This window comes from Halichoerus grypus, chromosome 10, assembly GCF_964656455.1.
Source record: "Halichoerus grypus chromosome 10, mHalGry1.hap1.1, whole genome shotgun sequence".
NCBI classification, from domain to species: domain Eukaryota; kingdom Metazoa; phylum Chordata; class Mammalia; order Carnivora; family Phocidae; genus Halichoerus; species Halichoerus grypus.
Window position 1 is genome coordinate 134709811 of NC_135721.1, and position 142847 is coordinate 134852657.

General features: G+C 48.1%; 2 protein-coding genes, 1 long non-coding RNA gene and 1 pseudogene across 12 annotated transcripts; 3 read left to right on the forward strand and 1 right to left on the reverse strand.

The window, feature by feature from the left end:
- Positions 1–12977: 12977 nt before the first annotated feature.
- On the reverse strand, positions 12978–44143 carry LOC118537067 (uncharacterized). 2 transcript variants are annotated; one of them, XR_004917936.2, is made up of 5 exons: positions 43792–44143; positions 41921–42101; positions 37534–37633; positions 35533–35625; positions 12978–13697 (listed from the first exon to the last, which is right to left on the reverse strand). It is a non-coding gene; the product is annotated as an uncharacterized LOC118537067 (long non-coding RNA). The 2 variants fall into 2 exon arrangements; XR_004917935.2 differs by having other exon boundaries at positions 35533–35638.
- LOC118537066 (neuroendocrine secretory protein 55) lies at positions 33440–34237 on the forward strand. Its single transcript, XM_036094412.2, has one exon. The coding sequence runs from the start codon at positions 33497–33499 to the stop codon at positions 34235–34237; it is 741 nt and encodes a 246-aa protein (XP_035950305.1). The 5' UTR covers positions 33440–33496.
- Positions 44144–46572: 2429 nt separating the features above from the next.
- GNAS (GNAS complex locus) lies at positions 46573–100299 on the forward strand. 9 transcript variants are annotated; one of them, XM_078057329.1, is made up of 14 exons: positions 46573–48409; positions 48633–48752; positions 85386–85458; positions 88605–88649; positions 92943–92997; positions 93084–93203; positions 95012–95109; positions 98205–98259; positions 98393–98466; positions 98563–98621; positions 98729–98849; positions 99040–99170; positions 99480–99547; positions 99778–100299. In XM_078057329.1, the coding sequence occupies exons 1-14, from the start codon at positions 46573–46575 to the stop codon at positions 99922–99924; spliced, it is 3003 nt and encodes a 1000-aa protein (XP_077913455.1). In that variant the 3' UTR covers positions 99925–100299. The 9 variants fall into 9 exon arrangements, with proteins under 9 accessions (XP_077913455.1, XP_077913457.1, XP_077913458.1 ...); XM_078057331.1 differs by lacking the exon at positions 48633–48752; XM_078057335.1 differs by lacking the exons at positions 46573–48409; positions 48633–48752 and adding an exon at positions 78978–79131 and having other exon boundaries at positions 88605–88648; positions 92939–92997.
- A 7178-nt stretch (positions 100300–107477) lies between these two features.
- LOC118537081 (phosphorylated adapter RNA export protein-like) lies at positions 107478–108913 on the forward strand (annotated as a pseudogene).
- The last annotated feature ends 33934 nt before the right edge of the window (positions 108914–142847 follow it).

Below are 142847 nucleotides of genomic sequence, written 5' to 3' on the forward strand. Positions count from 1 at the left end.
CCTCAACTGTAGCCTGAAACCTTTTGAATGAAGAATCCATTTTGGTTTTATCCTTAGGCCAGTGTCTCCTAGGTTGGTTTGGGGGAGGCTTTTGTTTTTTTTTTTTTAAATAAGAATGCAGACCCTGGACCCCACCCCTGGAGACTCAGAACCAGCAGGTCTGGGGTAGGGCCTGGGAGCTGGTATTTTTGGTATTTTTAAAGGACCCTGAGCAGAGTAGCCTAGCCCTCCGCTCCCCAACCCCCCACGCCCACACCCGAGGAGAAAGTGTTCAATTAGGCAAGTTAGCTTTATCTGCTGCCTTACAAGGGATCTGTAGACCCAAGGCTGAGCCCAAGGGCTGAAGTTATGTCAGCAGCGAGAAGATGGATTTTCCTTTCTCATGGCACAAGCTCAGCTGCAATTTAGACCCCCAAGATATGTGCGGGGGACCTCTGGAGACAAGCTGAGCCTACGGTCCGAGTTGCCCCAGCGGCCCCTAACTACACTGGGTCTCTTTCTTAGGTTCCATGATTGTCCCGGCTTCCAGGAAATGGGGAGGGGACGGAGACACGGGGTGGGGTGGAATTCCCAGGCTAGGGCCTAGAGCACGTCAAGGTCAGTCTTATCTCCCCCTTGCAGCTTTACCAAAAAGGACAGTCAGGTTTTGAGAAACAATAGGTGGGCACGCAAAGAAGCCTGGAGCTATTGAAAGCTCTGGGCGGCAAACGTGGGTGGGAGGATGGCCCCTTCCTCTCGCCGAAAACAATCCTGGGTCTTACCTGAGTGCGGGGGCAGGGCAGCAGGACTCTGAGGCGGGGCCTCCTCCGAAGCCCTGGCCTCCAGGCCACCCAGCCGGCCACCCTGGTGTGGTTTCGGTTTCGGGGACTCTCCTGCTGACCAAGCCCTCTTCTGAGGCCAGAGGAGGGGACTCGGGAAGGGGGTGGTGCTCAACCTGACAGGAAAGTGCTCGATCAGTGGAAAGACTGGACCCCTTCTTGGCCCTGCCCCCCTCTCAGCCAGTCCCTCCGGGTAGGAGTCAGGCGGCTCCGACCCAGATCCCACCTTGCCCCCCACTTCGGAGTAAAGGAGGGAGCCTGCTTCTGAGGCAGGCAGAGACGGGCCCACACTGGCATCTCATCTCCCCCACCAAGAACTTTCGGGAACCAGAAACCTCAAGTTCAGAAAAGGACAAGAGTGGCCTCTTCTTCCGGCTGGCCCTCCCCTTTGCCACATTTCCATTAGCACCAAAATCATAGCCTCCAGAGCCCTGGCGACTCCCCAGCTTAGATAATTATTTTCTTCGTATTTCCATTCACATTCGCCTGCAAACTTCATTAGACACTGGTGTATAAAATGGTCATCTTTTGGTACATAGGGCCAACTGAGTCCACAGTCCTGCAGGCGCATGCCTCCCAGCCCTCCACCCCATGCCCACTTTCTCCCGTGGGTACTGGGGCGAAGCCATCCTGACAAAGGGCCTGCAGAAGGTGGCCTCATACCCCCACCCCGAAAATACTCGTCTGTTGCCTCCACGTCCCCCCTTAGACAGGCGTTGATCTGGGTTAAGGAGAGCCATCTTTGTTTTGTCTTTCCCAAGCAAAGGCACAAGGTGGGCCAGGAGGCTTAACGAGGCTTTCCAAGAGAGACCAGCCACCAGAAAGGTGTGCAAGGCCCACGCACAGGGTGATCACGCTGTCACCAACCCAAATGAGCAGGCACTCTGGGTATTTGAAGGCGAGCAGGAGAGCTAGGGACCCATGAAATCCTGTCTCCGTGTAGTGGTGACTACACATGGCCCTCAGCCCACTCTGCTAGAATTCTCTTTGCCCCCATCAGGAGAAACCATCTTGCCCTTCTCCACTGGAGCCCCTCCCCGGTGTCTCTGAAATGTAATTTGGAGCTCCCTTGCATTTAAGTACCCCATAAAGTAATAACTCCTCCCCATCTGTTAACCAGTGTTTTGGACCCTGGATCTTCTGAGGGGAGTTTTGTCCCAGGACCCATTTCCGGCGCTATCTGTCTGCAATCCATCTGAGATGGACAGCAGGCAAGAGTTGATCCAGCCAAACCCTGGGGTTCGTTAGGCCTCCCTTATCAGCTTAAGATTTGTGGCCCTTAAGGCATAATTGACACGGGAGAATGAACAGTATGTTCTACAATGGAATGGGAAGTGAAGGTCATCATCTCTGTACAGAGGTGGACGGACCCAGCAGAGGAGCTCAGTGTGCGTTGGGGAGGCTTCCGCCACCCACCCACTTAAGGAACACCTGCATTTGCTGCTCCACTGAGTAATTGAAAGCTCACCGCAAATGCCTCTTTCTTCTCTTCTCTTGATCACGTTGAGTTAAGAGTCCAAGAGGCCAGGTCACTGAAAGTAAGATCACTTTGCTGGGGAGATGGGTGACGTGGCACGGAGCTGTGTGCCCCGAATTTCAGCCCGGCACGCTTCCGTATCTGTGGTTTTTGTGCATCTGCTGGCCTCGCTGCGCTGTTATTTACTTAACATTGTTTTGCTCTTGCATTATTTACATAAATTACTTGAAAGTGAACGTTTACACTACCACAGTGAATGGAAAAATCTATCACTTGACACAAATAGGAAATACACATAAAAACAAGTCCATGCTTATCCCCAAACGTAGTAATGGCAGCCCTCGCCGGGATCTAAGGGGACAAAGGTCCTGGCCTAAGGGGACTAAGGGGACAAGGGTCCTGGAATACGTTTTGGCCCACAACTAGAAGGTGTTGATGGCTGGGTTATAATGTGGAAGACACCAACGTATCACGGGATATTAGCAAAGCAAAAAATCCTTAGAGAACTAATGCGAAGTTTGGAAAAATTCTGAGGTCCAGGGAGGAACCTGGGTGTCCCGGAGGCGACACACTTACGTGCTTCCTAGGAATTCACCATCCCTTCTCTACGGTGTGTTTTTCATAACAAATTAGCACGGTGTGTGGTTGGTTTGTGCTTTTTTTTGTAAAGGAAATTTAATTTTATATATTTATTTCTGAGCACTTATTTCTGGTTCGAAAACCAAAACATACAAAAGGGTGTGCAGGGAGGCGTCCTGTGGCCTCTCTCTCTCTCTCTCTCTCTGGTCTCCCCGTCCCCCTCCTGGGAGCCAGCCAGCCTAGGGACACACTAGGTATATACAAGCCGATGCATACGTGTATATTTTTTCCTTTTCTTATAAACACAGATGGTAGCACACTATAAACATTGTTCCCCACCGTGGCTTCAACAATGTGATGACGCATCTCCTCTCACTATACAATGAGCCTCCGGGTTCTGTTTTTAGCGCTACATGGTAATTCCATCGCAAGGCAGGAATGGGGTTGACTTACCCAGCCCTCTATGGCAAGCATCTATGTTGTTGCCAGCCTGTTGCTGTTACCAACCACCTGGCAATGAATAAACCTGGGTATTCATCACCCCCGGCCTGGGCAGGGCATCGGAAGGATAAGTTCCTGGCAGTGCAATTACCATGAGTCTTAGAATGTTGTTCGCACGTGTTTGTGATGTTCCTGTCCCGTGGGATGGAGGGCTGGGCCGACGAGGTCAACGTCAGGGGACAGGAGCTCCAAAGAGCTGCTTTTTATTTCCTCCAATTTAAGAACAGGCCTCTCCCAGTCTCGATCTTTGGGAAAAAAACAAAAAAACAAAAAACAAAAAAACGGATAATTCAATTGAGCTGCACGCCCCCTGACTGGGTTCTCCATGAATTATGGATTTTTAAAAAGACAGGAAGGGAGGTGAGGTATTGAATTTCCAAACTGGTTTTATCTTACTTAATTTAAAGTTCATCTTCTGCTTCTGATTTCGGCGCTGGTGTGCAAAGTGGCCTCAGTAGGCCCTCCCAGGGCCTTCTCACGATTAGTAGGTGGGTTTACGCGCTCCCGAGAGACATGGGCTCCTTCTGTGCTTTCTGCTGGGGGGCGGGGGGGGGGCTCGAGCACAGCCTGCCTGCATGGTATTATTTGTAGGGAAGCTGGCGCCCCAGCCTCAGGCCTCCCCACGGCCTCGTGGGAGTGGGACTTGTCCCAAAGACTCAGGCGCCCCTGGACCTCCAGGGGTCCTGCCTTCGTGAGGGGCTGTCCTGGACCAGGTAGGCACAAAGGGAAGACTTTTCAAGACAGAAAACGTGGGCAGTGCCTCGGAAATGCAGCCAATCAACGTCCTGATTCAGGGGCCTGAACCATCTCTGGGAGGGCCTCCCGTTAGAGCACGGAGCATGGCCACGCAGTGATTCTGTGCAGGCCCCGATCTTGGCACTCCCGCATTGGACCGTTTGGCCTCCGCTGGAGACATTTGGGGTTGTCATGACTTGGGGGAGAAGGGGAGCTATTAGCATGGAGGTCAGAGAGGCTGCTGAACGCCCTACGACGTCCAGGATGCCTCCCCACAGTGAAGAACTACCCCACCCCGATTGTTGATAGTGCCTTGGTTGAGAAAGCCAGGCTTAGCCCGGCCGTGAGACACCATCAGAATGATCTGGGGACTAAATGCTGTCTCTGAAGGATGGAAGCACCCAGTCCACTCACCTGAGGGCAGGAGGCTTGCTGGACCCCCCTCTGTTTCCCAGTCTCTGGCACTTAGAAGACCCTCACTGAGTCCCCCCTCTTCTAAATGTCTATGCTGCAAAAAATGCACACATCGGCTCAGAGGGGAAATATATGAGGGAAGCAATATCTCCATATTCTCAACAATTTTTCTCCTCTGAGCTCGGAGAGCTTTCCCAGGACAATGTTACTTTATATTCCTATAATATAATGCAAGAAGGGATTGCTCTTCTCACTTTCCAGATAGACATATTTCCCAGAGAGCTGTTCCTGACAGCTAGTTAGTGGGAGAACTGGATCAGAATCGATAAGTCCTGAATGCCTTTTTTTTTTATTTTTACAAAACGAAAACAGCTCTTTTTTTCTGATTATAAAAATGATACATGCACGTTGTTCCTTAAAAAATTCAAACAGTACAGAAAAACATAAGGAAGAAAAATAAAAAATTACCCAAATCCTTTCAGCAAGAGATAAACAAATGGAGACGTTTTGGTGCCTATCCTTCAGGCCCTTGCTCTCCCGTATGTTACCCTGCTGTCCACTTCGGGGTTTCTCCACCTGCCCCTGACCTTCTGGGCTGGATTACTCTCTGCTGCGAGGCCGTCCTGGGCACTGTAGGGTGCTCAGCAGCACCCCTGGCCTCTACCCACTAGATGCTCAGAACATCTCCCCATCCCTGAACTGCGAGAACCCAAATGTCCCCAGACGTTGCCAAATGTCCCCCCGGGGTGGGGGGGGTGGTAAAACTGACCCAGTTGAGAACCCTGGAGATAAATGGAATCATGTACCTCCTGCTCTGTACATACCCAGTGTTTGGAAAGAGAGGAAAAAAGACGAAGGGTTATTATGACTTTTGTGTCCCTTGGTATTTAGCATCAGAGTGGCGGGGGGTCGGGGACCAGCTGTGATATTTACGAGGTCAGAGCTGCAGGTAGATTACTTGACGTCACCGAGCCTCACTTGCCCGGCTTCTCCAGAAACAGGGACATGGCGCTCGTGCCGGGAATGACCCCGCGGGCCCATCCGAAGTTTTTGCTTGAGTGGCCTCACCGGGGACCTAGCTCTGTGCCTCCCGCGGCAGGGACCCCAGGACGGGAAGGAGGCTGGCCCCTTCCCAGGGAGGAGAGGCAGGCTGCAGGGTGATTTATTCCAGGCACCAAGGCGAGAAGAGCAGCAAGGGGGCTGGTGCAGGGCGTCGTGAGGTTCTGTTTGTGGGCTTTGTTTTTTAATTCAATTCTTTTGAAAAACAGATAAGCACACGTCTACTTCAATCTAGTGTGCTAGGTTTTTTCTTTTTGTGTAAACTTTGGTTTCTTTTGAGCTTTAGATATTAAAAAAAAAAAAGACAAATGTATGAGATCAGTTGGAGGTTTAAGCAAATTGGTTTATTCCACTGCCGAGCGAATTGGGGTGGATGAGTCACAGTCCTCGGGTTGTCGGATTTTTACAAAGTAACGTATGGTTTCAATGCTGCTGCAAAGCCTCTGGGTCCTTGCTCTCCCCGCCCCCATTCACGCCCTCCCCCCACCTCTACATGCACTCCCCTCGTCCTCGAATTGCAGAGTCCAGGGCTGGCCCATTTGGGGCCACGTCTGCACGTGGCAGGGACCCTCCCTTTACCCATCCCAGTGGGACTGGTGGAGCCTCTGATTGCTTCCTAAAATGATCCCCACTCCTTAAAACGTCAGTGAGTACCCTGGCCTCAGGATAACAAGCGCAATTCTTTCCAGGGCCCACAAGCCCTGCTTGGACTCCCGTTTCCCCCCAGATCGCCTAGCCTTCCTTGGGTCCCTCCTGCTCCCATGGTTCCCTGCCACAGGGCCTTTGCACATGCAGTCCTGCCCCTTTGCCTGGTAATGTCTTCCCGTCAATTGGATCTCAGTCCCACAGTGCATCTTCTGGGAACCGACCAGCCCCTCTGTTGCACATAGTCGTTGGTGGTAGTTTGACATGTGTTTCTGTGATTATCCAATTAATCCCATTGGGCCATAAGCACCCTGGCGGTGGAGGCCCTAATTTTGTTCACTATTGTATCGCCAATGTTTTACACAACGCTGAGCACAGTCGATGAATATCTGAAGGAAGGAAGGCAAGAGGAAGGGAAGGCTGGAGGGGAGACCCCCCGATCTTTAAAAGTGTGGTTTGTTTGTTTTAACCTTCAACATCCCAGTCATCCATATTCAAGTGGTACATGAATATCAGCGCTCCCTGCCTGCCCCCTCCTCCTCTCCTGCGGGCCCAGGTGAGCATCTCCCATTAGTGGATTGGGGAGACACATCCATTAAGCCACCTGCAACGGCGGTCCACTACCAGCCAGCGCGTGGGAGGAGGAATGACTCAGTGCCTCCCCGGCATGAGTGACCAAATGGCCCGCTCCAGCCTTCCCGAGGAGCCGTCCTCCGCCCGTAATGGAGAAATTATGTGAGGCATAATTTATAGTAAAAATCAAATGAACATTAATTCTGGTGAGTCACCCATGCAGAAAGGGCACCCGGCGGCTGTGGACGTGGGCTGTGCTTGAGGACAGCTAAATGTTTAATCAAAGAGAGAGGAGGGCGCACTGCACACTGTGGTTCCTGAAGTTTGGGGTGGCAGGTGGGCGCTGCTGTCCGAGCCCTTCTGGGCGGCCGCAGCCCCACATCCACCGCATCTTGGGCTCCCGAGCTGGGAGAGCACATGGCCAACAGCCAGCTAAGCTCCCTTATTTTATAAAGGGGGACTCCAAGACCGGGGGAGATGCCAGCTTACCGCACGTCCTGCCCCAAGGGGCCCCTTCCCCAGCTGTGCCCATTCTGCGTCTCCGGGGCCCCCTCTGCACAGGGCTGGGGTGCCCAGCCTCCTGAGCTGCGTGCAGCTGGTACTCCTCTCTCCTCCCTCTGCCAGCTCCCCCAGCCCCGCTGAGGGGCTCGCATCTACTGAGGGGTGACTCCAACAGCCTCCCTACCCCCCACGTCTCCAGGCTTCTCCAGGGAACTTCTCCAAATGCAAACGGATTGTCACTTGTCGGAAATGCTTCAGTGGCTCATCCCTGCGCTCTCGGTAAAATCCAAGCTGGGGGCGGAGGCTGGGGGAGTCCTGAGGGTCCAGGCCTTCCCATGCATCCCCCCCACCCCCTCATGGGCACACACTTCCCTGCTGCCTAGCCACCTGGCTACTACCTCCTTCTCATTCCATGTACATGCCACCTCCTCCGGGGAGCCCTCCCTGCTTCTCCTGGCCATGCCCCTGTTATGCACATGGTCATAGGCTCTAAGCTCTACAAGGACAGGCCCGTGTCCATCTTGTCCTGCTCTGTGTCCCCGGGGCCCACGACAGGGCCTGGCATGCAGTACAAGTGTGCAGGGAGGGATGGGTGGTGGCTGGCCCCCGGGAACAGGTGATGGCAGTGGGGGCACCTCTGCTTCCCTTCCCGCCCCCCACCCCCTGCCGCTCCAGCCTCGGTCAGGCGGCAGGCACCCCCCCCCCCCCCCCGGCCACCGAGCCCTGGCCTGGACCGCAGACATCACAGCTCGTTGTGAAGGAACAGGCCACAGATGGCTCCCGTTCACAGGCAGGTGCCAATGCCCAGGACGCGGGCACATTTTCTTTCTGAGAAGATGGCATTGGTCCCAGTTCACCTCAGACAACGAGAACATTCTGCCTCTTGAGAGAGTGAAGAATGTCATCGGGGCAGTATGGGGAGATACTTTTGGGCAGACAGGGGCCTCCCCTGGATCTCCTTCTGCCAGGAGTGTGCTCTGGGTTTTCTCCAAGTTGTGCAAACCGCCATCACCAGCCAGGAAGGCCAGGCCCCACAGGGACTCAGGGCCATGGGGACAGCGCCTGCCAGGCCCAAACGGGCCACGGAGGCTCTGGACCAGCGGTTCCAGCCCAAGGAGGCCTGGGCCTTTCCCAAGAGGTCCAAGCTGCACATGCTGGGAGCTCAAGCGCTTCCAGGGCACCCCAGCCACCCTCCCGTGCCCTACCTCAGACCCAGCACCACCCCTCGGACCTGCCCCCTGGCTGTCGGGTCCCAGCCGGAGCCCCAGGTGCCTCCTGGACCCCAACTCTCCCCCCTCGCCATGTATCCAGCCCAACTCCCTCCAGTCCTCACTGTGCAATGCTGGGGGTCGTGGCACAGAAAAAAGATCAGGATGGGGGTGAGGGGGCGGCCAGAACCCCACGTGGGTGTGGGGCAGGGTGCCATTTCGCTTGTCTTCATTCTCCCTGTAGCGCGGATCGGCATCCAGGAAGGCCTGGTGCCGTGGTAGCTATTTCTCACAAGACTGGGACGCACATGCCCATATTTTAAGTAAACTTTTTATTTTAAAATAGTTTTAGATTTACAGAAGAGTTACAAGAGAGTAGTTTCCGAGTGCCTAGCACCCCGTGTTACTGTTGTTACGTTGCTGAGGTACTTTGCCACCATGCACGAACCAATACTGATCCATTATTAACTGAACGCCATGCTTGGTTTTCACCAAATACCTCTTTTCTGTTCCAGGATCCCATCCAGGTCACATTACATTGAGTTGTCAGGTCTCCTCTTGGCTGTGAGTGTCTCAGACTTCTCTTGTTTTTGATGACCTTGACCATTTTGAGGAGGGCTGGTAGATCCTTGGTAGAATGTCCCCGATGTTTGGTTCGTACTCGGATCAGGGTGATGGGTTCAGGAGGGAGCTCACAGACGTGAAGGTCTTCTCATCACGGCCTGTCTGGGTCCGCGCTCTCCCCGGACTCTCACTGGTGACGTGAACCTCGGCCCTGACTGGTGTGTGGCGTTCCCTTCCGCCCAGATTCCACACTGCGCTCTGGAAGCAAGCCCCCGAGCGGCGCCCAGACTGAAGGGATGGGTAGTTACGGCCCTACTTCTTAAGCGGCTTTTACATGAATTTGTGAGGAGTGAGTTGGACAGTCAGGGAGTCGGGGCCAGGGTCCCCAGCAAGGAAATATGGAGTCAGGACAGTTAAGATCAAACAGCACTGCCATCCTGTTCCTCAGCTTAGACAGGACTGCACTGACATTCTGCTTTGCAGCCCTTGCAGAAAAGACTTCTGCAAAACGTCCTAAAATAAGACAATGAACCATAAAAGCATTTGTCAATATCATGGGCAAGGGGCAGTTAGGACCTAAGCCCCCGGATGTCAGCAAAAAAAAAAAAAAAAAGACCATCAGCACGTGGACATGAACCTAATACTTAGATACGTGACCAAAGCCCCGATCGGCACAACTCAGCACACCCTGATTGTTTAACACAGTTCCGCAAAAGAGCTCATAAAAACCCCTAAACTTAGAAACCCCGGGGACAACCCACTCCGGCCCCCCTCCCTTTCCGGGAGCTTTATGCTCTTGCTCAATCAACTTCGCTCTGCTGCCCACCACTCTTGGTGTGGTCTACCTCTTCATTCTTCGAAGCAGTGTGACCAAGAACCATGGGCGCTAAGGGGACACAAAATCCTGTAACAAATTCTTTGGAATTCTCCATGCAAGACATCTGTCTCTTGTACGCATTTCTCTATTTGTTCAGTTATTTACAATGGTGTAGACCCGGGGGTCAGAATCCAGTGCTCGCTTGTTAGTCAGATGGTTCCACTCTTGGTGGCTCCTGTGTCCCCTGCCATGGCCCCCATTTTGGTTTTGGAGCACTTCCTTATCTTCAGCCACAATGCCGTGTTCCTGGCTCATCTGCGGTCCTCACCTCGGCCCAGGAACACACTCTTTTAACAAGAAGCCTGGTTCCTTCTATTGGACAATGGCACCGGGGGCCAAAGTCTGAGGGTGGGGCATGCTTGCTGCTGTCGGCAGGGCCTCCCAGGGCCGAGTGCAGCTCAGAGATCCGTCTGTGCACTGTGCCCACGATGCACTGATCTAGAGCTACTTCTGCAACGTCGATCAGCCTCCAGGTTAACATCGGGACCCGTGGAAGGGCACCGACTTTCTTTACATCTCAGCTACCTGGGGGCAGTAGGATCGGGTCCAGGTCAGGTGATGTGTGAAATCTTTTTTTGTCCTTTTTTATTTCTTCCTATGAGGTCAAGGTAAACTTTGTGTAAGCTAACCATCGTCTTCCAGTGGGGCGTGGGTTTCCCCCCCGAGGACGCAGGGCGATATCTGCAGACATCTTTAGTTGTTACAACGGGCAGAGGGGTGGTTACCGGCCTCTGGTGGGTAGAGGCCAGGGACGCTGCCAGGTGCCCCACAGTCCAGCCCCAAGTAGCAACAGTGCCAACGGTGGAGAAGCCTGGGGCCTGGACACAGAGGGGAGGGAGCACGGGGGCCCGTTTCACTCTGCGGGCTGTCTTCCCGCTCCCCCCACCCGAGGGGGAGCACGAGTGCGCAGAAGTCACTTCTGACCTGCCACACGGTTCGGAGTTCTCCTTTACAGCTTTCCTCTCCCACTGGAAGGAAAGGCCTCTCGGAAGGGATTCCTGCCTTTCTTGTGTGCCCGTGGCTGAATGGGTGGTGAGGAGGAGGAGGCCAGAGTAGGCAGAAGCCACAAGAAGGAAGGTCGGCCTTGGCAAGGATGGTCACGTTGTTCTCCCGAGAGACAGGAGGAAAGGCTACGGGCCAGAGAAGTGGGAGGCGGTCGGCATTACGACCGTGCTGGGGGTGGGGCGTGCTCAGAAGGGGAGAGGGCTAGGGGAGCCTGGCCACAGAATTGGACCAGGAGGCCCATTATCTCCCACCCCCCTGACACGGTCTCCAGAGCCACCGACTCTGAGCCTTCCCTGCAGCATGTGCTGTCTGGTAGCCAAGGCCCCATTCTTCATTCCTCTCTCCCTCTCCCTCTCTCTCTCTCTCTCGGCCTCTCAGGGCCCTTGGCCTCCTCGTCCCACTTGCCAGGCCCTTTACTGCTGGTAGGTCGCCGGCAGGGACCACACACGCCTGGCTGGCAGAACTCTGGAGCAGGCAGAGTGGCCAGTGGCCCGAGTGCGTCACTAAGAACCCCCCGCCCCCCCAGCACGAGGCCACTGCAGACCTGGCGCCTTCCCTGCAGAGCCGGGCACCAGAGGCCCCTCAGTCCCCCTTCCCCCGCCTGTGGAGCCAGGCCAGACCCTGCGGAGGTTCACGAATGGGCCCCGGGGGCAGGGGGTGTCCTCAAGCCCAGAGAATCCCGCGTCCACTCTGCAGGCTGCTGCTGTGACGGGGCAGGTTCACCAGCTTCGCAGGGGAACGTGTTCGAGAAAACCCGTCTCCCTGACAGCAAGGTGGCCCTGCCTGTGAGGCTGCTCTCAGTAGACTCGGGGACGCCCCTCACTCCCGTGCCGGCCCCGGGCCTGTCCCGTGCACTGTCGGGACGCCACTCTGCACTTGGGACACTCCTTCAGTTGCCCCTTTCATGCCTGTCTGAATCCTTCTGCGCTGTCCGTCCGTCCGTCCATCCAGCCGGCAATTCCGGGGCCTCACGGCCTGCTCTGTGGGGAGTGTGAGAGGGACAGCCCCTGCCGTGTGGGCTTCAGTCCGCTGGGGGAGCCAGGCGTTCAGCCAGTACGTTCCGTGTGATGGTAAGTGCCGTGAAGGCAAGCCCCCGCCGTAACCAGGGCAGAGGCCGGGGGGCACCCGGCTCGGCCTCGGGGGAGGCGCGGGGGCGTCCTGAGAAGCCCCGTGAGCAGCCGCTGGGAGCTCGAAGGAAACGGAGCGAAGGCAAGGGAGCCGCGGCCCCACGCCGGCCTCGGGACACGGGCGCGGGGCGGGCAGGGAGGGCTCTGCGGAGAATGAACAGAGAGAAAGACATTCACTCTACTCAAGCTCACACATTTATTAGGCACCGACTGCACACCACAGGAGAAGACCAAGCTGGAGAACATAATCCTCAGGGCAGCTCTGGCCCTCCTCCCGGGAGCCCAGGGACTAGAAGAGGTGGCAGCAAACGTTCCCAGCCCAGGGACCGAGGCGACGGGGGCCGCGGCGCCAGTGACAGCTGGGTGGCAGGGGGCTCCCTGCAGGTGGGAAGCCAAGGTGACAGTGAGGAAGACCCCCAGGAGAGGAAGAGCAGGCCCAGGGGCAGGGCTTCAGGTAGCTCTGGGCCAAACAGGGTCTGGGGCATTTGGGAGCAATGCAGGTGGTCGAGGCCAAGCCCAGAGGGTGGGCTGCACTCCAGGTGGCCACTGGAGGCCTGGAGCAGAAGAACAGTATGGTCAGTGGCCTCTGGCTACCACGTGGGGGGCTCGCCGGTGGAGTGGGGGCCTCTGTGGGGGGCAGGCGGACGACGTGGCCTTTCCCTTGTCAGGTTCCCTGTGTCCCGCCTCCTGACGGCACAGCCCGAGGGTACAGCGCTCCTCAGAGCCCTTCAGGAAAGCCTCCACCCAACCCTCTGAATCGAGCACAACAGGATTGGGGGGGGCCCTCCGGAAGAGCCCTTCATCATCACCCCCACACAAGGCTGTGCCTCACGCACCCCCCCACCCTCCCTGATTTCATAATGTGGCCCAGGGTCTCCTGTCACCCCTCCCAGCCCAGCCCCACCTGGGAACCTAGGGTGGCCGCAGGTGGACGGAGACGTCACACGACACCGATGGCCCCTCTCTGCACCCCAAGGGCTTAGGCCACCAGAAATCATGCACCTCCCCTGGTGGAGCCCGTTCAAACATGCACACTGAGACCTGCCTTCCGACCCCCGTCTCCCTTCCCAGTTCAAAGGCAGCGCTGTTTACTTTGAAGAAACGGCCTTTGAACGTGGGTTTGCTGGGGCCTTGGCGGCAGGCTCTGAGCGCCATGGAAAAGAACTTCATCACAGCTCTGTCACGGCCTCACGCGCTGACAGCCGGCCTCAACAGTTCATCTTCTGAAGGCTTCTCCCTGAAGGTTCTGTCGCTACCTTGATTTGAGTGGCGGGTGCGTGCTCACGATGTTGTTCTGAGCGGGGCCCCAGGAGAAGAGTCTACGAACAATTGCCTAACTCGAGTGTTGCAACGATGGAGAACCCCTGCCTCGTTCTGAACAAAAGCTGCAAATCAAAAAGGAGCTGTCAGCTCTCTCCTAAGCAAAGCAGGAGGCTGGTCCTTCATGGTGGGGGAGAGCCATGGGGGCGCCGCCCGCCTTGCGTCCCCGTGTCCTCCTCCAGGGCTGACCGCCTTGGCGCGGGTCTGCACATCTGACTTTGGAGATTCTAGGCGGATGGCACTGGCGGATGAGGAATGTCTGCAGAAGCCTGGACGTTCTGCCTGGAACATTCGCTGTGGCGTAGAGAAGAGAGTGAGAAAATGATGAAAGCAACCAGGGCCGGGGCCCAGCGTCCAGCCTTCTCCCCAGGGGGCAGAAGGCCACAAACCTCACAGCCCGGCGCCCCAGACAAGCAGGGACTGGGGAGACAAACCCGTGGCCGCCTCCGCCGAGGTCACCGCATTCCACATTTATTATGCAGCAGTACAAAGTGTTTGCTCGGTGGATGTTCCGTTATTAATTTTTTTTTTTAACAACAGATGGTCTGGAGTTTCCCGCTTTCACCTGATGTGGCTTGGCAGTAAACTGGTACAGTAAATCCTCCCATTTCAGGTGGCGATGGGCGGTGGGGTTACCACCGTGAATTAATCAGGCCACCTTACAGAAGCCCGGTGGTGAACCCAAAGTAAGCTCCGACAAGGTGTTTGTAAGGGGCCACCGTGCTGGGCCTGCAGTCCAAGCTAAAACTGACTCATCTCCCAACCGACATTTGCAAAGAACGCAGCAAATAAGCCTTTAAGAACAAGGGAGTTCTGGCAGAAGGTGAAGATGAGTCTTTTCCTCCTAAGACCTTGTTTACACAAATCTACGTTTTTAGCAAACCTCTTCTCCAGGGAGCAAGGGTAAAGTCCCCCTGCAAAGAGGCTGAAGCATGAGGAGTCCAATCAGGCAGGTGCCATCAACGAGGCTCCGCGGGGCCACACATGGAGGTGCCAGCAGGGACGCCGCTGCTGGAGGCCCCAAGGACGCCTGAGAGCAGACCCGCCTGGGACAGAAAGAAAGAGGAAAAGGGGAGGGGCTGACAGGATACCCAAAGGCAGACAAGTGCGCACACACCACAACAACCCAAAGTCATGTTCGGGTGGCTCTTGTACTTGATCTTTTTCTCCCGACAGCCAGAAGAACCATCAGTGCAACTTGCATTTGTGGGCAATCTTTAGACTGTTGTCTGTTGTTGATTTCAGAGAGAAGGAGTGATGGTTTTGGAAATGTGGCCCCTTTTCTGATGAGACAGAATGGGCTGTTAATGAAACCTGCTGGGAGTCACAATCTCCAAGGCCTTCTTGTGCCCACAGCAGACTTCAGAGCCTCGGCCAGCCAAGAGCAGAGCACACGGAGACAAGCTCACAGAAACCTTCTCTGAATCTTTCTGGTTGGGAAAGGAGGAAGGAGACAGAACTATGGCGGTCCTGTTGATCGTGCAGAACAGGGACAGAGGCTAGGGAACACAGGAAGAAACGAGGCGGGTGAATTCGTGGTCTCGTTCACCACTGAATGACTGCGCCGATGGAAACCCATCATCTCTGTACCCAACTATCATCCCAGACAAGGAAACCCATGCAGGTGCCATCACTTACCCAGGACCACACACACGGCCAGGTCCAGAGCAGGTCCAAGAGGTGCCCCAGGCCAAGGGGACCAGAGGAACCCCCACCCCAGGGACTCTCCTGAGAAAGGGGGCATGGAGAGCACCAGCGACATCATTACTGCAGCTGCGCCATCTAGTGGTGAGGGACTGGGGCACTTTGTGCCTCGGTCCGAGCCCCCAAGAGCACCCAAAGAGAGGAAGACGAAGGGCAGGGCTCCAAGCGAACCTGGGGGTGTCCAGAAGACCTTTTCACGGTGTCCCCACAATGAGCAATGGCCACCCACACACCCCACCTAGCTGACCGTTTTCATCAGGGGTGTGAGGAGTGACTTCAGGCACTGACCTCTCAAGCCTCACTGTCCTCACCTATCAGAAAGTTAAATGGGAAGACTCAGGACACCGCATCTGCAGGTCTTACTGCTCCTTGCAGTAGTGCGGGTGAGAGGAAAGGCCCTGCTGGAAATCGTGTAAACGCTTACACACGGGTGTCTGCCCTCAGCCTGCCCTCTCTTGGCTGGTCTTCCCAACAGTCACATCCCACCCCGTCAGCTCTCCAAGGCCACCCTGCCCCGAGGCCACGTCTGCTCCAGGCTGGAAGGAACCAGCTCTGACCATAGGCTGACGAATATTCCGAAGCACCAGAACCCTCCTCTCTGCTGTCAAGAAAGAGGTCTCCGAGGGAAAGCCTCCCCCAAGACTCGGACCACCTCAGGGAGCAGACCCGCTCAGCAGACCCTGAGCATATCAGAGTGACCTCTGACCTCTAGCACATCCACAGGCAAGTGCTGCGAGCCTCCCAAATGCATCTCAAACATACTCATCATCACCACTGACGCATCCAGCCGGTCTCCCAGCCGCTCCTCCTGCCTCTGGCAACCCCTCTTCCGCAGGGTAGCAGAGAGGTTAGCAGAGAGGGTGCTGGAGGTCGTGGGTTCAGACCATGGCTGAGACCCCTCAGTGCTTCCATGGCCCTAGTCCAGCCCCACTCCCCTCCCTCTCACTCCTGCAGCCAGGCTGGCCTCCCTCTGTCCCTAGAGCCCACAGCCAGCTCTTCCCACCCCAGGCCCTTCCCCCAGCTTGGGACGTGGTGGGCTCCTGACTCAGCCCAAGCATCACCTCTGACTCCTCCCCGGAGCCCGCCCCCACCCCCATCTCCAAGCAGCATTCACAGACAGCGGTTTAGAAGGTGGGCTCTGGAGTTCGAATCCAGACTCTACCACTGTCCAGCTGTATGGCCCTGCACAGGTTATTTGACCTGTGCGCCTCAGTTTCCCTGTAAAGTCGCTGTGAAGATTAAATGAATTAATGATTTCCCTAATGCCTAGGATATGGGAGACACCATGAGACATATCCAATAAAGGAGCAGACAAGTCAGGAAGAAGGGCCTCTCCGAGTTTGAGGCCGGTTGTGTGTAAACAGCCAACCCTACCGAGTGTTCCTCCCACAGAAGACTTAGTTCTTCAAAGGAGGAGGGGTCTCCCAAGCCCGCACACAGGTGGTCCTGAAGGCCCAGCTGCGTCGCTGCCGCCAAGCGTTCTTCCCAGGGGCCTGGACAAGCAAGAGGGATCAAGTCGAGGGCTGCCTGCCCCCAGCCGAGGGCCCCAAGAGCCCCCTGAGCAACCCCCCCCACCCCTCCTGCCTTCCTTCCCCAGGCAGAGAAGCCGCATCCAGGACCCAGACCCGCCCGGGCCTCCCCGAGCCTCCCCGAGCTCCATCCTATGGCTCTATGGCTGAGAGGCCCGGCGTGCAGGGATGTTGGCATCGCCACAGAAAGTGCCCTCACCCTGCTGTGTTTCTACTCAGGTTACCGAGGGGCCACAGGGAGGGAAACGGGCAGCCAGGCGGCCTCCGGGGGCCTGACAGAGGCCCTCGTGAAAGCTCGCTGCCCCCTTCCTTCACCTCCCCCTTCCCAGGCCAGGCCACTCGGTGCTCTTCCACGAGCCCAGGTCTCCCAAGACCAATGTCATGGCAAAGTCAAGGAGGCCCCAGCCAGCAATTCGGTGGCTAATTCTGACAGCCCTCGCCCCTTCTGAGATAATAATAGGTCCACTTCACTGCACAGAGAGCAAGTGCAAATGCCTACAGAGGCCAGGCCCTGCTCAGAGATGAGTGACGGGGCCAGATGGCAGCGGGCGCGGTGGTGGTCTGCAGCTCGCCGACAGGGGGCAGTCACCCCTCGGTGACGCCTGCCTGTGGACAGGCCCCGGACAGCTAGAGGCTTCGGAGAAGTCAACTCTCCAACAAAACTTTTGGTAATATCTCCTAATATCTAAACACTGGGGGCTATCATAATTCAGACTTAAAAAAAACGATTCTGTGCGGTTGAAACACAACCTGTTTCTGGGTGGGATGAGCCTGGAGGGCAGTTTCCAGCTCTGCTCCATAATGGTGGTTTTCCACAGATTAGTTTTTGCTAGTCGTAACAGCGGCCACCGTTTTCGGGACTTGTTTCTGAGCGTCTGGAGCGGGTTGTCTAGTCTAATCCTCCAGGAGCCCAGGTCCCCTTCCTCGTAAGTCAGGAAACCAATTCAGCAGATAAATGAGTTGCCCCAAGGGTGTGGGGCAGACAGTGGGGTGCTGAGGTTGGTGCTCAGGTCTGTTTGATACCAAAACGGGGGACCTGAACCACCAGGTTTATTCCGCGGCCCGTTCCTGTGAGCGAGGGGGCTCGACCCTGCTGACCTCTCCACTCCAGACTTGTCCTTGGCGTTTCCACACATTTCCATCTGCCCCTGCCCCCGCCCGCTGGCGCCTACCGCTTACTCAAATGACCCTCCTGCTACCTCTTCACTGAACTTCACATGCTGGGCTTCTTCCCAGGCACTAATCCTACCCAGCTCTCCTGACCATATCTAGCCATGGTACTGCAGTGTCCTCCAAATCCCCCTGCCCCTCTAACCTGCTGCCAACTGAGCTTCCATTTGGCCTGTGACATTTAAAAATATCTGTCCGGCCTTGGCATATAGAACCCAATACCCCCAGCTGTTTAAATACCACTGCCTCATTCGGCCCGCACATGCCTCTGCTTCCGGTAAAAGCGTAAGCTGACCCAGAACACTGGGCCGCCCGAACCCTCTATTCCAATCACGCCAATCTTAATTTGGCTCCTTCGTCAAGTGTGCTGTCCACTTGAGCCCATTCTTGACCCTACAAGGAGAAGACAGGCGCAGGCTTGGGGGGCTTTGAGCGGCAGGGCAAGGTGTAGGCCATCTGTGTGCCCATGACACGGGAGCACATGCCTGGAGCATGGTGTGATGTCCGCCACAGCTGTCCCTCTCATCTCCCTGGCTTCCGACCCCAATGGGCCCCATGGCCCTGCTATTAATATAGTGCAAAGAGGCCCAGCAGCTGGCCGTGGCAAAATCTTTCCACACGGACAGTGACGACCGACATCACACTGATTTGGGCTCTGTACGTTCCAAATGTGCATTCTTTTAGAAAGAGCATAGCTGAAATTTGCCTGGCCACTGAAAATGTCTCTACGTTGTTTTGGGAATTGGGAAAATCTCCAGCGAGCAATCTGGGGGCCTTAGAAAGGGGACCCAGGAGACGGGTGGTGGCTTTAGGAGACTCCTAGGGCTCACAGGGGTTAGAGTCTACTCCCCTAGCGAGGGTGCCCCAGATCTGTGCAGTGACTAAGTGTCTCACGGGGAGGAGGAGGGGAGGGCAGCATCAGTTACCTGACTTGCTCTCCTTGCGGGGAGGGGGTGGCTTCAACAGACACCCAAAAGAGCCCAGAAAGAGCAGCATGAAACAGTGTGATTTCTGGGACACGCCTTAAAAAAGACACTCGAAGAAGTAGGGGTAAAAGAGGGAGAAAGCACTGATGGGCTAGTACTGCTGTGCTGGGGGCCCGGGGTCGCGTCTCCGCCTCAGTACGCCGGGAAACTTCCACAACGTCAAGTTTAAACTTATGCATGTGAAAAAAGATTCAACAAAAATTCAACAAAACTTGAATTCAATATTCAAAAATACTCACAATATACATGTGAAAAAAAAATCAACAAATTGCTGAGAACCTAGCGTGTGCTAGGAACCCTTCTTGATTTGTTCAAAATAAAGACGGGTGAGCAGAGCCCTGGCGTCTGGTCAGCAACGGCCTGGCCTGAAAACCACCTCCTTTGGCCACAGCACAACGGGTCCCCTCCCCAGATGCCCTGGATTTGTTTCAACTGTCCCATTCCATTGACCCATGGAGACGGCCTCAACACATACTTTTTAAATTTAGCATTTAAAAATACACAACGAGCCAACCCAAGCAAGATGCAGCGGGTAACTTCATATACTCGAATGCCTCTCCCCCCGTCCTCACCCACCTTCTCCGCCAGAGTAACAGAGTAACAAATCCCTAGTTTATCGTATGCTTTCGGGGAATGTGTTCCTTCTATCATGTATGTATTGGCTTCGTTCTGCTGGCTTTTGACCTGAATGAAAAGCGTATCCCACCACACTTCTGAAGGTGTATTTTTAGGCACAGGCCCTTTTCTGGCATCCAATCAAGAACCAAGGGCATGATGGGAGAAAAGACCCACCTCCCCCCACCCAAATCCCCAGAAAAGCCCAGCGTGAGAGGAGAGGCCTCTGCTCAAAGGGGGGAGTGGGTGGGCCCCGCGAGCCGTGCCAGCAGGAAGTAGAAGGTGCCTGAGCTCACGCTCCTGTTGTTTGGGACAGAGCTCTGCTGAGGCCAAGGGCATGGGTTAAAGCCTCACTGATAAGCCTGTTTCTTGGCTGCGTCTGCAAACAAAAACATGTGAAGTGACGGCAAATGTCATGGTAAAGGCAGATCAAGACAACTACATCTGTCGATTTATTATTAGAAGGCAAATGTCATGGAAAGAAAATATGCCCCAAGTAATTTAGTCCTGTGCAAACTCACCAGGCTTCAGCTGGTTGGAACCAGAATCCTTCCCAGCACTCCTCAGCTAAGAGTTGCCTCACTAGACCCTGGGTTCAAAATCGAATTTGTCCCCCCTTGATGGTAAGTATCTGTTGTTGTGGGAGACAAGAATATGCTACACAGCACAGGAAGACCACCTGTCAGGACATCTTTTCTACGGTCCAGACGAGTACTCTCCTAGGGGGATGAACAGACTCGGCCCCTCGCCGTCTGTTGGGAAGAAGACAGTGCTGCACCCAACCAAGATGGTGCCCAAGACGATTCCAAGGGGCCAAGGGCCAACACTGTCCATTTTAAGAGCTATGCATTTATCTTCTTGTGTATTTAAAAAATTCTTAGCCAGAAGCCAGTGATAATGGTATAATTTTCCTTTAAAACTAAATTCATTTACATAAATACAGCAAATTGATTTAAAGAAAACCGTGAAGTGCCGCTATAGTGTGGGAATATGGCAAAAATCATCTAGCTAGTATGGAAATAATTGAAGTTTGAGCAAAAATCTCAATTCTTTCTAAGGAACTGTAAAATATTTTCTAATTTCTATAGTGCTTTTGAGCTCAGAAAGTTTTGACTACATTCTCTGCCTAAAAACGGCCATTCCATCCACACCCCAGGCCAGCCGCCTCCAACCTTCTCTGTTCCAGGCCGTGTGCTGTGGGGCATTTCCGATGGCTCTGCTGGAAGGGGTGCACTGGGCCCCCAGCATGGTGTGCATGAGAGGGGGAAGGAGGAGCCCAGAGTCCCCTCCACTGATGCTGAGCAAAGCCCCCAACAGCCGGTGGTCATGCACCTCAGCTCTCCGGTCAGGAACCCCCAGGAAAGGCCTCAGAGAAAGTTCCTGTTCTCTTTCTCCCAAGTTTGCTCTCTTCCTAAAGTTTCCACAATGACTTCAGAAACACTGATCAGCACATTTCCCTTTTCAGACAGATAGCTCACCCAATTTAACAAGTGCTCCTAATGGCGGACCTTTCTTCAGACAGAAGTCTATTTTAAAACTAGTCAGAGATGGGAAGTTACTCTTTTAAACATGCTAAAAATAATAGTAATGTTAATCATATTATTTCACTAATTTTATTTATATACAACTACAATGTTATAATTATATTATTAATAATAGATTAATATTACTCTTAAGGAAAAGCTAGTACGCCCATACAACCCAGTTTGCAGGAAAGCCCTACTTTACCCTGTCATCCCAGAAACCCCTCCAGTTAACGCAGCCTCTCACACTCAAAAATGTCGCAGCTGGATGACAAATTATACAGTAACCCTGGTTATACACCGTGACCAACTCGTCTATGCCTGCAAGGAGCGGGGGGGGGAGAGGCGTGGAGGACAGGGTTCCCAATCTCAAAGGTTGGACAGCATTCTTTCAATTGTGGCCATTCCCAATTTAAACTGTCTAGATAGGGGATTAGGAGAGGAGGTCTACCATGGGGGTTCAGAATAATCAAAAGATCAGAGCACTGCTCATAGTTCTCGAGGGGCCACCAGCAAGAGAGGTCTGCCAATGCTGTGTCTCGAAAGGCTCAGTGCCCTTCATGAGAACTTGAACAGTGCAGAGCCTGTGCGCTGGCCTCTGGTCTAGTTTCTCTCAGCGCGGTCTCCCCCCCACCCCCCTTTGTGGCAAGTCTCAGAAATGTATTTCACTAAAGTTTAACTTTTCTTCCTGACCAGTCAGAGCCAAGGTCATGCCCCTTAGGAAAACAGCACCAGGGCCTGGCTCCCAACTCGCGGGGGTCTGGGCCCAACACTGGTGCCTCTGCTCTCTTGGCCGGAGCAACAGGGTGGTGTGAGAAGGTGGGGGACACACACACACCGCCGTGGGGACTGGTAGCCTTGTCCTGGAGGGCAACTGAGTCAAAGCACGTGTCTCCCTGTGACCTCACGTAAGACTGACCCCAGACAAACCGCTGTAAATGCATACACAGAAGTATGTGCCAGGACAGGGGACCAAGGGGAAAGAGCCAGAATGTACACCAACAGGGAAAGGACTATTGATAGTCTTCTATTGGAACCATAGATGATGGGGTGACGACGGAAAAGAACAAAGGAGATCTTAGGTGAACCAACATACAAGGGTCTGCAAGATAACACTGCCAAGTGAAAAGGCTGCAAAGTGACATAAACACTACTTGTGTTAAAAAAAAAAAAAAAGACATTTTTTGGGGGGCGTGTGGGGGGTTCAGTTGTTTAAGCATCTGACTCTTGATCTCAGCTCAGGTCTTGATCTCAGGGCATGGATTCAAGCCCCTCACTGGGCTCCACCCTGGGCATGGAGCCAGGAAGGAAGGAAGGAAGGAAGAAAGGAAGGAAGGAAGGACGGGAGGAAGGAAGGAAGGGAGGAAGGGAGGAAGGAAGAGGAAGGGAGACATTTTTCTATGGAAACGGGTCATTCTGTGTGAAGTTGGTAGCCTCGGGGGAATGTGAGAGGTGCGCTATGGAGACTATGGCTGGTGGAGGGCCATTAAAGCAGACTTTTTTTTTTACTGACTTTTTATGTAATATATCCAATTCATGTATGCCACATATAATTAAACACTGCATTTTTTTAAATTAACATCTAGGAGAAGCTGCTGAGACATCACAGGTTTCAGAGTAGGCATCTTGAAAAAGAGTCTTGAGAAAAACGGATTTGCCTTTCTTGTACCTAATCCCCATATTCTGGGGACCAGCTTTAAATAATGACTGGTGCTTTGGGCCTTGGCTGGATTTTTGAATAACCAGTAGAAAAAGAGTGTCACCAAATGCTCTTAGCTTTAACCTTGCCCAAGTCCTTCCCGGCTGCCGTGTGGACCCTGCCAGGCCTGAGTATTAAGGGCATGGTATAGTTCTATTTCCAGCTTCCAAACCACTTTCAGCCAGCTCTTGATTTGCTCTTTCTTTAATAAGGAGCCGGCAGAATGTCAGTTCTAAAGTGATCAAGAGAAGAATGTGAAGCTGTGAGCTGTCCGTTTGGATGCTGACAAAAAATAGATCTGATATCAAGAGGGTTGACATCTGAGCCCTCGGTTCGCGTTCCCTCTCTCCATGAAGACAGTCCACTCGGTGTGGGGCGAAGGGACTGAAGTAGGACTGAAGCCTCCCCTCCCCGAGGGCTTCGGCCCCAAACCAGCAGACCTGCCCTCGCAGAGCCTCAGGCTCCTCACCCGAACCACGGAGGGGCCACGACACCATCACCAGTCCCTTCCATCCACAGGGACTTTGGCTGGAAACTCAGCTTGGTGAGCCTCTCCGGTCCGGCCCTTCCAGGACTCTGCTGCCACCAGAGCCCCTTCGTCAGGCTCTAGACCCCCTCCCACTGCCCTTCTGCCTCATGGATCCCTGCTCACGGGTCGTGCAGGCGCTTCTAACTCAGCGAGTCAGGGACGGAACTCACCCCACTCCACACGGCAGAAGTCAAGGTCTGCCAGCCGCCCCTGCACCCTCTCCACCCCCACCCCTTCTGCAGCTCCGCAAAAGCTACCGACTTCCCTCCCTCACACGGCCCATTCCCCGATTCCATGTTGCCGCCAAGCCCTGCTTCGTCGACGGCCCAGATGACTCTCAAGGTCACTCTCACTACTACCAGTTTTATGTATTTCTAGAACAACCTTCCTGAGACCCAACTACTCCCATCGTCTCTGGCTTCCCTTCAAATTCCAGCCCCTAGCCCATGGCCAGAGAGATCTGTGCAGCAGACAGCTTGGCGGCAGCACCTGCCGGCCACCAGGACAACGGCTGCCCACTGTCCTGAGGGTGTTCAAGACACACGACTGTAGGGGCACCTGGGTGGCTCAGCCGTTAAGCGTCTGCCTTCGGCTCAGGTCATGATCTCAGGGTCCTGGGATCGAGCCCCACATCGGGCTCCCTGCTCTGCGGGAAGCCTGCTTCTCCCTCTCCCACTCCCCCTGCTTGTGTTCCTTCTCTCGTTGTGTCTCTCTCTGTCAAATAAAAAAAAAAAAAAAAAAAAAAAGACACACGACTGTATTTTGTCCCGACAGAGGCCCTACCTGGCAGCCCTGGGCCAGCCCTCTGACTCACTTCGCTCCGTACCTCAGGTTCTGCTGACCTTCTGCCAGTTCCCTTAATACATTCAGTCCCTTCCAGCAGAGGGCCCGCCAACATGCTATTCCCGCACCGGGACCCGCGCCACCCCCTGCCACCCACCACATGCCCATCCTTCAGTTCACAGCTCACGTGTGCACATATCACTTTCTCAGGCAAGGGTTCCCTGACATGCCCAAATCGAGGGCAGCTTCCTCTGCTGTACACTCGGAAAAAAGGTTCTTTTCCAGCGCCCCTGGCTCAGGTGTAACGAGACTCCTTAATATGATGATTCGTTATTTCCAGAGCCCCCACGGAATGCACTGAGTGGAGAGACAGAGTCCGATTTAGCTCACCAACATATTCCTGGTGCCTAGCCCAGTGTGTGGCCATAGCGGGTGCTCAGTGCACTTCTGTGCATCAAACTATGGCTTCTAAGACCATCAGGAAGCCACTAAGAGAGAACTGGAAATGTATATAGACAAAACCCACCATCACCATCACCACCGTCATCACCACCACCACCATCATCATCACCACCACCACCGTCATCACCACCATTACCGTTATCATCATCACCACCACCGTCATCACCATCATCACCACCATCACCATCATCACCACCATCAACACCACCATCATCATCACCACCGTCACCGTCATCACCATTATCACCACCACCACCACCACCACCACCATCCCAACCACCACCATCATCACTACTACCTCCACCATCATCACCTACAGCTGCCATCAGTCAAACTACTGGTTCAGAGTTTGCCTGTTCTAGACCCTTGCTAGGCACTTTCTATTTCTTTCCTCGTTTGATCCTCTCCATAACCCTGGAAGGCAGAGTTTTTTTGGACCCTAGAAGGACCTTTTTTGCAACGGAGGAGATAGAAGTCCAGATAGGTAATGCCACTGGTCAGCTATGAAGCAGAGGGATGCAAGATGTACATCTAGGCCCATCTGGTTCCAACTCTGGCTTCTCAGTTCTCGCCCTTCTCAGCCTCTCCATTGAGTCCCTCTCATGAGATGCCATCTTGTTTCCTCTTGGAAGCCACCTAAATACTGTCAGAGAAAGGACATTAAGAGAAAATCTCTTAAAAAGAGAAACACAATGAAGATGCCCCCATTCCATCCCCTTGTTTAGTAAAGGAGTCAGGGCTCTTCTCTGCCATGACTGCCAGAGAGCACGGTGAGGCACAAGGGAGGGTGAGGAGACTAGAAAAAGATGAGAGAAGACATAAAACATCAATCTAATGAAATGACACGACTAACCAGAAGAACACAAAAGATTAACCGGAAGAAAACTAAAGAATAAACCAAACTTACTTTTAAATAAAAAGAAGCCCAGAATTACCAAATATCACAAACTGTACTGTCCAAGAGGACATGAGGTGGAAGTTCCTGATTTAGAGATTTCAGACAATGCTAACATTTCAAAAGAAAGGTGAGATGCCAACCTGGGGTTGCCAACTTACTTTTTTAATAGAAGTAAAATAATTTTTAAAAATGGAATAAAAACAAAAATTTTTAAAGCTCTAAAAAACTCTCTAAAATCTTAAAACAAAAAACTCAAATTACTATCTGTTGTGATTCAAAAAGAGCTGCTACTGACAGACTAACAGGAGGGAAGCTTCTGTAGGCTCCATGATCAAGAACAGTCCCTGGAGCGCCCAGCTGGCTCAGTTGGGGAGGGTACATACAACTCTTGATCTTGGGGTTGTTAAGTTTGAGCCTCATGTTGGGAGTAGAGATCACTTAAAAAAAAATCTTAAAAAATAATAATAATAAAAATAAAAGAATCGTCCCTTCGTCCCTTCTCTGAATAACTTGAGCCTGATGAAAAACCCATCACATCGTCTTTAACTTTTCTCATTTTACTGCGGATTGGCGACCACTGACTTAGTTTGCCTCTCTCCCTTATGCACGAATCCCTTCTACAAAATCCTCTGCAACCTTCACTGAGTGTTTGCTTGAGCAGGCTGCTGGTTGCCTCATAAACCAAGCAATTCTAAAAGTCGCAGAATATGAGAAAAATGCACAAAAATCAATACCATTCCTATAAACACATAATAAACAGCCTGCAAATATAATGAAAAAAGAGCCCATTCACAACAGCAACAAAAGTATCAAATACTTGTGAAATACAGGAGCTATTTTCACAGATCAAACTCTACATATGATATACGAGAATTATATAAAGAAAACACAAATCCTTAATGGGAGAGATAGAAACTCAAGGAAATGAAGAGTGAGATCATACTGGGGCTTAAAGCTAAACGCAGAGAAGATGACAGTATTTCCCAACTTAATTTATAGATTGAATGCAATTCCAGTCAAAATATCACCAAGGTCATTATGGAACTTGATAAAAATGGTTCTTAAATTCTATAGGAAAATAAATGGGCAAAACTACCAGAGGGTTCTCAGATAATATCCAGTAAGAAGGCATTTGCCCCAGCAGATCTTAAAATACAGTATAAAATGATGATCATTAAGGTTGTAAACCCCAATCACGGTAAAACACTGGAGAAAGACGTTATGATTTAACAAACAGAGCAGGAATAAACTAGCTATCAATAAAAAAATATATATACACAAGCCACATTATGCCACAATAGTCTGGCTGGATGTTTTTCATAACCCTCTTATCTCAAATGTGGAAAAGAAGTTTTAGGTTTAACTAATTAAGCAACATCCGGAAATTTCAAAGTGACAAAGACGAAGATTTCTGACAGTCTAAAAAAACACCTTTCTGCCTCCTCTGTATTTTCCCACGGTCATCTCAAGCCCCACCACCTCCTTGCTGGGGTGCTTATTAATTAGATCCTCTTGTTCTTGGACTCTGAACACGAGTGTGGGTGAGGGAGATACGGGAGGTGCATGGGCAAGAATCTTCCATCTGGGCTCCCTGGCCAGGACCCTGCACCCAGTGTCCCCCAGCAGGCCCCATATGGCCGTGGTTACCCGCTGGTTGGCTTCCTAATGGCAAGGACTGGTCTCAAGGGCAATTATGATTAAAGTCTGCACTTGCCTCAAAGCAAAACAGCCCTCTGTGCTTTGGAAAAACATGAGTCTTTTCTTGCTCCATGAGTGAAGAGAGGGAAGTGATGGCTGTTTTGTGAGCATATTTCTAGACCAGCGAAGGGAAAAACCCCCAATTTACAATGATGTTTAGCCAAAACAATGAGTGGAAGAGGGAAAAGCCATGGCCAGCCGATGACGAGTTTTCATTTCTGATTTGGCTCATTTCTGTTGTGTTATTCTCCTAGTTTTATGATGTTTTCTTTAGCACGCACAGTTCGTGTCCAACTGTGGGCCCCACTGGAATCTGGATGGTCCTGGCACAGGGACGACCCTGTCGACCACCTGGCCCATGTCTCAGGATCCTTATGCACAAGGAGGGAAGGAGGGGGGAGAAAAAGATAGGCGAACCCAGAGCCGCCTCCACCAGAAGCAGAGGTGGTCAGCTGAATTGCAGATTACATACAGATCCACATCACTGTCCCCACGTCCAACTGGTCAACAGTGTCCTGCCACCAAAGGGAGCCACACGCCCTAACACCTGTGTGGGGTGGGATGCAGCTTCACCAGACTGCCTTTTGGAAAAACAAAGCCCAGCTCAAAAAACAAATACCTAGAATCCTCTTTTAACTCAAAGAAGCGTTACAGCGCATGAGGCTGATTCCCCCGTTACCAGGACCGACTGATTACAGAGCCCAGAGCCATTTGCCTGAAGATAATTGCCCCAATTCCCCACTTCACTTTGCACATATAGAAACAGTCCCAATCTACCAGAGCCTCAGTGACTAGACATGTAAAATTGGTCTAATCATATTTTGAAGAGCTCGAGCTGAAAGGGTTTCTACGAGCGTGTGCCTGAACCATGACACCGCTAAGAGTTTCTCCCCTCCGGGCGCGTTGCTCGCTCGCTCACTCCCCCACCAAATCTGAAGAGGTGAGTCAGATTCTCAGCAGAGGGGAGAAAAACAACTTTGAGGCTCTCTGTCAGTGCTGGTGGCCGGAGGTAAAGGTGGGATGACCCGGAGAGCTGGACCAAAGCTAATCCGCATGCCGGAGGACGGTCCCGAAGGCTGAGTCCTCTGCGACCAGCAGCCCACCAGCTGCAGGAGGAAGCCAGTGTGCAGGGCGGCAGGACATCTGAGACTGGAATCACTGGGCTGTTGGCACCTTGGGACGCCGATTTTATCAGCTGGCCATGGGAAAGAACCAGGCAAGCTAAAGTGTAAGTTGGGGGCAGGCAGATGGACAGAACCCAGTCCCAATTTCTATAGGACAAGGCCAGGCCAACGGCCAGAGCCCAGAGTGCAAACCAGGGGCCATGTGAAAAGCTGACAGCGAGAGCCGAAGCAGAGAAAAGGAGGCACCATGCCCAACAAGGGCCCGTGTGCTTAAGCTCGGCCTGAGTGAGGGGGCTTCCAGACACTCCCTGTTGGATGAGGAGCCCAGAAAGTGCCCCACCTGTGGCAGAAGTGGGCAGGCAGGTCGGCAGCTGAGTGGGTGTTGGATCACTGGGCGAACCCTGGTAAAGCACAAATCCCAGGGAAAGAAAGGCCATTCCTGAGAAGACAACTCCTAACAGCTCTGTACACAGGAATCTGGTTCACTTCTGATCCTGTCTCCCTTTAAAAACAAAGGGCACAAATAGAGTATTATAATCCCAACGATGGCCTGGACAGAATCCAGCCGTGTCAAAAAGATGATTATTTCACCCTATCATTTGCTTTTAGCTCTGGATGGCATTCCCCCAAAATCACAAAATCAGGAGCTTGGGTTTGTCACTATTTCTACCGGTGAGAGCCAATCGGTATCAGTGCCGTCTGAGTAACAGCAAAATAGCGCCCCAGAGAAATGAGCCAAATGCTTTTATACAGTACCCAGACCTATTTGGGGGGCGGGGGGGGGGGGGCGGGGCAATGCCAAATTCCCAGTGGGGTCGAGCCCTTCTGGCTGATTGCCACAGTCAGGGGTGGGGGATACTTCAAACTCCCTGAATTCATTTCTACCCAAAAGAAAGTTTGAAAAGCTCTCCATCTCGAAAAAATAGTCCTTTCTAATGATTGTCCGAAAAATTCATTCAAGAGTGATTATACCCACTCACCTGAGAGGAGAACCAACCTCTTATCTCGCATCTCATCTTGGAAACTGTGTTGGTGTCTAGGGGACCCATGACAATAGCCTGTCAAGCCTTTTGAGAACTCATGTGACTCATCTCTGTCTCCCCCGGAGCGACCAGCACAGGTCATGTACACGGTAGGCACACTAGACACAGATGGGATTGAAAGCGATCCTCTCATGGACTTTTAAAAAAACAAGAAAATCTCAAAAGTCAGCACCAGGAAAAAACCCACCTTTTTCGAAACCCAGCAGCTGAACTTCCCCTCTGATTGTACAAGCAGTTCCTCAGCTGCCCTTGGCAGTTTATGTGTCTCATGTAGGGTTTATTATTCAGCACCTGTTGGCAGCCTGCTTTTTAGAATCTGGGGGCACGTCGCGCTGACATGCATGTTGGAGGGTGAGCTGTGGTGCATTCCAGTGACCGCCGTCCCCGCACAGTGCCCGCGACAGCAAGGGACTCGACTCCTGACTGCTAAACAGCCAAGTTCATTCCTAATTTCCGAGACAGCTCTGGGAGGGGAGGCAGAGGACCGACAGAATTAATAGACGGACCTGACGAATTCCTTTGCTCCAGCAAGAGCTGTGGAGCAAAGCGCCTCGGAGCCCGATTAGGAAAGCCGCACCGCAGCCCTGCTGGTTCTCTGCATACACCTGTTTGCTCATGTCCTGAAACTGCCACCCAAACATTCCTTCCTGTCACTGAGCCGCTTGCACTTTCAAATGCTTCTAAAATAGAAGCAGAGTCGGAAGGGCATGTCCATCAATAGAGCCCCCAGCCCCTCTCCCAAGGTCTCCAAATGCCTTTCACGGAATCAGAATCCGAGTTGAAAAGAATTTTGGCCCACATTGAGTTCCAACTCTGCCCGGCTCATGAGTCCCACGGAAAACATCTCCAATATGTGCTCATCTGTCCTTTGATTTAACACCGCTTCTGACAAAGAGCCAACCGCCTCCTGACAGCCATTCCATTTCAGAGCCCTAATTGTTAGAATATTCTTCCTTGGGTTGAGCTGAAATCTGCCTGTTGTAACGACTACCCATAGATTATAATTTTGCCCTCTGGAGTCACGTAAAATACATCTCAATGCCCGTTCCACAGGACAATCCTTGAAGGGGCTGAAGACAATATTCTTCACAATGCATCCCAATCAGAACCTTATTGTATGATGCTCTGATGAACTGGGAACTGCACTTTCCTGTCCAACAGGTTCCGGAGCCTCCCTCCGGCAGAGCCCGAAGGTGACATATGACCACACTTTATTTACCGGCAGACAGACAGAGCCCCTTGTTCCTTAGCTGCTAACAACCCGTGGTTGTTCATCACCCACTTGCTCCTTTTTGAAATTCACTCGGCAGCAAGCACTTTTTAAAGTCGTGCACGTAATGCATTTTAAACAGCATTTTCTGCACAGATCCATTTGCTCGACCTCGGCCCTAAGTGCGAGATGAAGCAATATTTCAGTGGGGTTCTGCTGCTCCTCCCGGAGCCTGTGTGGAATGTGCACCGAAATGTAACTATACAGGACCAGGGCTCTAAAATGCAGTGTTTTGTTAAGTGTTCATTTGCTGATTAAAATGCATCTTGCAAAGAAAGTGCATTACTAATGCAGAATCTAGTCCAAAAATACGTATTATGTAATGCACATTTGTTAATAGTGCAGGCAATCTTGGTGTATCTGTATTAGCGGATCAGCTCGGCGCTGCCATCTCCATTATAGGCATAAAGCACCCCCCGGAAAAACGAAGTACTTCCTTACGAACACTAAAGAATCATAATCCACCTCGTTGCTGATAGCTGGCATTCGTTTCCATTGAAAGGGCATTCACCAGCACCCACATATTCCTGATTTTCTTTTCCCAGTGTGCCTTGAAAAATCACTTCAACGATGTCTTTATGTTCCATGCACCGTCAGTGGGGCTGTGCTAATTGAAAGAAATAAAGCAGGTGGGTCAATGTGAGCAAAACCTCGTGGATGAGGGCTGAGAGATAAGGATTTGAAATATGCAGCTCCAAACAGCCCATCCAGTGTCCCATACTAATATCCCCATGATGACTGGAACCAGACACTTGTGATAATAAAACCCTTCCAGTGTCTCTGCAAAGTGTTTGATTCGGGCAACACTAGAATACAGACACTTGTCCTTTTATGGGGTTTGCCAAATCAATTCTATTTTATTAGACCCATCAGTATTTTAATGCTACAAAGGAACTCAAAGAACACAAGACGAAAGATAGACACAGCCAAGAAGCCGAGTCAGGAACATTCAAGAACGTCCACAGCCAAGATGTAGAAACAAAAAAACCCCAACACAGCAAAGGTGGTTGCTAGAATCTGGCTAAGGTCTACACTCGGGATGTGACAGCTATACCTGGGCATGGTGTTGAAGGTGTGAGGACCAGTTCCACCGTGCTGAGTGGCAGCTATAGGCACGTGACTCTTTAGCCACCAAGAAGGGAGTACCAGCAGGGAAAGCCTGGTGGACAATCTCAAAAGGGAAAGCGGAATTACGAGAGGTTGTGCCTTTCCAAATTTCCCCCATACTGACTCAGACAAAAAAAACCCCATGAGTCCCAAGTGGAGCAACTTTGTTGACACGTCCAAGGATTCTAGGACGATGGTGTGCCTCTGAATTACACTACCTTTGGACTTGCCGCTATGACAAAAGGGGCACTCCATACTTTAACAGGGAAGGCATCATGCACAACCCAGAAGCAGCAGTTCTGTTACAGATGGAACTCAAGAGATTTCCAAGGGCCATGCTTTCCTGAGCAGAGATCACTCCAGGGATCCCCCTTCAGGAGGGCATGGAGCTCATTTGATTTTCCAGGGCTGAGAAAGAGATGTACTAATTTCCTCCAACCTTTTGGCCTCTGGGGTTCAACATGGTCTAGGGGTGTCTAGCTGAGTCATCTAACCCTAATGCTCTGATCGACCCAATAGTTTTCTCACGGAGAATTCAAGCCGGATTAAATATTGGTGGGCAAGGAGGAATTCTGAGTGGTTTAATGCTCTGATTAACAGCAGATTAGTCCTAAACAGGCTTTCCTTAATGTAAGTTTTTTTTTTCCTTTTTTTCTTTTTTTTTAACTTTACCTTCAGCACCTGGAACAGAGCTTGGCATGTGCTAGGCACTCAATAAATAGCCCCTGAATGAATTAGCTTTGTTGAAAACCTATCTATGTATTAAATGAAAGAGCTTTAAAGGGTACCCCGTGAGATTTCCTTGATAGCTGACCAGCCTGCAGCGCCCCACAGGGGCAGAGAACGGGGCTGTACCTACTGAGTATCAGCGCAGGCAAGACTTCCCTTAACTAGTGGTTCCAGCTAATTAGAGTCTGTCTTCCAGCACATGTTCTCAGCTCGAGCTCATGGCAGTCCACTGATGGGTCTGTGGACTTGCAAACCATCACCCTGTCTGTGGGGTCCTTCCTAGGAAAGATGCTTATTTGACCATGAGGTAATTAGCCAATTGAGACTACAAGGGGGGGGGGGGGTTCGGAAACGCTCTAATTACAGTCACTATAACAGATCTGCCAAAGGTGTTTTCATGATTAATGACTGCCTGAGGTTACCAACCTCAAACTATTAAGCCCTTGGAAATCACCCGGGGCTGATCATTAATACCCATGCACAGACCCCTCATTTCATTCCGCCGAATATCTGCAATTTTGCGGTCTGGTTTTTAGCTTCATTTTAGCGATAACCCTGGAGTTGGGGAGGGGTATGGACCCCATGGAGAACCCATGCCCAGCTGCCCAAGTACCCTAACCTGTGGCTAGCCGCTCACTTGTTTTGCTCCTTGGCACCCGCCAGACCCCCGCCCCTCGCTTTGCCCAAATCCTTTCAAACAAGGTTCCCTCCTGCCACCTGCCGGCCCACTAGGGTCTGCGCCACGGGCTCGGCGCCACCGCGCAGCTCGCGGGGAGTCGCCCCCGCCTCCTTACTGCACATGCCCGGCAGAAGTCCGGGCGCGCAACTTTGCAGAACCTCTCCGCCGCGTCCCTCCCCGCCTCAGTCTCCTCTTTCCTCTCCCAGGCGAGAGGACCAGCGGAGGCACCTCTCCAGAGTCTTAGACTGCAGAGTCTGAGACTTAGAGAGAGGAGCCCAGGAGGAGGGAGACTTTTTCTCCCCTTTTCCCCATCCCTTCTTCTTGCTCAGAGAGGCAAGCAGGGGCGCGGAGCTTTAGAAAGTTGAGTGCTCAGGAAGGTAGGTGCTTCCCTTTTTCCCCCTCACACCGAGGTGGGGCTGGGACCTCCGAACCCAGCTTCTCACCTCGTGGGGTGCACCTTTTTCGGCTCTAGCAGCCAATGCGCATCGGAGCCGCTCTCTGCAGAGCCAGAGGGCGGGTGGTCTTCTCGGTGTGCGCCTAAGAGAATGGATCGTAGGTCCCGGGCTCAGCAGTGGCGCAGAGCTCGCCACAACTACAACGATCTGTGCCCACCCATCGGCCGCCGGGCAGCCACCGCGCTCCTCTGGCTCTCCTGCTCCATCGCGCTCCTCCGCGCCCTTGCCACCTCCAACGCCCGCGCCCAGCAGCGCGCGGCAGCCCAGCAGCGCCGGAGCTTCCTTAACGCCCACCACCGCTCCGCCGCCCAGGTATTCCCCGAGCCCCCCGAATCTGACCACGAGCACGAGGAGGGAGAGCTCGAGCTGTCCCTCCCCGAGTGCCTAGAGTACGAGGAAGAGTTTGACTACGAATCTGAGACCGAGACCGAGACCGAGTCTGAAATCGAATCCGAGACCGACTTCGAGACCGAGCCTGAGACCGCCCCCGCCACTGAGCCCGAGACCGAGCCAGAAGACGAGCGCGGCCCCGTGGTGCCCAAGCACACCACCTTCGGCCAATCTCTCACCGAGCGTCTGCACGCTCTGAGATTGCGGAGCCCCGACGCCTCCCCGAGTCGCGCGCAGCCCAGCACTCAGGAGCCCCAGAACCCCAGACAGGGGGAGGAGCCCAAGCCCGAGGACAAGGATCCAAGGGACCCCGAAGAGTCCGAGGAGCCAAAGGAGGAGAAGAAGCAGCAGCGCCGCTGCAAGCCGAAGAAGCCCACCCGCCGCGACCCCTCCCCGGAGTCTCCTTCCAAAAGGGGACCCATCCCCATCCGGCGTCACTAATGGAGGACGCCGTCCAGATTCTCCTTGTTTTCTTTGATTCAGGTTAGCTGCCCGCCGCCAAACCTGGGAACCTGGGGTCGGTGTGGGAGCCGCGGGAGGAAGGGAGGGAGAAGGAAAGGCAGGTTAGGAGGAAGGCGGGAAGACAGTGGGCTCAGCTAGCCTGCCGGGGGAGGCGGGAGAGCCAGGGCGAGCTGGGGAAGGCTCCCGAGGATGCCGGGAGGACGTCGGGAGCGCCCAGGTGGCTAAGGGCTTGTTGGACGGCGGGGCGCTCCGCGCGGCCCGCTGGAGCCAGCCTGAGGTCTCGGAGCCGGTGTCCAGGACGCGCGGCTGAACCCGCGGCGCGCCCCTGATCTCGAGCTGCACAACCAAAAGCCACGGGTAAGTCACTTGTTTTACACGCTTTTTTCCGCTCTTAAAGCCTAGACTCAAACCAGTTGGCTTTGGCAGGCGCCCGAAACGTGGCTCTAAGGTGCGCGCGCCAACTTTCCCCGTGCGAGAGCAGCCGCGCTGTAGCGACACTGTTGCAATGTGCGAAAAGTAACCACAACGGGATTGGGCGAGAACTCCGGAGGCTGCCGGCTCCCGCAGAAGTCGCGCGCGGCGCTTTAAAGCGCTCGGAGCCCGGAGCCCAGGTCCCAGCGCTGCCAGTTTGGAGCCGCGGGACCTCGGCGCCAGTGCTCCCCGCAGCTGTGCGCCAGTCCTGGCCGCCGCCACCCGCCTCCGGGCGCGCACGGGGCCAAGGCCGCTGCAAAGAGCGTGCGCACCTGCCCGCGCGCTCCAGAGCCGACCTCTCCAGGCCCGCCGGCGGTTCCCCACGAGTCACCCGTACTTGGAGGGCTGGCAGAGAAGGTACGGGAGTCTTAGGGGGTGCCTCTACAGGCTACCAGGGTTGGTGGCGCGGGCTTGGTCACGTCGGGGCATCGCTAACGTTTTGGCGCAGCTGATGAGGCGGCAGGGCTGGGTGCAGCTTTGCTGGCGAGGTCTGGGCTGTTTGCGTAAGGCCCTGGGGATGGAAGAGAGGGGCTAAGAGGCCCGCGAGGCGGTGCCGAGTGGAAAGGTAAAGCGGCACAAGAAACGGGGCTAGAGAGGGGATCGCGTCTTTCATCAGGATACCCTACAGTGCGTCCCCAAAGAGCGCGGCACCGCTGAGCTGGGGAAAGGTGTTGGATCCGACGCAAGTCCTTGGGTGATCGGTCGAGAGGGGGCAGGGGCTGGCGGCTTGGGCAGCCTCGGGGAGGGGAGGCGGCGCACCGGCCATTTTCAGCTCGGGTGGAGCTAAGTTTGGAATCTCTAACCTGGAGGTGAAACCGGCCTGTTGTCAGAGGACAAAAACGGCTGCAGTCTGGTAACGCATCTTCGGTGCATAAAGTGTGCCTTACTCGCCAACCCTGGAGGAAAAGACTGAGAAGTGAAATGTATTTTACAAAACCTCACCCAATATGGAAATTGAGCTTTTCTTGGTGCGCGCACGTCTTGGTTTGCGCCGGTTTGAGCTAGTCTGATGAGAATGATGGGGGTGGGGGAGTGAAGCGTTTTGAGGCTTGAAATGAAAAGACCGGTCGGGTTTATAGACTCTTAAGAAAAGGTGAAGCCCGAAGGAACACTTTCCGCGGTCTTCCTTCCAGGTCTCTTCCCTAGGAAGGGCGTCGCGCCGCCCCCGAACTTAGTTCTGCGGGCTGCGGCGCTGACTAAGGACTGTTGGATGCCTTCACGGTCTTAACTAGGAAGTACCGGGAAGGCACTTTGTGCACAGGGGGCTTCCTTGGGCAGCGGGCAAGTGTCAGAAGTCTGGAGGCTGCCGAGGACTTGCAGAAGGGCCAGGTGTGCCCTGCCTTTGGCTTAAACGTGTGAGATTGCCTAAGTGAGATGGCGCTCCCCAAAGTTGACGTTTCTACTCCACGTAAACAGAGATGCTGGGGTTCCTTTCTGTGGCATTAAGTGTTGTTTTTCCTCTGGTATCGTCTTAGCAGCCTGAGTTCACCAAGTAAAATGTGTCTAGTGAGTGTGCAACAGAAGCCAGGGTTTGGGTTGGCTTGTTTTGGTGTGCTTTTCAGTGTGGGAGCTCTCTTCCCAGATTGGGTAGTCTGGGGGCCCCATTTTCTGCAGAGCTAGGTTTTTCATTAGAGAAATTAGCATGCTGCCTTGTTGCAGGAAGAATAAACAAGTTTTTAAAGAAGCCCTCAGTGCCTGAGCACACACTGTTCACGCCAATCTTGGTCCGTTTTTAAACAGAAGGCTGCATATTGGGAAGCTTGCTTTCTTAACTGTGAGCAGTACACCAAGCTCATTATTGGGGAGGGGGTGGCCCCCATCTAAGAACACACAAATAGTTTGCCCTCTTTCAGACACACTCTTCCCTATAAACTACCTCTGACTGTGAAAGTCTGTTGCCCACCCCCCTACTCAGTTCCCTTCCCCCACCCTACAGCCCCCCACCCCCATTCCAGGGTGGAAAAGCCATTAGGGAGTATACAGAACAACTGAGGAAAATGCCAAACTCCTAGGAGGTGCCTGAGACCTGCCCGAGGAAGGGATTCCGCTGTATGGACACTTCAAACCCTCTTTCTACCTGAGACGCTGGTGCTCCACTGCCTACCCCCACCCCACCCCAGGCATTTCTGGCCAGTTCTCCCGAGCATTCCCAACTCACTAGTCTCCAAACTGGCCCTTTGTCTCACCCTGCTAAATTGGGGTTAGCATTTGAATGGGCTCCTTGCCCTTTCAATTTAGGTGGGGTGTGTCTGGTGAGGAAATTGGCTCAAAAAAACCAGACCTTCTAGTTGACCACAGAAGTAAATTACTAGCTGGTTGTAGTAAATCACATGGAGAGGGGGAGGAGGAGAATAAAGCTAGTTAAAGGTGATGGTATGCTCTGGCATTTAGGATTTTCCTTTACTACATTAATCATTTCCTTACTAGAAATTTGCTTTTTCTTGGACAAAGGCCCTCTTATAACTGAACTTTCTGAGTGGGAAAGTCATAGCGGTGTTCACGTATTGTGTGCTGTCAACCAGCTGGCGCAGGTTTACTTCTCAAGTTTGGCAAACAAAATTTTTATGTTTATCAGAATTCAAGAGCTGGGAATTTTAAAATTTGGAACTGTTTTAAGAGGATGTTTCTTTAATGCGCCACAGGCTTTTTCCCCCGCCCGGAACTGCTTACAGCCCTTTACTCTTTAGCCCTCACTTTTAGCAGCTGGGATAGAAGATTTCGTGAGGAAGCTGAAACTTCAGTGTGGGTTAGAAAGAGGTCTTTTCCTTTGTTTTAATAATCTGAATGGATTTTACTTAATTTACCTGTGTTATCACTGCTCCTTGTGCAGAGGGAAGCTATTGAGGGGAAACTGAGCAGAAACCATGGTGTTGGCGAAAGTATGTATCTTAACAGAAAGGTGACCTGTAACAAAAAACAAATTACTAAAATCAAATTAAGCTTCCAGAGGCGAGTGATGTCATATGCCAGCTCAGGTGCTGCCCTTCTCTTAGAAATTGCCCAGCAAAGGGGATGAGATCCTCAAATTACATCTTTAATCCCCATTTTCCAGGATGAGGGATGGAATTCCTCGTCTTGCTCTTCGGGGTTTTGACACTAATGACTCTTCCCTAAATCTGGATGCCCCAGGGATGGACAGCAAGACCTAAGAATCTTCTAGGCCTGGTCCCGCCCAGTGGCCTTGGGTCAGACCCAGCACCTCACTGCCCCTGTTTCTTCACATGCAGAATGAAGTATGTTCCTAGCATCCCCTTCAGCACCAAATGTGTGCAGGTTGTTAAGCCCAGGGTTGCCCAATTTGACTTTATCCATGATTTTAACACTAATGGGGCCAAAAACTGTGCAAGGTTGATCAAATAAAAACCACCAGTTGTGAAGAAATCTGTTTTTTGTTGCTCTGATTTTGATTTTATCCAGTCTGTTTCTGAATGGGTGGCAAAAAAAAAAAAGGTTTAAAAAGGCAAGTTGGAGAATACAGAATCCCACCGTGTCTTTTTACTAGCTGTCCTTCAGAACAGATCTTTAGTGTGTGTCTTCTGTGTGCTTGTTTCCCCACCTGCTCTCCCTGATCGCGGTGTGTGGAAACAAGCTTTTCCGAGTGGGAGCAGGCAGCCGGAAGCCAGCCTTGCACCAAGTACTGCAGCCCGGAGATGCTCACTGCTCTGGGAGCGCGCAGTCTGACGGCCGTGGTTAACTGACCGCAAGTGTTGAATATATTATTTGGTAACACTTAGAAGGGTCTTGATTAGGCCAGACCTGCAAACACGGCTCAGAGGCTGCAGCTAGTTAGGATAAACCAGTCTCCTCAGCCTCTGTGTTTGTTTTTATTATCCTTCTCTCCCAGGAGCTTTTTCAGACTTTTTTTTTCTTAATTGCTCCTCTCCCATGAAATTTTAATACCACAGTTGTACAGATGTATTGGATATTCTGTTTCTGTACTGCGAGACCTTGTAATAGCTAAGTTGTGTTTTTTGTTTTTTGGGTGTTTTTTTTTTTTTTTTTCGCATTTCCCCCTAAACCAATCTTCCCCTGTGGCAAATGCCTGGGATAACAAAGCAAATGTTAATTAAAAAAAAAAAAAAAAGTCAAATTAATGACTTGAGATCCCATTTTTGTTTTTTATTTTTGGTTTTTTGGCTACATGTTACAAGGCTATATATAAGGTAGATTTTACTGATGTTTGGTTTTCCCTTTTTTTTAAATCTCACCGCCCCCCCCCCAACCCCTGGCACCGATCCTGGTGCTAGTGCCCAGCTAATTCAGGGCAGGGGAGCCAGAGGGAACAGCCTAGTGACTTGACTTAGTTCTCCCCAAGGCCAAGAGTCTGCAGTGCAGGGCCACCGTCACCTGTTGACAGGGCTCAGCCAGTCACGGCAGGACACCCAAGAGGAGCCGGCGCCACAGCACCCCACACCGTCCCCCGCCCCCCCGCTTGCCGGCACAGTCCCTGTTGCATGGTAGAATTGGGGAGGCTACCTTCCTGGCTTTGCCTATGGACGTGGCCTATTTTTATTCTATGAGCTTATTTTAGGGCGAGCCTGCTGTAAATTAACGGGGGGCCACGGCTGTCAGAAACGCCAGGGTATGACTAGGCTGCGTGCACAGGTGGGAGGGGTGTCCATAATGTGGGGGAAGATTTGGGGGGGAATCACAGAAAAAACTGGACGACCAAGACAAGAACACTGGGGAAGGAACAGAAGATAAGATTTGGAGATAGGAAGTCACAGAGCCCATACATGCTAGGGCTATGAAGAGTTGTATGAAGAAATAAGGAGATTCGGGTAGAAAAATGTTTAGGGGAGACTTCACGGCCATCTGCAAAAATCTGGTGGCAGCAGAAGCAATGTCAGGAAGAACATTTCTAATAGCCACACCTGGCGGTGGAGGCATGCAGGTCGTCACTTTCCCTCAGAGGGTCTCTACAGACCTGGCCAGAAATTTCAATCTTCTAGGTGCGGTGGGGTTTTTGTACATGTGCCTCCATTGCTTCAACCAGATGGAAAGATTTAAAACCTAGGAAATCTTGTTTTAGAGTTCAAATGCTCGATCTTGGATTTCAGTTCAGGGAGAGGCCCCACGTCTCAAACTGGCCAAGGACTGCTGCCAGCTGAAGATGACCTGTTTCTCCTCCCCCTAGGCGAGAGCCGGTTCTGAGTGCCCTGGCTTATGTTGCTGTCTCCATTCCAGTTCAGGGAGGATGCACTCTGGGAAATTGAGGCCATGCGCAAACATGAAATATACCATTCCCCTTACGTTCAAATTACGGTGCCTGGAATAGCCACCATGATTACCGAAATTTTAAACAGAGCCTCCACTAAAGCCAAATTTATCCTCAGGGATTCCCTCTTGCCGTCCTAGCCCTCACTTTTACCCCTCTCTTAGCCCCCTTCCCAGGGCACCATTCATCTTTTCTGGAATGGCCACTTCTCCCCTCCAGATTCTCTACTGCATCATCAGCTAGCCTGGAGGAGTCCACAGCCCAGTTCAAGTGACTGCCGAGAGCGTGTGGACCCACCGCACCGGCACGGGTGGTCAGAGGACAGTCGTGTGCCTGGCTGTAGCTGAAATGAGTAACCCTTCCAAGTTGAGGGCTGCTGAGTTTAGCTCGTGAGCTGAATGAAGGGGTCTGAATTCCTGATAGGAGACCCTTGGCCCCTGGGGCTCCAGCTCAGGGCTTTTTAATCTGAGCACATCAAGTATTTTCCTAAGTCTGGTTCCGACTGTCTTTAATATCAGCCCTGCACCTGCTCCTAACCTCCATTTGAGACATTTTCTCTGGAGCTGGCGTTTGCCCGAGACAGCCTGGTCACGCAGGCCCTTCTGCAGACAGCAGTAGGCTGCTGCTGCCTCCCCCGGCCAAGGCTGGAAGGGAGAAGGATGGGCACAGCACGTCTGGATTGAACAGTAATTAACTGAACAGCTTCAAAGTCTTACGGCTACTCAGTCAGCACGCAAAAAAACGTGTCACTGGGAGGCTGAGAAACGCAATAGTTGCCTCAGTTCTCTTCTCCAGGTTCACTCCTTTCTACTTTTGCTTTTTTCCTCACAACTGGTGAAAAGATTCTCCTTTTCCTCATTTGAAAGAAAGCCACTGACAACAGGGACGGAGGTGGTCTGCAGAGACTGCTCTTCTGCAAAAGCCTGTCCCCCCCCCCCCCCCCCCCCCGTCTCTGCCCCAAGCCATAGGCTAGGAGGAAATCCCACCGCCAAAAAAAAGCAAAAAAAGAGATCTTTTTCCTGGTTTCTGCTCCCTTCCCTCTCGACCACTCCCTTCCCTGTCTACTTTGCTTTCTCTTTCTCGGATACAGGGATGAACTAAGAAAGAAAGTTGACAGGCAGCTACTTAAAACTTGGATGTGCCTTGTGCTTTTGGCAATGAGTAAGAATCCCCACATGTAAGTATCCTAACAGCCGTCTGCTGATTATAGTGTGTGCTCGCAGGGACGTGTCAATGCGGCAGCATGATTGAGTTTGGGAAGCCTAGGGCGCCACATGGGGTCGCCAAGGAAGGGGGCCATGTCCCTGCAGATGGCAATGGTGCTGCTCAGAGAGCCAACAGTGAAGAAATACGTTCTTTCCATTGGGGGTTGCTCGTTTCCAGAAGGCCACCCGATATTCCACCTGAGACACCCGGGCCATTTGGTGAACAGGCTGACTTGCCTCAGAAATACAGTTTAACTAAAACATGAGCAGTGTTTGCTGTTCCTTTCTTAATTCATCAGGTGTAGAAAATCTGTTCTTTTTAAGTAGCCGAGGACACACAACTTCCCAGAAACCTTTGCCTGGATTTTGACAGCCAATCCTTTCCTTCTCTGATGGACGCACCATCTCATCGCACTCCCTGTGGGAACAGGGCCCAGACCCCGGCATGCAGCTTCTGTCCTCCAGCCCAGCTCCCCGTTCTCTCTGGCACCCCGATGAGCCTCTCTTGCCTTCCTCTTTGTGATCTGTGTGAACTCACTCACTGACTTTCCTTCCTTGTCCCTGCTTATTCCTATCAAATACTGCTTTCCCTGAGAGAAATCCATCCAGAACTGGAAATCTGGCCTCGGCTGCCCACCACCACCTGAACTGGCCATCTCCCTGCGGGGCGAGGCCACATTTCTGTCTTGAGCCAGAAAGCTCACCAGACAGCCCCACTAATCACAGCAGGCCCCAGTCAACCCCCCCGCTGTTGCCCCCAGCGCTTACCACACGGGGCTCTCCCCAGGTCCCTGTGGCCGGGCACACCAGCTGCCTTTCATGTCCGCCAGCTCCTCACACATCTGGCCGCACTTCTGAGGTGTCTCGGGTCCCACTCTGTCCTGTGACAGTTTCAGCTTTGAACCCCTTCACAAAAGTGATGGGATTTTCAGACTCTGGCAGGCAATCCCTACAGGGAAAAAAAAAAAAGTAGACACAGTGGGGAACACTGGAGTTAAATAGTGGGATTTTTTTCTTCCCAGTCCTAATTTACCTTTAAATTAAGGTGATTCCGGGGCACCTGGGTGGCTCAGTCATTAAGCGTCTGCCTTCGGCTCGGGTCGTGATCTCAGGGTCCTGGGATCGAGCCCCGCATCGGGCTCCCTGCTCAGCGGGAAGCCTGCTTCTCCCTCTCTCACTCCCCCTGCTTATGTTCCCTCTCTCGCTGTTTCTATCAAATAAATAAAATCTTAAATTAAGGTGATTCCTACTCAAGTCTAAGGGTCTTTCTCAGCCTGCGGCAGTGGTTTCATCCGGGGGTGATTTTGCCCCCCAGAGGACATTTGGCAAAGTCTACAGACATTTTTGGTTGCTACAACTAAGGGGCTGCTACTGGCATCTAGTGGGTAGAGGCCAGGGATGCTGCTAACGCCCTACAGTGCCCAGGACAGTCCACAGCAGAGAGTCAGCTGGCCCCGATGTGAACAGCGCAGACGCTAAGAAGCCACAATCTCCATTAGATGCTCTGAGCGCCTCTTAGATTCTCCCCTCCGGCATACCCCCACCGGTCCCTTCCGAGCCCACTGCTCACTCCCGAGACATCTTTCCTTTTCCTCTCTGGTGCTCCAAGTGTTCAAGATTCTCCAGATACATTCCTCCCCTCCAGGGTAGTCTCTGATCCAGTCATTCATACCCTATAAGGACGGCTGTCACTTTGCACTTGGGGTCTTTACCTTCCTTCTAAACTTCAGACCCACCCTCTTAAATAATAGGCTGTGCGACACTCCTTCCCGACTGCCCATCCTTCCTTCACCTCCGCCAGGTCTAAAACCAAATTGGCTCTGCCACCACAGCTCCGCCCCAGATCCTCTGGACTTCCTGTGTCACTTGTGTCCCGTCATCCAAGTGCCAGACTTTGGCTTCTCCACCTTTTGTGCCCTTTGGGATCCCTCTTGAGTCCCTTCCTTCAGCCTTCCTGCTACCTTAGAGGTCATGACCGGCCACAGCTTCCGGTATTCTCTCCATCAGGACCATCCCCCCACACTGCCTCCATCCTTACTAAAACGAGGCTCAAACCCTACTTGAGGGGCAAAAAACGTTCAACATCTGTTGTATTTCCTACCAAAACAACCTCAAAAGTGTTTGCCCTTTAGTTTCCAACTATCCCCAGACAGATCCTATCCAGTGTGTCCCGCTTCCGCTCTCACTGCCCCTCCTAAGACTCCGCACGGTGTCCCTTGCTTCCCCTTATTGGGTCTTGTTAAGGGTAGGCCCACATCTCCCGTTCCCCCCATTCCCCCCATTGGTAAGCAAGGGCCCTACGCATCCATGCAGGCCCATCTGAAACGCTATTTTCCCCATTAAGACTCTCAGGGTCCCCCAGCCCAACCCCAGGAGGGGGTCTTTCTTTCATTTTTATGTTCCTTATCCTTTAGGATGGAGGACTGGTATCTACCCAGCCTTTATCCCCTCAGTAGTTGCGCTCTCCAGGCAAAGGACCAAGATACCAAAGAGTGTTGAACAAAGGGGTCCCACATGCCCATGAGGATGTCAAACAAAGAGACCTTGTACCCATTCCTTGATGGACAGTGCTTGGGGACAGAGTCCAAGCGTAGCAGGCAAACGCCCCTTTGGGGCTCCAGACCCCAATGTCTACTGACCTTCTAGCTCGGCAGGGCGCAGCATCCCTGGGGCCTCAACTCCTTAGCCGTCTGGGACTGCTCCTCTGCATCGGGGCAGTAAGCCCTCTCTCTCCTCGGGGTCCTGGCTCTCTACCTCCAGGCCCTAGACATTTTCTTCCTCCTCGCCTGGCCTCAGCGGCGGTCCCCTCGGTCCGGTGGGTTTGCCCACCGCCACCAGCGACACCTAGGGTTGAGCCCTGACAGCCCCCGACCTTCCCTTCCAGCCTTGGTGACTTCTGGCTTCAGGAAGAGTGACCCCACGGCGCCAGCGGGCCTCGTGGCGTCCAGGGCCTGGCCGCCGTACGCCCGCCCACCAGCAGCTTCCAGCCACCCCAGCAGCACAACCTCTTAGGGCGTTCCAACGCGGCGCCCCCTATTGGACCTCCCATTCATATCCGGTTTCCGGTCCGACGCCCCCTGCTCATTCGCCAGGCAACCTTGATTGGCGTGACCCCAGCCCAATGGCTGACCCAGCCCTGGGGTCGGAGGGGAGTGAGTTGACGGTCGCGACCCAGTTGGCCCATTCAGTGGATGCTCAAAGGGTTGAGCCATTGCGCGTGGGGATAGTTGGACAAAGTTTGGGCCAAAGTTCAGTGTTGGCATTTCCAGGTGTGTAGACGCATGGACCTGACATGATACGCCTTTGGGGGACCCCACACGTTGCCCAGAGTCCGACTTTGTCCGCTTTCCTCTGCAGCATGGCCACGTGGATGGTGGATGCGGGGCAGTGATGCGCCGTGGCTGTGGTCCCATCGTTCTAAGAGGGATGCGTTAGACTTAACGAGATTGAACGGTGCGTGGTTCACCCGCCTGAGGCTCGTAGATACAGCGATCCAAGCGGTGCTCCCGCTCGCCGCAGCCCACCCCTTGTAGCACTTATCCTGCCACCTCTCTTACCCTCCGCCCACCAGGCGACCACCTGCCTCATGCCCGGATGCCTTGCACCTAAAGGTGGCTTACAGGTCCGTGTCACCCGCTGGCGAGACGGACCTCATGCCCATGTCCCGGGTCGTACGTGACCCGCAAGCAGCAATTTTTTCCCGCGGCTCAAATCCCTCCGCAGACACCAGACCCCAGACCCAGAGCAGTGCACGTGCACGCACCAAGCCCACCCAGGCGGTGCGGGTATTTTCCGCAGCCGGCTCCAAGCCCCCACGAGCTTCTGTGACAGGAGCGCAGCCGGGCGACCGCTGGACTTGTGGCCGGGCTCAGTGCCGCCTCAGAGGGCTTTAGCAGTGGAAAAGTGAAGCGGCTGCCCTGGGATACTCATAGCGAAAGGAGAGGGGCTGGAAGGGGGCTGGTGGGGGGCTTGTGAGGAAGTGGGGCCGCTGACCGACCGACCCTGCAGCCGGCACCCGAGGCAGATAAGCGGCACATTATCGGCGCTGCCGCCGGCGCGGCACGGTGTGTGTCTTTGGGTTCAGTGCGCACAGGCTTGTCCAGTCTCTGAGACCACGCTAAGCCGGCCATAAATCCCAACTGAAATCCCCTCAGCCCTTCCCCAGAACAGTAGGACCCCCGGAACTCTGAGGCCTGCACTGGATGGGGTCTCCGTGTGTGTCCCACGCCGCCCCCCCGTTCGGTGCCGCGGCAGCTACCGCTTCGAGGGTCTCCGTGGAATGTGCCCAAGACCCTCTTATTTCCCCTGCATCATTATCCACATAAACGGGGGAAACACTTGCCCGCGCCACCCTCAGCTACTGCGAGGACCCCCCAGAGTGTGGTGGGGATGGGGGCCATTGAAGTGCTTTACGGGAGCCAGTCTCGGCAAGCCGGCAAACAAAAGCTGCAGAAGCGGCAGAAAGTGCCCCAAGGCATTTTAAAAAGAAATTATGTGCGCACACACGGCAGCCCCTCGCCCCTCGCCTCCTGTCCGCTCCGCCGGTGGGCTCACGACCACCTGTCGCATCCCCGCGCGCGCCCGCGCCCCCTTCCCACGCGCCCGAAGCCTTGCACTCCGGACTTAGGAGCTTAAGATGCCAGGCTGCCCAGGTCTGGGGGCTGCGGCTCAGGGGTTCAGGGGTATCCTGGGGTGATGAAACCCTCCTGCAGTTCCCCCCTCCCCCCCAGGAGAGTCATTTGGGTCTGGGAGGGAGGGTTTCAGCTCCTGCGCTCAAGCAGCCAGGGGCCCACGTCTTGCGTCACGTGTCCCACAACGCAGGAGAGCTTTCTCTCTCTCTCTCTCTGGCCAGGGGATAAGAGAGGAGAAAGACTCCAAATCAGTCAGGGAGAGGACTGGAAGGAGCCAAAACATCCCTGCGAGGCCTGCGCTCATCAGCCCCCTTACCCAAAGTCCGGGGCTGCCGGCGCCAGGATCCGGCTCCCGGAGCCGCCTCGGCACCGGGGCCGGCGTCCTCTGGTGGCAGAGAGCGAGCACTACGAGCGATTTTCGGACCGAATCGGCACGCTCCTCAGATCCAAGCAGGCGGGGCTGCCCTGGAGCACAGAGAGAGAGAGAGAGAGAGAGAGAGGAGGGGACAAGGGCAGGCCAAGGGGGGGGGGAGGGCAGGGGGCAGCCTGAGGGGATAAAAAGTGGCCAGGAAGGAGCCAAGAATCCGCCAGCAACAATAGAGTTGCTTCCGCCACGGTCTTGGGTTTGAGGCCCTGAACCCCCAGACCTCAAGAGGGTTGGAAAGTGAGGTTGGAGAACTTTCTAGCTGGTACTTTGAATTTTTTTGAAAAAAATTTTTTCACCCTAGTTCGGTTGGGTGCTCCGGCTTACGGGGCCCCAAGTTTATTTTAAGAGTCCGCCACCGTGTTATGGGCGTGCGCAACTGCCTCGACGGCAATAATATGTCAGGACAACGCGATATCCCCCTTGAACTCGGGGAACAGCCCGAGCAACCATCTTTGGAGGCCCCAGGGGCAGCTGCCCCCAGTCCTGGGCCTGGCGCAGCCGAAGAGATGGAGACCGAACCGCCTCACAGCGAGCCCGTCCCCATCGAGAGTGAAGGCGAGGCCTGTGGACCCCCAGAGGTCTCCAGGCCCAACTTGCAGGACCTGGGCCAGGATGTCGAGGAAGCCAGAGCCCATGGAGGCTACAGCCCACCTCCTGAGGAAGCCATGCCCTTCGAGGTCGAGCAGCCCAGCTCAGGAGGCTTCTGGCCTACCCCGGAGCAGCCTGGAGACACCACTGGGACCCGTGCAGGCCTTGAGGTCTTCAGCCAGGCGCTCATGGAGCCCGGAGCCTTCGGTGATGCTGGACCAGGCCTGGGAGGCTACAGCCCTCCACCTGAAGAAGCCATGCCCTTTGAGTTTGAGCAGCCTGCCCAGGGAGGTGGCAACCAGCCTGTCCTGCAGGTCTCAGACCTCGCTCCGGGAGGCCCAGGTGCGGGGGTCTTTAGCACTCCTTCCCAGGAGCCCCAAGCTCTCAGACCTGCAAACGCAGGCTTCAGAGGAGACCGCAGCCCTCCCCCTGAGGAGGCTATGCCATTTGAGTTTGATGGAGCAGCCTTCGGGGACGACAGCCCACCCCCTGGGCTCCCCCGAGCTATCCCACAAATCGACGGCGGCAGCGGCGGCCAGTCCGCGGCACCCGCGGTCCCGAGTGCGGTCCTCCTCGCTCCCGCCGCGAACGAGCCCCCCCTCTGGGTCCCAGGCGCCATCGGCAGCCCATCCCGAGAGGCTGTCAGATCTCCTCCACACTTCGCGGGCGACAGCCCCCCGATGGAGATCTCCGGACCCCCGCTCGAGACTGGCAGCGCCCCCGTTGGGGTCGACGACGCTCCCGTCAACATGGACAGCCCCCCAATCGCGCTTGACGGCCCGCCCATCGAGGTCTCCCGAGCCCCAGTTAAGAGAGAGCGAGCAGAGGGAGAGAGACCCCCAGTTGAGGGAGAAGCAGCCGAGATGGAAGGAGGCTCAGCCGCCGCTGCTGCGGAGGGAGGAAAAGTCCCCTCTCCGGGGGACCGAGCCCCTGACGCCGGGGCCAAGCCTGCTTCTCCAGCCGCCGGGGCAGCCGCTGCCGCCCCTGACGCTCCAGCCGCCGGGGCAGCCGCTGCCGCCCCTGACGCTCCAGCCGCCCCTGACGCTGCAGCCGCCGGGGCAGCCGCTCCAGCCGCCCGGGCAGCCCCTGCCGCCCCTGCCGCCCCTGCGTCTGGAGCCCGACCCAAGCTCCGCTTCCTCAGACCCCCCAGCCCCGAGATCCAGGCTGCCGATCCGCCTACTCCGCAGCCTACTCGCGCATTTGCCTGGCGGGGCAGGTCTGGCCGCAGCCGCGACGACGATGAGGGGTCGGTCAGCAGCGACGACGACCACAGCAGCGATGAGTCCGACGATGGGACCTCCGGATGCCGCCGCTGGCTGCAGCCCCGGCGAAATCGCCGCCGCCGAAAGCCCCGGCGCAACTTGCTCCGCAACTTCCTCATGCAGGCCTTCGGGGGCTGCTTCGGCCGATCTGAGAGCCCCCAGCCCAAAGCTTCGCACAGCCCCAAGGTCAAGAAGATTCCTCTGGCGGAGAAGCGCAGACAGATGCGCAAGGAAGCCCTGGAGAAGCGCGCCCAGAAGCGCGCAGAGAAGAAACGCAGCAAGCTCATCGACAAACAACTCCAGGAGGAAAAGATGGGGTACATGTGTACGCACCGCCTGCTGCTTCTAGGTAATGCGGCGGACTCTGCCCGCGGGGAGCAGGGCCGCCGGGGGACCCCGGGAGGGGGTGGCAGGGCTGCCCGGCGGAGCTCAGGGCCTGGCAGCGGGAGGAGGGTGTCCAGGCCGAGGCGGGAAGAGACTGCTAGAAAGTTCCAGCCAGGGGCCCTAACTTTGCCCTGGGAGCGGGAGGGGGCCTCGGTTGGGCTTGGGTGGCCGAAGTATGTGCCCTCCAGGGAGAAAAGTGGTGCCGAGCAACACTGAGGGTCGTTTCCGGCTGGACAAGCCAGTGCCAGCGACCGTAAGATGCCCCCGAGTCCTGGGGTGGGGGCCGGCAAGAAAGGCGGGGGCTTCAGGTGAGCCAGGAACTGCCGGGGAGGGGCCCCGGGGTTCCCCAGGCTAGGCCGGTTGGGGCCGTGGTGGGCTGGGGTCGTTGGGGAAGGTGCGCCCCCGCCTCGCCTGGCACTGCTGCTTGGACTCAGACAGCTTGTCGTTGGTGTGTGTTGGTGTCCATATTGTGTCCGCCTGTGCATGGTATGCTCAAGTGTCCCCCAGTTCCCATCCCTGGCACCCCCAGATTACCCGCCGACTGTGTACTCGTACTGGGGAACGGGCTGTCTTGTGTTTTGCGCCATGGCGCGGGCAAAAACTTTCCGTGTCTGCACACTCTGGTGGTACCTGTACGCTGGCGCTCTGCAGCGGGCGGCGCGGAAAATGCGGAGGAGAAGCTGGTGGGACATCTTGGGGAGTGTGTTGGGCCACTGGCGCGGGGGAGAGGGGGCCGTCTCTCGCTGGCCTCCATAACCTTTTTTCTGTATGTCTTTCTCTCTTTTTTCCCTTTGCGCTAAGCGTTTCCTCACTTCTCATTCGTTCGCCAAACCCTCCCGCCTTTACGGTTGAAAAACCAGACACTCAGGTATCTGGGGCGTCGGGGCCGCACACGTAAAGTTCAGTATTCTGCACACACTCAGCTCACCCGGTGGGGGGATGGAGGGAGGAGGGGGAAAAAAAAACCCCACTTAATCTGCTACAGGCAGGTCTGGATCTAAACCTACACGGGGCTGGGTCCAAGAGGGTGGGCGTGGCTGTGTTTAAAAAATATGAAATAATTTTTTTCCTAGGGAAGAGCCGAGGTAAGCCAATCATTTACGCTTTTACAAAGTACAGTAGGAGGGGCTTGGTTTAAAAAAGACTGTTGTGCGTTGGGAGTGGAATGCTGTCTTGTCTTCGAAATGCAATTAAAATAAAAAATTTTAAAAATGTTTCCAGTGTATTTTAAGTATATGGACGAAATGTGGTAAAACTGTGACTATGACTTGTGAAATATGTAAATGTTTGCATGTGAATCTTTTCAAGCAGCTTTAGCTGGGGGCAGAGAGGATCAAAGGTAAGATCCTCTGCGAATGGACTTGGGATACCAAGAAATTAAAAAGGTCTTGTGTTCATAACCACATCGGGTACGTTTGGCGGCCCTCCGCCTTCCCCTCCTTCTCTCTTCATCTTTCCCACCTTTGAGTGTCCCCTCGCCCCTCTAGGACTCTCCCACACACACACAACAAGTCCCTCCCCCCCATCTCCCCACCTCTGTGGCCCTTCCCACACCCCCCACTTCCCCTCCTCCAGCCTCGCCTTGGCTCCCAGCTGAGGCGCTCGCTCCTTGTGCGACAGTCCATCAGAGCAGTTAGCAAGGGTCTGACTGTGGGGCTTGAATGAAAATTTCAAAAGTGAAGCTCCACAATCTTAATTTCTTTATTTTATTCTCTAAGACCTTTCAAGGGATTTAAAGATCACAATTTCTAAAGCTGGGCTACATTTGTTGGCGAAATATTTTATAATGTGTGATGCTTTTTAGTAATGACATTATGGACAATAACTATTGGCTTCTGTGACATGTGTGTCTTTCACAAATCACAGTTTTAAACATGGTGGTCATTTTAGTGCCACCCACCCAGGGAAATAATGACGTCATCATTTTCCCAATCACATATAGAAGGGATGCAGTTTTAAATTTGGGATGTCCCAACTGTACTAATAGCCAGAGCCTTAGATGACAACACGCTGTTCTCCCGCAGACAACTGGTTTTGCTGTAACAGTCCCATTTCGATATTCTGAGCTTAGCTCTGGGAAGCTGGCCTCTGATGGGGAGGGGACACACGTGGGTACAGACAGGAAGCGAGGTGACAGTGTCCACTTGACCCCTAGCTGGCAGTGTCCCTTACTTGCTGGGTCCTCTATTCTGGGGGGGTTGGGGTGGAAAGCACAGTCCACTTAAATCAGGACTGGAGGCTTAAAACCATAGATTATGCCCACCCTGCAGCAAACTGTCAGTCCATGTCTGGGGCCAAGCCTTAAGAATATTAGAAGTTTACCTTGCTCACCCTTGTTTTGTATCCAGGGTGCAAAATTAACCTTAATAAAAGGAAATTTGCTGGGGTCATCCCACAGTGGTCCTGACTCTGCTCTCAGGGAGTCAACTGGCCAAGAAGACCAAACCCCAGGCCACATCAGACACGAGCCTGAACTAGGACAGCCGGTGTTACCTGCTGCCATAATGCGGTTTGTCGAAACTGCTCATTTTTGACCAGCCTTCATTTGGCCAAAGTGACAAGAGAGGTACCCCATCTGGGTCTGAGTTACTGATTGGGGGAGGGGGGGTGGGAAGGAAGGATAAGGACTTATATTTAGGTAAAGACCTCTTACTAACAGTCTCATTCTAACATAAAACAAGACATCCATATATTCCTACCACTGAAAACGCAGGTCAAAAGAGCATCCTTTCATATGGTTATAAATTTGTGACATGCACACTCATCTGTTGCTTTACAACTGTGTGTGTTTGTGTGTATATACTATTTCCATTTCTATTGCCCAAACAGTTTAACCATATCAGAGGGAATTTTTTTTAAAGGAGATAGATAATCAATAACGTGACTAAAATTCTAGAATATGTAAGAGATGAAGACTTTTTTTAATTTGACACTATTCAATAATAGACTATTTCCATGTTTTTGGAAACCCAATTTGGGTATGATTCCCCCATTTTTTTAAGACTTGAAGGGGCATGTAGATTAGAATTTTTTAGTATCTGCTACATTTTATTAAAAGTGTGCAGGCAAATGCTATAGATAATAATGGCCATCCTGTCATGACACTTTATTTATACAGTGAATCTCAATTAATTGTATGATAATTTATTTATGCCACCAGGTACAACAGTGATGCATTGCATCCCATCATGCAGAGGGCCTTTTTTTTTCTTCTTCTTCTTTAGTACAGCCATTTTTCCTTATTCGGAATGCCTCCACTGAGCTTTTTGGTGCAGTGGGGAGGGCATAGCTTATCAGGCCACCAAATCTTTAGAATTAAGAGAGACTTTTGTGATTTTCCCTGTCTGTCTCCCCAGTAGTATTTTATGCCTCTCGAAGGCCAGAATTCTTTCCTGCCTTTTAAAATACAATTTCCCATAGATTTCTCTCAAAAAAGAAATGTTTTCTATACAAGTAGGTTCATTTTTATAATTTGCCCACATTATGTCTATCATGGGAAATTGGTATTAGGCAAAGAAAAGTGGGTCCCTGGGCTTTTTGCACACCCCCTCCTGACTTGAAAGGGATAGCCTCCCTGCCTTCAGGTATTAGTAACCAGTAATAGTAATGATCACGCATAACGATACCACATTCTTATTGTATTTTTAAAAGCCTTTCATCTAAGTCACATTTGTCCTTTGAAACAGCCTTGGGCAATAAAAATGTGGTAGGACCCCATGTCATAGGCAAATAAACCGAAAGCTCAGAGATTAAATGTCAGGGACTTTTGCTCAAAGACTGCAAGGTAAGTGAAGGAATCAAAAGTTTCTAATTCAGATAAGACAGTGCTTAACAAAAAATGTGGTAATAAGCGATGAAGCATTGTTTAAATGTAAAGCATGATTGTGCGTGTGCTATGTGCTCTTCAAATCCCTTGTCAAATGACAGGTGTCTAGCAGTCTTCTGCTTTCTGAAAGATAGCCAAACCCAACAGATCTCCGGTTATAAATGTCCATTGAGTGTACATGACACGTGAGCTCCCCCATTTCTGAGATACCTGTCATCGCTACGGTGATATTTGGTCTCCACATTTGCTTTAACTCATCTGCCAACACTGCAGTCTTAGTTTGTTTATTGGACTTTGTTCTTTTTCAACTGCAGGTTTCCTTTAGGATCCTCTGTGGTTTTCTTTAGTGGGGTCTAAAGCTTTTCTTACTCAGAGTTCCACCAAAAAAAAAAAATAATAATAATAATAATAATTAACAATAATACTAAAAAGTGGGCTTCAATGCCTAGCTCCCTATATTTACAGTATTAGAGAAGCAGACTGCTTAAAATCCTGGCCTGGATCTAATAACCCTATTAAAATAACTCTTGTTTTAATATTCTTCATAGTGATTTTTTTTTTTTAAAGTATTCCTTACTTTTAGTTGGGGCTTAATTCCTACTTAGCAAAAGTTAGTGCATAGTCTTAGAAATCATGTTTGACTTTTATGCAGGAACATTGGTATTAAGCAAAAAAAAAAAAAAGTATATTTTTTAAGAGAAGGTAGCCTAATTGCCTAGATTTGAAATTCCTCATACTGTCATGCCTCTACTTCTTTTCAGAGTCCTTTTCCCCACCAAATAAAACTCACCCTCACCCCCAGCAAAATTGTGGCATTCCAATGCTTCTACATAAAGTAACTTTCAGGAGGCACAGAAATAGCCTTTCATTCAATAGAATTAAAATTGGTTTCTACACTTCTTGGTTTCTTTAACTGGTGGCAGAGGTGTTCTTTTCCAAAACCACGTTGTGCCTCCTGGGGTTCCTAGTGGAATGTGAAATTAACATGCCACTTGTCCATTTCAAAATCAAATTTCTCAGGAAGATTCACAGTTTTCAAAATAGGAAGGGCTGGGCCGATTGATAGGACAAGATTGCCCCCCACCAAGTGAAACAGTCAAGCACTGGTCAGTCTAATACTTAGCCCTCCCCAGCCCTCGTGTCCCCCAGTAACAGGGACTCTGAGACTATGGCTCTGTTGACACCCTCCTTAACAAATTTTCCTGAATTACACTGGAAAGGGGTTTTGTTGCATCAGGTTCCTATTCTGGCCTGTGGTTACCCTGGGCATGAGATCTTGCCTCTTCAGGGATGGAGGAGAATCAGCCTGAGTCTGTCTCTCCTTGAGAGCCCTGCTGAAGAATCAACAAATCCTCAGTGGCCTTTCTAAAAGGACGGGTGGGATGCCCCAGATACAAAGTACCATGGGGGTAGGCCAGGGAGCTTCTGAATGAGGAAGAGGAGGGGCATTTCCGGAAGAATCAGAGGTAGACATGTCATTTTTCCGTGACTCCTCTAAAAAGAGGGCCAGATACCAGAAGTGAAGTTACCCTTTAGAAATCCTCAACCCTGTGCCTGGCACAGGCAAGTGCCCAATAAATGGTAACCATTGTTTCTAGAAATTCTCTTAGACTTTTCTCTCCCTGCTCCAAGTAAGATTTTGGGGTTTTTATTTGTCTGTTTTCTGTATTCACCATGAGACTGTTAACTTGTAAATTCTAAAAGTACTAGGCACCCATTCTTTCGCTACGTTTCAGAGTACACTCTTTGTACATGTTTTATAAATAAAGGTCAGCTCCAACAGGAGACAGATGACACCTTGCCAAATTTAGGGTTGTGTGAACTCACTCTCAGGTGAGTGACCTGACCAAGAGAAGATGAGGAGAGACCCTGTTTTTACTTGTCCTGAAAAAGTTCCCCCATCCCCCTTTCCTATCCCCCACCCCCCCCACCTCCTTCTCTTTTTATTATTTATATTATCCTCCAATCTATAAACCAACTCTGTACTGTGGTTGAACCCAGGGACCTGAGCGCAGATTGTTGGATGTTTACTACACATACAAAAAAGAAAAAAAAAAGATTGTTTTTAGTCTCCCTTCCGACAGCCAGATGATGAAGCAGGCCAGGTGGTGGGAACTGAAGATGAGACCTCCAAGAATGAGGTAAGAACAAGAAAAGCAATGCTTGACGTTTAATTATTGTTGATCATCACACGCTCATTTGGGACCCAGGATGCTCTGGTCTCTGACAAACAGCACACAGGTGCCCACCTTTCACGTTAGAATTACCAGCGCGTGGCTCGTGCAGGAACTGGGCGCTGTAACATGGGAAGAATGTTAGGGAACTGCTCTGTGACAGAGTCACGAAAATGAAGGGAGTGTGCCTCTGTTGTACTCGCTTACAGGGAAAATCCCAAATTGCACTGCAGAGTAATTTGTTAAACCTCAGGAGAATTCGGGAGCCTTTGACTCGTGGAGCTCTGCCCACAGAACTTGAACATTAGATCTTACTAAATGCTTCTTAATGATTCAGTTTGGGGCGAGGAGAGAGGTGTATAAATTGTTATCTGATCCCAGACTTATTATGAGTCAGTCAGCGTTTCCGACGTTGTCACACACATTTGGTGTGTGGGACAGGGTAAGTACCTTAAACTGCCTTTAATGAGCTGATACTGGGAAGGAAGATCTCTTGCACCCACTTCCTAAGGAGTGCCGTGATCCGGCTCCCCATCCCCGCTAGACCACGGTTGAGTCTAACCGGGAGGCCGGGGGCACCCAGAGGCAGCCCCTTGATTGACACAGCTCTCATCTCCCCCGGTCAACAGACCCTGTCACCTCCCTCCTCGTTTCTAATTATTAAATAGAACAGTTTTTCCTTTCATCAAACCAATGGCTAGTGTGCAGATGACTATGAAGGGATTTATTATTACTATTATTATTTTTATAGGGAGGCTGTATTCAGGTAAGTTTGCAGGATTTTTGAAAAGAAAGACTAATGCTCATCCTAATTAATGCCACCCTGAGTCCAGGGCCAGGAAGGCCTGTTTCACCGGCCTGGGTCCAACTGAAAATGACGAAAAACCCCAACCTGTCGGGAGTAGATGGTGTTACTTAGGAGGGGTCTGGGTACTTAAATGCTTGGGACCATGTGAATACATCCTTTTCAATCTTCTTGTCTATGGTAATTCCTAAGCATCCGAAGGACTTAAGCAAAAGCCTGTGAGGTCCTTGTTTATAAAAAGTGAAACCTTATTTGTCATCAGTCCCTTGAGGGTTTTTTTGGCCTTTTGGGCTTCTCAGATCGTAGAAAGTGTCCATCTTAATTCCTTACAGCCTCTGTCTATATGGGTCCGTTAGGCCTACGAGATGCGTAATTAACATATTAATAAAATCATATCATCCGTCATTCAGGTGTCCTTCCGCCCACTGCCCCCACAGGTGTGAATGTTTTGATGACTGACTTTAGTAGGGCCCAGAGATGGTGAAGGTGAGTTGATATTTCAGGTGGCCACTAGATGGTGAGACGGTGTAAGGCAGGAAAAAGGTGTCCCATCTATGATTAAATGAGAGGGAAGGGCACAGGGAGCAGGGGTGGATAGGGTCCTGCTCCACTTTCACCCCCACCCGCACCCCAGGACAAAGCCCACATCTCATAGGCCCCAAAGCTTTAGTCGAACCCAGCCTTTTGTTTGTAAGCTGTGACATCTCCCTGTTGGTTAGGCAGTGGGATTTTTGGAGCCTTTTAGGGGCCCTGTCTAACGCGAGGGTCCTCCGTAATAGTTCTGCTGTTTTGTGTGGAAGCTGTCCGTTAGCACTCTATATAGATGACTAGCAGCATCCCTGACCTCTGCCTCCCGGATGCCCATCTCTCTCCCTCACACACACATCCCACCCCCCCACCACTAGGTACACACACAGTGCGACAATCAGAACTGTGTCCCCTGGGGGACAGCAACATCCCCAGTTGATAACTTCCTGCCCTAACATTATCAATATCAAATTCTGGGGAAGATTGAGATCACACGTGTCATAACTTGAGCACCTTAAAAAGAAAAGATATCTTCAGAGAGAAAGGTTATTAACTCCAGTTACTAATAACCAGTCAGAGATGTTTGCCGCCGTGGAGGTGACCCTGCGTTCTTGGGTAGAAGTAATTTCCAAAAAATTGCAGAAAAGAAGGTGACTCAGATGACCCTAAATAGAATAGAAAAGGGAATTATTCCAGGGAAGTAAGTAATGAATTGGTCAAAGACTCTGATTAACGAAGTCAGTCCCATAGCTAATCAATGGGCCAGGATAAATCAAGGCTTAAATAGATTTTAACCCTTACATGATCATCTCTACCACTTAGAGGTTCTTTTGTAGCAGGCTGGGGATTCTCCCTCTGTCTGGTGTGTACTAAATTAATTCACTCTGCAGTGTAGAGAAGGATGCCAGGATAATCAGGACTGGTACTCAGATAACTGTTAATACAGCAGCACTGGGTTTGCGTGTGTCCCACAAAACATTAACGGAGCCTTTAATTGGTAGTGTGTGCACACACACAAGGATGTAGGCTCTTAGGTGGTCACCTTAGTCCCAGGTCCACAGGGGCCAGCCCAACTGCATGGAAGTGACCCATAACCTTTAGCAACTGATATTTCAAGGCAGAAAGTTACCTTGTGGGGTGGTGGGGTCCCACGGAAGGAATGCCTCTGAATGACTACCTGAGAAAGGTAAAATAAGATCTTTTAGAAATAAAACATAGTCGTGTCAGAAGTCATAATCCAAGGACATTTCCTGATCAAGAGTCTTGCACTTGGTCTTGGATAAGGTGGTAAACGCCCCCTCCTCCATCTTAGGGCAGAATCTATAACCCGCATCTCTTGCAATAATCATAACAAGACTAAATCATGATTTTATTTTTAAACCAGGGCCTGACCTCCCCCCCTCCCCCAACCTTGCACCTAAACAGCCTCTCCCCCAGTTAATCGTTATAGAAGAAGACTTTATTGCTTCTTTATTGTATTTTGAGCTCAACACATTTATATTCTTGCCCCCATCTGGTCTTTCGATAGAGCTGTTAGATCTTAGAGATTCATCAGATTGAATTTTTCTTAAGCAAAGTGGTTTTTTTTTTCCTTGAAGTGTTTGGAATTTGTGATCTTTGTTAATCACAAAGTCTAGAAGGAAAAAAAAAAGTAAGAGAATAACTACTTTCCACCCTCAGCCATCTATATGAATTTAAATACTTTTGCTTTTATTATTAGGATTACTTTAGGGTGAGGGGTAGAAAGTGATTGGTAGTTTGATACATTATATATCGGATATGTAAATTTAAAAATATCATTTTTTTATGTGTTTCGAGTTTAGCTAAGTGAAGTGCCCCTAACTAACACATCCTTATTGCAGAATCCTCGAAATTACCCAAGGCATGTTTTTTGAATGTTGATTTTGACATTTTGCCTGGGACCAAGTACAACATCTTTCCAAGGAAATACTTAGAAGACTCCGGGCAGAACCCAAAACAAATGCCAGACATTAGGGGAAAATTTTTAAAAGTTGGGTTGCCAGAAAACTAATAGCTATTTATAATTAAACATTTGTGTGTGATTTCATTTCTTCCTTTTTGCTGCTAAATGGGAAGCATATTAGATCATTTTGTTTTACAAATGACCAGGGCTGGTTTTAAGATGGACACTTGAAGGAAGGTTCCCCTTTCCAAGTGGGAGTCTTTGGAAATTTTCCTGATGGGATCCAGTCATTCTGGAGCACTCTTAGGAAATCATTTATCGTGGGGTGGTTTGGCATAGGGTGAGTGTATGGTGATTATTCCTTGCTGTCTTCCCGCATTGCCCTGATGGGGGAGGGAGTCTGATCTGATGGGAGAGGGGGTGGGCAGAGGATCCCCAACTTTTCTGGAGGGTTCTAGGAGAGTGGAAAGAGAGCATTGGCTTAGGCGTTAGGGGGGTTTCTCATTCCTGGGACGTTGGTGGTTTCTAGCGCTCTATTCAAGGATCCCATGAATTTGCCAAGTGACATCCAGAAAGGTGATTCTTTAAAGTGTTGACGAGCCTTCATTTTGTGATGATTCTGCAAGAGTAGTCCTGAGGTCCTGCCATGGTCAAGGGAGGGACTTAAATTTGATGGGGGGTCCAAGAGAAAGCCAGGCTGTATCTCTGTGTCCACCTTGAGGTATAAAGAGGTAACGAGTGACCCAAGGTGGGGGGTGGGCGGGGCTTGAGAAAAGGATTCTGGGTAGAGTACATCAAAACCCTTGGAGAGGTCTTATCCAGAGACTTAAGTTGACAGGTGGCAGAGGGCTCATTTTTCTTTTTCTTTCTGATCTTAAAACCTTGATTCCCCAGAGGTGGTGGGGAGGGGTGTCCGACTTCAGATATGAAAGCAGGCTCAAAATTGGGAGTTGATCTTTCATCCTGCAGGAAGAAGGGGTCAAGGAGAAGACCATCGGGGCTTGTCCTGTCCCTGCAGAGGTCTGCCTAGCTCAGAAATGGGAGCAGAAATCAACCTTCTAGGGAATTCTTATTCCTTGCTTGCTTTCCTTTTCTTTCCCTTCTATTTTGAGATTTTTTTTAACAATTAGATTATTATTTTAGGGGGCCTCGGAGCAGGAAATAGCTTGTTTTTACGGAAAGAGGTGAGATTCCCCAACTGTTTGGGGCTGGGAAATAGAAACAGTAAAATAAAGCAAGGCTGTTCAGAGCTGGCTGGCAGATGGCGCTCGGCTTTTACTGTTGGGAGCCTGCCTTTTCAAAACTCACCGCGTGCTCCGCCTTAGGCAGGACTCTGCATCCCCCTCCCCTAATCCTCTTTCTCAGGGACACAGCCCCCACCCCCAAAGCCTAGGGGATAGTTTTAAAGATTTTTCAGTTGAACAATTGATTTCTGAGGACAAATCCTGTCGCTTTTAACTAGTGGCTCTAGAGACCTTAGCCGGTGCGGAAAAACACACTATCACAGTGACCTCCAAATTCCTAACCCACGTGTGTGCCATGGTTCTTGGGGGAAACAGCTCCGAGACCTTGGGCAAATCTAACTGGGTCCCAGTTTCCCTCATCTGAAAAATGAGAGGGATGTCCTCCTCACTTTAAAACTTTGGTTCTCTTGTAAAAAGTTTAACTAGCACAGGTATGCTACCCGCCCCCCCCCCATACACACACCCTGCCTTTAAAGAATCCTTTCCAAAATGGCAGACTATAGGAAATTTTAGGCCTATTTGTTGTCCTTTGGTAAATAATTAATAATTTCTGGGTACCCATTGCTGGGAGAGTCCTTACAGGAAGCAGAGGAGAGTGGTGCATCTTTCCCACCCCAGTTAAGGGCTAGAAAAGAGATTCAGAGGTGGGCGGAGGTCCCTCTTCTACCTGGGAAACCCAAGGAGCCTTCCTGGAGGAGTTAGCATTTGAGACAATATGGGAAGATAGAAGAAGATGAGGGAGTAGAATTTGGGATGGAAGCTCAGTGCTTTCTTACAAGAGAATGTACTGGCTGATGATGAATTCCTATTGTTGTTTTGTTTTTGTTTTTGTTTTTCACTTACGAGGGTGTCCTTGGGTTTTTCGGGGTCTCTGAGATTTCAGGGCTAGCTTTAGTTTTTTCCCCTATCAGCCCCCCGCTACTCTTCTGTGCCACAAACCCACAATGCACTGAGGACGTTCTTGTTGATGAAGAGCCTTCCCTGACTAAGGGTGGGACCCCCACCTTTCACCTCAGGATGTGGGGCAGGTCACCTCTGCCGTCTTTAGGCCAGGTTTCTGTGGAGGGGAGGCTAGCTCTGACAACGTCTGGGGCCAGGTTCCCTGGTTCTAAAAAGAACAGGCACCCTTTCGCCATTTCCTTCCACCCCGTTCCCTCCCTCCCTGTGGTGGCTGTAAGTCATGAGGTCATCCATCTGAGAAGGGCCACGTGGGCTTCTCATGCGAGGCCCTACTGAGCCCTGTAATGGGAATTCATTCCTTCCCAACAAAACTTATCTTCCATACACCATTCCTAGATACGTTCCCCTCTTTTATAGTTGAAAAGTTAAAAGAACTGAATAAAATGCATTAATTTCAGGCAAAAGCTTCCCCCACCCTGCTATTAAAATTCTTTTAAGTTAACAAAGTTTATTCCAACATTCCTGTCTTAAGCCCATAATCTTCTGGGGCTTCTTTAAAGCCTTGCTTGCTCTTTTTTTCTCCCTGCACCTCCCAACTTATAGCCCTGAACCTTGGCCAAGGCAAGTGACCGTGGAAGCCCCCGGGGGTGTGACTCAGGATTTGGAGGGTACGGGGGAACGGGACAGGTGGGCTGCCCCTGTTTAGAGCACCTTTTGGGGGCCAGTAGAGCTCCTCTCCCACCAGAGGTCAGCAGAGAGCTCAGAATGGCTTTGCCCGCTTGCAGGAAGTGGGATCACTTAGAATTCTCTAGATGGAATGTAGGAAGCCCTAACGGAAAAAAGCCCCACCTTTCAGGGGTGTGTTAGGTTGGGGTCTCATTTTGTCCTGGGTCCCTAGGGGGGTTAGTTTTGACACCAGTCCTGCCGTTCTGTGCTTTGAGGGGGCCGGGGGCCTTCGGTCTGTTCCTTTGGTGGGTTTCTGTGCCATGCCCCCAGGCCCCCAGCATGTACGCCCACACAGACCCCCTTTCTCCTGACAGGGGACCTCGCCCTCTAGAGCTCAGAGCCTCCCACATGTGACCAAACTGCCCATTTGGGTTGCCCACAGGACTGGGAATCTGCCCCTTTTCCTTTTTCTTCCAGAAGGTTGTATTTATTGTTAAAATGACATTATAGTATTACAGGAAATCCCCCTACCCCGCCCTTATCCTGCCATGATTTTACATCTCCTTATCTCCTGTTCTTCAGCTACATGTATGGATGTTTCTAAAGAGGGTATTAACCACGGTATACAAACCATTCTGTGCTTGTGCCCCCCCACACACACACACACTCTTCCTTAGAGGTTTTCCCACGTTCGCCATTGTGCCTTCCACTTCTACTTGATGGGGTGGGAAAAGGGGAAAAGGAATCTGAATTCCCTTCCTTTGTTTTTCCTTCTCTGAACTTTTGAAATCCCAGAGTGCTTGCTAACGACTCCCCCCCCCCCCAACCCAAAGTTAAAAACCAACTCCCCTTAGCCAGGTCTTTATTGTTGAAAGAGAGAGAGAAGGAGAGAAGGTACAGAAGGAAGTGAAGACTTAAACACGGAGATCAAATGAAAGTCTTTAAAAGAGAGAGAAAATGGGCCTTGGCTAAATTTAGCTGTAAGCCGCAGACGGGATGCCTGCCCTCTAGGAACTTACAGTCCAGAAGGGAGGATCAGGTTGCAATTCAGGGCGGTGGCAACAGGCAGAGGATGGAGACCGGCCAGCCTCCTGGGAGCGGCCCGCACAGCTGAGGGCCAGACCGGGAGCAGGAGTGGGAGGCATCATCCTCCCCATCCCTCTGTGCGCCTAGGGTCTGATGTTGGTGCCCGGAGCCCACTGAGTGGGACAGGGACGGGGGGGCTGGGGGTGTGTGACAGGGAAAGCCTGAGCTCCGACCACAGCCTTCTCTCACACACAGTGGGCCCTTTCTGCCTCCCCAGATTCCTCTCCCCATCCTACAGTGATTGTTGGATTTCTGGAATCTTTTTTTTGAAATTAGGAATTAAGCCCCTTTCCAAGCCGTTTTCACATGCCTTGCCCCACTCAGTGGTTTGGTTTTGCTTTAAGAAATCTGGCACACAATGGACCTTTTTGTCCTTAAAAAAATCCAGTCTTCATGAGTTCTTTGATTCGATAATTACTCAAAGCAAAACAAAGCCAATCCTAAAGTTAAAAGCAAACACCCTGTACATTACATATACATCTCAGATGTTGAGGAAATCCTTAGAAGTTTACAGGTTGGTGTCCTCGAGAATTTGGCTCCAGCCAGACCCAGTATAGGCATTGTTTTCTTTTTTGTTCCTTCCTTCCTCCCTTCCTTCCTTTCTTCTCCCCCCCCCCCACTTTGGAAAAACAAGTTTTATTCTCCTGGGTATGTTCATTAGAGAGGGGAGACATTCTATTCAGTACGGAAGAATGGGGGGAGGAAGAAGGGGGAGCAGGGTTCTGCAGGAGGAGACACAAGATTGATTGCTCTGTGCTGGGGGGTCGAGAGTGACCATCACACCCAGATGCAAATCTCTCAGGCTGTAACAAGGAACAACACAGCAGACCTTCAGCTTCCTGGAGTTCGTGGGGAAAATATTTCGTCAGCTGCCTTTCTGTCCTGCACTTTATTCATTAACTCAAGTGAAAAGAAAAAAAAAAATCAAAGTCTTGTCCTAATTTGTTGCGGTGGGACCCCAGTTCTCCCAAATTTTTGCCCTTTTTTGTTTGTTTGTTTGTTTGTTTAAAAAAGCACAGCGCACGGAGGCAGAAGGGGGTGTGCTGGGTAGAGTGCGCCTCAGTTTGCTCTCAAGGCTTAGCTTCTCTCCACCAGGAAGAGTTCACGCTCTTCCCAAGTGCCAAGAGTTAGAAATGTGTTACTAATTGATTTGACCTAAATTTGTATTGCTTTGAGACTTAGCAAATGGTCGATTAGGGGCCAGCGGGGGGGAAAACAACAATTGTTATCCCAATGGCCAAGAAAAGGGACTCGCCACAACGATGTTATAAAACGGGCCTTCTGTGACATTTAGGAATTGTTGCTGGGGTGGGGGCGGGGAACGGGGTCGTGGTTGTGCTTCAGAGAAAGAGAAAGGTTGCTGGGAAGTGTTTAATGGGAATTTAGCATAAAATGACACGCCTGGCCGAGGAAAATCACGGTTCCAAATGAAAACAGTTGTCACAAATTAATTTTTCAAATTCTTGACTATTGGCAGATCTGAGGTTTACCTCATATGCAGAATTATGTCCAACTTGGCAAAGAGCGTGGAATATTGCCGGGTTCTTGGTACATTCATACCCATTTTCCCTCACTGATAAGTTATTTCCTCATTGGGGGTTTCAGTTGAATGTCCAAATAGCTTTGTTTCCTTTTTGCCTTTCTAGTAGCGTCTCTTAGCTCGCGGTAGCCGTGGGTGTGTCCGCCAAGCCTCTCAGAAGGACGAAATCCTTGCCGGGTCGGTGAGTCTGCCTTCACTTGGGCATTTTCATTCATTCATTCATTGACTTGTTCACTGTACACATACCGAATGCCTAATATGTGCCCTTCCCCGTGGGGAAGACAAAGGTGTAAGACTTGCGGCTACCTTTGATGGTCTTACAATCAGAAGGAACCCAGGAAGGCTCTGCTGGGGAATGAACTAGGGCAGAGAGAGAGTACAGTCCAGAGCAGATGGAAAGACGGTCAAAAAAAGACTGACTTCAGAAACCTTTCAACACTTCTTCAAGCTGGTGGGGAAACCAAATCATTGCTTACATGAAATTATTGCGCCCTGATCATTAAACCGCAGAGAACCCGCCAGAGCTGCTTCGGTCAAAACAAACAATGGCATCTACATGTTGGGCAGGTACGACAGTGTGGATTTCCGTGTCAGCCTGAGGCTGGAACTTTGTGAGCCGGCTGGGATGGAGCCCTCTGCAGCAGGGTGCGAAGGCCTGCTCCCGGGGACTCCACGAGGCCTTTGTCTCGCGGTGTAACCCAGGGGCGACTGGCGAGCCGGGGTGGGGGGGTGGGGCACAGGTGTGCTTTCCTAGGGGGCTGCGGAGGCCTGGCCAGGGCTGGCGCAGACAACTGCCCTTAGTCAGCCCCTCTGTCTTTCCTGCTCTGTCTGGAGCCAGGTGGTGCCTCCCGGGATCTTCTAGGACTCAAAACTCTCTTAGGGGATGGGTCCAAATTCTTCTACCCAACCTTAGAATCTTCTTTGGGATTCCTGTTCTGAGGGTGGGGTGGGAAAGTGCTTGTAGTTGGCTGCCAGAGGTCCTGATGGACTGAGGAGTGCTTTTATCTTAGCTTCTAGGCTGCCCTTTATTTTAGCTGCGGGCGTCCATCTTGGCCCCAGGCCTCCATCTTGGCCCCAGGCCTCCGTCTTAGCTGCAGGCCTCCGTCTTAGCCCCTGAACTTTGGGCCTCTTTTTCCTGTTCTCTGATGCAAACAGAGAGATTCTGTATTCAAGTAGTATAATTAGTTCCCAGTCACTGTGGAAAGAAAACACACCTTAAATTCCAGAATTAATTTCCAACTTTCCTTTAACAGATACTTTTATCTGTGTGTTACTGTCGGAAGAGCATCTTACCCGTAGGCCTCCTGTAATGCTCAGCACCTACGTGATCTTTATATAAAAAACAGATTTTTAATGTGTGTCTACAGATAGAGATTCTTTGCTTTAGCTATAAGACCAGGGACATGCTTCTGCGTGCAGGACTGAACGACAGGAACTCTCAGATGACAGGGACTGGTTTTGTTCCCAGAGTGAAGTTCAGATTCACAGCGTTAAGTTTTGGCCCCCGTCGTTTGTAACATTGAACACTCTGCACCCGAGAAGCACCTGGAGCCATCAGTGTGACTGAAAACTCGTTTCAGGACTTGCCTACTCAGAAAAATCAGTCGCCCAAGTTACTTTGAAAGCATCCTTTATGACAGGTCGCCAGCTCTGTAAACGCATTAGTTTACGGGCAGTCGGCCTACCGCATGACCAGGACGCTAACGAAGCGTTGTCCACCCCAAGAGAAATGATGGGCAGAGATGAGGGCAACAAGGCTGTGAGAAAATCAGTGAGCAGGTCCCACAGCTGGGCCTCAGGCCCTGGCTTCAGGGTCCCCTTGTAAAGAGATCCGAAACAGGGATGCCTGTGTTTTGTGTTCTGGGCCCTCGGAGATGAGCCTCAGGCAAATTTGAGAAGTGGAGACTGGACCCCGGGCCTCCTTACCTCCCTGCAGGTGGCTGTGTTCGGTTCAGTTAATCCCATTAGCTGGCAAAGGCTTACAGGGCTACCCTTAAGGGAAATTTGCATTTTAATAAAGAGCTCTGTGAGGCCAAAAGAAAAAAAAAAAGGCAGGGAGTCACATTTTTAATGGTGGAGTCCTTAGAAGTAGAATTCTCACTGGAGGCATTGGGAAAGGATAGGGGAGGGGGCACTTGGGCAGTGGACTTCACTCCTCACTCCTTGTCCCAGGCTGCACCCCCATTCTCCCCATCCTGGCACACACACCCTCCCCCCAGTGCAGTGAATTCATTGAATTGGCTTTTTTCCCCTTGTGATGCTTCCTCCCCCGTCCCCCAGCTCTCCAGGTGCCATACCGGCTTCCGCTCGGCAGTGGGGGGTTGGGGGTGGGCATGCGAGTGGCAGAGTCGGGTCCAGATTGAAGCCTTCAGGTGCCTGACTCATTCCGGCTCGGGTCGATAATAACAAGCCCCATGTTTTCCTCCAGCATCCTCTGCTATGACACACAGAACAGTCAGGAAATAAAAGGCTCGAGTACTATATGGTTGCTTTGCTTTCTTTAAAAAAGAAAAAAAATAATCATGTCGGGGGTGGTGGGGAGAAGGAGCAAGGAGGTAGGAGGCCAGGCCGGCAAATAATCCAGCAGCAAAAAACAGTCTTGTTGCCCGGATGTTACATAAACAGCCCCCCAACTGTCCTGCGTTACAGCCTCGGGAAAAACTGGTGCTTAGTGACACTTGGGTTGATTTCACACCTTAGCTTCCAGTTACTCAGAGGTGCATTAACAACTAATGATTCAGTTGAGGGAGGCCTGGATTGCCATTTTGACTTGCTAGATATTAGCATACCCTCATAGAAACCCGGAAGCCTGCCAATTAAGCTCCCCAGTGTAACTCAAAAGGGGCCTTTCCAAGATGTGTGATCTTTAGGAAAAGGAAATTAAGCTAATTTTGAAAGCTCCTGACATACGAGTTTCCTTAAAATGTAAGTAGTTGAAGGCTAGGATGAATATTATGATTTCCTCACATAATATGTATTTGAACACACGTCAGGGCTTCCAACGGCAGAGCTCAGAGGTACTCAGGGCCGTGGGCTCTTTCTTTCTTCTTTCTTCCTTTCCTTCCCAGTTTTTTCCTCTTTTCTGTCCTTTGTTTTCTCAAACGTTGACACGCACCCCACCTGCAAGGCTCTTTGCAGAAAGTTCTGCAACGGTCAAGGGGATGAAAGTGATGTTTTCACCAAACGAGAGGAGACGCCATGGCCGGGCCGAGAGCCCGAACCACTGCAGGGTCCCTGACGAGCAGGGGTGTCACCCAGTGGCTCGGGAGCACTCGGCTGGGAGGAGGAGGGCATTTAATTATGCGTGTAAGTTACAGCTTTATTTCAAACGCAAACACGCAGGCCGCCGCTGATATTAAATACACAGTCACGCTCTTCCCCGGGAGCGTGAAAGGCATTCGGATTTTATCTTCCCAGATCCAGAACCTATTGACTTCCTCCAAACAGCTTCCTCCTGCCTCTCTGCTAAGTCACCGGGGGAGAAGCAGCCTCCCCATGCGGCTGAATTGTGCGCCCTGACAATGCCTGGTAATTAGGGCCGTGCGTGGAGCGGAGCCCAGAGGTAGCTGCCGGCCCCGCTGCTGCCCGTTAAGATGGCTTCGCCGGCACCTTGCCGCAGAGAGAGGCCGCTCGAAACATCGATTTCCGCCCCCCCAACCCTCCCAAGGTTAGGATTCTGCTTAGAACTCTCTGCTTCCAGCTAAAATTTCCATCCCCAAAGGGCCTGATTTCAGGCAGAGAAAGGACCACTTTAGCAAATGAGAGAAGAGGAACGAGAGGGTCATTTCAACTGCAGCAAAAATCAGCCATGCCATTTTCCCTGACAGCACTTTAATTATGATGAAAGAACAAGATGTTTTTTGGTTTTTACAGAGGAGGCTTGTGGCGGGGGAAGGGAAGGGACCTCTGGAAGAGATGTGAGCTGCAGAGCGGGAGTGCAGAGCGCCTGTCACCCGCGTGACGGAGACCCTGCGAGGGGGAGTGAAGCCCCCCGCCCGCCCGGGCCGCAGGAGCCCCGGGTCCCGGCCCCAGCCCGGTTGGGCGCGCCTTGCTGTTTGTCGCCAGGGGTGCAGTGTGACTAGGAAGGGCCCACAGGACAGAAGTCAGCCAGCTGCTGGGTGTTGGCCTCTCCCTTCCCTTCTGTGGTGGTGAGCTGGGACTTGCACCCCGAGGAGGAGGCCAGCCTGCGTTCTGCTCCACCAGCTGCGAAGGCAGCACAGGGCTTTCAAGTGGTCACACAGCCCGTTGTTGAAAACGGTGTTTTTTTCCTTAAAGTCAGGTGCCTGAGCCAAACGGACATCCAGGGGCCTTGGAGCTGCAGGGAGAGCCAGGGACTGATGCTCTGATGGGCAGAGGCCATGTTTTAGAGTGGGAAGAGAGTTAGAAAGGCAGATGTTGATAGACCTCATTCAGCTCGGGGCAAGCATCGGGGGAAGAGTCCCCTTGTCCCCCTGCCACCCTCCCGGGCTTGTCTGTAATCCCTGCCCTGATTAGGCATTGGGCCCACGGGGAGCCCACGGAGTGGGTTGCCACAACCCCTGAGAGGGGCCCTGGGATTGCGGTCTGGCAGCGTTCAGAGAGAAATGGTAAAAGTGAATACTAGATGCGCTCTCAGCTGAAAAGAGCCTTAGCTGCTGTGAATGGGAATGTGAGCAAGAGAGGAGCAGAATGCATCCAGGTTAGCTGTGGGGTCTGCAGGGATGCAGGAAGCAGAGGGGAAACACACCAGACTTAGAGGGTGCATATTCCCTGCTCCTTCTCACCTCCCTGCTCCGTTTAGGGCTCTTTCATGCCACGCACCGTACAGTGCTGGCTGTTTCCAAGCCTCCAGCACGGAATTACACAGAGCAGGAGACATGATTTGAACCTGCTCATCTCGGCTGCTTTTGTGTAACTGAATTACACAATGTCTCGTTAAAAGTGATGTCGCCGCCGCTGCCGAGCGCCCCGCGGCCTTGAATTAAACACCGATGGGCATTATTTCCCTCCAAGGAAGCACTCTCTGCGGCAACTTCCCCCAAACAATTTGTGATTTTCCAGGGCTCCTTATTCCCCTCGCTAAATTGGCGTGCTGCTAGAGACACTTCTAATTCTGATGATTATTAACGGGCAGCGGATAATGAAACAGCGGGGACTTAGGGCTTTGTGGTAGATGAATTATGGACATTTACGAGTAAAACCACTTTATTTCTCGAACTTAACAAGAGGATTAACAAGCAAAATGCCACATCTGTAGAATCTTAGAGGAGGGGGCTTGCGGTCGGGACTGCAGGCTGGGCTGAGATGCCTCGTTCCCTGGAACCACTGCAGTCTCCCCGTCTGAGCCAAGCCGAGATGCAAATTCTTGCTCCATCCAGATACGCGGCGATTCTGCCTGCGACCGAGATGGGGACACCATGATCGTGCTGATTTCAATGGACCAGTTGAGGGGAAGACATTAGAAAAATATGTCTAAACCCATTCGCCTCCCTTTTCGCTTGGAAAATAATATTAGGAGCCGGCAGTTCGGTCTGCAGGGAGAAACATTGGAGGACAACATCTTGACTTACAACCCTCGGGGTACTTCGATATTTTATTTTATAGTGATTTTATAGTTTGGAGGAACAACAACAACAAACCAGACAAATAAGATACAGAAGCTGGCAGAGTTGGGGCTGGGGGGCGAGGAGGTGGTGGTCAAGGCTAGCCCACTTTAGGAGATTATGCCTTTCCAATACCAGAATAAGGACAGAGTGAGGATTTCATCCCCTCTTTGAAAGAAATAGGCACTTCGGGGAGGGGAAGATATCCCGTTCTTTGAGAAACACGGTGAGGCGATCGGTTACTGTCAGGCGGTGGTGGTCATAATCCTGTCTGGAGAATTGGTCTCATTCTTCATGTCAGAATTAATATTGGTTGAGATTAGATGGCTTCTTAATTTAGACCATTTACATTTTATACAGAGCTAAAAAGGAGGGCTCAGGCCACTGTGTGGCAGCAACAACGCCAAATAAATAGGAACAATATAACCTTTAAAAACATCCATTCTTTCTGCTATGGCTTTGTTCTGGCAAATTTGGAGTCATTTAGCACAATCTGAAAACGCGGATTTTCATTGCTAGAAAAATGTAATGCTTTCCACTGTTCCTATCGCTTCTTCTTGCCCACAAATTTCCTGTTCTGGTGACCTTCTTGACTTGAGTTTTTTGTCTTCTTCCCACCAAAGCATCCAATCAATTTGGTCAAAAATGTAATCGTGAAAAAGCATCTGGTTGTTTTGTCTACAGACAGCCCGTTTGCCCGAATATCTCAGAGGAACAGCTCATCCAGCCACCTACCCTGAGATCACCCCAACACAGCCCAAATGCCGTAGATAAACTTATTTTTTGGAACCAGAGGGAAGAGACCTAGGAGCCAGGCTGCGCCCTGAGGGACGAGGAAGGGAGGGCATGAACAAGACATTGGAGTCTCTCGCTCTCTCTGCAGTGGCCATGGGAAGTCTGCCGAGGGACGGTGGGGATGAAGTAGGAAGCCGATGAAGGCAGGCGCCGGGAGGCAGAACGATGCCAGGAGACATCTTTACAGCTTGGCTCTCGGCAACATCATTATCAGGGTCAAGATTTGTCGGGTGCCTGAAGCCATCTTAGAATTTAGAGGAAGCTGAAGCCACCAGCCCTTGTTTTGTCTTAGGTTACAACCAGCTCAGTCCCACCAGTAAAAACTAAGGATGAGAAATTGTAGCTTTTATAGAAAAAGAAAAAATGTCCATGATTCAGTTTCTCAAAAAAAGCAGATACCCCCCCTTTATCTCAAAGTCACCCAAACTAGAACTAGATCATCACTCTTTTCTCTTTTTCTTTCTCATATGGATAGCCAATTTAGACTCTCAGGGCTGCATTTTCTCCGGCTCTTTCCATGCGGTCAGCAGCCAGGCAGGTGGAGGAGGAAGGGGATGAGGAGGAGAGGCAGGAGAAGGGTCTGGGCTCCCTTGGCACACCTCCCTCGTGCACTCCAGTCTCGTGCACTTCATGTCTATTTGCAAACAGCTCAGACCAAAGCAGAGCATTGATATTACCCCCAGATGCTGTCTCTAAACCGGTCTTACTTTCCCTCCGGGGCGCAGGCAGGGCAGAGCCCAGATGTGCTCAGACCTCCGAAACCACCCAGCCTTGATCCCTTATTTTTATGTTACAGTTACGGAACCTTGAAAATGTGTTTTCAGCAGTTTACCCCATACCGAGAATTTCAGGAGAGAAAGGTCAAGAATTGATGACTTAGATTTATTAGTAGCCCCATTAGGCAGACCTCAGAATTCTAATAATGGGTCTTTGCCAGACAAATCAGTGTCACGTTCCTAAAAGGAAGAGAGTGACAGCTGGGTGATTTCACAGAATTAACCAGGTATTGGGAGGAAGGTTAAGCAAGGGTTCCATTATGATAAATTAGAGTGATTTTTTGTTTGTTTGTTTGTTTCCCTGGGGTCTGCGTGCCGCGAGTAGCTTTTTAAAAATTTTTCATTTGCAAGACGTGCTGCTTTGCTCTGCACGTTTTAGAAATGACGTGTATATTTTTCTCCCCAAATCTCTTGCCTTTGGCGTCCATTTTAGAAACTAGGTGTTTGTTGGAGAATTCTTTCCTTCAGTTCTAGTCCTGTCCTCCTCCTCCTTTTTCTGGACTTCCCCTCCCTGCTCTCTATACCCTCAGTAAATCTAGCAGATAAGTAGCTATGCCAGGTTGAGGAAAACACATTTATTTAACACATTTAAAGATGTGCAAGGAAAATGAAATATCAAGGTATTTTATATTGAAGATTCAAGCGTTAAGTGTCCTTGGGGATCACACTAGTTAGTCAACAGTTCGGTTTTTTTCACATTTTGCATTCAGCCAACTCGTGGCAGCTCATTGAAATGATATATTTAGAGTACTTACTGACTTAATTAAGAGGAAACCATCTAAGAAACTCACTTTTAAGGCTGAGAGTGATTTTAAATTACCCTGCTCTGGGGCGCCCCCCTGAGGCATGGGTTAATAACAACATGGTAGGAATTTGGGATCAGTTAGGTTTTTCTAGACTTGGGGATGGTTTTAATGGCGGTGAGTAAATGGAGTATCCATTTAACTTGCAGATTAGGTGTCTTTGGGTCCCAACTAAGTTTTATATCAACTTCCTTTGAAAGGTTCTTCAACAGCTATGCTTTTGGAAGCAGCTCTGGGGATCCAATTACTAAAGAAATCCTGGTACTCAGAAGGCAGAAATTACCTTTTAAGAATAAGAAGCAAAAAAATCTAACACGGCTTTAAGTTGGTCGACACCTTCAGCCATCATCTTAGTGAGAAGCACTTACTGGAACTTACTGGAACCAGTCTCCAAAGTGGGAGATTTGGCAGCATCTGGAGCTGGTCCTCTATCCATCAGCTGTCTGGCATGATCTTGCCAGAAGATAGGGACCTGGGGCCTTTGCAGTCAGTGGGACGGACCAAGGAACGCCTTGTCTAGGATCCGTCTTGCCTTGACAAGACACACTTCCTTCTCTCTGTAGACCAGGACACCCTGTGGGAGTCATCCAGTTCGCCTGGGCCAGACTGACATTTCAGAGTTGCCCTCTTCCCAGCGTGCTGACATCACCCCCAGAACTCCCAAGGTTTGGTCTAAAGCCTCACTTGGCTTCTTTCACTGCTTCCAAGTTCCCACGAAAATCAGCTGCCTTCATGGGTGACTGCTGATTTCTCACCCCAGAGAGGACCAAGGGACCCAGTGAAGCCATTCCCCCGTGACCCTCACCCCCAAGGTGTTCATGTCTTACATATGCGGAGGGCTAGTTTTCTCGAGATCTTATATCTTGGTGTTAGGTCACTGTAACCCTGGGACAAAAATAGCTATAATTAGTATGTTACAGATTAGACTCTGCGTTTCTAGCTTTGTACCACTTCCTCTAATAATACCAATTTTGGTGACACATTTCCTAGAATCCCGGGCTCGCTTCAATTGCTGAAATCCTCCAAGAGGCGATTATAGGACAGACAGACCTGTTGCTTCAAAACCTGGAAGGGTTTGGTCCCGGATCAGTTCTCTCCGCTCCCACCTTTGTCTCTCCCCCACCTTCCTGGGTCTCTCTGGATTTTCTCATTTTATGTTCAGGGAGCTATGCCTCCCTCCATTCTCCCCCGAGGCTGGTGTTTTTGTTGACGGCTGAGCACACATGGTCTTCTCTGTCTGTGGCAAAAGGCGCTTGCTTTCCTGGCCGGCTCCAGAGTCCCCACCAATTAACTGGGTGGGGGGGCGGGCGGGATTTGAGTGGGGCATCACAACTTCAGCCAAGCTGGGCATACATCAAGTACACCTGTCACTCGAGCCGGTGTCCAAAATTCAGCCCTACGGGTCACAGCTGTGGCATTATTTCAGCATGAGCAATTCAGTATTTAATGTTCCTTAGAAAAATAAATCACTCCAAGCTGCTACTGCTCACCTATTAACCCTTAGAAGATTTCAGAGAAGGAGAGGTGGGTCATCCATAGTTTGCCTGGCTTGCAGGGGTGGCTCGTCCTTCCCGGGCTTGGCTCTCCGGGAGACGGCTTCTTACTTCGTGGAGAGCAGGGGGCGCAGAAGCCGAATGCTCGGCTCTGCTCGGCTCTGCGGCAGCTACAGCCCTCCGGGGGGGAAGTTGGGCTTGCGTTTCATGTCTGTCTTTACCTGCATAGTAAAGGGCTGTGGCTTTGGTCTCTGCCCTCATCCCTGGCAAGTCATAATTTACAACTAAGTGCTGGGACGGGGTGGGGGGGGGGAAGCTCATCATTAATCAGATCTTCTCATTTTATACACATGGCCCCCAAAAGCAACACAGATTTTTAATTTGTCCTCCCAGTCGCTGGGCCCTTCTGTCACCTGGGTCTTAATAAATGAATTGGCCATCTGCAATTAATCCATGTATTGCGGATCGTTTGAAAGCTGAGTTGTCTGCCTTCTGAAAGAAATTGGCTATATTTAGGCTTTAAGGCAACCCTGCTTTGTGTTCTTTGTAAAGTCAGCGACATTCTTTCCATTTTTTCAGTGTAATTAGCACAAAAGGAGCCGTAATCTGAGAAGGTAGTAGAGACTAAGGCAACCGAGAGGCAGGAATGTTCAAGAAAGGGGCAGAGGCAGCTTTCCCAGTCCTGGGCGGCGTGCAGAGACCCCGAGACGCGGCTGTGGCTAGGGCTGAGGTCTGGAGCTCATGGAAACATCTCCTTCTCATCTGATCCCCAGACTGGTGGCAAAATGCTTGATGCTATGGCTGAATGATTTTCTCCTCCTAACTTCCAGAGGTCGGCAAAGACCTCAGGAAGCCACAGCACCAGCGGGGTTCTGCTGCTGTTGAGTGGGCTCCTGACAGGCGGGTCAGGGTCGTGCACGCTGCTGACCCCGTAACCTTGGGGAGGGGGAGTGTGGGGGGGTGCAGCCTCGGGGCTCCCAGCAAACCCTGAGTTTCACCAAATGGTGGCTGAATGGAGTTTGTAGGGCGGGGTGGGGGGCAGCCAGGAGGAGAGCCCGGGCTTCTGTGGAGCCTCAGTGGAAAGGAGGAGGCTGCCCTCCCCATCTGGGGGCCATGCTGTTTGTGCCCCCGATGGTTTGCTCCCCCTGAAAACAAAAACCCAGGGAAATAGGTGGAGCCCCACTGTAATTACACATTTTTCTATTTCAGTCTAAACGTGTGTGGGCAAACACAAAAAGATGAAAAGGTAGATCCATGTCTAGATGAAGTAGGCATGTGACTAATTATGTCACATGAATTGCTTCATTCAGGGTTTACCAACAGCAGATAGAAATGGGACCAGGGAGGGGGCTCCAGCCGGGAAGGCAGATGACACCCCAGCCTGGCGGGAATCTGGGGGGTGGGAGACAGAGGCTAGTAACTAACTGCAAGGCTATTTGAAAATGATCACCCACATTGGGTTAGTGGGTAAATAGAGTAAAACCCAAGACATAAAATTTGTATCTAGAAGCTGTTGCATTTGTATATGTGTGTACACAAAGCAGCATTTAGGGAAAGGAAATTTATTACCTGATTAATCCAGAGTGTTTAACTCTCTAAACTCTTAATTATAGGGGGCTGAATTTGAAGAATTGAATGCAACGGGGAAAGAACTAAAATCTTTAAAATCAGAGCAATTAAAGGGCCTCTTTGATCTGAGGAGGTCTTATTAGGACTTCAGCGCTCTATTGATTGCACCAACTTGCTTTTTGGTTTTTTTCCTGTTGATACTTGTTTAGTAAGAAGTCGGATCAAAATGTCATTTAAATAAGGCACCCTGTAAATGAAAATAGAAGTTAGCTGGCCCTCCCTCCACCACTCCCCATCCTGGATGAGTTTCCATCCTCAAGGCCAACTTAAAACTTCTAAGCAACGGGTTTTGCCATTACCTTAGCCCTCATGAAAAAATTTTCCCCCAAGGGGAGTTAAAGATATTTTAAGTTTAGGAAAATTAATTTTCCTGCTATAGGGCAGTAACACTTGTATAGCTTTTTTTTTTTCTCCTCAAACCCAGTTATGATCTCCAGTAAGTGGGTCCATGGGTCTGTGTTTGATGTCATTGTGCCCCTAATCCAAAGTGTTTGTCCATCTGGAATCTTAAATCAAGGCTAATGTGTGTATCATATTATTTAGGTTTAAGTTTTAAAAGGAACAGAGTAAAGCACATAGTCTCTTTTTGATTGTTTCCCCCTTTTAAGGTAGATGGTGGCTTTGTTAAAAGTCTACTCCCACCCACTCTGGGGCTCTTGGGGATGTGGTAAGGAAGGGAAGGCACTCAGGGCCCTGGAAACTGGGCCTCTAAGAGACCAGAAAACTTCCCTCATAAATGGAGCCCACTCATCAGGGTCAAGAAAGATCAGTAAAGGGGCAACAGGTCCCAGTTGCCTTCACATTGTGCACCACTGTTTCAAGTCGATGCTTGAATGGCATCTCAAAGCACTAGCTCAAGAAATTGGGTCCAAACACATGGGCCAGTGTGGTCCCACATTCCTTTTGAATCAGCTATGCTTTGAATTTGAAACAAATTGTTTTGAAATTAGTTGATGGCAATTAAATAGGGAAATTTCATATGGCATGTAGTTAATTCCTTAACTTCAAATCTTCTGAAATGAAGTTTTCCTAACTTAAACATTGTGTTTAGTTTAGAATGCAAGTTTAGAAGTACTTTGTGATTGAAGTTACTAACTAGGGAATATGACAAGAAAAAAAAAATGCCCTGGGTAATCACTGCATTAGATTTTAAGAACTTTATGGCCCCAAGTAATAGGATCTCTTTACCAGGGATATACTGGGTCTTAATTCTTGGTCTCATCATCTACATAGCACATGTTTCAGGTCACATTCATTTGCAATGATTTCAGTCATTCTACGTAAATAAAGTACAGAATGTGCTTTAAAGACCGAAAACACCATGAAAGCACTAAATACTATTAAAATCTTATAGCTGAGGTTTCTGTTTCAGTGGAAACCTATTTATTGTTTCCTAGGCTATTAAAATATTATTATATTTTCTCTGGGCTCTTTCCATGACCCCAATGGTTGAAAGGCCAAGAAGAACACCCTTGTCCAAAAACTGAATTACATCATTAAGTGTAATAATATTTTCAAGATTGCAAGCTATAGCTTGGAAGGCATTAGACAAGGCATTCTTACTCAGACAGGAAGGTGCAAAAGAGCCAAGGAACACATCCCTCCATAAATACGAAGCTTACAAGACCACACAATTCAAACCCGGACATGTGAATTCGTTGTTGTAAAATGTCGTGTTGGAAAGAACTGTTGCTAGGCCATCCCTCTGGGTAGCGTGTGACACTATCTGTTTGACCAAGCTGTATCGTTAGAGAACCTAGTATTTTAGGTGAAGGGTGTGTTATCCCAACTTGCTGGCTTTGGCATGAAGCAGGTCACCTGAGCCAGGGACCTGTGCCCTCCCTAGACATTTTATACCCAGGACATTCTGGCCCTTTGCCCTATTCTGGAGCCTGAAGTTTCCACGACTTACATCTCTCCCTGAGCCAAATAAGAGGCCCCTTCCATTAGAAAACTCTAGTTGGACTGTTCCAAGAATCATGCTAATGGATTTCTGTCCTTTCAGAGCGTAAGCCAGGTACTTAAAACGGCAGCGACCTATTAGAATAAATTACTGATTCATATGAAAAGGTCACGCATGGTGGCCTCCAAATGTGAAAGCCTTTTTTAAAAATTAAAACTTTTAAGGCCTGGGCAGGTCAAATGCTAGACCGAAAACTCTAGACGGTGTCGGCTCGCCACACCAATTAAGTAAAATCTCGTCTTTCAGTTTGTGTCGGGTGAAAACAGAAAGCCGAACAGACCACAAACGAGCTTGTGTTCCAGAGTGCTCCGTGTCATTTGCTTACCTGTAAACCCTTGATTCCACCTACTGTCATTTATTTACAAAGTAAATGCTTTGTTTGTCCATCAGTGGTCATAATGACATATAGGTGAAACTTACACTAAAACAAAACAAAATCCTCTGGAGGACGGCCTGCTAGGTTAGAAGCTGAAATGACTGAAGTCTGACCTTGCTCGATACATTTCCGGGACAATAGTCCCAGTTGCGCCTTGCCTGGAATATGTATGTGTCTGTGTGTGACCTGGGACAGCGTCACCCCTTTCAAAGTTTAGGTGTGATATTTATCCAAAAGGGGGGAGATGGTAACCCACCTCAGGATTTCCAAATAAGGAGATGGGGCATTATAGTCACTGTAGTGATGTGTAGTTACGGGCCTGAGTATCAAGGTTGTATTGGTTACTATTTACCTTGTTCCCCTTAAATACAGTGTATTTGTGTTTTGCCACATTAGAAGCAGGAAGGAAGATGCTTTTGAACAAATGGAGCATAACAGAAATTTCTGGCCTGTTCCTCCTCCTTATAAGTCTTTGCCAGTTTTTAAAAATGACAATCAGTGCATCAAATTCAACCAAGAAGTTTTTATTTCATATAGGAAGATATAAAACTTGGGCCTTGTCTTCAACTAGTTTCTAATCTAGCTGGTGAACGATGGTGAGTCATGATCTCTGCAAAGAGCCACAGAATCGTTGCTCCGAAGGCCTGGATGCCGAGGTGGCTTACGGGCCCCCTTTGGGTCGATGAGCTCACTATTTTTATCCGCTCTGGTTTAGGTAAAAAGTGTCAACCCTGGAACAGTGGTTCTTTTGAGCTCTTTTCAAAAGAAGGTGTATTTTTGTGGGGAAGAGAGGCCAGAATCCGAAGTGTGATAAAGACCTGGCTAAGTTTGTGCAGCAACGGGCCAGCGGTGGAGGTCGGAGGCCCCGGGTGAGGTAGCCGCTGCAGGTTATGAGGGTCTGGCCAGCGGCTTCTGCTTCCTGTTCTTCATTCCAAGTGTTCTTTAGTGACTTTGAATTGCCCTCTGTTGTCTTTCAGATCCATAGAAAAGAGGCCTTGTAGAACAGGGATAGAAGTGTACCTGATGCGGCCAGGAAAAATAGTATGTGACATCTCCGTCTGTCACACCTTTTCTTACTTTTGGGAAAGGGGATTTCAGTCCTTCTGTTGAATGGTTACCAGTATCTGTTTTCAAAGAAGACTTAGAACTGTACACGACAGTTTGCTCCAGGCCTGTCAAAGTATCAATCACCTCATACCCCTAGGTATGTTAGGTGTGTTTCCACTTACAGGTAGGCTTCCTTCTCTCTTTTCCCCTAGGCATCGGAAGTTTGCCCGACTGTTGAGAAGTCAAATAAGGTCAAAGGTGGGAGAGAGTTCATGACTACTTTGACCACCTGGGTTTACTGGCAGGTAGGCCTGCCACCCACCAAAGGCAGTCGCCATGTCTTAGCCTGATCACCTGGGCTACTACTCTGGCTCACCTGGGCACAAGGTGGGCCGCATGGACCACATGTATTGAATGAATGAATGAATGAACTGCACCCAAGCGGACACCCGTGGGGCAGCAAGTGGCTCATCCAGGGTCCCAGGAAGAGTGAGCCGCTGCGGTGTTTGAGAACTTTAGCGTCACTACTCTCAACCCAGTGCGCTCTACCACGTCCTAGTGTGGGGACACTTTTATAATAGAGTTATTAAACAACTCTCAAACAAATTCGTGTTCAATAAACTACTTCTCCTTCTGTTCCAGAGGCCCCCGCGGTGCCCAGGCCGGGCCACGGATAACCAGGACACCCGGGCCCGGCACCTCTCCCGCCTGGGAAGACGCCGCGCGCAGCGACTCCGCAGCCTCGGCCACCGCGGCTTGGCTCTCGCGTCGCCGGCGCGCTGCCTGCCTCCAGCTTCTTGTCGCAATGCTCGCTTTGCGCTCACGTAGCGCCTCTCACCACAAGATCTGAAACCCTTTCCAGGCGTCGCGATTAATTAGTCTTGCCGACACCTACCTCCACGAGCACGCGCCGCCGGGGAAGGGAGGGGTGGGTGGCGGTCCCCGCGTGCGCTAACCGGGAAGCTGGAGGTAAGGAGGCGCGCGGCCGGGGTAAGCGCCGCCGTCGCACACTTTGCACGCCGCCCAGGGCTACACCACTCGCCGAAAATTGGGAGGCAGGTCTAGGAGGCGGGGTCCGGCGCCCACCGCCTTGGGCGCCCCCGCGCCCGGCGCCGCTGCGCCCCCCGCGCCCCCTACCCACTCCCGCACCACCCGCACCATGGCCCGCACCCCCTGGGTGCGCAGCGGCCCGTTTGGGTGCGTCCTCGGCGGGCCGATTTTTCGGCTTCCCCTTCGGTTTATAGGGGCCGCCGCTGTGGGTCCGTCCTCTGAAGAGGCTGGGGCGTCATCGGGCTGGTTAGGAGCGCCGTCTTCGGCGGGGACACTCAGTCGCGTCGGCACCGCGGAGCGGGCTGCGTCAGGTGGCTGGCCCGGCGCGGCGCTCGCTCCCTCGCTCGCTGGCTCTCCGGCTCGGGGCTGCGGCGCCGGCTGGAGCGAACCCCTGTCCCGGCGCGGGGCGGCGGCGGCGGCGGGCGGCCCGCAGGCAGGCAGGCAGGCACTGCCTTGCGTGTGAGTGCACCTCACTCACATGTAAGTCCGGGTGCACCGTGGCCTCCCGCGGAAGTGCGAGTCGCCCGGCGCGGGCAAGAGCCACCGGGGCCGGGACAGGGCAGGGGCGCCCCGGTGCTGCCGCCCTGCCCCGTGCCTCCCGGGCACCCCCCAATTCTCTCTTTTCTCTTTTCTCCTCTCCATTGGCGTGCCCAAGAGCCAAACCGAGGAGCGCCTGAGGGTAACAGCAAACTCGTGCCATCGCGCCTCTGCACTTTTCTTTTTTGAGTTGTTTGACATTTCTCGGTGCTTTTTGGTTTCTCGCTGTTGTTGGGTGCTTTTTGGTTTGTTCTCACCCCTTTTTTCGTTTGCTCATCCTTTTTGGCGCTAACTCTTAGGCAGCCAGCCCAGCAGCCCGAAGCCTGGGCAGCCGCGCTCCGCGGCCCCGGGGCAGCGCAGCGGGGATCGCAGCCGACTCCCCCCCCGACACGGGGCGCACGGGGTCCGGCCAGGCCGAGGCCGGGGGCAAGCAGGGCGCCCGGGCCAGGCGAGAGCCGGGCACCCCGAAGTGGCCGAGCCACCATGCTGAAGATGGCCATGAAGATCAAAGCCCGAGCGGCGGAGAGCGAGAAGAAGACGGCGGCGGCTGCGGCCGAGGTGGCTGCCGAAGCTGCGGCGGCGGCTGCAGCGCTGGCCGAGCCGAGAGAGCCGCTCGCGCCACGGAAGAGCGGGGACGCCGAGAAGACCCCGAAGACGGCGCGGGAGGCGCCCCCCGAGAAGTTCCTGACCGAAAAGGAGCGGAGGAAGATGGAGAAGAAGCTGCTGGAGCAGAGAAGAAAAGAGGAGAAGAAGAAGGAGAAGGAGAGGAAGAAGTTGGAGAAGATGCAGAAGAAGAAGAAGAAGGCGCCCGAAGCCCGGGAGGAGGAGGCCCGGGAGGAGGAGGCCCGAGGCCCGGAGGCCGCCGCCGCTGCCGCCGCCGCCGCCGACGAGGGCGCCGCGGAGGGCGCCGGCGGGGGCGGCGAGGGCGCCGGCGGCGGGGGCACGAGTAGGGCCTGGGCCGCGTGGGACACGGACTCGGGCGATGAGGACGACGCCTACTACACGGCGCCGCGCGTGGGGGGCGTCGTGTGGCGGCCCGGGCCGCTGAAGGCTGGCGCGCTGAGCGCCCACCTGCCGCTCGTGGTCTTCCTGGTCTTCTCGGTCCGCAGCCCCTCGTGGGTGCTCAACTTCCTGCTGCAGAAGCGCACGGAGCAGGGCCGCGGCTGCGGCTTCGTGTTCGGGGCGACCTGCTGCTTCCGAGTGTTCCTGGGCTGCGCCTTCTTCTCCTACTTGGGCGGCCGCGCCAAGCGCAGAGGCCGCGGGCGCTCCGGGGCCAGCGGTGCCTTCGGCTCGGGCCATGGCGCCCGGCGCCGGGGGCGCGACGAGCGGCTCATCTAGTCAGACCCCCGCCCCCCGCCCCCCGCCACCGCCACCACCACCAGACACCACCATCGCTGTGTAGTGTGGATTTTTATTGAGTATTTGTGTGTGTGTTTGGACACATTTTCCTTTTCGGTTGCTCTGTCCTTTGGTTCGTGCTCGCCTCGCTTTTTCCACACTCTCCCTGCTCTCTGGCTCTCTCTGTGTCTCTCTCTTCTTTTCGAAAATTTTCCGAAGTCCGGGCTCGGGCTCGCGCTCCCTCCCCTTCCGCCCACCCCGGCCCCTCGGCGGCGCCCGCGGGAGGAGGGGGGGGGCTCGGCCTCGGGGGCCGCAGGGCTACGCGGCCCGGGGGGTGGAGCGTTGGCGTCGTGCGAGGGGTCGTCACTGGCTCGGGGCCGCCCCCTCTCCCCCCGCGGCCGGGCCCGAGTGGGGCCCGAGTCAGGGGGGCGAGGGGGCGGCTCCCCGTCCCGTCCCGGGCCGGGCGCGGGCGGAGGGACCCCCCCTTCCCGGGCACCCGGGGGGGCGCCTCCCTCCGCCAGCTCCCGCCCTCCCCGCCGCCGCGGCCGCTGCCGCGGCTGCTCCTCATCCCTCCTCCTCCTCCTCCTCCTCCTTCCACCCCCCTCGCCGCCGCCGCCTCCTCCTCCCCCCGCCTCCCCCCGCCCGCTGCAAAGCTTTGGGTCGGGGCGGCGGCGGGCCCGGGCCGAGGCAATAAGAGCGGCGGCGGCGGCAGCGGCGGCAGCAGCTCCCGCAGCTCCTGCTCTGGTCCGCCTCGGCCCGGCGGCGGCCATCAGCCCCCTCGGCCTCGGCTCGAGGGGCGGGGAGCTACGCGCTCCCCTCGGTCCGACCGCCAACCTCCCTTCCCCGCGCGCCTCGCGGCCCGCAGTCCGCCCCGCGCGCTCCTCCCGGAGGAGCCGAGCCCGCGCCCGGCTCGCCCGCCCGGCGCTGCCCCGGCCCGCCCGGCCCGCGTGAGGCCGCCCGCGCCCGGCCCCGCCGCCGCCGCCGCCGCCGCAGCCCGGCCGCGCCCCGCCGCCGCCGCCGCCATGGGCTGCCTCGGAAACAGTAAGACCGAGGACCAGCGCAACGAGGAGAAGGCGCAGCGCGAGGCCAACAAAAAGATCGAGAAGCAGCTGCAGAAGGACAAGCAGGTCTACCGGGCCACGCACCGCCTGCTGCTGCTGGGTAAGGGCGGGGCGGGGGGCGCCGGCCCCGGCCCGGCTCGGGGGCCCCTCGGGGCGCCCCGCAGGCCGCGCGCGCCGAGCCCGCCCCCCGCCCCGGGCGCGCGCTCCCGAGCCCGTCGCCCGCTCGCGGGCTCTGTCTCTGGGGGGCGAGGCCGGAAGGGGGACCCCGGGGCGCAGATTCGGCCGGGCGGGGGCTCAAAATGGGGCGGGGGGCCGTGGCGGCGCGGGCGTGGGGCCCCCTCCCCTGGCCCGCCCGCTCTCTGTCTCTCTCTCTCTCTTTCTCGCCCTCCCCCTTGCTCTTTTTTCTCTCTCTGTTTTCCGCGAGGCCTACACGACGCCAGGGGTTTGGGTGCATGTTGGGGAGGGGGAGGGGGAGCCCCACAGGGCTCGGGAGACTGCGACAAAAAGAGGGTTTCGGGGACAGGAAATGGGGTGGCGGGCAGAGGGAGGGGGACCCGCCTCCGTGGGGTGTGTGATTTGTTGGGAGAGGGAGAAGAAAGAGGGGCCGGAGAGGAGGGGGTGACGCGGGGCGGGGGGGGCGCCGCTGTGGCGGAGGGGACCTCGCCAAGGGGAGGCTTTGGCGGGGGAAGTGGCCGAGGAGAGTGGGGGGGGACGGGTGACATCAGCCCCTCGGAAGGGATCGGAGTGGTAAAGGTGGTGCAGTGAGGGGGAGGGGGCGCGGGCGAGTCGTGGCGCCGGAGTGGGGGGGGGCGGGGAGGAGGGAGCGCGGCCGCCGCTGGGCGCGACTCGGTGCGTTTCGGGCAGGACACACAGTGTGTGCGCGGAGCAGACGTGTCCCGGGCCGGGTCGGGCCGTGGAAGGAAGACAAGGAGAATCAAATAAAATAAAACCAAAAAAAAAAAAAAAAAATGGAGTTAGTACGCTAAATGCCCAGTGAAGCCAAATGACACGTCATTTTTACAGTATGACCTTTTTATCCCCTTCCAGACATGCAGGCTTTTTGAAAAGCAAGAGAATTAATTGTAGCACCCCCCACCACCACCACCAAACCATTAACACACACACACACACATTTTCCTGTTAGTCGGCCACATTGAGAGTGCTTTGTGAAAGAAAAAAAAAAAAAAGACATTCACAAATCAGAACTGGAAAATGACATTTGTCTGTAAATGGCTTCTTGGTCTGGAAATGGCGTGTTTTTTTTTTTTTTGTCCTTTTCAAGGTGGGAGGGGGCATTGAGAGCGCTTTAAGGAGAAGACTTTTTTTCCAGGTGGAAGGAGATGAAAAGACGTTAATTAGTTGTTTGTCAAGTGACATTTGGTTGTTTGGTTTTGGGTTTTCTCTTGATTGCGGTTTTTCCTCTTTGGCCAAAAAAAAGGCGGGGGGATTGTTAACTATAAGGAGATGGCCTTTCCTCCTTTTTTCTTAAGGGGAGGGGGAGGGCCAAAATAAAACATAAGCATAAAAGAAATTGAAATGACCAGAAGAATTACACAAGCATTAATTAGTATGGAAGTTTTCCACTTCCTCAGTAATTTGGCTGTCTGAGTTAATTTGTGAATTTGCTAGGTTAAAACCTAGTTCATGGTCACATTTGAACAAAACAGCTTGATTATAAAGAATAAAAATGTAAAAGGCTGAATTTTCTTTGTGGTGGTGTTTGGTTTGCTTTTTTTTGGATGGGTCACCTCTTTGTTCTCCTGGGTCCAGATTTATATAAAGCAGAAAATTATTAATTAAGTGGAAATAAGTCTGGTGTTTATGCATTTGCAATTTCAGTAATTAAATGATACATATGTTGAAGTCTTACCTAAAACTTCTCAAGGTAGAATTATGCTGTGTGAATTATTAATATGCATATAACTTGATTTCAAAGTATAACCCTGGAAAAGTCTAGAATCTTTCCTAGGAGTGCCATCTTGCTACCTGAATACTAATTTGTAACAAATGTGATACTAAGGGTGCCTTAAATTTCTAACACCTTTGCTCAGTGATCACAAAGTCTCTGCTTAATTTGAGACTGTTACTCTGAACACACCTTGCATCCCTGTGGGCTTATTTTCCCCAGGTGTCCTAGTCTGTATGGCTACCATTTTATCATGATTTTATTGATAGCCTCTGGCATGGGGGGTCTGCAGCCCAACTCAGTGCCACACATTTTGCATTTTTAAATGGTGGCTCTCACCAAATAATGCCCCCCCGAAGAGGAAACCTAATGATACCCAAAATCCTCTTTTTTAAGTGCATCTTAATTTAATGACATAAAATTGAGTAAATTACAGCGCCACAAAAGATCTTGCAGTAATTTTTCAGCCCAATTCTCTAATGTCATAAATGTGGAAACTGAGGCACAGATCTGTTTGTGTCTGTGAGAGAGGTGTTACACATGTTAACACTTCTGACAAAAGAATTTGGAGATTCTGATTAATGTCATGTATTCTCTGCATGGAATCTTAATAGCGCCTTTAGTATTTTAACTTATTAGAGTTGGGCTCATTAAGATAGTGTTTGCTTTGAAATCAATGTTTCTGTGGAAACTAATTTTAACTTTTACAGATATTGATTACAGCCTTGTGAAAAGGCAAGAGAAGGAGGAATGCTTTGCTCTCTGGGCAGTAAAACAAAAGCAATTAATAAAATTAAAAGTGAAAAAAAGGTAAAAAAACAGGTTTGTGTGGGAGGAGGGCAAAAAATTTTTCACACAAAGAGTATTTGTTGAAGTGAGTGTACATTTGCAAAAAAGAAAATGAAAAAATAGCAGTCCTCCTTCTAACTGGGTGGAAATGTGCTTTTTCCATAAAATATATGTTTACAAATGAAAGGTGATTTAAAATGGAGGCATGTGTGTTCCTTCTTACTTTGAGAAGGGCTTGAGGAATCTGAAAATTCAGTAGCTCCCAGGAATATTTTTTCTCATGATTAAAGTCGTGTCCTTTTAATACTTTTTACAGTTGTTGCTGCATGTGATTATGGTTGTTCTCAAGCACTACATTTGATATTAAAATGTGTTTTTCGAGAATATGACATACAATTGATGGGCTCCCATTCCCCCCTCCCCCAACATGGTGGTTGTATCCAGAGAGAATTTATCTTTAAGAAAATACCCTTCGCGGGAAAAGAGGACACATGTAACCTTGCAGGTTAGGGTTGATTTTTGAGTAGCCCAAGGGGAGAGAAGGCTGCCCGTACAGCAGCTGCATTGTGAGAATTTGCGGGAGGGAAATGCTGCGTCAGTCCGCCAGCTGAAGGAGACTGCGGTGTCTGGGCATTGTTTGTGAATCCTGGGTGTTTTAACCATGAAACCTCCGACAAACAGTGAATTCTGTGGCTCTCTACATTTATGTGTGCGTTTCACCAGTGAATGCTCCTATTTCAAGGATTCAGTTTCAGTTTTAACTTCAATTTTCTAACCCCCTCAAATGACAAAATTGCGTCATTCCTCCTCTTTGCCCCTTGGCTTCTCCACCCCACAAATTTTAAAACAACCCAAAGGGGGAAAAAATTCCTGAAAACAGCAAACCCTTTAATTCTCGTTATTGTGACGGTGAATACTGCAGGTAGACGGAGCTGGACATGTGTTTCATTTTCTCTGCGTCGAAATGTCAAGGAAAATTGCAAGTCTGTTATTTTGTTTTGTTTTTTGCGTGCTGCTTCTATGGAAAAGACAGAAGTCCTCTTCCCTGCCCAAAGTGTGTAAAATGCCTCCTTCATAACCTGAGACTTACTTTCATTTTCTAGGTGCCGGAGAATCTGGTAAAAGCACCATTGTGAAGCAGATGAGGATCCTGCATGTTAATGGGTTTAATGGAGAGTAAGTGTCAACTCTGTGCAAGGGCACAGGAAGATTAACACGTTTTATACTAACCTTTAGGAAGTTTAGGTAGATTTTGGGGGCTGGGCAGCCAATTTCCACTTAATTTTTTCAGCCTGCATATTAGAAAATCCAGGGAAGAGCTCTTTGGGGATTTTTCCCCCCTCCCTCCTTTTAATCTTTGGTGCAGCAATGAATAATAATAGTAATAATAAAGCACCAGTGTTCTTATAAAAATGCCCCCCCCCCGAAAATAGCACTTTTACAGATAAAAGTGGCCCCATGACAGGTCTGCCGCAGACCTGCCCACAGATTGTGGTGCAGTGGGTCTTTAACATGGCTGACACCTGCCGTGGCCACCCCCTTTGCGGGCAACCTGACCACTGCAGAGAAGCCCCCCCCTCCCCCCCCCGCACCCCAGCAGACGTCAGCGCAATGCACCAGCACAGGGTGTTTTAAACTATTAGGGAAAAACAGTTCCGATAATGTTCTCATGTAAAACAAAGTTGGAAAGAGGCAGCAGCCCCTGTTAATAATTCCTCATTCCCTCACCACCCCCCCTTTGGAATTAATATTATGGGCAAATCACTGTTTCCCTTTCTAAAAATCAATAATCTTGCCTAAAGAAAGAAAAAGACATTTAAGTGATGGAGACTGGGAGTTAGGTACTTCCGGCCGGGTCAAGGGGCATTTTTGCCTTTGAAAAGTCCTTGCAGGCATCTTGGTTTAGGACAAGGTGACAATACCGCATTGAGAATAAAGATTAAAAGAGAGTGCGTGTGTATTAGGGATGGAAGAGAAATGCGGGGTCCTGCTTGCCATGAAGAATGCAAACAGAGGGGAGCATTCAGTATAATCAGGGCATTTGCTTTTCTAACCCCAGACTCCAAATGCCCCCCCCCCCCCGCCTTGTGAAACAGAAAACACTAAATCTACCAGCCCTCTGCTTTCACTGGGGTGACAGCTATTCACCACACCGGATTGCAAACACCTGAAGGCACTAGGTTGCAATTACTAGCTGGTTAGCAGTCGCGTTCCCTTCCCTAAACCTGGATTCAGTTGAAAACTTGTCTCTCCCTTGCATCCCATTTAGTTTCAAAGGGGGACATTGAGTCAAGGCCGCATAGTTTCAGTTATGCACCAAAACCCCACAAAAAAAAAACAATAAAAAGCCACTTACAGACGCCTACTATGCACCAAGCACTGGGGCACAAAGATGAATTTTACCACCTTTCAGAGGTAAAAGGACTGCCCTTGAAGGCAGCTCTTTATGGAACATTCTAGAATTTCTTCATTCAGATAATCGGGGCTGAGGATGATGTCACGCATACAAATGGGTGTTTTAGTTTAAGATGCTCTCTATGCTTTAAGCACGAATCTAGGAGGATGGGCTATTTTACCAATTTTATGAGTGACTCAGTGAGTTACCAATACGCACATACATGCGGCTAATTAAATACTCACTTTCACTTGTCACAAAGCAATTCTGAAATTCTTAATTCCTGACACACCCTTCAAAAAGCCCTATTCCCAGAGATTGTCAGCGGTTGATAAACAAAAAGCCAGAAACCGACTTTTAACTATGTGAATTTGTAATTTAAAGAAAAATCTTGTATAATTATTTCCCCCGTAACTTGCCGGGGAGTGCTTCTTCATGAGGCTAGTTAAGCAAAAATAATTTGACCACGTACCCTCTAGATAAATATTTTGATTAAAACTGGACATGGCTAGCGTTTTTAAAAGGATGCAGCCGCCGCTGTTTACCTTAGCTCGAGTCCAGCAGAAGGTAGGACATCCTTGCAATAATTTACTTAAGGCTTTATCACTCTCCAGGCTGCCCTACAATTTTTTAATTTTTAGAGAAAGGATTCTCCTCCCTTGGCGAGCCAGTCTGTAATGCACACGAGGCATTTAAACCAGAACTTCTCTTTTCTATTTTCTTTTTAAAAAGAGGAAGCGACATTCCCAGTTTGCCTGCCTTGTAGAGGAAGCCATAGGTAATCTCTCAGGATGTTAAATTTAGCCTGTGGAAGTGACATACAGGGGAATTCTTCGTGTGAGTCTAGAAACCTTATTTTTGTCTCCTTCAAGTGAGCCTCCTTTTTTCTTTCTCCTCAGTGCGGTATTGCAACAAAAGCGGTTGCCTTCTTCACTAGGAATTCCCTATGAAATAATGGTGACATCCATCCACTAAAGGGTGTTTTGCGTGGTGCAGGGCCTTTTCCTCCTCGCTCCCGTAAATGTGCGCTTTGTTAGGGCTGGGCTGAGCTATTAAATTTGCCTTAACTATCTGCAGACTGCCGTGCCAATTACAGTTTTAGGGTAAGGTGTAATATTAATCTGACCTTGAGAAATACAGAGGTCAAGTGTGGATTTTCCTAACTCAAAAGCTAACTCTTCCTTACAATTAGTATCAGGGGAAAAAAAGGTGCCATTAACATTGGTTGAGCTAATAAGCTAATCAATTACAAAACCATGTAGAACGCTTAGCCATCCTGCCCTTCCCACTTCCAAGGAGGAATTCCTACCATTTATGAAGATTGGTTTTTGAGTCGGGTTTGTTTTTGTTTTTCTTTTTTTTTCTTTTTTTCTTTTGCTGCCTCACGGTGCAGACACACAGTTTTAATTGATGACAATTTATCGGGAACAGTTAATATAAATAAAAACACTTCATAGGTAGTTCCCCCAACTATAAGAAGGGAGAAAATTGATACTGCACCAGGAAATCATGGGCAAAAATCACCCATGTCTGGGCCTTTGTATGTTCGGATACAACATGGTAAAGATCTGGGAGAATTAAGGAGCCTGAAGTGCTGCTATATTCTCAAAAGAATTGTGAGATAAATCACGGCTTTATCTCCCTGATGCATGTACATTTAGTGAAAGCACAAGAAAATAATTATCCGTCCCTTCTGTATACCCGACCAGAGAGTCTCCAGAGGGCTCGGCTAATTCGGTGGTGGAGGTGTGGCGTTCCTCCCTCCACGGCCCACAGTCTCAGTAGACCTTCCAGCTTAGCCAGAAAGGCGACTGGGACTGAATGGGAGGATGGCGGCCATTGTTGAGGAATGTAGAGAGGCTGTGTGGGGTTTGGGGAAATTGCGGTGCCTTGCAGATTAGGTGAGCTTTCAATCTCTCTTTAAAAGGGGCGGCGAAGAGGACCCGCAGTCTGCAAGGAGCAACAGCGATGGGTAGGCACATTCCAAACCAGAAAAACTTTGTAACAAACAAACAAACATGAAGATCATTCTGGGAAACTGAGGGCTGAGCCCCCGGGGAGGAAACACAACTCATTTCAGGGCCATCAGCCATCTCGGTATATACGTTTTCACGCGACACCTAAACAGTCTTTGACATTTCAGAGCCAGTGAAGTGCAAAACATAATTTTGGGGGGGCCATTCTTTAAATATAATTAAATCCAGCTGGGGGAAAAGTTACAGATTTCAGCGTTAGACGATCAGTTTAAGATTTTGAGAATTGATGTTTTTCCATATGGTTTCTGTTTCCCCACCCCTACCCCAGCTGTCCATTCAAATTGGCTACTTGTTTTTAAAACTATCTACTAAATTCCCATCCACCCAGTGCTTGGTCTGATTTTAAAATTTCAGACTTTGGGGGGGGGGAAAAAAAATCTTTTTCCCATATCAAAATACGTGGTGCTGCACTGTCTGTAATTTGGAGAGGGAAAAAAAAAAAGTGCCTCAGCACCTTGCAGGACGTCATTGTTAAGAATGATCTCAAAGCCTCTGATCTTAAGATTTTCTAGTATATTTTGAATTGGAGGCATATTGCGTTATTAGCTAGTGGATAGGAAATTCACGATGGCATCCGCTTTTTTTTTTTTTTCCATTCATTATCAATTTTGTTTTCCTTCACTTCCTACATCCCCACTCCCCATTACACGCCAACACGCACACGCATGCCAGGTAACCGTTGGAGGTCTGCTTGCATATTCAGCATGCAGTGACGAAGCAGCTTTTACTCATGAGGACAGAGCTGATTGACCTAGCCTAGGGCATCTCAAAGAAATAGCCTCTGTGGCCGGGGTGGGGCGGGGCAAAGGATCCTGGGGTCGGGGACAAAGTAACTTACACATGTTTGTTCATCTGTTTCTTTTAGAATATATTATCCCTAGATGATGGCTACAGTTTCTCATCTTCCCGGCTATGTCCTATCACACTTTGCATGCTGGAATTGCCTGGTCTTAGGAACTTCTAATAAGAATACTATTCTGTTGTGGGGGGGAGGGGGAGGGGGCCCTACCACCTAACCTCAAAAGATAACTGAAAACAACAACAAAAAATACAAAAAAAACCACACACACACACAAAAAAAACACAAAAAAATATGGCATGAAATCCTTAATTGGCAAAAATGTAGTGTAATAGCAATCCAAAAAAGGCATCTACATAAAAGTGACGGACAGTTTACTGTACCAAAAGTTGGCATTTGAGAAATATGACAAGCCCTTATAGAACCACCTACTGTGTACTAGATGCTGTGCTAGACCCTTGAACCCTACTAATACCTTGCCTGCACTTCTCTCTGTGACTCTGTTCTGCAAGTAAATATAAGAATTAACATACGTGATAAATAAAAATTCTCTGCATGTCTCAGCAATCCCTGTATCTTGCGTCTGTCTTCTGTCTTTCTTCTTTTGTCTGTCCTTTCCCACAAAAGCACAAAGATGAGGTATAGGACGGAGAGAGACTCTGGGGACAATGTAGCCTCCCCCTACCACTTAGGCAGCTGACGCGGGGGAGAGAAGGGGCTCCTAAAATTCAAACCCAGACAACAGGCTTTATATACATATTGGGGGGAGGAAGGGGGCAATGTGCTGTGCTACTTCTCGCCCCAGCCCCGATATTTTAGTCCGTCCAGATTGTAGTAGTTGATACATAATTTGGCTTTGTTAAGTAGTTTAGAGACATCTGAGGGATTTTCTCTGAATTTCACAATGTTAAATTCATTAAGCGATAGTAAAAATGATGATAAACCTGCCAGCCCTAGTATAATATCTCCATCTACATAGTAATTGCTTCAATGGAAGAATTTTATGTTTTAGTATTACACACCCGAATTAGATTTTAGATTTCTATTTTAGCTGTTTTATACTTGATATACTCCCACACCTATTCACATACGTAGATGAATACTGAACACGTTCTCAAAATATCCGTATTTAAGACTGGAAGTTTTCCAATTATCATACTACTACTTAGACCAAAATATCAAACTGAATGAAAGAACCTAGTTTCTGGAAGTACTTTCCTCTTGCTGTACGTACATTTGGGTATTTAATACCCGGACATCTCTAATTTTAACTACTGTGGAACCTTGAAACTGAAGGTTAATGGCTTTCATTACCATGGAAATGGAGCCTGTTTTTAATGAATGGGAATGGATTTCTCCTGTGGGGTTTTAGGTAAATTTGAGTCCACAAGTGAACATTAGGGGCAAACACACATCCTTTAAAAATTTCTAATGTCTGAATAACTGATTTAGACTCTAGCACCGAGTCTGGATATGGTTCCTAATTTCAGAAACAAGCTTCAGTGGTGCACGTACAAAGCAGAAAAGTCCCACAGAAGGGTCAGGACTCTGGATCCCTTTTCAGTGTAGGGTGGTTGCATAAAGAGGAGGGGCCAGAGCCGGACCTCCGATCGGGGTGCGATGCCACACTCGTGGTTTACAGGACCTCTTACTATCATGTCTGTTACTCAAGTTCTCCTGACTTCAGCACTTTTAAGTGGCCCTGAGGGGGTTCCTGGTACCATTTACCTCCCCCCCCCCCCACATACCCCAAAGCCTACTGACCCTCCCTCACTGGTGAGAATACTTCTAAACTAGCTTCTTACTCTCCTATGAAAAGCAGTTTCTCTGAGGCTAGTTTACCAGAAAGAGGGCTGACCCTGGAGAAGGGATGAAATGGAATCAGAAAATCAGGGCCCACCCCTCAGATCAATATGCAGATCTTTCTTTTGATAAGAATAAACCGTGCAGGAAACATTAGCTATTACAATTCCTTGGAAAACTCAGGACCAGGATCGGGTTGGCAGGCGAGCCCATGACCCCTGCACCCCGATCTCCCTTCCCTGCGCCCTGCCCTACGATTAACCCTACTGCCAGCCTGCAGGTGCTATTAACCCCCCCCCCCCCCACTTCTCTGTGTTTCCTCTACTTCTGAGGGCTACCTCCATTCCAGGACTCTTGGTGAATCAACCAAGTGAAAGCTTCAAAAGTTGGGAATCTCGAGATGGTCTCTCAAAATCCTACACAGCAAGAAAAAGATGAGCTCTGTCCCTTCTGCTTCTGTGACTCACTTTTCCTCTCAGCCTTAGTTTCCTCTGTGAGGGGGCGGCACCTCACTTCCACGTGCTGGCCTGTCACAGCCCCAGGGCCTAATACACGGCAGGTGTGTCCTGTACATGGTTCCACATCCCCCCACACACACCCAAAACCACAAGGTTGAGGCAATAGGTGTGATAAGATTTACCCCAAGCAAGAGGTCCTTTTTATCCCCTGAAGACACAAACTCTAGAATCTTGTTTGGTCGTGTCGCTAATGAAGGACAGTTGCTGAAAGACAGGCACTTCCGATTGATGTGATTGGGAGCAGGCATTCCATCAGGGGGTCCCCCCAGGAGCCAAAGGGTGTGGCCTTTACTTGTGGTCCCAGTGAGTCCGAATTAAAAAAGATCATCCCACATGTCCTGTATGACTTAGGTTCAAATCAGCTAAACCTTGAACTTCTACTTAACAGGTGCCCCTGCCCCCCGCTGCCCCCAGAACACAAGTCCCAGATCATAAAGACTCCTGTGGGTGGGGATCTTATTTTATCCCTATTCACGTGGAGGGATCAGCGTATAGTAACATCACCTAGAAACGTCATTGCTACTGGCTCAGTGACTGACACGGTGACTTAATTAATAAAAATGGCCTCAAAGCCTTAAAATCTGTAATATCACCATCTGCATTCACTGGTTCTCTATGTACTAATCCAGTGATGGAGTAAGCCCCGAGTAGCACCATGAAACTTTTTCTCCCTGATATGATTGATAGAGCACCCCCACACCCCTCTTCACATCACACACACACACACACACACACACACACACACACACACGCTGATGAGGGCCAGTAGGAGCCTTTTAGGAAGTGTTGGTGTGCTGTGGGAACTTCAAAAACTGGACCCACATCTGAAACAGTCCGTGAACCAGGTCTGGCTTCTGGTACAGTAGACTTGATCATTATCTTGATGCCAATTTGCTAATCAGCCCCAGTCGGGCGTGTCCTTGGGACACATTGGGGAGGTTATAATTCGAAACCGTCTTTATTCAGGAGCCTCCAATCCGTACGGATTTGAACCCACAGCTCTTGCAAGAACAGAATACTATGCTTTTAGTTGGAATATCTTGACTAAAGAGACCCTGTTCGTCAATGTGATGCAATATGATCTCTTTCTCTCTTCAATCCCACTGTAGTGAGAAGGCGACCAAAGTGCAGGACATCAAAAACAACCTGAAAGAGGCGATCGAAGTACGTGTTTGGGTCCTTCCTCTCTTCTCTTAGCCCCCTTCTCAGGCAGTGCTGTGCCCCTGACTGCTTTGCTGACTCGTTTTCAGACCATCGTGGCCGCCATGAGCAACCTGGTGCCCCCTGTGGAGCTGGCCAATCCTGAGAACCAGTTCAGAGTGGACTACATTCTGAGCGTGATGAACGTGCCTGACTTTGATTTCCCTCCTGTAAGCTAAGCTCTTGGGTTGTTCCTCCCCCCCACCCCCACCCCCACCCCGGCCTGGCCCACGGGGCAGCACAGGTGATGAGCCCCAGCCGCCAGTCACCTGTGTCAGCCACACTTCCGGAGAAACACCTTTCGGGAAAAGTGACTTCCTTCAGGGTCCTTCATGTTCAAAACCAAAGTCTTAATAATCAAAGTAGGGTTTTTGCTCAAGATGGGGGAGCAAAATTCGATCAGCCCTTGTAAGTCCTGGCTCACCCATCCCCACAAGTAAGCACCCCACTTTAATCCTCGTGTTAGTAGATTGTAAGCGTTTGTGAGGGAAGATGGCCCGGGTTGTGTCCCAGCCCTCGTTATGCCCTCGTACCCGTCTTGTGACAAACCAAACTGTATGTTAAGTATGGCGCACAAATGCTAATTGTCCAGTTAAATGAACGGATCTGAAGATAGCAAAGAAGGCAGAAAGGAAGGGCCAGCCCTGAGTTTTATAAATGGGAGACATTCTCGTTTTCAACAATTTGCTGTTTGACCTTTATGAAGTTTTAAATCAGTCCTTGCATTGGGGCAAATTTTTTAAAAAGGAAAAAAAAAAAGGACTTTCACCTAAATTATAACTTGGAGATTTTCTTCTGTGTGTCCTCGTTGGCATGCGGGACACTGTTTACAAAGATTCTCTGTCCCATAAAGAGCTATTTTTAGGTGACAGAAAACTGCCCATGCCCAAACGTATATGTTTTGACCCCTTTGTAGGGGAAGAGTGGTTTCTCAGAGGGGAACGGGAAACAAGATGGAAAGATGCGCGAGTTTATAAGGCCCAGAAGGAAAAGACTTGTCTACAGTTAGAACAATGAGTTATTGTGGCCTTTTGTCAGGCTTTCCTGGGAATTTGTGTTTGTGTATTTTAAATGGGCTTGGCTGCAAACTTCTACTAGCAGGGAAGCAGTATTAATAAGTAGGTCTAGGTAATTTTTTTTTTTTTAAATAGCACTTGTTTGAAAAAAAATCAAGCGGTCAGCACGATATACATAATGCATATTTCTAATAGAAGGAAAAATGGCAGCCGGCTGAAAATGCACCAGAACAGTAATGTTTTATTAGTCGTGCTGATAGCTGAACTTTGTGTCCCTACCTACTTTTAATTCTTCTCTTGCCGAATTCATATTTGAAGAAAAACCTCTTTCCTTGTAAGGGAAGATTGCCCCCATATAATTAAAAATGTTTCTATGTTCAAATGAAATGTGAATCATAACCTACTACAATTTAAAACAACAGAGGTTATTTGCTCCTTCGTTTCTCCCTGTTACGACCCTTCCCAAGGGACAGGCACCGACGAGGCCATATTTGCCAGCGATTCCCAGCCATAATATTTTTTGGGTAAAATTCAGATTTCCCTGGAAGGGAAATTTCATCCCAGCACATCTTTCGTGTTTTCACAACACTGAATCATTCCTTGGCATATTCTCCTAATGCAGATTAATGTATATCTTTCCCATAAAAGCAATTGTGTGGAGAAACAAAATGATTCAGTAGTTTACTCTGTGCGTCCCCCCCCCCCAAAAAAACATAGGAGGAACACTACCCAAGACCAGTTAATTCACAATAAGAGGACAGCAGGAATTAATTACTTTGCCTTTTAATTACATTTCACAAATTGAATGAAAGTTCTTTGGAGCACAGAGTCACTAATTTGGCTCGCAAGTGGGAATCCCACCCCGTGCTGGTCACACAGTGAGCTGTGGCATCTGGACTGGAGGGGCAGCCCGCCTGCCTGGGCTCAGGCTCATCTGGGTTCTCTCTCGTGTTCACTCTCAGGAGTTCTATGAGCATGCCAAGGCTCTGTGGGAGGATGAAGGAGTGCGCGCCTGCTACGAGCGTTCCAACGAGTACCAGCTGATCGACTGCGCCCAGTAGTGAGTAACCTCTCTCCCCCAGCCATACCCAGCACAGGCACAAATGGAGAAAACACTAGAAATCTCAACTCCCGCTTATGAAGTTATTTGCAAAGGGGTTCCGTTCATAGGAGCCAGCCAGTTAAGTCCCACCTGCACTTAGAAAGTTCTGGTCTGATTGATTTGTTAATTGCACTTTTTAGTGCAGTGACATTATTTTATATAAACAATTAATGCCTGTTAGAGCAAAATGATAATTACTTGCAATAAAGTGATGTTCGTAGTTAATTAGCTTGAGGTAATTAATTGGATTGACCTCCAAGCTTTTAGGAAGATTGGGCAGCTCTCACGCTTTGAATAATGTAAAAATATTATATTTTATTGCTGTCATTTAAAAACCTAACCGAAATGGCGAGGACAAAACCATACCCCGCCCCCTCCTTGGTAGCTGAGAATCGCCTTGCTATTTCTGCAATCAGGTAGGTGACTAGAGTAGTTACCAGAGTCCAGCGTTACTGGATACTGTTCATCTAGAGTTATTCGTTCACGCTGGGCTTTAATTCAAGGATGCTTCCCCTTATGGAGAGTGGACCGCCCTCACCCTGCACCTGATACAGTAAATACGGGATGCTCAGGGCCACAAAGAAATTGTTTTAGAAGACAGTGTTTGTAGGCTGCGGTTGCACAAACATGCTAAGTGGTCTCAGCGAAAATACTCTGAAGTTGGGGTGTCTTGTGACTTGGGGGGGGGTAATAGATATTTGCGACGTTCCAGCCTTTCTTCTGTAGGTCGCTGAAACTCAGAAGCGACTTTGCTGTAGGAAATCAACTCAGAAGCGACTTTGCTGTAGGAAATCAAGTCATCAGGACCAGGGTTCCAGGCTGGCTCACAAAAACCTACAATTGCATTTGCTTAGAAGCCCCAAACCTGAGGGATTTATTGTGAATACCAGTTGAATAAATAGGAGGGAGGAAGAGGTAACAGCAAACAAACAGCAAGTTCCCTAGAATCCTGTTATCTACAAATCACAGAAGCTTCTGGTAGGCTCTGTGAAACCTATCAACGTCCCCCTCCCCGGCCCCGCCTTCCCATAGGAAGCGCACAGCCAGTTGTCTCCAGATATCGGGGACATAGCTGCGTGGCGGTGGTCGCTACACATCAGTCTGTGTATTTTCCCAAGGAGCAGAAAAACAGTCCTTCTTGGCCAGTCCCGGTGACCCCAACCCCCTACCACTTCTTCAACAAAGTCCCTGATTTTCTCAAAAGTTTGAACTAAAAGCTGGAAGTGCTAATTATAGTAACTCAAAACAAATGGAAATCCTGGAATTGTTTGCGTTTTGTATTTTGGATCCAAGTCAGAAGTACAGGTACAAGATTAGGAGGGTTTAACCCTCCCCACTTTGAGTGCTCTGTCGGGGGGCGGGGAGAGAGTAACAGTTTCATGAACAGTAATTTACCCAGGTTTCTGGGTGGTGGTTTTTTTGTTGTTGTTTTTTTTAATTTCACACCATTTAAAAGTTTTCTTACAGCAACATTATGTTGCTCCTGCAACTTTATCTGAAAATGGCAACATTTGCACAGTTTATGGAAAGTTTTAAGGAAACTTGGAGGGAGGGGAAAAAAAAGAAGAACATAGGTTACAACTTTTAAAATGTCTTCCCCGGGCGGGATGATAGCGCACGGGGCGCGCTGACCAGTATGTTTCTGGTTGAACTGCCTTTACGTTAAAGTTGCCATACTGGTATCTTGCCCATTTCTTAAGCTGCCTATTTTTATTTGTTGAGCTGGGGTTTGGCTGGCCTGGCTCCAGATGTCTCTCTCACAAGATTTGGTGCTGATGATCTATTTATAGAACTGTGGTTCTGTTGCCATGGCAACGTGCTGGAGGCCAGGGCGGCTGGGGAGCTATTTCTGGACTGGTGCTGTAATGTAGGACTGATTGGGCAAGTTAGTATATCCTCTAAGCCAGACTAACTCTAAACTGGTAAAGAGGATGGGGGGCGGGGGGAACTTACAGAATTTCTTCAAAGTATGACTTTTCTCCCTTTGTGATTTTCTTTTCAGTTTTAAAACAATTCCAAACCCCCTATCTCCTCCCCCTGCCCCAGGAAAAACTCCCCCCCCCACCCCCAGTTTTAACATTCATTTTCCATATTAATTAAATCATCCCAATCTTTCCAAAGTTCCTTTTCCTAATGGTGTGTCTAGTCCAGCAGCACCTCGAGGTCGTCATTGCTTTGGGAAAGTCGTGGCCCACTCTTGATATAAAGCTTCTTTATGGTGGATGGTTGTCTCTCAGGCCCCAAGCCCCTCTTTTGTGCAGGATCCCGGCCATAGAAGGACCCATAACCTGGATGGCTGTGGGATTTTTTTAAAAACTCAAAAGTCTCCTATCTGGAGGGTTCTATTTCATGGACCAAACAGAACGGAAGGGAACTTTGTGTTTGTTTCCTGTTCGGTGTGGTTAGGCCAGAAAGGGCCCCTTTGTGTCAACCTCTTTTGTTCTCTTTTAATAAGTGAGATTCTTAAAAAGTAGGAGGAAGGGATACCCATTCTGAGTAATTCAAACAATCTCATTTTCACGAGTCCCTTGAGGGGAAAATCCTTGCTGCTTTTAAGTGTGCCGTTTTACTTTAAAAAAAAAAAAAATGGAATGGAGTAGAAGTATACAGTTTTCAAATTACTTGCCATTTTAGTCAACGGCAAACAACTTGAAAATTTTAAATTTTTAATAATTTTCAAATGGCACGAGATCAGGTAGGCCTGGTTTGGGGGTCTCTGCTAGTTGCACAGAACCAAGTCCAGAGTCCCCCAACCCCACCCCCGCTTTGGTCCTGTGCTGTACGTGTAGGCCAGGGGCCCTGAGAGGCCTAGATCTACTAGTCCCCCAAATACCTTTTCTTAAATGCTGCTTGCTCTAACCTTTCTAATGTATAGGCTTTGAGTCCTCAACATAACCAACACAGACAAAACTCCTGTTGACTGAATGCCATATAACTATGACACCCTCATTTCCATTGAGCTCAGCTTTGTAGCGAGACAGGAATTAGGGGCAAATCAGCATGAGCTCATGAGCTCCTTGAACACCCCTGTGTGTCTGTTCTTTTCCTCCCAGCTTCCTGGACAAGATTGATGTCATCAAGCAGGCTGACTATGTGCCCAGCGATCAGGTAGGTGAAAGTTCTCACGGTCAGAGGACTTGGAGCCCTCTTTCCAAGCTGGTCAAGACTTTTGCTTCCAGTTGGCCATTATTAATATTCCAGTTGGTTTTGGTGAGATCCATTGACCTAGATCGTGTTTTAGGATCTGCTTCGCTGCCGTGTCCTGACTTCTGGAATCTTTGAGACCAAGTTCCAGGTGGACAAAGTCAACTTCCAGTAAGTGAACGGTTCCCTTTTCAAGATAGAGACTGGTTTCCTTCAGTTCCCACCAGCAGAGCGGTGGGGTGACCGGGGGTCCTCTGTCTCCTGCAGCATGTTTGACGTGGGCGGCCAGCGCGATGAACGCCGCAAATGGATCCAGTGCTTCAATGGTATGGAAGCCATAGACTTCTCTGCTCTGTAAGGACGTTGTGCTCTTTGAATCATTAAGGTTCACGTGCACCCCTAACAAGCATCACTTTTGCTTTCTTGCGTGAAGATGTGACTGCCATTATCTTCGTGGTGGCCAGTAGCAGCTACAACATGGTCATTCGGGAGGACAACCAGACCAACCGCCTGCAGGAGGCTCTGAACCTCTTCAAGAGCATCTGGAACAACAGGTTTGGGAGCATCCCCTTGGCTGCCTCCCAGCCTCTCACCTGGTGGGGGCGGGGGGGGCGGTCCTGTGACTGAGCCCAAAGCCCTGTATTTGCACGGTTATTAAAGAGAGTCTTGTGCATGTATGTCAGACCCCTTGCAGAAAGAATGCTTTCTTTTCCTGGACATTAAGCCCACATTCCTCTCTGTTAGATGGCTGCGCACCATCTCTGTGATTCTGTTCCTCAACAAGCAAGACCTGCTTGCTGAGAAAGTCCTTGCTGGAAAATCGAAGATCGAGGACTACTTTCCAGAATTTGCTCGCTACACTACTCCTGAGGATGGTACGAATGGCCTTCCGCTGTTGCACTGGAGCGTAGTTCAGTTCATTGGTCCTACACACTCATGAATGTGCTACAAGTCTCCCTTTCTGGAGGTTTTTCACGTAGGTGGAGTTGAAGAATCACCTAAATGAACAACCTCCAAGAGTGTAAATCTCCCTTCACTCCCACCACCAAACTGTAAGGGATCTGTAGGGAAGCAAGAAAAACTCCCTTCTCTGCATAGAAGTTAAGGGGCCACAATGATGCCAGCACCCTAGCTCCGCCCTTAACCTTTTAATGACCTTACCAAAATGGTTCTGCTCTTCACAGCTACTCCCGAGCCCGGAGAGGACCCACGCGTGACCCGGGCCAAGTACTTCATCCGCGACGAATTTCTGGTGAGGAGAGACCATCTTTAGTTTTCTCTTTTCTCCGGGGGGTAAATTCACGTGAACATTTGGGGATTAAAATCTCTTCAGTTCTTCCATTCTATTTCACTGGTGGCCAGTGAGAGTTTTAGCTTGCACGTAGCCTCGGTAAGTAGCCGGTGCGCTCGCCCCTGGCGGGTAGCCCGTCGCTGCCTGGAGGGAGGTGGCGCGGACTCGGCTCTCTTGTGTCCGCCCCGCAGAGAATCAGCACTGCCAGTGGGGACGGGCGGCACTACTGCTACCCGCACTTCACTTGCGCCGTGGACACCGAGAACATCCGCCGCGTGTTCAACGACTGCCGGGACATCATCCAGCGCATGCACCTTCGTCAGTACGAGCTGCTCTGAGAAGGGGACACCCAAATTTAAGTAAAGCCTTAAGCACAATTAAGAGTGAAACGTAATTGTACACGCAGTTGATCACCCACCATAGGGCATGATTAACAAGGCAACCTCTCCTTTTCCCCCCAAGTGATCTTGCGAAGCCCCCTTTCCCCTTCAGCTTGCTTAAATATTCCAAATTTAGAAAGCTTAAGGCGGCCTACGGAGAAAAAGAAAAAGGCCACAAAAGTTCCCTCTCTCTTTCAGTAAATAAAATAACAGCAGCAAACAGAAATAATGAAATAAAAGAAATAAATGAAATAAAAGAAAAGGAATAAATGAAATAAATATTGTCTTGTGCAGCATTAAAAAAATCAAAATAAAAATTAAATGTGAGCAAAGGATGTGAGTCCTGTGAATTACTTGCGGCTTCGCGCAAATATCCATTGTTCATGGTTTGTCCCCATAATTTGGGTTTCTGAAAACAACTTGCAGATAATTCAAAAAGTCTGCCGCTGTCCTTTGCCCAAGCCCACGCCCCTTAGCCCATGTAAAGACTCCCGAATTGGTCATTGCCACCCTATCCGTTCTACCAACTTCCCTTATATATGTCATCGCATTGTGCCTGTTATACCTAGAATCTCTCCCCAAAATAGGTGTTAGGTTTGGGGCTCTCTGTCCAGCTTTAGGATATGGACTCACGTATGTGGGGGGAAATTCAGGAATGCAGTGTTTCAAAAGACGGGAAGTGGGGTGACTCAAGAAATGGTGTACAATGTAGACCTTTATCAAATCATCACATGGTACACTTAATTATCTCGGAATTTTGTCTGTTATCCCTCAAAGCTGGGGGAAAAAAAACAAGAGCTATCAAATAGAAATGGCTTTGAAACAAATGGCTAAACATTTGGGGACAAACTTAAACTGGATCTGTTTCTCACTCCGTACACAAAGGAACTTTATGTGGATCAATCACCGTTTAAATACAAAAAAGTCCTTTAAGATGGATATTTTAACAATTAGAATATTGGTTTATAGAAGGCCTCTTCTGTATGATCTAACCTCCACAAGCCATGGGGGTGGGGTGGGCTATACAAAATGAAAATTATATAAAGCAAAATATGAATGGGGTGGAGACTGGGTAAAAATCTGTAACAAAGGGGTGATTTCCCTAATAAGCAAAGTACTCATAACTAATAAACCATCATAAAAGTGCAAAATTCACGAACGCACAGTGTACTTGAGAAAAAAATACAAATAACGGGGAAAATGGGGAGTCTCATAATAAAATGCACTATAAACTCATGGGGGGGCTGGGGGTGGTGGTGGTCAGCAACCGAGGCTGCACATGAAACTGAGTAAAGCTGTAATGAACTGTGGCTTGGGTCTGAGGTCCACTTGGGCTCCCTAATCTTCATCCCCAGGGTCATACCTTAAGCTTGTGGTCACCCCTGGTGTGGCTTCCTGGAGAGGTGGGAGAAAAGAGACCAGCTTGTCTTCAGCATCAACCGCTGCACCCTCTGAAAGTGGCCAAATGAAACATTATGTTGATTCTGTAATTCAGCCTCAAAATCCACTTATGGTTCTAGTTTCCAGATAAAATTAATCCCAGCCAAATTAATCCTCTCGCATAGCTCCCCAGGGGTGAGCAAAATAAGCCCCAAGGAGGGCAGAAAAAGTAGCAAATACCCATCTCCATAAACCCTTCGAAAACTTCCTACGTAATATTCAGTCCACATAAAAACTGTGTGCGTGCTCCGTAGATTTTGTTGCAAAACAACTCTCCAAAGCACCCCCAAATTAACATCAATCTATATAAGTGCTTATTATGCAAATATAGCCAAAAGACCAACCCACCAATCCCCATAATCCTCCAAAGTACTCCAAATAAACAGCTAACAAAAACCTGGGTACCAGCTATCAAGACCAGCCCACCAGGATGGCCAGCTCTTCCAAGATGGCTGCCTGTATGGCGCCCCCCCCCCCCCGCCCACATAGAAATTCTGGAACCTTCTCTGAAGAATAAACAGATTACCACAGCACTAGCCACAGATCCATCAAAATTAGGAAACAAATTCTCAGGCCCTAGAGCAGTTAAACCAAGAAAATGATGCCCCAGAACCCCACCCCCTTGCAGGTCAAAACTGGTCCTTTTAGGACCCTCCTCCAGAAGGAGGGTCATGAAAGTCAGTTACCCAGCACCTATTATGTGCCAACCACTGCCCAATGAGACAGTTTTGGCCATCACCACCATTTTACCAATGAGTCAACCCAGGCTTAGAAAGTAATTTGCTGTAAGAGACAAGGCTGGTAAATGGGCAAAATGGGCTTCAAACTCAGGTGGCCAAAGCCCACTGCCTGACTACCACACCATACTGTCCTTCTGGAAGACAAAGAAAAAAGAGGAAAAGGTCTCCTGTTGTTCTTTCCAGGATGCCAGTTGTCAGGAGTCCATGACCTATGACCCCAAGGGGAAATCCTGCAGCCTCTTCTGGCTTCCAGAGCCAGCGGGGATGGTGGAGTAGGTGGGGTCGGTGGCAGAGCAGGGAGGGGGTCCTCTTCCCTCGGACAGTGGCATTGGACATACTCCTGCCTTCCCCCCAGTTCAAATGGTTGCTTTGGTTCCCCCTCCAGTCACTCAACTGTGTTTGAGGGTTCCTTCTGTTCCTTAGGATTTATTCCTTCTATTGAAAACATTTCCATTTCTACTTTCCCTCTGACCTGGTCCCAAACATAACTTTTATAGGGTTACTTTAAAATCTAAATTCTAGGATCTTCAGAAAGCCAAAAAACTATGAGGAATTTCACCTAAATCTTTGATTACAAGTAGCCATTGGTTTTTAAAATTTCAGCTGAATTTTACATCTTCATTTGAATGCAAAACAACATTTTTCTAAAGGTAACAATTTGTGCCACACTTTCTAAAGGTGTATAGACCATATATAACTATGTATTGACCTTTTAGAGAGTAAGTAAAAATAATAATAATAAACCACTAAGCTCCCCAATAAAGCTTAGTATGAGGAGGGTCTAGAATTGAGCAGAATCTTTACCCACCTTCATTTTTATTTAAATGTGGGCAAAATCATACTCCCCAAAATGACCACCTCTGCAAAACCCGTCTATGTCAAATGACGTTCTATTTTAATGGTTTCTTGGCCATGACTGGTCATCTTTGTATGCAATGAATGTATAGAGAGCATAGGATCTCTGCCAGCCGCTGAGAGTTTTGCTCTCATGGGGTTTATATTCTATCAGGAGAGACATACATTTACCAAATACATGATCAAAAGAATTACAGATGGCGACAAGGTCTCCAAGCTAATAAAAAGAATGGGGCAATGGGGAATGGGAGATATTTGGGGAGGGATTCCACTTTAGATAGAAGAGCCAGAGAGGGCCTCTCAGGGGAGGTGACTTTTCTTATGGGAAGGCAAAAGATGAGAAGGAGTTGCCCTCCATGTGAGTAGCTATCAATATTTTTTATTAATATTAATTATTAAAACATCATACTTAATATTTATGGAGTACTCTAACGTGTGATAGGGGCTGTCCTAGGCCCTTTTTGTGAATTATCTCATTTAATCTCTTTGAAACCCTTTGGGGATGTGTCCTATCATCTGTACCAGACGGACCCAATCTGTGCCCCATTGTACAAAATTTTAAAAAGTGGTATTTAAAACATGGTGAATAATTTATGCAAATTATGCTTTTAACGATGGCTACACTAAAAAGGCCATTGCAGTAAGCACTTAATTTGAGTAATTGCTACCCAGGTTCCTCTTTTAGAGTTAGGGGATTTGGTGTCTCTGTGATAATTTTCCTGTGTTTAAACACGCATATACTATGAACAACTAAAGTTTTCTGGTTTTGTCTAACGTATTCTATCAGTTAGGAATGTATTCAGCTGCACGTGACAGAACCTTGACTTGGAGTGGCACAGATAAACAGAGGCTTATAACTCACTTCACAGGAATCCTGAAGAATTCTGGAAGTGGCTCCTAGTGTTACTTAAGCAGCTCATCAATAGCAGGGCCGGTCCTCTAACAATTCTCTTGGCTTCTTTCTCTTGGTTGCAAGATGGTATCACATCTTTGCCCAAGGCAGAGAGGAGAGGGAAAGACAGCCCAGCCGACTGTCTCTTCTATCAGGAATGCAAATGCTTTGTAGCTGCCCTTCCATTTTCTCAACCACGTGAAATACACATAGATACCTAGATAGTAAGATAAATAGATGCCTAGATAACTAGCTAGACAGACAGAAAAATGTATGTTTAATAACACTATCACGTACACAGAGAGAGAAGGATTTATAATTTTCTGTTGCACAGAGCTTGATGGAACATCTAGAAAGATCTAGCCAGTACCTACACTTTTTAAGGATTAGGGAAGATAATAGGAAAAAAACCTTTAAATCATAAGAGCAATTTGTATAATTCTATGTAAATCAGTTTGAAAGCCTAGATGAAATAGATAGTTGTCCAGAAAAATGCTGTTTATCAAAACTGACCCTGGTGGAGACAAAAAAAAAAATCTAAGCAAATCAGTTACCATAGGAAAAAAAAAAACCCTCACATTACCATAGTGAGCACCATGACAAGTTGGATCCAGGCTCCTGTTGGAGTGGGAAGCTAGGAAATGGAAGGAGACATGAGGGGGAGGCTAATGGGGTGTTTGTTTCTTGACCTAAATGCTGATTAAACAGATTTATTTGAGAAAATTCACTGAGTTATATACCCATGATTCATGCAGATTCCAGCCTGTATACTATGCTTCAAAAATTTTTTTTAATTGAGAGAAAGGAAGAAGGCACTAGACCCAGGTAGTTTTACAGAGAATTCTACTAAATCTTTAAAGATCAAATAATTCCAATACTACTTAAATTATTTCAGAGTATAACCAAAGGAAAATTTCAAAATTATTTTTGTAAAACAGGTGTAACATTAATTTTAAAATGTGTCAAAGATTGCATCCAAAAATAAAATTACAGACCAATCTCATTTATAATATCAATGTGAAAATTTTTAAATATAAGCAAACAGAATCCAATGTTACATTTAAAAAATAATACATCATGCCTAGATGAGATTTATTCTATGAATTCAAGGTTGGTTCAATATTAGCAGAATAGCAATATTTGTAAAATTTAATACCCATTTATATTTTTGGAAATCCAATAAAATAGTAATCAATGGGTGCTTTCTTAATGACTATATGTATACTATATATATAATTATATATATATTTTTATAGATCATATATATATTTTTATATATTATATATACAATTTATATATAATATATAAAGTACACTATGCATATATCTAAAATGTACTTTCCTATATGTTTTACATATATAAATATATTATAAGTATACTATATTTAAATATAAATATATTATTAACTGACAATTAAGTAACCAATTAACATAGATATGTTAAATAGCTATACAAATTTTTTCTCCCCAAACCAACATTTTACTTAATGAGAAACCTCTAAAAGCTTTCCCATTAATGTCAGGAACAAGAAACAAAAAAGACAAGGATTCCATATCACCGTACTATTTATCACTGTATTGGAAATACACACCAATTCAATTAGATAAAAGAAAGCAATTAGAGGCCTGAGAATTTGAAAGGAAGAAGTAAAACTTTTACTTTTATCTTGTACTGAAAATGATATAACTATCATGATTCCCCCCAAAAAAATCCACAGAAAAATAATTACTAAAAATGAGAATTTAGTAAAGAACAGGTTTATGAGATCAACATGAAAAATCAATAGCCTTTCAATAATGGATAGATCATCCAGACAGAAAAATCAATAAACAGATGACTTGAATAATACTATAGACCAAGTGGACCTAACAGATATATACAGAACTTTCTTCTCAACAGAAATAGGATAAATCAATGTTAAGTCATAAAACAAGTTTTAACAAATTTAAGAAGATCAAAATTATTCCAAGTGTCTTTCCCATCCAAAATAAAATAAAACTAGAAATCAATAACAGTAAGAAATGAGAAAATTCAAATATGTGGAAACTAAACAATACATTTTTGAATGACTATTGGGTCAAAGAGAAAATTAAAAGGAATTTTTAAAGTATCTTGAGACAGACAAAAATGAAAATACAACATACCAAAACCTAAGGGATGCAGCAAAAGCAGTACTAAGAGGGAAGCTTATAGTGATAAACACCTACATTAAAAAAGAGGAAAGATCTCAAATAAACAACCTAACTTTACAGCTCAAAGAACTAGAAAAAGAACAAACTAAGCAAAAGGAAGGAAATAATAAAGATTAGGGCAGACATATATCAAATAGAAAAACAATAGGGAAAAAAAAACCCTACAAGTTGGTTTTTTGAAAAGATAAACAAAATCAAGAAACCCTTAGCTAGACTAAGGAAAAAAGAGAGCAGACTCAGTCAGTGGAGCCTGTGGCTCTTGATCTTGGGACCTTGGATTCTAGTCCCACATTAGGTGTAGAGATTGCTTAAAAATAAAATCTTTTTTAAAAAAGAGAGCAAAGACTCAAACTTTTAAAATCAGAAATGAAAGAGGAGACACTACAAATTGGATAACCAAGAAGAAGTAGATAAATTCTTAGAAACATACAACCTACCAACACTGAATCAAGAAGAAATAGAAAGCCTGAACAAACCAGTAACAAATAAGGAGACTATATTAGTAATCAAAACCCTCCCAACAAAGAAAAGCCCAGGACCAGATGGCTTCATAGGTGAATTCTGTCAAACATTCAAAGAAGACTTAATACCAATTCTTCTTAAACTCTTTCAAAATAATAGAAAAAGAGGGAACACTTCCAAACTCGTATTACGAGGCCAATTACCCTGACACTAAAGCCAGATAAAGACGCCACAAGAAAAAGAGAACCACAGGCCAATATCTTTGATAAACATAGATGCAAAAATCCTCAATAAAATACTAACAAAATTAAATAGCACATTAAAAGGATCCTACACCATGACCCAGTGGGATTTACCCCTAAGATGCAAAGATGGCTCAACGTATGCAAATCAATCAATGTGGTACATTAACAAAATGAAGGATAGAAAGTACATAATCATCTCAGTTGATGCAGAAAAACACTTGACAAAGTTCAATATCCACTGGTGATAAAAAAAAAACTCTCAACAAAATAGTACAGAAGGAACTTACATCAACCCAATAAAGGCCAATATGAAAAAAGTCCACAGCTAATACCATGATCAATGCGGAAAAAACTGAAAGCTTTTCCTATAAGATCCAGCACAAGGCAAAGATGCTAACTCTTGCCACTTCTGTTCAACATAGTACTGGAAGTTTTAGCCAGAACAATTAGACAAGAAATAGAAGTCTTCCAAATTGGAGAGGAAGAAGTAAAATTACCTCTGTTTGCAGATGACCATGATCATATATACAGAAAACTCTGAAGGCTCAACAACAGCTGTTAGAACTAATAAATGAATTCAGTAAAGTTGCAAAATTAAAAATCAACATATAAAAATTAGTAACGTTTCTATACACAAACAACTACCCAAAAAGGAAGTTAAGCAAACCACCTAGGCTGTGGGAAGATGGTGCAGGAGGCTGGTGACATGGAGGATGGGCAGCTTTCTTTCTTTTTTTTTAAAGATTTTATTTATTTATTTGACAGAGAGAAACACAGCGAGAGAGGGAACACAAGCAGGGGGAGTGGGAGAGGGAGAAGCAGGCTTCCCGCTGGGCAGGGAGCCCGATGCGGGGCTCGATCCCAGGACCCTGGGACCATGACCTGAGCCGAAGGCAGACGCTTAACGACTGAGCCACCCAGGCGCCCTGATGGGCAGCTTTCTGACTTGGATTCTGACATGACAGTTGCACCCAGTGACAGGCCGCTGCAGGGACCAAAAACATTAGGTGGGGACAGCCCCGTGAGGCCCTTCCAGGGCACAGCAACACCAGTATCACATTATCAGACTGTTAAAAGTGTGGATTCAAGTGAAGAGAGTTTTTCTGATACAGATAATAACAGCTCTCTTTGGAAATGCAAGCAACAGAAATGTTTTAACCCTCCTCCCAAGCCAGAGCAGCCAGAAACCACCTGTTCCTGGAGAAGGTTAACAACATATGGGGTGCTGGGCTACCAGAACAGAATCAAGGTCCAGTGGCCACCGAACTTGCTATCTTGGGAATGGAGGGTGCTATTGACAGAAGCAGACAATGGGAGACCTACAATTATTTGCTTGCTAAGAAACTTAAGAGGAAATCTCAAGAACATACAAAAGAATTAGACAAAGACCTAGATGAATATATGCATGGTGGCAAAAGAGTGGGATCAAAGGAAGAGGAAAATGGGCGAGGTCATCTCACACAGAACTGACCTCTTAAAGACAGGCCATGGGTTGGACTAGAAATGAACTCCAAAGGCCGGTATCAGATCACAGAGGACGATTCACAGGAGAAACTGGCTGATGAAATTTCTTTCAAGTTGCAGGAAATGTCTTTCAGCTTGCAGATCTTTCCAAAGAAAGATCTGACAGCACAAGTAGTGAGGATAATTGGGAACAAAAAGGCACCTGAACTTCTGATGGAAACTGCTGAAGTTGAACAAAATGCCGGCCTTTTCGTAATGAATGCTAGTTGAAGAAAAACACCAGGTGGAGTTTTCCTGGATCTCCTGAAAAACACTCCTAGCGTCAGCGAGGAACAAATGAAGGACATTTTCTACATTGAAAATCAAAAGGAGTAGGAACATAAAAAGGCTGCTAGGAAGAGAACACAAGTGTTGGGGAAAAAAGATGAAACAAGCTATTAAAAATCTAAATTTTCAAGAAGATGGCGATGCATCATGAGAAACTTTTGCAAGTGATAAATATGAGGCGCTGTCCTCTCTTGACGAGCCCCCAGCAAGCCGTGGGGAGGCCAAGGCAGATGCAGAGGGGAGCCACGGAGGTCGACTGTTCTCACAATCTGGACATCTTTTAGTTCATTCCTAAATGGACTAAGGGATTTTGAGGAATAAACCTTTCTAAAATAACATATAATAAGCCATTGCTACTGAGATTGCTTTGTTTCACTTTGCACTGATAAACATAAAAATCTGGAGAGAAAGAACGGTTTTCTTGTTTAAAATAAAATTGAATTTGTGGGAAGATGAAATTTTTTTTTAAAGATTTATTTATTTGAGATAGCGAGAGAGAGTGAGCACAAGCTGGGAGGGGAAAGGGGGTGGGGTAAGGCAGAGAGCGAGAGGGAGAAGCAGACTCCCCGATGAGCAGGAGCCCCGAGGGGCTCGATCCCAGGACCCCTGGGATCAAGACCTGAGCCGAAGGCAGATGCTCAACCGACTAAACCACCCAGGTGCCACAGGAGATGAATGTTATTGATAGAAACATTCCTCATGTCCAACAAAATACTTAAAGGTATATAGCAGAGGATTTAATTTCTCAATCTGTTGCATGTGGTAATTATTACTAGTTGATAATTACTTTTGTCCAGGACATTGTAACATACTATTCACAAATTTGTTTTCTTTTTCTGATTTATCGTTGCAGCAAATTATGATTGGTTTCAAAACATTCCATTAAAAGATCCTAATAAGGTACATAAATTGTTAAGCTATTACAAATGCATTCAAATTTAGTTTTTCTGTGTTCTAAGAATTTTTAGGCAATTTTAAGGATAGAGACTAAAATTAAAATAGGTTTACACTGATGGCTCTTCCCACTTATTTGTCCAGAAATAAATTAACATCAGAAGCTTTTCAAAGAGGTATTGGCTCTTAACTTTAACTTTGTTTTTGACTTCTTTTTTTTTTTTAAAGGGAGGTTTTTTTTATTTTTTATTTTTTAAGATTTTATTTATTTATTTGACAGAGGGAGATGCAGCAAGAGAGGGAACACAAGCAGGGGGAGTGGGAGAGGGAAAAGCAGGCCTCCCACGGAGCAAGGAGCCCGATGTGGGGCTCGATCCCAGAACCCTGGGATCATGACCCGAGCCGAAGGCAGATGCTTAACTGACTGAGCCACCCAGGCGCCCCTGTTTTTGACTTCTTTTTAATTAACTCATTCATACATTAAATACTGAATGTGATCCATACCTGTGTAATTGCCATGGAAATTAAAAAATTTCCAGGGGTTGCCTAAGACTGTTTTACCTTATGTTTAAAAAGTTGGGTATTAAAAATGTTACCTTGGCAAAAAAAAAAAAAAAAGAAAGAAAAGAAAAGGAAGAAGAGAAAGAAAGAAAGAAAGAAAGAAAAAGAAAACAATCCCATTCATGACAGCAACAAAAAGAATAAACTACTTATGTATAAACTTAACCAAAGAGGTGAAAGACTGATAGGCTGAAATTATAAAATGAAGGAAATTAAAGAAGACACAGGTGAATGGAAAGACATCCCATGTTCATGGATTGGAAAAATTAATATTGATAAAATGTCCATAATATCCAAAATTATCTATAAATTCAGTATAATCTCTATTGAAATCACAAAGGTATTTTTTACAGAAATAGAAAAAAATTCCAATATGATTATGGAAAAAAAGACCCCAAATAATCAAAGCTATCTTGAATAAGAAGAACAAAGCTAGAGGCATCATACTGAAATATATTTCAAAATATTTTACAAAGCTGCAGTAATCAAAACAGCATGGTACTGGCATAAGAATGGACATATAGATCAATGGAACAGAATAGAGAGCCCCCAAATAAGTCCACACATCTATAGTCAATTGATTTTTGACAAAAATACTAATGAGGGAAAGGATAGCCTCTTCCTTAAAGGATATAGGGAAAACTGGATATGTACATGAAGAAGGATGAAATTGGACTCTTATCTCACACCGTATACACAAATCAACTCAAAACGGATTGATGATGTAAATGTAAGACCTGAAACCATAAAATTAATAGAAGAAAACATAGGGAAGGGGTGCATGGGTGGCTCAGTCAGTTGAGTATCCAACTCTTGTTTTACCTCAGGTCTTGATCTCAGACTTGTGAGTTCAAGTTCTGCTTTGGGCTCCATGCTGGGTGTGGAGACTACTTTAAAAAGAAAAAGAAAAGAAAACATAGCGAAAAGCTTCTACATTGGTTTGGACAATAATTTTTTAGATATCACCAAAAGCACATGCAACAAAAGCAAAAAATAGACAAATGAGATTACATCAAACCAAAAGGCTTCTGCACAGCAACAGAAACAATGAACAGAGTGAAAAGGCAACCTATGGAATGGGAGAATATATGCACAAGCCATACATCTGATAAGGGGTCAATACCCAAAATATACATCCAAAAATCAATAGCAAAAAAACAAGCCAATTATAAAATAGACAAAGGACTTGAATAGGTATTTCTCAAAAGAAGATACACAGATGACTAACTGGTGTATAAAAGGTGTTCAACGTCACTAATCACCAGGGATATGCAAACCCAAACTACCACGAGATATCACCTTGCACCTATTAGAATGGCAGTCGTCATAAAGGCAAAAGATAAGTGTCAGAGAGGATGTGAATAATAGAAAACCCTTGCACACTGCTGATGGGAATATAAATTGGTTCTGCTGCTACGGAAAACAATATGGAGGTTCCTCAAAAATGAAAACAGAACAAACTTATGATCCAGCAAACCTACTTCTGGATATAGAGCCAAAAGAAATGCAATCAATATCTCAAAGAGATATTTGCTCTCCTATGTTCACTGCAGCATTATTCACAATAGCCAAGATAAGGAAACAACCTGTCTATAGATGAATGGACAAAGAAAATGTTGCATATATACACAATAGAATATTATTCAGTCTTAAAAAAGAAGGAAATCCTGCCACTTAGGATAATATAGGTGAATCTGGACAACATTATGCTAAGTGAAATAAGCTTGAAACAGAAGGAAAAACACTGCATGACCCACCTTATATGTGTAATCTAAAATAGACTCATAGAGGCAGTGAGAATGGTAGTTACCAGGGGCTGGAGGGAAGGGGGAAAGGGGAAATGTGGTTCAGAGGTAAAGTTTCAGTGATACAAATAAGTTCTAGAGATCTAAAGCACAGCAATGTGACCACGGTTAATAGTGTATTGAGTACTTGAAATTTGCTGAGAGAGTAGTTGGTAAGTGTTCTGGCCGTGGAGAAGAGAATGGTTACTATGTGAGGTGATGGATATGCTAATTAATTCGACTAAGATGATTGTTTCACAATCAGACATATATCAAAACGTCAAGCCGTACAACTCAAATATATATATATTTTAAATTGTCAATTATACCTTAGTAAGATGGGGAGGGGGGAATCAGTAACATGTGACAGGTAAAACAAAGTTTTTAGAAGAAGACACAGGAGACCACTGGCTGGATAGGTTACCACGTTGCATTTGGTTTATATGTCTCGTTTAATTTGTAGCTACCTCTCCAACCCCTTACAGTTTCGTTGTTGAAGGAACCAGGCTCTTTGTCCTATAGAGTTTTCCACATCTTAGATTTTTCTGATTGCATCCCCATAGTACAAACCCATTTCGAATTCTGGTTTGAACAAACCAACTATTTTTTTTAAGGCTTTATTTATTTGAAAGAGAGAGAGTGAGAGAGAGAGCAGGAGCGGTGGGGTGGGGGGAGAGGGAGAAGCAGACTCCCCGCCAAGCAGGGAGCCTGATGCAGGGCTCGATCCTAGGACCCCAGGATCATGACCTGAGCAGAAGGCAGAACCTTAACTGACTGAGCCACCCAGGTGCCCCAAACCAACTATTTTTAAAAATCATAAAATTATCAGGGAAACTGGAATAGTAACTGATATTTGACAATATTTTAAAAGTTGTGTGAACTTTTTTATGTGTGACAGGGAGTTATGGTTATGTTTTTTAAGGAATTCTCATCTTTTAGGTGTACCCACTGAAACAAAATACAATGTTCCCAAGTAAACTAGCTGAGTGGAGGGAAGGCTGTGCTGGTAATGACCTGAGAGCAAGCTCTCTGGCACAAGGTGGGGGGAGGGGAGCCCTGATTTGTCGTATTCACCAATTTCCATGATGTAAACACGCCCATCACAGCGAAGTTCAGCTCCCAGTGGTACATCACTGGGCATGGAGCTGGGAGGAGAGGGGTCAGACCAGCCCTCGGCCGACCCGGTTGTCGGGCTCCAACACACCACCATCGGGCAGAGGCAAGAGACGGATGCGAGTCGGTATTTGCTGAAACAGAGTGATGGGTCCATGGGGGGTCATTATACTGCTCTAAATGTTTTTATTGAGCTATAATGGATATAACACTGTATTAGTTTCAGGTGCACAACAGAATGATTTGATACATGTATATATTCCAAAACGATCACCACAATCAGTTAACATCCATCCCCACTCATAGTTACAAACCTTTTTTTCTCTTGGGGTGACCACTTTTAAGATCTACTCTCTTAGCAACTTTCAGACCTACGACACTGTCCTGTTAACTCTCTCACCGGGCTGTACGATACACCCCCATCTCATTCGCATATGCTTGACGTTTTAACTAAAAATTTAAAGAGAAGAACCCTAAATTGCAAGATTAAGTTTTTTTAAACCTTTTAATGTTATGACCGATCAGTGCAGATAATTATGAATAGGATCCCACGATCACGTCGGTGCTGCTTGACAGCACTCAGAGCTACTACGTTAGTGAGCGCCTACCACCGCTCGACCCTGGCTTTAAGTGCTTTACAAAGGATAATGCAAGGGGCTCTTATCATCCTTGCTTTACAGATGAAGAAATTGAGGGGAAAGCCAAGCAATTTTCGTGGTTTATGCTCACACAGCCAAAAGTGGCAGAATTGGGATACAAATCCAGGTAGTCAGGCTCCAGAGTCTGCGATTTTAACTCTGACCCAAGACACTTAATTTTACTTTATTTTGTTTTTTATTTATAATTTTGTTCTTTCCTTACGTCATCTCTAAGACCATCACAGGACTCCAACTCATGACCCCGAGATCAAGAGTCACACGCTCCGCTGCCTGAGCCAGCCAGGAAGCTCACTGAATTTTTTTAAAAATACCCAAAATGCTAGACTGGAAATAAACCTGGTGATGCAGCCCACTGGCAACACGCTGTTTAGGAGAACGGTTTTCTAATCACAGATCTGGTAAGTGCCTCCGTTAGACCAGAACTAAAGCGGATGATGGTGACCAAGGCAGACCTGGCTCCTGTCTTCATGCAGCATGCCTCCGCTGGGAGGTAAAGCATATTTCCAAAATGGGATCTCATTTTTATGGGGCTGAGTGGAGCAGGATCGAGGGGATTGTTGATACATAAAGTTTTGGGTTAGTCTATTATCAACATGGTGTTCTAGTAGTTTCTCTGCATGAATCTGTTAAGAGTAATATTTCTATATGTTAAAAACACAACACAAGAAACAACACATGTTGGTGAGGATGTGGAAAAGGGGAACACTCGTGCACTGTTGGTGGGAATGCAAGCTGGTACAGCCACTGTGGAAAACAGTATGGAGGGTCCTCAAATAGCTAAAAATAGAGCTACCTTACAACCCAGCAATCACACTACTAGGTATTTACCCAAAAGATACAAAAACACTCATTCATGAGATCAAGCCCTGCATTGGGTTCTGTGCTCAGCACGGAGTCGGCTTGAGATTCTCTCTCCCTCTCCCCACCCCACTCGCGTGCTCTCTCTCTCTCACTAAAATAAATAAATCAATCTTAAAAAAAACCACACTAATTCAAAGGGATACATGCACCCCTATGTTTATTGCAGCATTATTTATAATAGCCAAAGTATGGAAGCAGCACAAATGTCTACTGATAGATGAATGGATAAAGATGTGGGATATATATATGTATACACATATACATATATGTATATATACATATAATAATGCAATCCATATACATATATATAAACATTCCTTGGCCATAAAAAAGAATTAAATCCTACCATTTGCAATGACATGGATGGATCTAGAGAATATTATGCAAAGTGAAATAAGTCAGTCAGAGAAAGACAGATACCATATGATTTTATTCATATGTGGAATTTAAGAAACAAAACAAACAAGCAAAGGGGGAAAAAAAGAGAGAAGCAAACCAAAAAACAGACTCTTAACTGTAGAGAATACACTGGTCACCAGAGGGGAGGGGGGCGGGGGGACGGGGAAACGGGATGGGGATGAAGGAGCGCACTCGTCGTGATGAGCACCGGGTGATGGATGGATGTGCTGAATCTCTATATTGTGCACCTGAAACTAATATTACACTGTATGTTCGCTATCTGGAAGTTAAATGAAAACTTAAAAAAAAACAAACAAATGTTTTCATTTTTTGTCATAACCTAGACTATTTTACCCACCCAGCAAACAGTTACTGGGCACTTACTACCCAGCAAGTGCTGTGCTTGGGGGGATAGCAACAAACAGGGCAGGAAAGGCCTCTTGTTCTAGAGGGAGAGTGAGACAGGAAAATGCTAACCTAAGAAATCATCACAGTAACTCAGAGCATCCCAAGGTCCACCTAAAGCAATGGGATGTGGTGGCCGTGGGGTCACTGCTGAAGGTGTGATCAGGGAAGGCCTGCCCGAGGTGGTGATATTGGTCTGAGATGGGAAATGCGAGAAGAGGTGCTGAGGCACAGGGCGCAGCCCCGAGGAAGGTCCCGGGTGCACGCCACGTCACCGAAGTACACATTTTGAGACACAAGTGTGCGTTTATAATTCAGGACTTTCACGATGCTGCCTGGGAGTCTCCGGCCGTGCATCTCAGGTCCTCCCTTTCCAAAGAGAGGTTCTATAGAAACACCAACCAAAAGTGGAGAGTTTGGCTGGGCTGGGTGGACCTGGGGGTGGGGTTAGGAAGAGGGCGAATGATGGGAAGACTCACCGATCTGAAGCAGAGCTGTAGCATGAACCCCCTGGAGAAACAGGAGGGCATTTCCATCAACTTTCTGGTGAAATGAGTGAGCTCATTAAGTGGCTGTCTCGATACTGGGGAGGTGAGCGTAGGACCTCCCTGACCCCCACCTGCCTAGACTGTCCTACACACACACACGTTGCTGCTTCAGAGATGAAGTTCAAGTCGGAGAATAATTGAGATCAGCTGCTAGAAATAAGGATCCATGAGCCAGAGATAAGAATCTGTTCCTCACTTTTTTTCCAAAAGGAAAGAAACAATCAAAGAAAAAAAAATGTTGGGCGCCTGGGTGGCTCAGTTGGTTAAGCGACTGCCTTCGGCTCAGGTCATGATCCTGGAGTCCCGGGATCGAGTCCCGCATCGGGCTCCCTGCTCAGCAGGGAGTCTGCTTCTCCCTCCGACCCTCCTCCCTCTCATGCTCTCTGTCTCTCATTCTCTCTCTCTCAAATAAATAAATAAAATCTTTAAAAAAAAAAAAATGCTGTGACCCTGTTCCCCAAGGTTGGGGAACCTCAAAGGAAAGAGGGAGTCTCCATTAAATTGGGTTTCAGTGAACAAGGACTTTAAGCAATGGATAATCGTACCAAACAGCCCCTCAGACAAAGGCTAAGGATGCTTTTGTGTTTTCTCATCATTTACTCCCTGATTGCCTGGTACTTGCCTTAGAATTTTATAGATCACTAGCAAACTGGGGGTCCTTGGACATTGTAATAACTGGCCAGCAAGGGCATTCTAAACTACGTTCTTTAGGGTTTTATAATTTAATAGTGCTTAGCAAACATCTGAAGACCCATTAAAAATCACACTGCAAAAAAAAAAAATTAAAAATCACACTGTATTTGGTAAATCTGCAATTATTCAATATTTCTCCGTTTTGTCTTTCCCAATTATTAAGTAGCCTTTGTTGACAGTGTTCACAATGACAACATTTTTCCAATGCCTTTCAAGTGTAAGATGTCTTGGGCTCCTAGAGTTTGAGGAACCCTTCGATGTATTTCCATTTGGTGCTATAATTTCTTTCCTTAGTTTCTTTCTTTTTTTTTTTTTCAGATCTTACTTATTTGACAGAGAGATAGAGAGCACAAATAGGCAGAGGGAGCAGGAGAAACAGGCTCTCCGCCAAGCAGGGAGCCGGACGTGGGGCTCGATCCCAGGACTCCGGGATCATGACCTGAGCCGAAGGCAGATGCTTAACAACTGAGCCACCCAGGCGCCCCTCTTTTCTTAGTTTCAAACTGAAAACTTTTTTAGGACCAGATCTCAAACACATTGGCCATAAAAAGATGTAGACTGAAGAAGGAGAGACCCCTAAAGGAAAATGGTACCAGGTAAGGAAGAAACCAGACTGCAACTACAGCAAGTTTTAAGGAAAAATTCAAGTTTTCTTGCCTTCACACAGAAGAGAATTATCACCACTGGAATAGCTGGGATAATTCTTATTTGTCTCCGGGATCAAGAATCCAACACAGAAATGAATACATTTCACAAAAAGGAAGAGGTCTTTCCTTGATTAGCAAGTGAAAAATCTAAAAATCAGCAGGTACTACAGGTTAAATTCAAAACGACAGTGTAGGATAACAAAGCATTAAACCTTTACCCGTAAAAATACTGCTTATTGTACAAACCAATTGAAAAATTACCCCATATAGAATTCTATAATTGCTTCCATCCACAACTATAAACATTTTCATTATCTTCATATAGAAGTTCAAATACTCTTATAATAGTTTTAGCAATAAATTGGAGTTGTAAGAGTAGCTTGTCATTTGCCTTACAGCTCTTACTTTTATTAAGTAGTAAGACTAGTACAGAAACCACCGGAACCCCCCGGGTGTGCCTATGACAATATGAGCTCACGCGATCAAGTTCAACCCTCAGTGAAACCCATTGATGTGTTGAAAGTAAAAACTCAGAGTCTTGTACATCTTTCTATATGAAAGAAAGAAAGAAAGAAAGGAAGGAAGGAAGGAAGGAAGGAAGGAAGGAAGAGGAAGAAAGAAAAAAAGGAAGAAAGGGAGGGAGGGAGGGAGGGAGGGAGGGAAGGAAGAAGAAAAAGAAAACAATAAAACAAAAACCCAGGATTTGCTTTACACTTACCTATCTCAAATAAAAATTCAACTTATAAGTCACCTACTTCTTCTTTAATTGGGAATTTTAAATTTGGACACAGAATGACCTCATTGACACATCTGATCAAGGCAAGAGCTTTTTCAGGTACAATTCAGTGTATCTTCTGAAACCCAAACCCTCATCGTAAGAGTTTAAATTCAGATGAATTTTGAGAGCCAGCTTCTGCCCAGGCCCTTAGAACAAGCACTTCTGACCACTTGTCTTTGGTTTTCCGCTGCAGCTGTGGATTTGTCAAAGCTGGTTCAACAACCTGGCAACATTTAGAAGAATGTTGTCCTGTTAGGACTTCTTCTTGCTCATTTGGTTCTTCCTAAAACGATACTGGTACTTTGTCTCCTGCCCCTGATGCTTGACACCCTTTACAGAGTGAGAGATGAATTCGATCATAACCAATAGGATCCAGACCATAGCCAGAGGGGTTGGCCACAGGAAGGAGGACGAGGAGCATCGCAAAATTGGCCAGTGTGATTCTCCTTATTAATGGGTCATTGAGGCACATGGCGCTGCTCGGTAAGGGTTCAAAGGGCACTTGAGACCTTTGGGTCCCTTCCTGGTTGTTTTCTAAAGCCCGTGGCAGAATAGTAATGGAAGGATACTTCCTGACTTCATGTGTGTGTCTCCCAAGTGTGCATGGGACCAACGGCCAGCGATATGCTCAACTCCCTGAAGTCAGGAGCAACGAAAACAGGGCCTGTGCTCGTCACTAATATTTACCTTCACTCTGGAAGTTCTGGTTACACTTCCAGTGCAATTAGACAAAAATAGTCAATAATTACTATTGGAATTAAAAACCTGTGAAAGTAGCAGGTAACCTTGTCATTACCTGTGGATGATAGGATTGGATAGCTTTGGGGCGCCTGGGTGGCTCAGTTGTTAGGCGTCTGCCTTCGGCTCAGGTCATGATCCCAGGGTCCTGGGATCGAGCCCCGCATCGGGCTCCCTGCTCAGCGGGAAGTCTGCTTCTCCCTCGCTCACTCCCCCTGCTTGTGTTCCCTCTCTTGCTGTGTCTCTCTCTGTCAAATAAATAAATAAAATCTTTAAAAAAAAAAAGGATTGGATAGCTTTGGAAAACCCCAGAGAAGAGCCCCTGCGTGCACTGTAACTAAACTTAACACTTGCTGAGTGCCAGTCCTGTCCCCAGTGTCCCACTGCTCACATACGTGTAACTGTGATGACAAAAGCCAGCACTGATGGGCTACTTACCCTGAGCCAGTACTGTTTCATACCTCGCTACTCATGCCACTGTTAACAGAAAAACCTTACACCGCCTGGGTGTTTATGATGGGCCGGGATCTGTCAAACACTTTTTAATACTCTTCTCAATTGTTAGAGACTTTAAAACCCATTTGTGCCATATTGCAGGATAGTATAAATTATTCATAACATATATATGTTACTGCATATGTATTTCTACAATATAGTTTATATGTAATTACACACACATGTGAAATATATATTAAATTATATATCATTGATATGCTATATATTATGAATTTTATTATAGATTAGTAGTGTGTTATATGTTTATATTATGGCCTATATTTATTTCATATAATTATACAGGTAAAAGGTGATATATTACATATTAAATTATAGATAACTTATTATACTATACTAGATTATATTTAAGATATAAATATAAACTCCCTAGCAGGATGCACAGTCAACAGGTATGATTAGATGCCTCCAGGGAGGGGATTCTAGGAGGGAATCTTTTTCCTTTTACTGGACCTCAGGAGAAGAGTTCATGGTCACCCTCAGGTCCCGAACAGACCACCACTGAAAGAGCCACTGGTTTTGTTGATTTATTTATTCCCCTTAGCTGCATTTCCCTTCCCACCATCAAGAGCAATTCTAGTATGTTTGAGGTGTCTCCCTTTGTGGGTATGTGTTCCTGGAAAAACGCATGAGTTGTTTGGGGCACCTTATTTTTAGTTGATGTAAATGGCATTATGATATAGATCTTGTTCAGTTTTTCCCCCACTCAGAACTGCCTCCTACACTGCTTCCAATGTCCATGTGTGGCCACTGTGTCAGGGTATTACAGTACAGTAACAAATACGGCGCACGCTGAAATGGTTTAAAGCCACGAAAGCTGACTTTTCATGCATGCTCCCTGTCCACTATTGGTTGGCAGGAGGGCTTTGCTCACTCTAATCACCCAGGGACCCATGCACCATCTCTCTCACTGCCAGGCGCTATGCCAGAGATAAAAGAATGTAGCAAAGCATGCGCTGACTTGATTCTCATCTGGAAGTGAGGCACACATCTCCTGCCCATATTTGATGGCCAGAGCATGTCACAAGGTTCCAGCTAACTTTTCATGGCAGGGAAGTCCAGTCTTACCATGAGACTATAGAAAGAGAAAGGATCGGAATAGTCATGGACAGTCCCGGTGAGTAGTACCAAACACCCTCACGTTGTCTTCATCTCCCTGCCACCCCAAACAATGGTATGATGAACAATCCTGTATACATCCCCCAAAGGCCCCCTGGACCATTGCTTTGAACATCACCCAGGAGTAGAATTTCTGGACAGGTGAGCATGTATTTAATTTCACTAAGCGCACCAGATCGTTCTCCAGAATGGCTGTTCCAGTGTATGCTATAAGGAGGTACAAAGGGGCATTTATCCCCACATCTTGCCAATGCTTGACAATAACCAGCTTTTTAAATTTTGTCAAATAGGTGTAAAATGATAGCTATTATTGCTCTAAATTGTAGTTCTCTGATCTCTGATGAGTTTAAGTATTTCTTCGTATGGGTAGATTTCTTCTTCTGTAAATTGCTTGTTCATTTTTTTTCTATTAGGGTTTCTATATTTTTCTTATTGATTTTCAAGAGTTGCTTGTAGAGATTTTTGCTGTGTATCCCTTAGTATCTTTTAGATGTGGACTAATATGAATATGGATATATTCCTGTTCCCCCAGAAAGTTATCTATTTTAATGGATTTCATTTCACCTCCCAAATCTTTGGGGAGAAAAAGAATCTCAAGAAAGGAAGATAGGCCAGGCTTAAATCAGGAGCCATTCCTGGACCAATCAAAGGTGACTGGGATGGAGATTCCTCAAAAAGTTAAAAATATGGGCACCTGGGCGGCTCAGTTGGTTAAGTGTCTGCCTTCGGCTTGGGTCATGGTCCCGGGGTCCTGGGATTGAGTCTGGTGTTGAGCTCCCTGCCTAGTGGGGAGTCTGCTTCTTCCTCTGCCCCTCTCCCCTGCTTGTGATCTCTCTCTCTCTCTCTCTCTCTCAAATAAATAAATAAATCTTAAAAAGTTAAAAACAGAGCTACCCTAATACCCAGCAATTACACTACTCAGTATTTATCAAAGGATACATAGTGATTCAAAGGGGCACATGCACCCCAATGTTTATAGCAGCAATGTCCACAATAGCCAAACTATGGAAAGAGCCCAGATGACCATCGACAGATGAATGTATAAAGAAGATGTGGTGTGTATCTACGATGGAATATTACTCAGCCATCAAAAAGAATGAAATCTTGGGGCACCCGGGTGGCTCAGTCGTTAGGCGTCTGCCTTCGGCTTGGGTCATGGTCCCGGGGTCCTGGGATCGAGCCCCGCATCGGGCTCCCTGCTCGCGGGAAGCCTGCTTCTCCCTTTCCCATTCCCCCTGCTTGTGTTCCCTCTCTCACTGTGTCTCTCTCTGTCAAATAAATAAATAAAAATCTTAAAAAAAAAAAAATGAAATCTTACCATTTGCAATGACGTGTATGGAACTAGAGGGTATTATGCTAAGCAAAGTAAGTCAGTCCAAGAAAGAAAAATATCGTAAGGAAAAATAAGATGAAAACAGAGGGAGGCAAATCATAAGGGACTCTTAACTCTAGGAAACAAACTGAGTGTGTTACTGGAGGGGAGGAGGGTAGGGGATGAGATAACTGGGTGGTGGGCATTAAGGAGGGCACGTGATGGAATGAGCACTGGGTGCTATATACAAATGATAAATCACTAAACTCTACCTCTGAAACTAATAATACACTATATGTTAATTAAGTTGAATTTAAATTAAAAAAAAAAGGTGACTGGGAAGGTGGATCTATAAAATGACAGCTTCTATTTAAATCGCAAGGCAGGAACAGATAAACTTTCCTAGAACAAGTGGGAGGGGGTGGGGAGAGGTGGAAAGGAAGGGAGGGTTGCTCTTTTGGGCAGACAAAGCAATAGATGATCCCTAGTTTAGTGTCTGATGTAAAAAGTAAGGTCATGTATCCAGGATGCTTTTGATTGCAAGTAACAGAAACTCAGTTGAGGGTTTTTTTTTGCTTTTTGTGGGGGGGGCATATTTGCTCCAGTAACTCAAAAGTCCCATGGGTAGTGGGTCAGTTAGATCTAGGTGCTCAAATAATGTCATCAGATCCCCAACTTTCTTTCCATCTCTCCCAGAAGCTCTCCCCACAGTGTGAGTGGCAGTCTCCAATAACCAAACACACATAGTACCTTAACAACCGCAGCCTAAGGAAAATAGTTCTTTCCTAAACGTTAGGGTAGAAAAAAATTCTAGGGAAATTCTGACTGGTCCGACCTATATCACATGCCCTTCCCTGGACCAATCGCTGTGACCAGAGAGATGGAGCAGTCTGACTGGTCAGACCTGGGTCAAGCAGGGGAGGTGGATGAGCTCACCCCAGCTCAAACCGTAATGAGAGCTTACCCTACTGGGGCAAGAGAGAGAGAAAACACGATGACAGGCAGAACCCAGAAATGCCAGATTTCTGCCTCATTCCTGATGTCAATATGTATTCTATATGGACAAGGATTTACGGGCGGGGGGATGGGGTGTGGTGGGGAAGAAACCATTCAAGAGCTAGCAGAAAATTTTGGTGACTGAAAGAATTGGAGGCTTGGTAAATGCCTAACCATGACACTAAAATTAAATGTCATAAATAAAAACACCGAAGCATACTAAACATCCATAGCACAAAAACAAACCAAACCACCAGAATCTCTGTAACCAAGATCAAAGGACTAATGACACATGGGAGTGGGTAACCTACATGTCAGAGCACTGGTACTCCACTTATGCCAAAGAGTTCTTAGAGATTAATACAAGATGGCCACTTCAATGGAAGTCTGAAAAAAAAATGACACAGACAATTCTGAGAAAGTAGGACGATGGAAATGTACTACATGGATGCAACATGTGAATAATAAAAATTTTAAAAGAGTGCAAATTCCCAGTAGAAAAATCAGCATGCTCAGGCATGGCTGGTTGGAGTGTCTGTTGGTCTAAACCTTTTGAGAAGATAGGTTGGTTTGATGTATTAAAGAGTGAGATTCATTGGTTCATTCAGCAACTATTACTTGAGTGCTCAGTGCATGTTAAACACTACTCCAAGAGTCTGAGTAAACGTGTGAACAAGCAGATACAGTCCCCGCCCACTTGGAGTCCACATTCTATGGGGAAAGGTGAATGTTAAAATCCAATGGACAAGGGGACGCCTGGGTGGCTCAGTCGGTGAAGCATCTGCCTTCAGCTCAGATCATGATCCCAGGGTCCTGGGATCAAGTCCCGCATCAGGCTCCTTGCTCAGCAGGGAGGCTGCTTCTCCCTCTGCCTGCCGCTCCCCCCTGCTTGTTCTCTCTCTCTCTCTCTCTGACAAATAAATAAATCTTTAAAAAAATCCAATGGACATCGTAGTTTTAACCATATTCAGTGCTACAGGAAAAGGAGGAAGGGAAATGCTTTGAGAGTATGAGCAGGAGACCCGACTTGAGCCTGAGGTGCATCTGGAGGCAGTGACCTTGAACCCAAGATGTTTCACCCAGATAATGTTTAACCCGATAAATATTTTTTGGGTTTTTTTTTTTTTTTAAAGATTTTATCTATTTATTTGACAGAGAGAGACACAGCGAGAGAGGGAACACAAGCAGAGGGAATGGGAGAGGGAGAAGCAGGCTTCCCGCGGAGCAGGGAGCCCGATGCGGGGCTCGATCCCAGGACCCCGGGATCATGACCTGAGCCGAAGGCAGACGCTTAACGACTGAGCCACCCAGGTGCCCCTGGGTTTTTTTTTTTTTTTTAAAGATTTTTAAAATTTATTTATTTGACAGAGAGAGAGAGAGAGAGAGAACACAAGCAGGGGGAGTGGGAGAGGGAGAAGCGGGCTTCCCGCCTGAAGGACAGAGCCTGTCGGGGAAGTAAAGGTCATGGCGACTGGGGCATGGACGGCGGGTGGGAGAGGCCTGGGTGGGCCCCGCCGACAGACCAGAAGCCATGTCAATGAGCACAGTGCTGCTCATGGAGCCAGGCAGCTGGGGCCCCACCAGAGGGGCCCCCACTTTAGAGCCCTCCACCTTGGCTGTCCTCCGTCCCTCTCTCCAGGACAAGGAATCTGCCTGCCAAGGAGACATGCCTGTCTGGGGCCTGTGTCCTTCCAGACAATGCTTCAAACCCCCTAAACCCTGAGTCCTCTGCCCAAACAGCTCCCCTGGCTTCCAGGCCTTGTGAAGTCTTCTCCCCCTGGGGCCACCTGTCCCGGGACAGATGGGATCCTTGTGTGGACACTCGGGGCCCCAGGGGCTAGGGGTCTGGATATGTGGGCTTTGGCGTCCACACCCACACATGTGACGTCTCTTGCAAGGTGGGGTCAGGCGGGGAAGAGAAGGAAGAGACGGGCACAGCCCTGGGAACCTCAACCCACCATGCTCTTCCCTTGGGCCCTTGTCTGTTATAGGGGGGAATAATCCAAAGCTTCTGAGAGCCAAGTGAAGGATTAGGGACCTTAGCCTAAGAGCCACGGGAAGCCTGCTGAAGGATTCTTGGTAAAGGCGCTGACAAGCATAAATACGGGTTTGAGAAGAGCCTTCTGGCTGCGGTGTGGTGAATGGTCTGGGGTGGAGCTCGAAAGGAAGAAGCACCCCAATTGTGGGGTGCTGCTGGCATCCAGAACGGACATGACGGCAGTTTCTATGAGGCAGCAAAAAGTGGAAAAGAGGAGAACAAACATGGTGATGGACTGGATGTGAGTGGAGGGAGGTCTCTGGAGGGTGCTGTCTACTGGGACAGGAACTGGACAAGGATCCACTTTGGGGGGGAGCGCGGGGAAAGATCATGGACACAATGGCTCTGGTGCCTTTGAGACATCCAAATCCAAGTGCCAAAGAGCAACTGGATGACTCGGTCCAGAGCTCTGAGCAGGGGCTGGGTTGGCGGGACGCCAGGAGCCGGGAGCCCGTATTTAGTGCCCGTCCGACGCCGCTGGTTGGGAGCTGCACCGCTGTGTTCCACGCCACTAAGGGGAACAGGTGCCACAATGAAACCGACCTGCCATTAACTGAACAGGTCTGATCGCAGATAAATTAAAATGTAAAAAAAAGATGCATCTGAGAATTGATGAAACAGGACAGTCAGGACATAAGTGTGGCTTCTTGCGGCGGGCTGAAGTAACAGGAGCACGGTGGGATCGAGCTTCATCTCGGCCCCATGCAGGAAGCTGCAGAGGTGCCCCAGGGCCCAGGCTGCTTCTGCGTGGGGCGGGGGGTAGCTCTTGTCCACAGGGGCCCCCATGGCCCATCTCCGTGATGGCCTCCAAGCATCCAGAGGGGCAAAGAGAAAGGAGATGTCATGCCCCTTCTATGAAGACACCACCCAGAGTTTGCACGTGTCATTTCCCCTCACCTCCCAATGGACACCACTTTGTCCCATGGTGCTTCTCGCTGCAAGAGAGGCTGGAGACGGTGGCCTTTGGGCAGCCTGATGCCCAGCTAGAAGTCAGGGCTCCTAAGAAGGAGGAATGGATGGATGTTGGCATGAGGGGGTGGTCTCCGCCCCAGGAGTCACGTGCACGTGGGTGGTGATGGGCACTAAGGGCATGGCTGAGACAGGTGACCGAGAAGGCGGCCCAGGTCACACACTGAGGTCCTCCCACACGGGGCGCTTTCAGAGTAAGATAATTAAGAAATGGACTGAGACAGAAAGGCCTAAAAGGACAGGGGAACCAGAGGCTATCTGTGTCCTGGAAGCCACGGGAAGCCAATGATTCAAGGCAGAGGGAGATGCCACTCTGTCCAGGGCTGCTCAGGGGTCAAGAGAGATGAGCTGTTCTACAAAATTATTGAACATAGGGTGGCGGAAATCAAAGAAACAGGGTTTGCAGATCCTGGTACTTGCTGAAGTTGGGTGATGCCGGGCAGCTCTTTAGGCTATTCTACTTTTGAAGATGTTTGAACGTTTCCATCCATCACAACAAAACAAAACAATCTAGTTGATTTATCAACATGGAAATCATCTGGGACGTTCCCATGAGCAGCGGCACAGCAAAAGCCAGCCTGGAAGGAAAAGGGATTTGTGGGGGCTGAGGGCATGGAGTGTGTGGTGTTTCCACAAACGCCACAGCACTACCTTTCATTCCACACGCTCTTCCAGAACCTTCCTCTCCTCATCAGGAGGGGGAGCCCATCCCCAAGCCCCTGAATCTGGGTGCACCTGTGACTTCTCTGATCAATGGAGAACAGAGGCTCCGATGCTATGGGGCTTGTGAGGCTGGGCCATGAAAAGGATGCAGCTTCTCTCATGTTCTCTCTCTCAAGTTGTGGTAAAATACACATAATATAAAACTTACCATTTTGGGGGCTTTCCAACGTACACTTCAGTAGTGTCAAGTACATTCACACTCATGCAACCCATCTCCAGAACTCTTGTCAACCCACAAAACCAAAGCTGTGTCCCCAGGAAACGTGGCCTTCCCTTTCCGCCCTATCTCTCCAGCCCGTGGCACCCCCCATCTACTTTCTGACTTCAGGACTTGGACTCTGGTTCTTTTCTGGAGTACTTGCATCCTTGGAATCCAGCTGCCATGCCACGAAGCAGCCCAAAGTGGTCCATGAAGAGACCGCGTGGAGAGGCCCCAAGGTCCCAGCTGACAGCCACCGTCCACCACCGTGAGAGTAAACAAGGCTTTGGGGAATGCCAGCCCAAGCTCAGGGACGACTAGAGGACGCTCAGAGGCTGTAGAGCAGAAACAAGTAATCCCCACTAGAAACCACTAGGAGAATAAATGTCACTCAGGTTGGGGGAGTAATTCGTATGCAGCCATAGTATCTGGGACCGTTGGTCTGTCCAGCAGAGAAGAAAGTTGGGGTGGTGATCAAAGGAGGCGAGGTGAAGGAGATGGTCTTTGTTTTGCTTTGCTTTTTAAGATGGAAACTATCTGAGTATGTTTAAATGAGGAAGGGGGAAGATATTATTTTGAGAAGGAGGCACCAGATCTGCCGATGAAGGAGGATGGATCCATCACATGAAACTCCTGAGAGGCGGAGTGGAAAGGGCCCTGTGTGCAGAGGGGTCGCTTCTGTTATGACGTGTAGGGGAGGAGCTGTGGCAGAGGGGCCAGCGGCTGGCATGTGAGGGCCTACACGATCTCTCTGTAGTAGAAGGTGACTGGCTGGAGCGTGGGCAAGTCAGAGGTTTGGGGAGAGAAGCAGAAAGTCTGAAACATCTTCGCAGAGAGGAAAATGTGTTGACCAGACGGAAGAAGCAGGATGTAAGGACAAATTGTTTGGTTGATGTTGGTGGTTAGGAATTTCTAGGAAACAGGTTACCCTGTTGTGTGCTTTTTTTCACCTTTGGCACACAGGTGTAGGCATGATGCATGGGGGTCTCCCAGCATTGGGAGCATTTGCGGTAAAAGGATGACGGGGCAATGGAATTAGGGCCCCAGCAAGGGAATGCTTCCATGATGGACCTTGAAGGCTAAGCTGGAGAAGGAGGGAAATCATCACGGGTTGTACAAGTATTGAGTCAGCATATCCACTTCTAGGAATTTATCTGAAAAAGAGCATTGTGTAGACCAGTTTCCTAGTCCATATACAAGGAGCTTGGAAATTGCCACCCCATCCTAACACCCAGTAGAAAGCTGAACAGACTGAAAACTCAAGAACTCTTCTTGGACGCCTGAGATAGAGGCCACAGGGCCAAGCGCTGCCTCGAGGCTGGAGAAATGGGCAAGCAAATGCTGGGGGCTGCTACGTATGGGGCAGCCTGGCGTGGGAGGACCACCACGGGGGGAGCCGGTGCCAGGAGGAAATCCCCAGCTGAAACTGACAATGTCCCCCAGGTAAAAACCCGGTCCTGGAGAGTTCCCTCCAATATGGTGAGATTTAATGGTGGGAGCTCAGCCAGGTTCCCACAATAAATATCTGAGAAAAATCCCCTCTAAATACCCCAGAGCAATCTGTTTTGGACAAGGCCTGCCCTCTGAGGAAAGCAGTTCCCCAGAGCCAACCGACCTGGGGAGGGCAAATACCCCAAGGTAGCCCATTATAGCCATTCTGCCCTCCCCCCACACACCCTGCGTGGGAGAAAGAACCAGAAGCTCACAGCCCATTTACAGCGCTTCCTGTACCTAGCACATCATGTGTGGCTATCAAGAGAAAAAAGGCGGGGCGCCTGGTGGCTCAGTCGTTAAGCGTCTGCCTTCCGCTCAGGTCATGGTCCCAGGGTCCTGGGATCGAGCCCCGCATCGGGGTCCCTGCTCCGTGGGAAGCCTGCTTCTCCCTCTCTCACTCCCCCTGCTTGTGTTCCCTCTCTCGCTGTGTCTCCCTCTGTCAAATAAATAAAATCTTAAAAAAAAAAAAAAGAAAGAAAATAGAAAAAAGAAAAAAGGCAACAAAACAAAAACCTTCGGAATAGACGGAGCCTGGGAACCCGACACGGCAGGGATGTTGCCATTATCAGACTGGAAATTTAAAACACCTCTGAAAATATGCAGGCATACCTCATTTTCTTGCACTTTGCAGATACTGCATTTTTTTTTATTTTTTATTTTTTACAAATTGAAGGTTTAAGGCAATCCTTCATTGAGCAAGTCTGTCAGTACCATTTTTCCAAAAGCATTTGCTCTCTTTATGTCTCTGTGTCACATGTTGGTCACTCTTCAATATTCTGAGCTTTTTCATTATTATTATATTTGTTATGGTAATCTATAATCAGTGGTCACGACTCACTGAAAGCTCAACTTATGGTTAGCATTTTTTAGCATGAAGTAGTTTAAATTAAGGTACGTGCATTGTTTTTCCTTAGACATAACGCTATTGCACACTTAATAGAATACAATATAGTATAAATATAACTTTGATATGTGCTGGGAAACCAAAAAAATCCATTTCACTCGCATTACTGCAGTATTTGCTTTATTGTGGTGGCCTGGACCCCAGCCCACAATGCCTCCGACACGTACCTGTGCTTGGGTGCTACCGATCAAGCAGACAGCGCGCAAGAACAGGCAGAACAGAGAGATGGAAATCCTAAGGAAGAGCCATAAGAAATGCTAGAGCTGAAACACTGTAACAGAAATGAAGAATGCCTCTGAGGGGCTTACTAGTTGACTGGGCGTGACTGAAGACAAGAGTCTCTGTGCTGCAGGACATCTCAATAAGCATCCTCAAAAACGGAAAAGCAAAGGGAACTTAAAGGGTAACATATGTGTGATGGGAATTCCAGACGGAGAAGAGAGAAGGAATCAGAAAAAATACTTGAAACAATAATAACTGAGAAGTTTGCCAAATTAATGTCAGACGGAAAACCACACATTCAGGAAGCTCCAAGAACACCAAGGAGGATGAATGCCGAGCAAACAAAGCAAAACTACACTTAGGCATATCATTTTCAAACTACAGAAAATCAAAGATGGATAGAAAAATTCCTTAAAAGATCTAGAGGGGGGAAAATCCACCCTACCTAGAGAGGATAAAGGTAAGAATTATATTTGACTTCTCAGAAACCATGCAAGCAAGAAGACACTAAAATGAAATTTTACAAAGTGTTGAGAGGAAAAAATCCCCACCAATCTATAATTCTGTACCTTGTGAAAGAGAAATAAAGATCTTCTCGGACAAATATTGAGGAATTTTGTTGCCAGTAGCCCTGCCTTGCAAGAAATGTTAAAAGTTCTTTAGAGAGAGGAAATATAATGTAGTCAAAAACCCAAATCTACCTAAAGTAAGGTAGAGCATCAGAGTAGGAATAGTGAAGATGAAATAAAAACTTTTATCTTTCTTAACTTTATACTCTTACTACATCTCACCGGTAATACTTTGTTCAAAATAGTAACAGCAATAATGTATTCAATTCTGTATGCTAATGTACATGCATGTACTTATGTAGGATGATGTATAAGTGAGATGAATGGCATCAGCAATACAAGTATGGGAGGAAAGAATAAGGAATCTTTTCTTATTACAAGGTTCTTGCGCCGCCTGTGACATGGTATAGTGGTATAGTGTTATTTGAAAGTAGATTTGGATTAGTTGTAATTGCATGTTGCAAACTCTAGGTCAACTATTAAAAATAGCATATAAATCCAATGATGTATAAAAAAAATTATACACTATGACCCCGGGGGATTTATCGCAGGGGTGAAAGAAAGGTTGGCTCATCATCTGAAAATCAATTAATGTGTTGCATCACATCAATAGGCTAAAAAAGAAAAATCACATGATTATATTAACAGATGCAGAAGAGGCATTTGTCAAAATCCAATACCTATTCATGATAAATACTCTTAGTGAGAACTTCCTCAATTTTATAAAGAATATCTGCAACCCTCCCCTCCCACAGCTGACCTTATATTGAATGGTAAGAAACTCAAAGCTTTTCCACTAAAATCAGGTACAAGGGAGGAATGTCCTCTCTCACCACTGCTTTTCAACACTGTCCTGGAATTTCTAGTTGATGCAGTAAGAGGAGAAAAGGAAATAAAAGGTATATAGATTGGGAAGGAAGACATAAAATTGTCTTTGTTTGCAGATGACATGATCATTCATGTAGGAAATCCAAAAGAATGGGGGAGAAAAAACCTCTGAGAGGTAATAAACAATCATAGCAAGTTTGTAGGATACGATTTTATTTTAAGATTTTATTTATTTGACAGAAAGAGAGAGCACAAGCAGGTGGAGCAGCAGAAGGAGAGGAAGAAGCAGATTCCCCGCTGAGCAGGGAGCCCAATGTGGGGCTCGACCCCGGGACCCTGGGATCATGACCTGAGCTGAAGGCAGATGCTTAACTGACTGAGCCACCCAGGCGCCCCTGCAGGATACAATTTTAAAATATAAAAGTAAATTGCTTTTCCCATATACCAGCAATGAATAAGCGGAATATGACAAACACACACACACGCATACGCACACACACACGCAATACCATTTACATTAGCACTACGAAATAAAATACTTAGGGGCGCCTGGGTGGCTCACTCGGTTAAGCGGCTGCCTTCTGCTCAGGTCATGATCCTGGGGTCCTAGGATCGAGCCCCATGTCTGGCTCCCTGCTCAGTGGAGAGCCTGCTTCTCCCTCTCCCTCTGCCTGCCACTCTGCCTACTTGTGCTCTCTCTCTCTCTGTCAAATAAATAAATAAGATCTTAAAATAAAATAAAATAAAATACTTAGGTATAAATCTAACAACATATGTACAAGGTCTATATGAGGAAAACTACAAAACTCTGATGATCAGAGTCAAAGAAGAACTACATAAATGGAGAGATCTCCATGTTCATGAATAGAAAGACTCAATATTGTCAGATCGTCAGTTTCTTCCCACTTGGTCTATGGATTCATTGCAGTCCTAATCAAAGCCTCAGCAATTATTTTGTGGGTATCAACACATGAATTCCAAAATTTATGTGGAGGAGTCAAAGACCCAGAAGAGCCAACCCAGTATTAAAGGAGAAGAACAAAGTTGGAGGGCTGGCGCTGCATGACTTTAAGACTCGCTGTGAAGCTACGGTAATCAAGATGGAGTAGTAGTGGTAAAAATACAGACAAATAGAAAGCTCAAACATAGGGCGCCTGGGTGGCTCAGTTGGTTAAGTGACTGCCTTCGGCTCAGGTCATGATCCTGGAGTCCCTGGATCGAGTCCCGCATCGGGCTCCCTGCTCAGCAAGGAGCCTGCTTCTCCCTCTGACCCTCCCCCCCTCATGTGCTCTCTCTCTCTCATTCTCTCTGTCTCAAATAAATAAATAAAATCTTTAAAAAAAAAAAAAAGAAAGCTCAAACATAGACCCACATAAATACAGTCAACTAATCTTTGACAAAAGAGCAAAGACAATACAAAGGAGTAAAGACAGTTTCTTCAATAAATGGTGCTAGAATGACTGAACATCCACATGCAGAAAAATGAATCTAGACACAGACCTTATACGGTCACAAAGACGAACTCAAAATGGATCACAGATCTCAATGTAAAACACAAAACTGTAAAACTCCTAGGAGATGACAGAGGAGAAAACCAAGATGACCTTGGGGATGGGGATGCATTTTTAGATAAAACACCAAAGACACGATCCATGAAAGAAATAACTGATAAGCTGGACTTGATTAAAATTAAAAATTTCTGCTCTGCAAAAGACAGTGGCAACAGAATGAGAAGACAAGACCCAAAACAGGAGAAAATATCTTCAAAAGACACATCTGGGGGCACCTGGATGGCTCAGTCGGTTATGCATCTGCCTTTGGGTTGTGATCTCGGGGTTGTGGGATCGAGTCCCACATCAGGCTCCCTGCTCTGCGGGGAGCCTGCTTCTCCCTCTGCCTCTGCTTCTTTCTCTCTGTCTCTCATGAATAAATAAATAAAATCTTAAAAAAAAAACACCAAAAGACACATCTCATAATAGACTGTTATCCAGAATATACAAAGAACACTTAAAACTCAACAATAAGAAAAAAAAAACCCAACAAAAAATGGGCCTAAGACCTTAACAGACAACTCAGCAAAGAAGTTTTACAGAAGGCAAATAAGCACACGAAAAGATGTTCCACATCATATGTCATCAGGAAAATGCAAACTGAAACAACAATGGAATACACTACATTCCTAGGTGGGAATACAAAATGGCGCAGCTACTCTGCAAGACAGTTTCGCTGTTTCCTCCAAAATGAAACATACTCTTACTATACAATCCACCAGTCACACTCCTTGGTATTTACCCGAAGGAGTTGAAAACTTCTGTCCACACAAAAATCTGTACACAAATATCTATAGCAACTTTACACATAATTGACAAATGTTGGAAGCAACCAAGATGTTCTTCAGTAGGTGAATATGTAAATAAACTGTGGTCCATCCAGACAATGGAATATTATTCAGGGCTTAAAAGAAATGAGCTATCAAGCCATGAAAAGACATGGAGGAAACATAAATGCATATTACTAAGTTAAAAGACTACATATTGTATGATTCCAACTATATGGCATTCTGGAAAAGGCAAAACTATGGAGACAGTAAAAGATCAGTAAAAAAAAAAAAAAAATCAGTGGTTGCCAGGCATCATTATGGGAGGGATTAATAAGTGGAACACAGGATTTTTAGGACAGTGAAACTACTCTGACACCATAATTATGGATACATGTCATTATACATTTGTCCAATTCCAATTTATCAGCGGCTGTAATATGGTCAAAAACTAATAGTAGCGTTCCTCTCCCATGTATTAGCTGGAATGTTGCTTTAAAAAGAAACTTCCAGGCGCCTGGGTGGCTCAGTTAAGTATCTGCCTTCGGCTCAGGTCATGATCCTGGGGCCCTGGGATCGAGCCCCACATTGGCTCCTTGCTCGTCTGGGAGCCTGCTTCTCCCTCTGCCCCTCACCCTGCTTGTGCTCTCTCTCTCAAATAAATAAAATCTTTTTAAAAAGTAAAAAGAAACTTCCTCTCATCTACTATTTGGTTACCCAAATACACAGTGTGTATAGGATAGGCAGGTAAATAAAGACTAGTAAGTGTTCAAAACAATTTGTTCATCCTCCAACCTCTTCCATCTGTTACTATTATTATTATCAGCATTAATTCTAATCTATTTAGTATCATATTAACCTCTTTTTCAAAGGAATTAAAGACTTTATTCTGAAAAAAGACTCAGGTTGAATACAGTTGACCCTCGAACAACACAGTCAAAATGCTGCCTATAACTTTTACTCCCCCCAAAGCTTAACTGCAAAAAAGAGCCTGTTGCCTGGGAGCCTTACTGATAACAAACAGTCCACACATATTTTGTATGTGAAATGTATTATATACCATATCCTCACAACAAAGTCAGCTAGAGAAAAGAAAATGTTAAGAAAATAGTAAGAATGAGAAAAGACATTTATTGCATTTATTGAAAAAAAAATCCACATATAAGTGGATCCACGCAGTTCAAAGCCTTGTTTTTCTAGGGTCGACTGTATTTCCAAGTGTCAGATGGACAAGCTCAGAGAAAGAAGAGCAAGCTCTGTGGTGTCTTGAGAGCAGAGACCCACACGTGTGCATGGAAGGCCCCACACGTAGCTTTCGGGTCCACCAAGCAAGATATTTCTCCTCCTCCTCCTCCTCTTCTTCTTCTACTATCTCAGCTAGTTTTTTATTGTATTTTATTATGCTATGTTAATCACCATACATCATTAGTTTTTGATGTAGTGTTCCATGATTCATTGTTTGCTTATAACACCCAGTGCTCTGTTCAATACGTGCCCTTTTTAATACCCATCACCAGGCTAACCCATCCCCCCACCCCCCTATCTCAGCTGGTTTTAAGTGTGCTGTTCGGGAGTATTAAATATGCTCATAATGTTGTGCAACCATCACCGCCATCCATCCTCATAACTCTTTTTATCTTTTAAAACCAAAACTCTAAGGGTGCCTGGGTGGCTGAGTCAGTTAAGCAACCAACTCTTGATCTCAGCTCAGGTCCTGATCTCAGGGTTTTGATCTCAGGGTCATGATGAGTTCAAGCCCCACTGGGCATGGAGCTTACTTAAAAAACAAAACAAGGGGCGCCTGGGTGGCTCAGTCAGTTAAGCGTCTGCCTTCGGCTCAGGTCATGGTCTCGGGGTCCTGGGATGGAGCCCCATGTCAGGGTCCCTGCTCAGCAGGGAGTCTGCTTGTTCCTCTCCCTCTGTCCTTCCCCCCACTCATGCTCTCTCTCTTCTCTCTCAAATAAATATAATCTTTTTTTAAAAAAAACTCTATGCCCTTTAAATGATAACTCTCCATTTGCCTTTCTCCCTAGTTCCTGGTACCCACGATTCTAGTGTCCAACTCTGTGATTTTGTCTACACTAACTCATTTAAGTGGAATCATAGTATTTGTCTTTTTGCAACTGGTTTATTTCACTTAGCATAATATCCTCCAGACTTATCCATGTTGTAGCATGTGTCAGAATTTCCTTTTTAAAGCTGAATAATATTCCATTGTACGTATATACTACATTTTACCCATTTCCATTGAGGGACACTTGGGTTGCTCCGTGTTTTAGCTGCTGTGAATAATGTTGCTACAAATGGGGTGTACAAATAGCTCTTCAAGATCCTGCTTTCAATTCTTTGGGTATATACCCAGAAATGGAATTATGGATCATATAATAGTTTTATTTTTAATTGTTTAAGGAACCACCATACTGTTTTCCACCATGGCTGCCCCAGTGTGCATTCCCACCAACAGTGCAGGAGGGTTCCAAGTTCTCCACATCCTCGCCAACACTAGTTCTTATTCTTTTTTTTCATAGTTGCCATCCTAATGGGTGTGAGGTGGTATCTCATTGTAGTTTTGATTTGCATTTCCCTAATGATTAATGATGCTGAGCATCCTTCATATGCTTATTGGCCATTTGTATATCTTTTTTGAAGAAATGTCTGTTAAGGTCTTTTGTCCATTTTTAAAATCAGGTTGTTTGATTTTTGTCATTTTTGGGAGTTCTCTAAATATTCTAGATAGTCATCCCTTACTGGTTTTCAAATATTTTCTCCCATTCTGGGAGTTACCTTGTTATTCTGTTGATATTGTCTTGATTAACAAAATTGTTAAATTTTCAGGGAATCTAATTTTTCTGTTGTTTTCTTTTTCTTCTGTTGCCTGTGTCTTTGGGGTCATATCCAAAAAATCACTGCCAAATTCAACGTTGTGAAGTTTTTGCCCTGTTTTCTTCTAAGGTTTTTTTGGGTTTTCACTCATTTTGGGTTAATTTTTGTAGATAGTGTCTACAAAAAGATCATTCTTTTGCATGTGGCTACACAGTTTTCCTAGCATCATTTATTGAAAAGACTACCTTTTCCCAATTGAATGGCCTTAGTCCATCTTGTCAAAAATCACTGGACCATACATGCAAGGGTTTATTTCAGGCCTTTCTATTCTGTTCCATGAGTCTGTCTGTCTGTCCTTACGTTGGTTCAACAATATTTTGATTACTGTAGCTTTGTAGTATGTCTTGAAATTAAGACATGTAAGCCTTCCAGTTCTTCTTTTGTTCTTTTTCAAAGTTGTTTTGGTCATTCAGGGTTCCTTGGGATTCCATATGAATTTTAGGATGGGGCTTTTCTACTCTGTGAAACGCAGAATTCTTAAATGTGATTCTGATAGGGATTACACTGAATCTGTCAATGGCTTTGGGTAGTGTGGACATCTTAGCAATATTACATCTTCTAGTCTGTGACAGTGGGATATGTTTCTATTTACCGATGTCTCCTTTAATTCCTTTCAGCAATGCTCTGTGGTTTTCATTGTACATCTTTCACCTTCTTGATTAACTTCTAAGTTTTTTATTCTTGATGCCATTAAAAATGAAATTGTTTTGTAATTTCCTTTTCAAGTTTCCCATTGCTTGTGTATATAAATGCAGCTCAGTTTTGTATGTTGACTTTGTGTCCTGCTACTTTGCCAAATTCATTCAATAGTTCTGACAGTGTGTGTGTGTGTGTGTGTGTGTGTGTATGTGTGTGTGTGTGATCTTCAGGGTTTTCTATATAGGAGATCACATCATCCGAGAACAGAGACGATTATAGTTTTTCCTTTCCAATTTGGATGCCTTTTCTTTTTCTTGCCTGATTGCTCTGGCTAGAATTTACGGTACATCCTTCATATGCTTATTGGCCATTTGTGTATCTTTTTTGGAGAAGTGTCTGCTAAGGTCTTTTGTCCATTTTTTAAAAAAGTGTTGAACAGAAGTGGTGAGAGTGGGCATCCTTCCCTTCTTCCTGATCTTAGAGGAAATTTTCTTTCTTTTCTTTTTTTTAGATTTTATTTATTTGTCAGAGAGAGAGAGAGAGCACAAGCAGGGGGAGCGGCAGGCAGAGGGAGAAGCAGACTCCCCGCTGAGCAAGGAGCCTGACATGTGGCTTGATCTCAGACCCTGGGATCATGACTGGAGCTGAAGGTTCACCGAATGAGCCACCCATGCGCCCTGAGAGGAAATTTTTAATTTTTTACTGTTGACTATGATGTTCACTGAGGTTTTCATAGATTGCTTTTATGGGAGGTAGTTTCCTTCTTTTCCTAGTTTGTTGAGTGTTTTTATCATAAAAGGGTGTTGAATTTTATCAAATGCTTTTTCTGCATCAATTGCAATAATCATGTGGGGTTTTCCCTCCCTTCGTTCTGTTACTGTGATGTATTACATCAGTGTGTAGTTTTATTTTATTGTAGCATCTTTATCTGGCTTTGGTATCAGAGTAATGGTAGCCTCATAAAAATCAATCACTCCTCCCAATCACAGTGCAGCTCTTTTTGCCCACGGATCTTGTCCCTGTACTTCAATAAAAAACACCTTTTTGTGACGCCTGGGTGGCTCAGTCAGTTGAACATCCAACTCTTGATTTTGGCTCAGGTCATGATCTCAGGGTCATGGTTTCAGGCCCCGCATTGGGCTCTGTACTTAGCGAGGAGTCTGCTTCTCTCCTTCTCCCCCCACTTGTGTTTTTTCTCTCTCTCTCTAAAATAAATATATCTTTAAAAAATAAAAATAAAAAACACTTTTTTGCCTGGAAAAAATAAAATGAGTTAAGAAGTGTTTACTCCTCTTCAATCTTTTGGAAACATCTGAAAAGGATTGGTATTGGTTCTCCTTTTAATATTTGGTAGAATTCAGCAATGAAGCCATTGGGTCCAGGGCTTTTCTTTCTTGGGAGATTTGTGATTACTGATTCAGTCTCTTTACTAGCTATAAGTCTATTCAGATTTTCTACTTCATGATTTAGTCTCATTAGATTTGATCTTTCCAGGAATTTGTCCATTTCATCTAGGTTATCCAATTTGTCGGCATACAGTTTTTCACAGTAATCTCTTATAATCCTTTTATATCTGTAGAGTTGGTAGTAATGGCCCCACTTTCATTTCTGATTTTAGTAATTTGAGTCTTCTCTCTTCTTAGCCCATGTAGCTAAAGGTTTTTCAGTTTTGGTGATCTTTTCAAAGAATCAACTTCTGGTTTCGTTAATTTTCTCTACCGTTTTTCTCTTCTCTATTTTATCTCTGCTCTAAGCTTTTTAAAATTTTTATTTATAAGATTTTATTTATTTATTTGAGAGAGAGAGAACAAGCAGTGAGGAGGGGCAGAGGGAGAGGGAGAAGCAGGCTCCCCGCAGAACAGAGAGCCCAACGAAGGGTTTGACCCCAGGACCTGAGCCACCCAGGCACCCCTGCTCTAATCTTTATTTCCTTCTTTCTGCCAGCCTTGGGTTTAGTGTTCGCTCCTTTTTAGTTCCTCAAGTTGTAAATTTAGGTTGCTGATTTGAGATCTTTCTTGTTTTTTACTGTGTTTATAGCTATAAATTTCCTCATTAGTACTGCTTTCAACTGCACCCCATAAGTTTGGGTCTGTTGTGTTTTTGTTTTCATTTAACTCTAAATATTTTTAATTTCCTATATGATTTCTTCTTTCATCCACTGGTGAAGAGTGTTGTTTAATTTGCACAAATTTGTGCATTCTCCAGTTTTCCTTCTGTTACTGATTTCTAACTTCATCCCATTGTGGTTGGAGAAGATATTTTATATGATATCTATCTTTTGAAATCTTTTGAGACTTTACTTGTGGCCTAATATATGGTCTATCATGGAAAATGTCCCATGTGCACTTGAGAAGAATGGGTGTGCCGTTCTTGTTGGGTAGAGTGTCTTTATATATCTCTTAAGTCCATCGGTCTAACATGTAAGCTTTTTTGGTGGGGGTGGGTAAAGGGAGAGAGAGACTCCTAAGCAGACTCCATATCCACGCGGAGTCAACGTGGGGCTCAATCTCACGACCATGAGATCACAACCTGAGCCAAAATCAAGAGTCGGACGCTTAACAGAATGAGCCACCCAGGCACCCCTAACATGGAAGCTTTTTAAGAAAACATCTGATAGTAAATATTGTAGGCTCTGTGAAGGAAGGGGGAAACTCAATAATGTAGACGAGTGTTATAACAAGAGAGGAAACAAACTCTGCAGATTTTTAATTGATGAAGTTAAAAATATAATAATAAATATAATTTTTTTGTTATATAGGCCTACTCATGAGAAGAACAGAATACTCTTCACTAACATTGGTTAGCAATGGACTGGACTAACATTTGTTTAATTGGTGGCCGAAGTGAGTGTCCCCTCTAATCAAAACTAGTCACAAAAATTCATCTCTTAATGCTGATCTGTAATGAGATTTTATACGTTTCATCTTTGAAAATGCCTCTTTACGCAGAAAGGTACCGCCAAGCCTCGTATCGGTCCACAAGCCTGTGATTTTAATTAAACAAATTCATCACATATGAGGCAATTACAGAACTCTATCAGGTTCTTCTCTTGATATTTGTCTTTTAGCATGTCATTCCATTACAGATTAATCACTTCCAGTTGACAGCTATGTGGAAGCTTCTCTGTTGCACAGTTAAATGGATTTTGAAATATATAGATTTCCTCTGAGCTTGTATCAAGTTCTAAAAAACACTGCTTGAAATGTAGTGTGAGCTCAAACAATAAAGGCACTTCACGTTTGTATGGGAAAGGGCTCTTCCTTATTTCAACCTTTGACAGCAGGCAAGCATATAAAGCTGCCTGACATTACCTGAGACTCCAACAGGATTAGCAAAGTTGAAATGACTCTCCCGCAGTAGAAGTTCTGCAAGAAGCACTGTATCACCTGTTAAGGTTCATCTGAACTTATTAAATAATATTTTCAAGTCCACAGCAAAATGCAATTTCCAAAGTCATTCGTTGTGTTACAGTAGTAGTTGAAGGAGGATCTTTCAGGTCGGAAAAACTTCAGTCTTGGCCCTGAGCTCGAAACCTCTGGATAAAATGTCCCTGTTGATAGGCCTTCAAATTTCTGTATGAGGACAAGTCAGGATCTGCCTCCTATATTTCTGACGGAATTTCATTGGCCTGATGACGGCGTCTGCAAGAGCAAATGACGTTCACGATTGACCCTACTGGTTCAATAAGACATGACAGATCCCAAGATTTTCCTCCACATACCTGCTAATAAATACACCTGTGCATGACCACAGGTCTCAACACCTTCCGTGTCTGTGAGCTGCCCATGTCTGTCCAGCTTAGCCAAGTACTGCTCCACACGTCACCGCCAGTCATAACACATCTTAGTTGTGCTGAATTCGTGTTTTAGCAAGCCTCTTTAATCATCCTTTTTTTTTTTTTAAAGTAGGCTCCATGCTGGGTGTGGAGCCCGATGCGGGGTTTGAACTCACAACCCTGCGATCAAGACTTGAGCTGAGATCAAGAGTCGGATGCTTAACCGACTGAGCCGCCCAGGCGCCCCCTCTTTATCATCCTTAAAGGTATTCTCACCTGGAGTTGTTCTGGAGACACTATTCACAGAAGCTCATTCTTGGGTCACTTTCTAACTTTGCAGTGACTCCTCGAATCAACGACAACCGGGTAGGAACCTCTGCCCTGTTTTTAAACCGCCATCGCTCCCAGTGTCCTAATTCTTAAACAAGCTTGTTTGTTCTTTTTTTCCTGGCCGCACTTTTCAGCTGTTGCAATCAAACACCATTTAATGAAGCTACCAGCGATAAACAGCTGTTTCTTGGCTAACAAATGAGCCGCTTTACAACTCATTTTGGTAGCAGATCCCTTTTTATTTTTGATGCGCGTGAAGGAATTCTGCCATGACAAGACAGGGTTTCACATTTTCCAGCTTTTCTGCCCGTCCCTTTCCTGGGCATCGGGGAGACTTTGAGGAACGCTTGGCCTGGCGACGGTGATGCGTGTGGTACTCTGCGGCGCAGCTGTGGACCCATCCTGCCCCCCGCACGAGGTCTTGTTCGGTAACTGGAGAGCAGCACAGTCCACACTCCATGAAGCCTTACAAGCACGACATTCACAGTTCACTTTTGTCCTCTTTTCTCGTTTTGACATAAAAGATATGCACTGGTTTTTTTTTTTTTTTTTTTTTTGGAAAGAAGTCACAGTAGGGGCACAGGGCTGGCTTGGCTGGTGGAACGTGCAACTCTTGATCTTGGGGTTGTGAGTTTGAGCCCCATGTTGGGCAGAGAGCTTACTTAACAAAAATAAAGCAAGAAAACATAAAGAAGTCCCAGGATGCAGACTCCAAGAGCCGCTGGGTTATGGCTGTGTCACTGCAGGGTGCACGTTCTGAGCAGCAGGGGAGGGCGGTGACAGCACCACACGTGGTCACCCCCACCCAGGGAAGCAGGAAAACACCCACAGAAAATATGTACACAAACGAGCACGGCTGTGTTCCAATAAGAGCTTATTTAGGGACATTGACATTTGAATTTCAAATAATTTTCGTGTGCTACAAAAGAGTCTCCTTTCATTGTTTTCAACCATTTTCAAAATGTAAAAACAAATGAACTCATGGGCACATAAAAATAGGTGGTCAGTCAGATTCGGTCCACGGGTCAGAGCTGTCATACCCTGCCACAAGTCAAGAAATGTTTTAATACCTTTAAAGTTCAAATTAGGGGATGCCGGGGTGGCTCAGTTGGCTAAGCATCTGTCTTTGGCTCAGGTCATGATCTCGGGGTCCCGGGATCGAGTCCCACTTCGGGCTCCTTCCTCCTTCTCCCTCTGCCCCTTCCCCTGCTCGTGTTCTCTCTCTCTCTAATAAATAAAATCTTCTAAAAAATTAAAATAAAGTTCAAATGAATGTAGTTAGTTGGATAGATAACACTTCCACATATCTAAAATGGAATGACTCTGAGAAGGGTGGATAGTATGAAATCCCCCTCCCTCCTCAGCCACCAGCTCCCAATTCCCAGAACTCCCTGGAGGTATCCAGCGCTGCTAGTTTCATGTATAATGTCCCAGAGCTATTCTGTAAAAATAATAAGCAATTACATACAGACTCTTCTTTCCTCTTCGTGTTTACATGAAAAGTAACATGCCCCACTTCATACCCACTAATATGGCTATAATAAAAAATGGACAGTAACAAGGATGGGCAAGGATGTGGAGAGCCCAGGACCTTCCCACATCACTAATGGGAAAGTAAAATGGTGCAGCCAACTTAAGAAAACAGTTCCTCAAAAAGTTAAACAGAGAGTTACTGCATGACCCAATAATTGTACTCCTAGCATATACCCGAGAGAAATAAAAACATGTTCATACAAAGATTTGTGCTCAACTTCTCACAGCAGCACTATTCATCATAGCCAAACAGTGGCAACCACTCAAACGTCCATCCACAAGTGCGTTCTATCCATATAGCGGAATATTATTTAACCATAAAAAGGAACGAAGTACTGATCTATGCTGCAGCAAGGCTGAACCTCAAACACATTTTCACAGTGAAGGCTTAAGGGAAAAAAATCAGTCACAAAAGGCAACATATTGTGTGATTGCATTTAGATGAAGTGCCCAGAATAGGTAAATCCATAGAGACAGAAAGTAAATTAGTGGTTGTCAGGAGCCGGCGGAAGGGAATGGGGAGGGACTGCTAATGGGAACAGGGTTGGTTCCTTTTTGGGGTGATGAAAATGCTCTGAAACTAAATTGTGGCGATGATGCTACAATCTTGTGAATATACGAAAAACCACTCAATTGTATGCTTTAAAAGGGTAAATTAGGGGCGCCTGGGTGGCTCAGTTGTTAGGTGTCTGCCTTCGGCTCGGGTCATGATCCCAGGGTCCTGGGATCGAGCCCTGCATTGGGCTCCCTGCTCAGCGGGAAGCCTGCTTCTGCCTCTCCCGCTCCCCCTGCTTGTGTTCCCTCTCTCGCTGTCTCTCTGT

Excerpts from the sequence above, each read along its gene's own strand:
- LOC118537066 (XM_036094412.2), top strand. The coding sequence starts at position 33,497 with ATGGATCGTAGGTCCCGGGCTCAGCAGTGGCGCAGAGCTCGCCACAAC.
- GNAS (XM_078057329.1), top strand. The coding sequence starts at position 46,573 with ATGGGCGTGCGCAACTGCCTCGACGGCAATAATATGTCAGGACAACGC. Across the intron at positions 93,204-95,011 it reads CTGACTTTGATTTCCCTCCT|GAGTTCTATGAGCATGCCAA; the intron begins GTAAGCTAAGCT and ends GTTCACTCTCAG. Across the intron at positions 95,110-98,204 it reads CTGATCGACTGCGCCCAGTA|CTTCCTGGACAAGATTGATG; the intron begins GTGAGTAACCTC and ends TTTTCCTCCCAG.